The sequence below is a fragment of the Populus nigra genome, chromosome 1 (assembly GCF_951802175.1).
Source record: "Populus nigra chromosome 1, ddPopNigr1.1, whole genome shotgun sequence".
NCBI classification, from domain to species: domain Eukaryota; kingdom Viridiplantae; phylum Streptophyta; class Magnoliopsida; order Malpighiales; family Salicaceae; genus Populus; species Populus nigra.
Window position 1 is genome coordinate 19,735,446 of NC_084852.1, and position 117,154 is coordinate 19,852,599.

The 117,154-nt window shown below is 34.2% G+C and overlaps 12 protein-coding genes, 2 long non-coding RNA genes, 3 other non-coding genes and 1 pseudogene across 21 annotated transcripts; 8 read left to right on the plus strand and 10 right to left on the minus strand.

The window, feature by feature from the left end:
- Positions 1-291: 291 nt before the first annotated feature.
- LOC133693515 (probable E3 ubiquitin-protein ligase RHY1A) lies at positions 292-2,350 on the minus strand. Its single transcript, XM_062114741.1, has 3 exons — positions 1,775-2,350; positions 1,243-1,421; positions 292-788 (listed from the first exon to the last, which is right to left on the minus strand). The coding sequence occupies exons 1-3, from the start codon at positions 2,000-2,002 to the stop codon at positions 344-346; spliced, it is 852 nt and encodes a 283-aa protein (XP_061970725.1). The 5' UTR covers positions 2,003-2,350; the 3' UTR covers positions 292-343.
- Positions 2,351-13,336: 10,986 nt separating this feature from the next.
- Positions 13,337-17,710, plus strand: LOC133668528 (probable prolyl 4-hydroxylase 9). The gene is made up of 8 exons (XM_062088439.1): positions 13,337-13,686; positions 13,787-13,900; positions 14,409-14,566; positions 14,682-14,784; positions 16,128-16,223; positions 16,646-16,711; positions 16,801-16,920; positions 17,467-17,710. Exons 1-8 carry the CDS (start codon positions 13,576-13,578, stop codon positions 17,551-17,553), a joined length of 855 nt encoding a protein of 284 aa, XP_061944423.1. The 5' UTR covers positions 13,337-13,575; the 3' UTR covers positions 17,554-17,710.
- A 387-nt stretch (positions 17,711-18,097) lies between these two features.
- LOC133668508 (uncharacterized protein At2g23090-like) lies at positions 18,098-23,831 on the plus strand. 3 transcript variants are annotated; one of them, XM_062088420.1, is made up of 8 exons: positions 18,098-18,526; positions 18,979-19,137; positions 19,218-19,390; positions 19,475-21,227; positions 21,324-21,407; positions 22,117-22,275; positions 22,359-22,399; positions 23,411-23,762. In XM_062088420.1, exons 1-5 carry the CDS (start codon positions 18,380-18,382, stop codon positions 21,378-21,380), a joined length of 2,289 nt encoding a protein of 762 aa, XP_061944404.1. In that variant the 5' UTR covers positions 18,098-18,379; the 3' UTR covers positions 21,381-21,407; positions 22,117-22,275; positions 22,359-22,399; positions 23,411-23,762. The 3 variants fall into 3 exon arrangements, with proteins under 3 accessions (XP_061944404.1, XP_061944397.1, XP_061944410.1); XM_062088413.1 differs by having other exon boundaries at positions 18,099-18,526; positions 21,324-22,275; XM_062088426.1 differs by lacking the exons at positions 18,098-18,526; positions 18,979-19,137; positions 19,218-19,390; positions 19,475-21,227 and having other exon boundaries at positions 21,335-21,407; positions 23,518-23,831.
- Positions 23,832-28,531: 4,700 nt separating this feature from the next.
- LOC133680990 (leucine-rich repeat protein 2-like) lies at positions 28,532-31,385 on the plus strand. Its single transcript, XM_062104068.1, has 7 exons — positions 28,532-28,927; positions 29,209-29,341; positions 29,472-29,543; positions 29,885-30,028; positions 30,128-30,199; positions 30,301-30,372; positions 30,991-31,385. The coding sequence occupies exons 1-7, from the start codon at positions 28,849-28,851 to the stop codon at positions 31,055-31,057; spliced, it is 639 nt and encodes a 212-aa protein (XP_061960052.1). The 5' UTR covers positions 28,532-28,848; the 3' UTR covers positions 31,058-31,385.
- Positions 31,386-31,535: 150 nt separating this feature from the next.
- On the minus strand, positions 31,536-34,484 carry LOC133680991 (uncharacterized). Its single transcript, XR_009836409.1, has 2 exons — positions 32,084-34,484; positions 31,536-31,857 (listed from the first exon to the last, which is right to left on the minus strand). It is a non-coding gene; the product is annotated as an uncharacterized LOC133680991 (long non-coding RNA).
- Positions 32,785-32,944, minus strand: LOC133681236 (U1 spliceosomal RNA). Its single transcript, XR_009836474.1, has one exon. It is a non-coding gene; the product is annotated as a U1 spliceosomal RNA (small nuclear RNA).
- Positions 34,159-34,277, minus strand: LOC133681259 (U5 spliceosomal RNA). Its single transcript, XR_009836493.1, has one exon. It is a non-coding gene; the product is annotated as a U5 spliceosomal RNA (small nuclear RNA).
- Positions 34,485-39,214: 4,730 nt separating the features above from the next.
- Positions 39,215-39,372, minus strand: LOC133681248 (U1 spliceosomal RNA). Its single transcript, XR_009836482.1, has one exon. It is a non-coding gene; the product is annotated as a U1 spliceosomal RNA (small nuclear RNA).
- A 406-nt stretch (positions 39,373-39,778) lies between these two features.
- Positions 39,779-42,725, plus strand: LOC133690194 (uncharacterized). The gene is made up of 4 exons (XM_062110453.1): positions 39,779-40,257; positions 41,229-41,457; positions 42,054-42,178; positions 42,283-42,725. The coding sequence occupies exons 1-4, from the start codon at positions 39,913-39,915 to the stop codon at positions 42,367-42,369; spliced, it is 786 nt and encodes a 261-aa protein (XP_061966437.1). The 5' UTR covers positions 39,779-39,912; the 3' UTR covers positions 42,370-42,725.
- A 256-nt stretch (positions 42,726-42,981) lies between these two features.
- On the minus strand, positions 42,982-45,167 carry LOC133690108 (uncharacterized). The gene is made up of 2 exons (XM_062110335.1): positions 44,916-45,167; positions 42,982-44,589 (listed from the first exon to the last, which is right to left on the minus strand). The coding sequence occupies exon 2, from the start codon at positions 44,451-44,453 to the stop codon at positions 43,380-43,382; it is 1,074 nt and encodes a 357-aa protein (XP_061966319.1). The 5' UTR covers positions 44,454-44,589; positions 44,916-45,167; the 3' UTR covers positions 42,982-43,379.
- Positions 45,168-46,490: 1,323 nt separating this feature from the next.
- LOC133692370 (uncharacterized) lies at positions 46,491-48,320 on the minus strand. 2 transcript variants are annotated; one of them, XM_062113261.1, is made up of 2 exons: positions 48,161-48,320; positions 46,491-47,878 (listed from the first exon to the last, which is right to left on the minus strand). In XM_062113261.1, the coding sequence occupies exon 2, from the start codon at positions 47,744-47,746 to the stop codon at positions 46,670-46,672; it is 1,077 nt and encodes a 358-aa protein (XP_061969245.1). In that variant the 5' UTR covers positions 47,747-47,878; positions 48,161-48,320; the 3' UTR covers positions 46,491-46,669. The 2 variants fall into 2 exon arrangements, with proteins under 2 accessions (XP_061969245.1, XP_061969254.1); XM_062113270.1 differs by having other exon boundaries at positions 46,491-47,894.
- Positions 48,321-50,504: 2,184 nt separating this feature from the next.
- Positions 50,505-52,795, minus strand: LOC133681070 (probable polyamine transporter At3g19553). The gene is made up of 2 exons (XM_062104158.1): positions 51,760-52,795; positions 50,505-51,226 (listed from the first exon to the last, which is right to left on the minus strand). Exons 1-2 carry the CDS (start codon positions 52,728-52,730, stop codon positions 50,683-50,685), a joined length of 1,515 nt encoding a protein of 504 aa, XP_061960142.1. The 5' UTR covers positions 52,731-52,795; the 3' UTR covers positions 50,505-50,682.
- A 3,343-nt stretch (positions 52,796-56,138) lies between these two features.
- Positions 56,139-58,854, plus strand: LOC133674047 (FAD-linked sulfhydryl oxidase ERV1-like; annotated as a pseudogene).
- Positions 58,855-59,629: 775 nt separating this feature from the next.
- LOC133697657 (small ribosomal subunit protein uS14z/uS14y/uS14x) lies at positions 59,630-60,705 on the plus strand. Its single transcript, XM_062120370.1, has 3 exons — positions 59,630-59,790; positions 60,330-60,429; positions 60,508-60,705. Exons 1-3 carry the CDS (start codon positions 59,729-59,731, stop codon positions 60,514-60,516), a joined length of 171 nt encoding a protein of 56 aa, XP_061976354.1. The 5' UTR covers positions 59,630-59,728; the 3' UTR covers positions 60,517-60,705.
- Positions 60,706-67,151: 6,446 nt separating this feature from the next.
- LOC133690340 (uncharacterized) lies at positions 67,152-67,940 on the plus strand. Its single transcript, XR_009841421.1, has 2 exons — positions 67,152-67,321; positions 67,514-67,940. It is a non-coding gene; the product is annotated as an uncharacterized LOC133690340 (long non-coding RNA).
- A 4,604-nt stretch (positions 67,941-72,544) lies between these two features.
- LOC133671062 (QWRF motif-containing protein 2) lies at positions 72,545-80,005 on the plus strand. Its single transcript, XM_062091690.1, has 7 exons — positions 72,545-72,892; positions 72,981-74,527; positions 77,078-77,197; positions 78,256-78,372; positions 78,475-78,564; positions 79,380-79,487; positions 79,575-80,005. Exons 2-7 carry the CDS (start codon positions 73,094-73,096, stop codon positions 79,653-79,655), a joined length of 1,950 nt encoding a protein of 649 aa, XP_061947674.1. The 5' UTR covers positions 72,545-72,892; positions 72,981-73,093; the 3' UTR covers positions 79,656-80,005.
- A 3,113-nt stretch (positions 80,006-83,118) lies between these two features.
- LOC133681094 (LOB domain-containing protein 38-like) lies at positions 83,119-84,382 on the minus strand. The gene is made up of 2 exons (XM_062104191.1): positions 84,103-84,382; positions 83,119-83,942 (listed from the first exon to the last, which is right to left on the minus strand). The coding sequence occupies exons 1-2, from the start codon at positions 84,284-84,286 to the stop codon at positions 83,506-83,508; spliced, it is 621 nt and encodes a 206-aa protein (XP_061960175.1). The 5' UTR covers positions 84,287-84,382; the 3' UTR covers positions 83,119-83,505.
- A 4,587-nt stretch (positions 84,383-88,969) lies between these two features.
- Positions 88,970-94,183, minus strand: LOC133682651 (BTB/POZ domain-containing protein NPY2-like). Of its 2 annotated transcripts, none has more exons than XM_062106130.1 (5): positions 93,993-94,183; positions 92,269-93,067; positions 91,475-91,544; positions 89,840-91,015; positions 88,970-89,647 (listed from the first exon to the last, which is right to left on the minus strand). In XM_062106130.1, the coding sequence occupies exons 2-5, from the start codon at positions 92,328-92,330 to the stop codon at positions 89,111-89,113; spliced, it is 1,845 nt and encodes a 614-aa protein (XP_061962114.1). In that variant the 5' UTR covers positions 92,331-93,067; positions 93,993-94,183; the 3' UTR covers positions 88,970-89,110. The 2 variants fall into 2 exon arrangements, with proteins under 2 accessions (XP_061962114.1, XP_061962195.1); XM_062106211.1 differs by lacking the exon at positions 93,993-94,183 and adding an exon at positions 93,627-93,928.
- Between the last annotated feature and the right edge of the window lie 22,971 nt (positions 94,184-117,154).

Sequence of the window (117,154 nt, forward strand, 5' to 3'; positions counted from 1 at the left end):
TGAAAAAAAATACATGCCGAGCTAAATCACTTACGAAAAACTGCAACTGCAGAATAAAAAATGCAGGGGGTGCTAGTAAAATCTTGGCCAATTAAATTCATGGGCATTATAAGCTCCATAGAAGGATGCTAGAGAGTTGAAAGAAGCGAACATCTTTATCGTTCAGACTACAATACGTTAAACCAAAACATCAATTATGTTCAATTCTTTTCCATTCAACTCCGATGCATTCTATTAACCAGGAATTATTCAGATCACTAAACAAAATTAATGCAGTTGAACTCGAATTCATGACAATGAAATAGACTGCTTCTTAATGACTTCATGTTTTTTTTTTTTTTTGTCAATCATTACAGACAACTATATCTCTTCTACAATATGGGCAGTCCCCACAAGTTCGGACCCAAGGATCCAAGCAAGCAGAGTGGAATCTGTGGTCACAGGGCAAACGAATAAGCTCGTCTCCTTCACTGAAACTCTCGAGACATATACTACAATCCCGCGACACCGGAGATGAACCCCCTTCAATACCCTTCCCTAAACAGCTAAATACCTCTGATTGCAAACACTGAAGGGCATCTTGAGTTAGACCAGGCGGTTTCTTCTTGCATGATTCCTGCACGGTGTGAGGTCTTTCGGTTTGAAAGGTTGAGTCATTGAAAGGAGAAACTCCAGCAAACAACCCCGTAGAAATGTCAGTTCCCCAGGCTCCTGCATCAACAACCCTCAATTCGTCACCAAGCGTATACTCCCTGTTATAGATGCCAAAGGAAGCTGGGCCACTTCGCCTGGATGAAACCAAAATAAACAGGTCAGAAACCACAAAAAACAGGTCAGTTCCTAAAGTTAAATCCATGATCTAACACGCTTGCATTAGCAAAGTTCAAATTATTAGGTAAGAATCGAGATATGATTTATATAATTTCTCCCAAATATAACCCAGATCCACGTTGTATGTGTCGTGTGACATAATTAGACAGGTGTCTCCGAGTTACAGCAAGACATCAAGTAGTGGTAGTAGTGGGTGGCATAAGAAATGGGACCAAAAGCAGCAGCCGCAATAATCGTGGTGGCAACAGCACATACATGATGGGATGGGATGGGATGGCATCAACATGTAACAAATGCCAGAGGTTACCATCATTAGCATCGATGGCTGCTAATTTGTGGTGGGTTCAAATACCACTATGTATGCAATGCTCAGTGCATTATACAGTGAATGCAGCAGGTAAATTGGATCACCTGTTTACCGAAAGTGACACTCCTCTTAACCTTTCAAGAAGCCTTGCCCTTGCTAGCAGCACAGCTCCAGGAAGCCTCCCATTTCCAGTCACTCTTGGCCGGCTTAAAGTTTCAGCGGTGAGATTGTTGCTTGGTACAAACTGGTCGGTACCTTGATCCAGTCGAGCTGAGGCACGTTCCTATGCAAGCCAGACACAATACAACAATAAGCTAAAGAGAATGTATCCTGGCATTGCCACACTGATTACAGCAATGAAAATGTCCTACGAACATAACTACTTAACCACCAGACCATGCACTTAAAGTTACAGTGATTTACAGATTTGAGACTTCAGAAAATACAAATAAAAGAAAAATCACTTAATACCCACTTAAATCACATCCCAAATTTAACAAAATTTGCAGTTTTTATGTTGGTGTATTTACTAGTGCTTGAGAAATATTAGAATTATAAGTTACCAGTCAAGTAATTAAATAACTTAAGCTACCGTTTCTTGAACTCTAAAATTCCAAAAAATATTCAGTTGCTTACAGATGGGGATGACAGCCGGTGGCAGGGGGTCCGCACGTGGGGGGGTCTGCGGAGAGGATCGCAGCCGTCCAAATCATGACGATGGTTATGATTATGATTATGGTGATGGCGGCGATTGTAATTTTGGTAAAAACTACGGTCAGAGAGAGAAGGCTCGAGCCCTAGATCGGAATTGGCTCGGCTCACACGGGACCTTCTTTGATAAAATAACTCCGATGCGCTCGTCATGCACCACGAAGCTCACGATCCGGTTTCTTAATTTATTTTGGCCACTAAAACGGCAGCATAAAAAAGAAAAAGAAAAATCGGAGATAAAAGGTAAGGTGAAGTGTCAGTGAGGTTTCTAAGAAGAAACGGGAGTTCAAAATAGGAGAGGGATTAAGAAGAGATGGGAAGGGTTCGTAGAAATGCAGAATTAATATTTGGTAGTGATTGAAAGGGATGGAAGAAGGGACCGTTGCTTGGTGCCGAGCAGGAGATAAAACGACGATGGAGTTTTATCACAAAAAAATTAAGAAAATGGTTTTGGAATAGAATTTTGGGACTGGATTAGAAACAATCCCTTGAGTATGGTAGAGATCTCAGTTCAGGTCCCAAACTGTAATTGTTTTGCAATTTAGCATCGAGCCATGGATGCTTCACAAACGCCAACTTGTCCTCGCGTTTGGTTTTATACAATTCTAATTTCTAGATCCCGTGTTAATTGTTTTTGTTTTTAAAAAAAGTTTTTTGTTTTTGAAATAATATTTTTTTTAGTTTTTAAATTTTATTTTTAATATCAATACATTAAAATGATTTGAAAATATAAAAAAAAATTAATTTAAAAATAAATAAAAAATTCAGATTTTTTTTAAAATACTTTTAAAACACAAAAACAAATAAAATTTTAAAATAATAATAATTCAAGCACATAGGATACCGCAAGCACAAAAAGACTTACTTGTGTGACATTGCGTCAATAATTGTTTTTTAAAGTATTTTTTATTTAAAAATATATTAAAATAATATATTTTTTAATTTATTTGATAATTAGTACTTCAAAACAATCCAAAAACATATAAAAAAAATTAAAACAAAAAGAAATAATTTGTTCTATACTTCACTAAGTAATTTGTTTACGTGGAGTGAATTTAGATCTCTATTTCTAAAAAAAAATCAGCTGTGAAAACATATCACGTGCCTGGCATTCACATATCAGCGAAATTATATAGTGTTGTTGGGTGTAAAAATCCAAATATTACAAAGTTTAAGGACTGGCTAAAAGCATGCATCATAGTCTGGGGTCAGATTCGTAGTTAGTGCCTGATTTATAACAGAACAAAAACGGAAAATGAAAAGAAAATGCAGTGATAAAGATGGAAAGGAAAATGTCCGTCAAGAAATTTTCCCGTGATGAACGGTGAGTCAAACGTCTGACTCTCTGACTATTGTGGTTTCTTCGTGGAATACTGGCAAACCTTAATTTGCCTCCACCCCCCATAATTGTACCAGGTTTATCTTTTAACCCCTCAAACTAATTTCTTTTTCATCAACCACCCTCTTATGTTTCAGCTCTCATTTGAAATCCCAAACCGAAGGCCTTGAATTTTAACCGACAGTCCCTGCGAAGACGTGTGAAACTGAAAACCGTTTTTGACAACGATTGGGTGTAAAGTGGAAACATAGAGGGTGATTGATAAACTAGGTAAAGGTATGAGATACAGTAAGGTTAAGATCCTTTATTTTTTTTGTTTTAAAAATAATTTTTTAAAAAGATAATCTTTTTTAATTTTAAATTATTTTTTTATTTTTTTAAATCATTTTAATATTAAAAATAAATTTTAAAAAGTAAAAAAATATTTTAATATATTTTCAAGTAAAATATATTTTATAAAACAACACTACAATAGAAGATATTTTCGCAAACTAAGAAAGTCTTAACATTTACCGATCATCTTACACTCTTAATACTTAACCTCTCACTTTTAACTTCATTTGGATGCAGTTGTTTTTATATTATTATTTTCGGACTCATTTTTAACTCTTTAAATTCAAAAAATATAAAAAAAAATCTAATTTTTTCAAAAAATGCATTTTTTCATTAAAAGAATCGTTTTTTTCCCTTCAAATTTTAGCACTGATCTTATGAACTTTTTGAGAACATATATACTTCCATAATTGTTGAGTTTTCCAATAGATTTGCAAATCTTACGATGCATGTGAACCTGCCAATCTCCCAACGATAATTCACCAGAGGGTTAAACCAAGAAAAGATTGAGAGAAACTAATAAAATTTTGAAGGATTTCGATTTGAGACACGTACGGTATGGGGTTTGGAAACGAGGAATTTGAGACCGGGCTGCCTTGCCTCGATCGAAGAATAAGTTCCTTGCTAGGCCCTGCCATAACCATCCTCCTTCACTTTCATTTTCACAGGCAGTTGATACCCACTAAATTAATTCGTTTTCGCACACCAACCAATAAGTTTATGCTGGTAGGTTACCTCGTTTGAAAGACAGCAGAATTCACTTCCTTCAATTAAACATAACTAATTCTAATTCATTTAGCATGATCGATGGTATTAATCAAGGATATCTCTTCCTTGTGATCAGTTATAGCCTTGGGAGTAATCATGAAGTAAGCTGCATGTATATATCTCTTAATTAATATGAATATTGCAGAGCTGTAACAGCAAAGAAGCCATTCGGGAAAAAGAAAAGGGCTGCGTAATTTCTTGGATTTGTGTTATTCCATTCATATATAGCGTTCAAGACTAGGAGGATATATCTTAGTGTATAACTTTCAGGGCCACAGCGGCACTCGTTATATCTTCTTGACTAAACTGGATACAGATTGGTGGCCAAGTAATGGTCATGGGGTGTATCCGGGCCTGGTTTCTCAACACCATCAACATTCCTCAGCCAATAAGTCTGACTGAATGAAGCTGCATTCTCTGGTACATCATCCATCACCCACTCATGGCCTTTTGGAAAATAAATTCCTGTGCGAGGATGAGGTACCCAATCCCCCATCTTGCTGCATTTGGCTGAGTTCCCTGACTTTTCTGGCTGCTGTACTGCTGGAGGACTGCTAAAATGGCACTGTAGTGGCCTAGACGTTTCCCTGCACGAGCTGTCATACCTCAAAGTCAATATCAGGGAAGAAGAAGGAAACACAAAACAAGTGCACCCACGAACGTAAGTAGATGCCGAAACAAATGAAATTAAATGCAAATCACTTGAAGTGCAAGAGAGTTAATGCTCGTTAGCAAAACAATATATACTGATGATCATGCATTCAACGAAACTCTAGATAACTCCAGGTCTCCAATATTCTGTCAAAAGTAAATAATAAGAAGTCAATAGCATTACCTAAGCACTAGCATCTTTGCATTTGAAAGCACAGCTCTAGCCATATGACTGATGACACAAGTACAAGAGCTTTATAACCAGGTGGATGAACGTAGAGCTGCTAGGGCAAATCAAAGCTTTGGAGGTCTAAGGTCCTTTATATAATAGTAATGTTATGAAAAATCGAAAACGACGGAATCCAGGCATGGAAACACAAGTACCTATAATCTAAGTGGTGTCCTGTCAATATCCATGAAGGAATAAGTTCTTTTGTACATCTGGTGGTGAAGAGTCGCAAATAAAAATACTACATTCAGAAAGCAAGAGTGCACGGTAACCAGAAACTCTTTTTTTACATTTGAGAAAAACGATATGGGTGCATCATAAAAATCTGTGGTCCTAAAATCACCGTCGTTAATGAATTGATTAAAGAAAGGGGTATCGAATGGGCCGGTGGGTGGGTGGGATTGTGATATAATTGATAATTCCAAAATCTTAATTTAGCAACTTGGAATATATGGATTTTTGTGAAGAGTGGTGATTAGTGAGTTGTGGTTTGTTCCGGGTTTTATAATTTGAAGTATAAGTGGCATATAGTCTTGGGCCAGAAATAGAATGCATCAAAGAGCTGTCGAATAAATAGGAAATGATTGTATGGTAGTGATTAATTTTACGATGATCGATGGTTGTTTTTTTTTAAAAAAATTAATATATTAAAAAAATTAAATTGATTTTTCATATTAATATATCAAAATCATCCAAAAACATAAATTTACTAACAATATGAACAATATATGCAATATCTACACGAGTAATAGTAAGTTATATCAAGCTACCAATAATATTATAGTATAAAGTAAATACTGATAAAGATAAACTATCAGAAGAATAATACTTTGTGTTTACCTCAATGAAAGTATCTACAATCTTATTATCAGTAGGTTTAACCGGCTCAAGAATATTTACAACATATTTCGATTGAGAAAGAAGATAACCTCTGAGTGAATAAGTTACCTCAATACCCAAAAAATATTATAGAGAAACCAAATCCTTCATTTCAAATTATCTAACTAACTCTGTCTACAAAACTAAAATATCATCAATGTCATTATCAGTAATAATCATATCATCAACATATAAAGATAAAATTTATTAGAGGTGTATCTCCCACCCAAATCACACTTAAAACATTTGATAACAATAGAATTGAGTTTTGACAAGAGTTCAAAATATTGTATATATCTCAAAAAATTCAGAATGATGTTTTATTAAATAAACCTAAAAATAGTGAGTATGATTATCAATAAAAAAAATGTAATATCGAGACCCTTCTTTTATGAAAATAAGAGAAGGTCCCCATACATCAAAATGAATCAAATCAAATGAAGAAGAAGAAATAAAAATACTTTGATTAAAAGGTAAAGCGGAAAATCTTATCAGTTTACATCTAGTATAATAAAAAAAAATCACAAGTTTGTAAATTTTCTAAAGCTATTGTGGATATCAAAAATCTCAAACGAGAAGAAGAAACATGACATAGACGAGAATGCCATAAATTAAAACTAGAAGAAGGACTCAAATGAAAAGAAGACAAGTCATCACTAGTAGAAGCAGTAGCAATAACTTATATTTTTAATTCATCTAAAATATATAGTCTCTTCTTCTTGCGGCCTATCCCAATCAGCTTTTGAGATTCCAAATCTTGTACACAAAAAAAAAGATGAAACGATAACTAAATAATCACCAGAATCACATAACTGACCAACAGAAGCAAGATTCAATGTGACTTTCAAAATAAAATAAACATTAGAGGGAGACAAGTGAGGTGTGACAACAAAACCAAAACCTGCTAAGGGTATAAGAGTGACATCAACAGTTATGATAAGAATAAAAGGCGAAGGGGATACATAAACAAAAGATAAAAAATCTAGAAACATATGATGTGAAGCATCAGAATCTAAGATACATTTAGAATGTGATATGCCTGAAGAACTATGAGACAACTAACCTACGAAAGAATAAATGGGCATAGCTTGTAGATATAAAGAGAGAAACTTCTGAAATTGCTCAGCTAGAGTTCTGAAATTGGTGAAAGGACTTGATGAAACTATTACTGCAGTATTGTGGTGTGGTGATTTGTAGCCCTGAGGTGATCCGTGAGTATTAGATTGCAACTTGTTATCAGGCTTCTAAGCTTGATTTTGTTGTCTCAATATGGGACACTGAGCCTTCCAATGACCTTTTTGGTTACAAAAACTACATTAATCAAATACAACCTTTGTGCAAGATTTATTCTGATTATTAAAGAATGACTTAGAATGTATTGTTAGCACAAGATGATTAGAAATAGAAAGAACTCTCATTTCAGAATAAGATTGAAGATGTATTTTTTTAGCCAATAACTCACTGACAATTGAGTCAACTTAAGACAACGAAGAACGATGCAAAATTAAACCTTTAAGTCCTTCAAAATCACTATAAAGTGTCATTAAAAACAATATCAATCATTTCTGCTCTTTAAGAGCAAATTAGGCACTACATGCCTTTAATTCTATTGATTTTGTAAGAGTCAATTGATCCTAAAGATTTGTCATAACAGAATACAACTCCTGAATACTCATATTTTTCTAGTGAAGAGCTTATATGTCATTCTCTAATTGATACTGCTTTGCAAAATTTGATTGCGTGAATAACCTTTGTAGATGATCTCAAATCTCATTTGTTGTCTCATACTTCGCTAACTGTGTATCTATGAAATGCTCAAAAAAATTGTTAATCTAAGTAATAATTTTTGCATTGTTGCTTCCCAGACATCTATCAAAGCAGCGTAACTCTCATCAGTATTCCTAGGTTTCACAAGAGTTCCACTAATATATCTCCACATCTTTTAACCCTTAATAAAATTCCTCGTCACATAACTCCAATACGAACAATTATTTCCATTCAACCTCACACTAACAGACTGAAGCAAATCATTTTTTTAGTAGCCATAATCAATAAACAAAGAAAACCAAAATGTAAAAGAAAGGAAAACAAAATACTAGATTTCAGAAATTGAACAAATATCTTCTTGAAATTGGATCCGTGAAAGTTTGTGTTTGAGATTAATCCTCGTTTCATGAAATCTGGCTCTGATACCATATTAAACATTCTAAGAAAATAGAGTGAAATACAAAAATAAGAGAGGAGAATGTTAGAGTTTCATTAATACTGCATAATGTAATCATAATAATCTAAATGAATAGCTTTAAACTAAATACAAATAGATTATATACAGTCTAAACTAAAAAGAAAGTAAAAATAATATTCTACTCTGAATAAATAATACAAAATAATTCTATATTTTTTAACACCCTAAACTTTTAAACACAAATATAATCTATAAAAAATATTTTAACCAACAAGTCAATTCAAATTCAAAATTAAAGTTTTAGATCTAAACCTACAAATCTTTATATCTCTCAATATCAATGGTGAATTTATGAGTCCATTATTACGAGAGTTTTTATTTGATGATAGTTTTGAGCTGATTTGTGACGGATTTTTTTTTGAGTAAAATTCTATCTCTTTATTTTATTTCCTTGTTTTATTACTTTTATGATTTTTTTCTCAGTATATATATATATATATATATATATATATATATATATATATATATATATATATATATATATGTATTAATGCAAGAAAGCAAATGTCGCATCTCATTTTCTAAAGGTTTATATCTTATAAACGAAGAAGTTTTCGCATGCCCATCCCAAATTGCGCATGCCTACCTACATAATAAATTTTATTATTTCTAATGATGAATGATTTTATTATATTAAAATCCAGAGCAAAGAGTGTGGTATAACTATACCTAGATTTACCATCATTTATTTAAAAGAAGGCGGGTCTACACTCTAGAGGTGAATATTGGTTTGTTTGGGTGTGGGGGTGGGGTATCCTCGATGGAACTCCGATATATATATATATATATAATGATTTATTTGGTTTTTTTTTCTAGGATTTCTCTGATGAACTTTGTTTGATAAATGTAAAATATTTTTTCTATTACCATTATAATTTATTTAATAAAAATTCATCATGAAAAAAACCATGTGGCTGTTCAACAAAAATCCACCTTACAAAGACGAACATAGAAAATTAAAAATTTTCTAACATTACATTATATTTAACATAGAAAATTAAAAATTTTCTATTACCATTATAATTTGGGATTCTCAAAATTTTTGATTTTTTTTGTTTAAAATGAATTTTTTTTTTATGTTTTTAGATTGTTTTGATGTTTTAATGTCAAAAATAATTTTTAAAAAATAAAAAAACTTATTTTCATGCATTTCTAAACGAAAAACACTTTGAACCGTCACTCATAGTTTTCAGACCCGGCCCCGTCCAAGTTCTGGGTTTTGACCGGGTCAATTCTTTTTTTTAATCAAAATGATGTCGTTTTAGTAAAAAAAAAAATCAACGGGTTGCAACCAGGTTTTGCTGGGTCACTGGGTCGCACCGGATTTTTCCTTACCCTATTTTTTCTTCAACCCGACCCTATTTTAGTCTTGGATCAACCCGCTGGGCCGGACCGAGTTTCAAAACTATGTTATCATTACCACTACAATCTCAAACAAACTCCTAATATATGTAACATTACATTTATACGGTCTAACATGAAAGATGGAAAATTATAATAAAAAATGCATATATAAACAAAGTTAACTTTTGGCAATTGAATAATAATCGAATCTACACATGACAGATTTGTACAAAACGTAGGAGAAGAGGTTAGGAACTCCGTATGATTTCTGAGCTCACATGTACAAACATCATGCAATGTCTACAAACTTGCGAGGCAGAATCCTTTGTTTTTCCTTTTTTTTCTTTTTTTTTTTAGCTTCCAAACCGCGTTTGAGAGACAATGATAAAAAAAAATCAAATAATTTTTTATTTAAAAATACATGAAAATAATATTTTTTTTATTTTAAAAAATTAATTTCTCAAAAACACACAAAAAATTATTTTAAAAAAAATCAAAAATTTTAAAATCACAATCTTGAACATAAAAAAGTAAAGTCTGGTACTAACTTCAAGGAAAAAAAATGAAAATAGTGATAATATAAGAGACAGAACATAATAAGAGTCAGCTTTATAATATAGTAGCGGTTACTTTTCAAAATATTTATCCATTGAAAATATATTGAAATAATTTTCTTACAAAAAAAATTATTTTTAACATCAACACATCAAAATAATATGAAAATACAAAAAAATAATCTGAAACAAAGGAAAAAAAATAAAAAAATCATTTTTTTCAAAAACATTTTTTAAATGCAAAAACAAATAGACTCTAAGAGATGAAGGCATAATTATGTTTGGTAGTGATATATAAGATAACATGAGTGTCTCTATATCTTGTTTGGTTCATGGTAGACAAGATAAAATAAAATATATAAAAAACTATTTTACTTTTAATATGTATTATTATCAAACTTACATGTTTTAAAAAAATAATTAGATAATTGTTTTTTAACTCTAGTTTATATTGAGCGTTAAAATTAATAATAATATAATAATCCTATTTATAAACCCGAACTAGCCCAACAAGTCGACCTATAACCCAACCGACTTAGTGCCTGAACTGGTTCGAGTTTTAAAATAAAAACTATATGAAGGGTTGACTCGATCAAAAATCCATTGTTTTTTTTTAATTATTTATTTGGGTCAAAACAATGTCATTTAGACCCTTTAAGGGTTTTTTTTCTATCAACTTGGTTAACCTTTTTGGCTCGTGACTTAAACCTTACTTTGGGATGGTTTTCAAAGCTATAATAATAATTACTTTTATTTTCATGTTTTTTGGTTAGATAATTTTGGAATTAAATTTTTTTATAAGGATATTTTATGAATTAAAAATAATAAATATTATCTATGTAGATATGTCATCTCTATATTTTCTATTTATGAAATACAAAATTTATTCTAAAATTATTATGGAGATAAATTTATTTTATATTTTTATATCTTTCTATATTCATTTCTCTTCGACTAAACATGTTTGTGTTAAATTGTCTCGTCTTTTATATCATAATACAATATCCAGACTAAGAAAATGAGTTGAAATCATTGTAAATTAATGGAGGATAAAACACCCTATAAAATTATATAAAATAGTAAAGTGTGTGAGTTTTTTTTTGTGTACACATCATTGTTCATCCTCTCACATTTTACTATGGATCTATTGTTTGGATTTTATTTTCACTATGGTCCTCAATTTTTTTCTCAATTGAATCCTTTTTAGGCCAAATTGAAGGGAAATTAAATCAAATTCACTGACTAAGAACAAAAATAAAAGACAGGTGACCGAAGAAGAAAAGACGCTTTAAATAGGTGATGGTTTCAAAACTCACACAAAAATTTAATTGAGTCCCACACTTTAAAAATTATACATATTTAGTCCCTCGATATTTTTTCAATTCAATTTGCTTTAAAATTTTATTTATTTTTTATTTTTTAGTCCCTGGTCTGAGAGAGGAGAAAAAGAGGTCTCTAGATTTTGACAGTAAAGAGAAAAACCAATTCTGACCACTAAAACGGTTGATCTTTGTGTCAACTAATTTCATTTGATGGGGGGTTCATAAGGTGCTTTTTTAACATTGAAAGTGAATAAAAAAATAGATATGAGCTCTGAAAGATATTTGGTTTCGAGTTTTTGGATGACTTTTTTGAGGCCATGTATAGATTTATCAAAGTTCATAAAGGACCCTGAGAGGTGTAGCTCAACTGATCAAGCCCTAGATTTGCTCCCTGGTGGTCACCGGTTCAAGTCCCATAAACCTCAAAGCCACTGGAGACTTACATAGTCGTTAACTTCAGGGCTCGTGAGATTAGTCGAGGTGCGTGCAAACTGACCCGGACACCCATATTAATAATAATATAAAAAAAAGTTCATAAGGTGTTTTAAACTGTTTTGGGTCATAAATGGGTTTCTCATTAAAAACCTTCAGCTCTGATATTCCAGCCACTAAATCTAGGCAAAATTAGATGATGTATCATCTGGTTTACGTTTTTTTTTAAATAATGTCGTCCGCCCCTAATGCAATAAAAAAAATAAGAGTCCAAACACGTGGACCCTAATAAAATAGGTCAGGCGGGTTGGCTTGGCTTGCAGGCTCAACAATTCCTGACCCTTTCTATCTATTTTTTTCTATTTTTTTTAATTTAATTCTTTTTCATATTTTTTTTCAAAATTATTTTTTATTTATATTTAAATCAATACCATTTCTCTCTTTTATTTTATTTATATATTTTCTTTTAAATGACAATTATTTTTTAGTTATTTCGTATGTATGTAATATTTGAAGAGATTTTTCTGATTCATTTATAATTTTTTTTTATCTTTTATATAGATAAACTTTATTTTTTAAAATAAAAAATATTTATTTTCATATAATATTTCTAATATGTGCAAACTTGTATAATATATTTTTTTCTCTTTTATTTTATTCAATCAATTTAATAGGTTTCCTTTTCTATTATTTTAATATTCAATCAAATTTTATTTCTAGTTATTGTTTATGATTTTTTTTCATTTATTAACACATAGTTCTTGATTTATATGATTATATATATGCATATTTTTTTTTATTTTCACTTTAAATTTTCTTAACTACAAAAATCTTCTAAAAAACATTATATATATATATATATTATAAAAAAATATTTGACATTGGTGAAATAATTAGTTCTATCAATTGATGATGAAGAGTTTCCCATTGACATGTCTTTTTTATATAAATATGAACAACCTTCAAATCATTATGTAAAAAACAAAAATTAAAATAAACAAGGACAATAAGTAGCTAACACGTGACCGCGTAAACTTAGGTTATAGATCCATAGACAAAACAAAAAAGTGATAGGAGAGAAGAAAAGATTACAAAGAGAAGAAAAGATGAGAAAAAATCATTTTTTTAAAAAATAAAGTATGAGTTCTTTTAAAAAAATATTTTTAAATTAAAAATATATCAATATTTTTTTTAATTTTTAATATAATTAGAACATCAAAACTATAAAAAAAACAAATAAAGTATATATATATAAAAAAAACACATTCAAAGACAAGAAGTTACTTTCATGACCACTATGGTAACGTGGTCGTGGGCCATAACTCCACAAGTTGGATTATTAACCGGCAAATCAAATTCATGGAACTTTATCTGTACCTTTTCCCCCCCGAAAACGTTAGACTTGCCCCGCTGTGTTACTTAATTTTTTTATGTCCTCCAGTAACCGCACTTATGTCTGCCCCGTGATGTCACAGCGAAGAATAAAAAACCCTCCTCTCCTCTCCCGCCATTAACGCGCTTTGCTCTTCAGATCAACGGAAGAAAAAACACACACACAATCAACCCGAAACTCTCAGTTCTGCTTTTCAAGATCCACGATCCACACCCAAAAATAAAAAAGGAATCATAAATGAAAATCAAAACGAAAAGATCAAAAAGAAAGCTAGGGTTACCAGCTGCAATACTTCTTTGCTCTTTGTTCTTTCTTGGGGGTCTATACAGCTCCACTTTTATCTCCCACGTTTGTATCTCTCTCTCTCCCTCTATGCATGCATTGGTCGTGTGTTTTAATCAATTACTCTGATTAGAGGGTGATTACGTGTTTAATTATGGTTTTGCAGGATGTCCCGGTCATTAAACCAAGGTTAAGAATGCTTGAAGTAGCGGAAGTGGATCATGACGCGATGCCGCATGGGGATACTGGCGAAGCTTTTATTGAATCCATCCCTTTTCAGGTAATCAAGGTCTGATAATTTGAGGTTATAGAAAACATGTTCTGGGTTAGTGATAGATCGGAGATTTGTTGGGGAGCTGCTTTAAAATTAAGCTAGGTTAATATAATTTGATGCGAGAAAGATTTGCTTTAATATTGATTGGATCATAGTTTGTTTATTCTATTTCGAAATTGTTTGCTTGAGAAACTTAAAAGGAATTTAATTTATTATTATAAAGTGAAATGATGGCAAACTGAGATGAAAATGGGAAATTTGAAACGTGGAAAGATATCTGGTCCCTTGTGGATGTTGTTGAGAGCGGGCATTTAGAACAAAAGTCCATGCATAAAAAGGCGAAGCGGAGTTTCAATTTTGTAATAAGCCGATGTTTTTCGCTGCCTCGATCTTGTAATAGACCGAATTTCTTTTTCGTGGCAGATGGAATTAATCGGTTGCAATTGTTTTGTGCTATTATAGGAAGGTTTTGAATTATGTGATTCTGAGTTGGTTCGTGGATCATGTTTTTCAGGTTTTAAGTTGGAAACCAAGAGCACTTTATTTCCCGAACTTTGCGACTCCTGAACAATGTGAAAGCATCATTAAAATGGCAAAATCTAAATTGAAACCATCTACTTTAGCTTTGCGAAAGGGAGAAACTACTGAGAGTACTAAAGGAACTAGAACAAGGCAAGCCATTTCACTTTCATTACTTTTTTCTGTGCAATATACTTTTTTTTCTCTCACAACACTTTAGATCAATGGGCTTTTCTCATCTGTTTGACTTTAAAACTCACGGCAACAGTTCAGGCACATTTATTGGTGGCTCAGAAGATAAAACTGGAACCTTGGACTTCATTGAGCGGAAAATTGCAAAGGCTACAATGATCCCACAATCACACGGAGAGGTATTTTCTTGCTGTTAAAATGTCCTTTGTTTTTGTATGGCTTGTATCCGGGACTGGAATTCAGAGGTTTGCGATAATAACTGTTGTGACAGGTAGTAATGCTACTTTTGTATCTGGGTGTTTACTTCTTTCTCTTTCTTTCAGTAAATCTAAAGCTAATAACTTGCATTCAAATGTGATTCAATTAACAGTTGCAAATGCTTTATAACATTATATAAGCTAAGGTTCCAGACTGTAACAACTGATGGATCTCTGACTTGCTTTTTACTCTTGATTTTTTTTTTGTTAAACTAAGTGAAGCACCTCTGTCCAGAGAGTTTCTAAATATTTGCTTTTTTCATGGATCTCTGGCCTTTATGTAAATTATAGTGGTTTATGGGCTACACTTGCAAGTTTTTGGAATCATGCTTGTGAGGTTCTAATGACTAATAAATCGAGAATGTTGGTAAATGTTCAAGAAAGAAAAGGAACTGCTGCAATTTAGATGGTCATCACTAGCAGCTAATGATTAAAATAATTGGCAATAAGGTTAAGGATACTTATGAGAAAAGCTGAAAGATCTACAAGAAGAACCCTGTAATGATATCACCACTTACCTCTCAGAGACTTTTTTTCTGGTCACTTTACTCCGAATGCTAAAATTTAAAAATACCTGTAAAAAATGAAAAACTGACTGAAAAGACATGCTTTTAGTAACATCATCTACCAATTCAGCCTTTTACCTCTGAGAGACTGCCTGTTTTAGCTAGTCTCTTTTCTACCTTTCATTCTGATGACTTCATTGACCAACCCAATTAGGCCCTTTTTCCATGACACCCTGCTCATTATTACATTTTCAGAAATGGTATAAGGCTATAAGCAATTTATAAGCAAGTTATGGACCCTGATTCTAGAACCTGCAACTTGACATGATTATTATAGACTTTTATTCTAGTCTTCCTACAGTGTTTTAGTTTGAAAACGGAAAACTGGAGAAAAATGAGTGGCCATATTTTTGGTAGATACATATATTCAATAAATATTTACTTTGATGGTCTAAAAGGAAGTCCAATGCTTTTGTAATGCTACCAAATGCATGTGAAATCTGATACTGCTACTGTCACTTTTTCCCCTCCTATATGAGCTACTTGGAGTGCTGTCTGGCATCTCTGATCTGTGGGATGTATGATGGTAGAAAATATCACACATTTTCTTACAAGCATGATTTGACCTTTGCAGTTAATGATTCTTAGCTAATCAAATATTTGATATTCTGTCACCTTGCATTTAAAATTTAAAAATACTTAACCTTTCTTTACAGGTTCATTTCTATGTTAGTCTGAGTGGATATCACCGTGTTGCAGGCATTCAATATCTTGCGTTATGAAATCAGGCAGAAGTATGATTCACATTATGATGCATTTAACCCAGATGAATATGGTCCACAGCCAAGCCAAAGGGTACATAACAAACACCTTTATCACATCTTGAATGCTTAGTTTTACCACTCCCTGCTACTTACTAAATGTAGAATGCTGTGCCGAATCGGGAGTTCAGTAAATTAGATTGCTCCCTTGCATGCCATTGTTTTTTTCCTTGCCTTTCGTCTAGCATGGTATCATACCCAAAAATCATATTTAAAGCTCTTTTATCTTGTTGTCGATTATTTACAAGGATTTTATTGCAGCATGTTACTTCTTTGACCTTTTATAGCATTGCTTTACATGCTCCCAATGAAAATCCATGAATCAATTGAAGTAGTCGCGGGATTCTCAAAGATTGTTCTTTTTTTTTTCATTAAAAAAACACAAGATCTTTCTGTACCTTATGAAAGTTGTATTTTCCAAAATTATAATTTTGTGATCGATTCACCATCGTGCAGGTTGCTTCTTTCTTGTTGTATCTGTCTAGTGTGGAAGAAGGTGGAGAAACCATGTTCCCCTTTGAGGTATTTACCCAAATTCTGTATCTTTTTGTTGCTTTTATGATTTGAATCATTTTGCGAACTGATAATAATCCTATTGGTTTGATCTATAGAATGGCTCTGCAGTAAGTTCTGGCTTTGAGTACAAGCAATGTGTTGGTTTGAAAGTGAAGCCTCGGCAAGGTGATGGACTTCTATTTTACTCGTTGTTTCCAAATGGAACCATTGATCGGGTAATTGTTACTTTTTTTCCAGATCATAATCACCCCATGATCATGTTTATATAACTGTACATGTATTTTCTTGTTTTAATACGCAAGTTAAGAGCTTTCCAATAAATTGATCCTGTGACAGTTAATTAAATGGTAATGATGAGCGTAGCATCAAAACCCAAACCAATTTTCAAGCCGTCCTTTTCCTTAGGATAGAGCATATAGCAGAAGACCTCCTCAGTTGAACTGTTTTTCTTTCATCCTTCGGTTCATTGAAAGTTGTTTTCATAGCTTGCAGTACGGTGTCTGGATTGGGTGTACAGTGTAGAGCCAACATACTTTCTTTGCCGCCTTTGCTGGATAATTTGCACCTCGTGTTTTTCTCCTCTTTAGTTCATTTGACTGCGAAGGAGTTGTTTGTATGTCGGGGGAGGGAACGGATGAGGCCGTATTGTTAGCCATCGGTTTTTGACATTCCTATTTTTCATGTATAATGACTGTTTTAGCTGTCGTTACTCTAGTTTATGCATGTGTTTTCTGACCCATATGCGTCACAAACTTTTGCAGACATCTCTCCACGGAAGCTGTCCAGTTATCAAAGGGGAGAAATGGGTGGCAACGAAGTGGATTAGAGATCAAATGGAACTGGACTAGGCATAAGTAGATAATATTCTGCGATTCGCTCATCATCTTTGTCGGAACTCACAATAAATTTCATCACTCAATGCGAACTTTTTCATGTAAAAGCATTTTATTAACTCTGGTTCGCTGATGTATAGTTTATAAGTGAAACGTGCAGAGAATTTGATCAGTGCCTTCTTCTACTACTTTTGGAATACTTCTACATCTCTCTGCTTATCATGTCAAAAAAAAAGAAAAAGAAAAAATGCTACAAGCAGAATAGGCATATTTTCCTATTTTACATGCTGTAATTGATAGAGCCCGAATCCAATTCCTAAGCACTCAAATATAGAACGATGCTAACTTTATTCAAAGGTTTTTCTACAAATGACTTTCTGGAAAATCTTACAATTGGGCTTCACAAATCCTATAATTATCATGTTACACTGGAAAAAAAAATCAGCTAAACTAGCATTAATTGTTAAAATCTCTGAGCAAGGATCAGAACGCGAGATAAATACTAGGCTATGACCCGCGTGTCTTGCTAGCAGTAGTCCACAACTAGCGCCACCACACCCCAAATACACCGGATAACAACCCAATACCGGATTTAGCAAAAACTAGCCGTTAGAGACCACCAACCCTCCAGCCGTAACGGCTATGTTCATTTAAAAAAAAAAAACAAAACAAACCGTTACACCGTCGTTATTTTCTCTTCATAAAATCAGATCCCCTAAAAAACATACAATTTTCTTCGTTCCCTTCTCTCTCTCCCTCCAAGTCCCAAATATCTCCTTACTGAATCCACTGAATTCTTTTTAATACCATCGAGTTTGCAATTTTCAACAGATCTAATTGTATGATTTGGCAATCAATGGATGTTGGGTGCTTGGACTTGGGATGCATATCTGTGTTAGACAAGAACAGCGGCCACACTGTTCTTGATTCTGTTGACAAAGAATGTGATTCGAGTGAGAAGGTTTCTTCGGGTTCTAAGCCCGGAAAGGTAAATCCTTTTTCGTTTTGTTGATTTTTCAACGATTAGGATTCTTTGGTTTCTTGTTAATTTGTATCATTAAATTTTGCCTCATTTTATTGAACTTCAGAGTTACTATTAAGGTTTTTTCTTACTAGTGTTTACTTTAGGGTTTGTTTTGATTTGACTGGAGTCAAAACCTTAAAATCTCCTAACAAAAGAATTTGGTTTCTTTTGTTGTCGTTTCGATTTACTTTTCTTGATGTTTGAAACAAATATTATTGTTGAAATTCATCAGAATTCTAGAAATCCTAATATTAAGTACTTGGTGATTAAGTCTTAAGTTCTAATGGTTCACCTTTTCATCAATACATTTGTTGTCATTTAGGCCAGTAGCATTTTTGTTAGGTTTTACTAGCTGATATTTGAAATTTGTGGAGGTTAATTGTGATGTTTTCATTTCCTGCTCGTGAATATTGCAGAATAAATCACCAAAAGGGACTGGCCAGTCAGCATTGAATGCTCTAAACAAATTTACATCCCAAATTAAGAAGCCTTCTCACCGTAAGAATTCTCCCATCAACTGGTTCCCACGCAAAAAGGGGGACTCCTACTTGCAGAGGAAAATCAAAATGCTGCAGGTTGGTTGTGTATTATATTCTACTATGTAAAAGAAGTTAAAACACGCATCATTTTTATCTGATTTTTATATTTGGATCAGGAATTAGATGGAATGAGTATGACTCTTGATGAGGCGCTTGGTGATTCAAATCCACATTATTCAAGAGTACTGAGAGAGAAAATTGCAGCAAGAGAGGCCGCAAACAAAGCGGTGGAGGCTCGAAAAGCTGCACTGGTGGAAGCATCTTGGTGTCGGATACTAAAAGCAGCCAGGTAAACTTTCTTGATGCATGGAGGATATGAAATATCTTAACATTCTCCATTCTTTCGCTTAGTTTATTCGTATTCAATTTGTAGGATCCAAAGCAAGGAAGCAGAAGAGCTGCTGCTTAAGGCAGAGAAAACTGCAGCCGAAGCTTTCGAAGTTGCAAAAGCTATGGAAGTAATCATGTTCGATATACCAAATAGCCCTCAAGTGTCCTGTCAAGTTCAAACATCTACTGTTAGTGGAGGGGGATCTACTCCTTATACGGCCACAACATCTTTTGCAAGTGTATTTGAGGTAGATAAACAAGTAGCTGCAGCAGTCAAAACTGCATTTACCAGGCTTGCAAACTGTCCTCCTTTTGACAATGAAGAATTTAAAGATCTACTTGATAGCAATTCTGAATTTTCAGAATATGAATTAGAGTCTGGATCAGAATTTGAACCAATATCTCAAGACATGGATTTTACATTGCCGATTCCTGGGACAAGACTCAAGAAATATACGAGGAGACAGTCTTTGGACACGTTGAATATGACCAAGATTGTGGATATGATGTTTGAGAGGCTTAGATGTTTGAATGAAGATGAGCTTTCTTCTCTGGCAACAATTGTTGCTACATGTGGTTTAAATGCTGCCTTAGTAGAAGTGGAAAACAGCAAGGTGCATGATCCAGGCTCTGCTGCTGATTATACCTCGAGTCAAGCTGTTAACCGTCACCGAAGAATGTCTTCCGTTGGTTCAGGAACAATAAGAAGGAACGAGGTTCAGTTGGAACTCCCAAGTCTAGACAAGTTCTTGGTCAAGCACGTGTCAAAACTTGAAAGAGAAGTGCAAGAAGCTAAGGATAGGAGGAAGAACGAACTCAAGGAAGGGAATCAAGGGAATACAGATACAACTGGTGGGAATCAAGGGAATACAGATACAACTGGTGATGGAAAGGTCAATTTAGATGGTAAAAAGACTTCATCCGAGAGTATTTCTGATCTGGGAACTATTCTTGTGAAGCATTCCTCAAAGTTAGAGAAAGAGATTGAAGAGGCAAAGAAAAATACGAGGAAAAGTTTCAAAATTATTTCAAAGAAACTGGCAAGTGACTTAACCATATCCGAGGGCATTTCTGACCTGGGAAGTATGTTGATTAAGCATCCATCGAAGCTTGAAAAGGAAGTTCAGGAGATGAGAAAAAACTCAGGAAAAACGTTTGACATCGATGGCAAGGAACTTGGACGAGCACCAAACTCTCCAAGAAAATATGTTCCAGACGTACCAAGCCTGGATAAAATTCTGGTTAAACATGTGTCAAGACTAGAAAAAGAGGTTCAAGAAGCAAAAAACAGAAAGAAAAATGAATCCGTTGAAGAAAGAAGATTAGAGAAAGAAAATGTGAACTTGAATAAAGAAGAGAATGGACTGGAAACGGAGAAAACGCAAGCATTGTCATTGGGAAGCAGCTGTGGAAATTACAGGCACCAAAACAAATTCGGAGGAAATGCTACTGCAGATTGTGAGGGCTTGGACAGAGTTCTGGTCAAGCATAGCTCTAGACTAGAGAAAGAGAAAATGGCATTGAGTCTAAACCAAGAAGAGATGCATGTGGAAAGAAGTGGCAGAAAAGCTCATATGCAGACGAATGAAGGTGGTCTGGACCAAATTTTGGTTAAACATAAATCAAAGCTCGAGAGAGAGAAGATGGCTTCTGCTCAGCAATCCGGAGAAGAAGTGCCAGCTAGGCTCTCCGTATCTCGTAGAGAAGCAAGGGAGAGAGAGTTGCAAGAAGCATGGGGAGGGTTGAGTTTAGGAAACTCCATCCGCCCACATCTCTCCAGACTTGAAAGGGACAAGGCAAGTTGTCACAATTTTTTTAGCTTTTACCATTTCTGGGGATTTGCTTTTCGCAGTCTTGTTGTAATTTTTCATGTTGGTTCTTCCTTAATTCAGGCGGCTTGGATTAAAGCTGAAGAGGAGGCAAGAAGGCGAGCCATGGAGGAGGTGTAAACTCTTTCAGCCATATCGCCAATGCTAGTAGGAAGATTCTCTCTTGAATCCTATTTTATGACCCCATTGTTCTGTATATATATATATCTTCATTATATAACATGAACTGATTTTCCATCTTTTGTTTAGAAAACCCTTTGAATCGGCTGCCCTCCATTTCATTTCAACCAGCAAAAGTTGAGATACAGGCACGTAAATAACGAAAAAACTGCAGACCACTTAAGTGAGGACTGTTGGACATGAACCTATCTGGGTTGGTTTTCGTGATTCAGCTAAGTGCAGCAAGTTAAAATAGTTCTTGGTCACATTTCAAGAGAAATAATTAACAACGCAAAAGGTTTATAGTTAATTTCAGAGTTGAAAAAGAAACATAAGTAACTTGTCTCAATGAAAGATTTCTGAATCTTTATTCAATATGACAAAAACACATGGGTACTACAAAACCATACAAATTAAAATGTAAGTTTATAGTTAATTTTGGTACTAGGAAAATAACTATATACTACTCCAGTTACAAACATCGGAACCAAAAAAATAAAAACAAAAAGGAAAAGGAAAGTAAAGTAAAGGCAGCCAATGGCAAACAAAATCCTTGTCCTAACTGTTCCTTTTCTCCTAAAGGACCCCGCAATATTAATTATTCGCATCAACCAGTAACTTCTCTTCCTTGTTGGGGTACTTCATTACTAACTTTTCTTTGCCTTTCTTTGTTGGCTATTCTTCTTCTTCTTTCAAGGCACCTCCTGCTCCCCTCCTCCCTCTACCTTGTAATTCCTAACACACAATCAGAAACCCAAAAAAATATTAAACCAAATCATCACCATGGGAGGAGGCAACGGTCAGAAATCAAAGATGGCTCGTGAGAGGAACATAGAGAAGCAAAAAGCTGCAAAGAGTAACTTCATATTTCTTTTTACCTTATATAATTTCCCCAAAGTTAGTTCTTCAGTGATTATAATTTGATTTTTGTGTGTATAGGAAGCCAACTTGAGTCTAACAAAAAAGCTATGACTATCCAGGTAGTCTCTCTGCAGGCTTTTGTTTTTAAATTTTGTTATCACATATATGCTATATCATTTCCTGTCTGTTTTTCTTTTTCCTTCTTTTATGGTATCATTTCTTGTTGGTATATTTTTTCTGAATTATACAATCTTATAGCCATTTGACCGCAAATCAGCATCATTTTTTTCTTCGATTTTAATTTGTTTGGTTAATGATTGTTCTGTTAGTAATAGCAGTTCGTGAGGTTTGCAATAAGTAATCGGATGGTCTTTGTGAGAATTAGGAATTTGTTTCTTGCATGCTTCGGCCTGAAATTTGGCATTAGCTGGAATTTTCTTGTTTAAGCTTCTACCTTTGTGTTAAGCTTACTCAAAGCTTCTCCAGTAGTACTTCTGGTTGTAGATTTGCTTTTCAAAATAGATGCCTTTCTTGATCAGACTTTTCCTTCCAATTGGTACAAGTCGATCCGATACACTCTTGGATTTTAAGTCAGTTCCGATAAACTCGTCTGATCGTGTCTTGCATAAATTAGGATGGATTGATATACATAGAACAATGAAAAAAAGGGGGAATTAGGTCACGTTTTCAGGATTTGATTTTAAGCAGATAAGCTACATGATCCTGAGGATCATCCGTGAATGCATTTTTGCAAATATATCTTGGAACTTTCGTCGAGTTTGGGCCTGGAATTTATTTATTTTTATTTCTGCGCAGAAGTTAGAGTTGAACTGATTTATTATAGAGATCTGTGACCCTCCGTGGAATACAAACAGCAATATGAACAATGAGAACTTTATTTCATAGTTCGTGAACATTAGACCATTCTGCATTTAAGGTTTCACAGTTCCGAGTTCTTTAAGTTCTTGTTTCTGATTTATGCTTGGAGTTTTACCATGTTTCTTGGCCATTTTGTTTTTAGAGTATAGTCATCTAGTGGTTGACGTAAATTTGTATTTCGTTGGCTCAATCATATTTGGTTGTTTATGAATTTGCTCTCATTCGTTATAAATTTGACATATTTTATTTAGTCTTTTACAAGGTTGTGACTTGATCTCTTGTTGTTACTGTCTCTCCTGACACCGTCGCCTGTTCCTTCCATATTGTTGATCTGGCGGATAATGGATGCTGAATGCAGTGCAAGGTGTGCATGCAGACATTCATATGTACCACAACAGAGGTGAAGTGCCGGGAACACGCTGAAGCAAAGCACGCCAAGTCCGATGTGTATGCCTGCTTCCCGCATCTTAAAAATGACGCTGCAAGTGTAAAACAGTAACTTGCAAACTGCAATCCATGATAGAATTTAAGTACGTTGCTACTCTTCGAACAATTTCATGATTCGCGCCATATGGGTTTTAGATGCGTGAAAATTCTGGTTAATTGTCTCGATGCGCCTCCCATGTACACGTTGATGGTTCTACGCTTCATATTTTGACCTTTTGAATTCTATTCTTTGTGGGGGAGTGGAGATTGTTTCATTGGGGGTGGTGGCCCTTTTGAATGCATTCTTTCAGGGGCGGGAATGAATTACTGCTGCTGCATCTTTTTTTTTTGGCATGAAAGGGCAAACGGACGGCAAGTTGCTTACGAGCCGTATCAATTTTCATATAATGCAAGGTAAAACTGTCAGCAAACGATGGAAAAATGTCAACGACACTCCTATACTTACCATCTCCAACACATTATAAAAAAAAAATTAAATAAGCTAAGTATTTAACGGTGGTCCTAGATATAAGAAAATTTTGGATTGAAAGAATGTAAATATAATTTTGTTCTTGCCAAAAAAAAACTGATTAAGCCTGCGATTTGGGATAGAAATATTTTTTTTATGGGATGTATTTGTCATTGTAAAATTAATTGGGGACAAAATAATCTGGACATGTTTTTTGTTACAGAATAATAATTATATTGCCCTCAAAATAAAAAAATAATAATCTTTAGGTGATGGGTTTTTTAAAAAAAAAAAATGAATAGAAGAGTTATGATCATGCCCCTGGAAGATAAAAATATATACATGTATAAAGAGGTTTCTACATCTTTTTATATATATATACAGTAATAAAACCGATGAAATTAACCTTGCAATTAGAAAAAACAAAAGTTATTTTACTTTTTTAAAACAATAAAATGGCACTTGCTTACATAGAATGTCTGCTTGGGCTGCGGTGAATGTTATTTTACTTTTTTTGTTTGGTTATCCCGAGTGCGGGTTAATCAAGTTAACCCGAGTTAGCTAGTATTTTTTTATTCAATGTTTTTTTATTTAACTTTGGTCTTTTTTTCTAGATCTTTCTTTTGAAATCTATTTTTTTTATCCCGATCTTTATGTCGTGAGTGGTGAGTTAGTCGAGTTAACTCGGGTTGACTTGGTTTTTTTCCTCAATTTCTTTATGTTTTTATTTTTTTTTTCAATTTTATCACTTTATGTTAAAATTATTTGCCCTTGAACTTTGTCAAATTTTCGAATTTCTTTCTATTTTGTTATCTCGAGAATGGGTTAGTCAAGCTAACACAGGTCAACTTGCATTTTTGTTCACACAGTTTTTTATTTAACTTTTAGTCTTTTTTGTTAGGCCCTTTTTTTGGAGGTCTAATATATTAGTCGAGTTAACTTGAGTTGACTCGGGTTTTTTTCTCTTGATTTTTTATGACCGATTTTTTTCAATTTCATTATTTTGTATTAAATTATTTTCCCTTGAGATTTGTTATTTTTTCAGTTTTCTTATTGTTTGGTTATTTCGAGAGCGGGTTAGTAAAGTTAACCTGAATTGACTAAATGTTTTTTTTATTGAACTTGGGTTTTTTTACTAGGTCATTCTTTTTAAATTCTTTTTTTTTTACTTATCTCATATCACGGGTTGTTGGTTTGTCAAGTTACCACAAGCTAACTTGAGTTTTCTTCTTTGACATTGTATTTTTTTTAAAAAAATTTATTTGTTTCCATCTTTGACATTATATTATTAAGAACATGTTTGGGAATGCGGTGCAAACGGCGTTCCCAAAAAATTTTAATTTTTTTTGTTAAAATTTAATATGGTTTATATATTTTGAATCGTTTTGATTTGATGATGTTAAAAATAATTTTTTCAAAATAAAAAAACATCATTGGTATGCATTTCGGTACAAAAAAGTTATTTGAAAAGTAACCGCTACCACACTATTAAGCACCCTCTAAATCTTAATTTTTTTATTTTTTATTTTTTTTAAAAAAAATTTCAATTTAATATCACAAGATACATTTTAGTTAATTTAACTTGGATTATCGTATTATCTTCGCTTGAATATTCTTTTTTCAGCGTTGGAAAAAGTTTAGCCATGGCAAAAATGGAGTGCCATGACGTTGTGCTAATGATCCCATGATCCCATCCCATGATGAAAGTTCACAGTATCAGGCTTAAGGGCCCATTAGCCCATTAGGTTTTTCATTTATATCACCACATGTAATTGAATTCAATTTATTTATAAGTAAATTTGAATTCAATTATAACTCATTACAATTTTTATATTTTAAATAAAATATTAAATAATATATTTAGATTTAATTATATTATTTGAATACATGTAAAAAAGAATTAAATTAGAAATAGTGACTATGTTGCCCTTAATTCAAAAATCTTTTTTTTTTGTTAAAAAAACACCACAATTCTTAATTCTAACTAAGATTATTTTGCCCACGCTACGCTGCAAGTCAAGTCAAATTTTTTCTAATATAAAATAAGATATTCATGCGATGATAACCTGAGTCAACCTAGATTAACTTGATAAATACATGAGATGTGAGATCACGATACCCTATAAAATAGAAAGTGAAAAAAATCACAAAACTCAAGGCCTGATAACCTAATTTTAAAGGATAAAACTGAAAAGACATCAATTTTTTTTAAAAAAAAAACATTGAAGAAAAGACATGAGTCATCATGGGTTAACTTGACTAACTTGTGACTAGAAATAACCTTATAGAAAAGAAAAATACAAAAATAAAAAAGCTCAAGACCCAATAGCTTAATATCAAAGAATGATTTGAAAAAAATTAAAAAAAATATGATAACCCCTGAAATAAATAAAAAAGACAAAAAAGAGTAATTAAAAGAATTAGGGCAAAAAATTGGATAAAAAAATAATTAAAATAAAATATCAAGGGAAAAAATTTTAAAAAGAAAAATTAAGAAAAAGGATAAAAAAAAGAGCAATCAAAAGAATGAGGACCAAAATTGGATAAAAAAAACTAAATGAAATAAAATGTCAAGGGATAAGATTGAAAAATAAAACAAATTAAAAAAAGAATAAAAAAAGAGCAATTAAAAGAACGGGAACTAAAATTGAATAAAATAATAAATGAAATAAAATATCAAAAATAAAATGTCAATGGACAAAATTAAAAAGAAAGAACAAATCAAGAAAATGATATAAAAACAATAATCAAAAGAATGAGAACCATATTTGATATAAAAATTAAATAAAACCAAATGGAAAGGGATGAAATTGAAGAAAAAAACAAAAAAACTAGAAACAAATAAAAACTAATCAAAATAAGGAGGACCACAATCGAAAGAAAAAATAAATTGGAAGACAACTTTAAATTTTGGTTGACCTAGCGCAGATTTCAAAGAGAGGAGAGAGAAAAGAGATGGAGAAGAAAAAAATTCCACCAGTATCGAATCACTACGAGTTGGACTACACGTGCCGTCCCATTAGCTGCGCCACTACTGAATGCTTTAGAAGACACAATGGTTGAATCTTTTTGAAGTCTGAAAGACATTGCATGCATCGCTTGAAAGGTGCTGATGGTGTCCACTCACTAACACTTGCTACACTTGTGCTAACCATAATTTTTTATATATATGTTAAAAGACTGGTTTGCTCTTAATTCGATTAGACTATAATGAAGAAACCATAAATAAAATATCAAAATACTCCTTGACTTTTTTTTTTTTATTTTTTTGACTTGAGGGACATTGAAGTAATTTTAATATTTTTTTTTAAATAAAGATGCAGAAGCCCCTATTATCCTTCAATTTCTTGTTTACCTTTTAAGGATATTTATGCTATTTAACCACGTAAAAAAAAGTTGATAGACTATCATACCCCAAAATAATTTTATAATACCAAATAAATTTTTCAAAAAAAAAAAAATAATTTACCCCACAAAGAGACCATTTGATTTTTGCAATGAAGTGCAAGGATGTCATTGCACTGTAGCATCCACAGTATGATAAAAGATAGATGGAGTTTATTTTTTTTTAATAATTCAAAGTATACCACTATCCAAAATAAGTTTTTGACAATGGATTCGAGCCTCAGCGTGCATGCCTGTCATCCCCGCGGTGTTTTACCTGTCTACTAGGCTTGCAGGGTGTTCAGTGGGTCTGAAAATTAGTTGTGGTGCGCGTAAGCTGGCCCGGACACTCTGGGTTAAAAAAAAAAGATTTTGACAATGGATAACCTAAAAGTATGGAGAAATATTTGAAATAAAAATGCAAGTGATGGTTATTAGTATACAAAGACCCAGAAATCAATTTTGCCAATTACTAGATTTAAATTAAAAAAACATATTATTCTAAATAGATCAAATCAAGGATCACATGGTTGCAAGGATTTAAAAAATTGCTTCCCTGAAGGCAGATGCAAGGATGATCACCTCACCTGTAACCCTTTCTTGCCCTGATGGCCCATTCCCTGTCAAATCCTCAAGTTTTTGCACAAATGGCTGCACATTTTGTGAGCCATTTGTTTTGCTTGACTTTGACTGGATTCCGGGTCAAAAAATAAAAAAATAATCCATTCAAATGCTACCTCTCTCTTTGTGAAAAACAATAATAGAGTTTGTGTTGTTAAGAATATTTTTGAAATGTTATTTTTAATATTAATTTCAATAAATATTACAATAGTAAATAAAAAAATTTTATTTGATTTTATATATTTTAATAAATTAAATTCCATTTGAAAATCAGATTTATATTCTAAAAATTATTTCAAATACAGGAAGTAATTTAACCCTATAAATGGAATGCATTGAAAGTTTGCAACCACGATTGGGTCTGGATGACGTGGCATAGCATGTTAGCGGGCCCCAGCAGAGCAACTTATTCTCTCCTCCCAAAATAATATTTTAAAACAGTATCTACTGTCCTTCCAAACAGATCCTTAACAGTACACACCCGAAAATGAACGCGCAAAAGACTCACAGCACACCCATTTCGTGAGTGTGAGAGTCAAAAGCCCAACACTTCACTGCCATTGGCTGCCTCTGTCTTCTCCTTCCCACTCCCTTCAACTCGCACTGTTATCTTCTCTTCTTGTTGTGTAGTGTGGTGTGGTACAGCAACATCTGTGGTCTTTCTTCGAAACAAATGGCGTGTGAAAGCGAAACCCACTCTTAAGAACTAATTTCCATTTGACTTGACTCTCTTTGTTTTTCTTGTTTCTTTATGCTCCTTCCTTCGCTGTCTAGCTTCCATCTAAAAAAATGGCTCGCCTTTACCCTCTAGCTCTCTTTCTCTCCTTTCTTCTCACTATCTCCCCCTCCCTTTCCACCAACTCTGAAGGTACTACTGCTCATCAACTTCACTCCTTTGAGTTTCAAAGTTTCAACCTTTAGCACTGCACTGACATGATGATACTATTACCTTTCTTTTTGTATCTTGGCATAAAAAGAGAGTGGTGTGATGGTTTTAAGGATTTAGGTTTGGGTTATTTCTTGTGTAGATTTTTTAGCATTTGATTCTGCTTTTGTTGGTAAGAAAACGTGGATGGGTTTGGGTTTACTGATTTCTGAATTCTGATTTTGTTGTTTTGTGACTTTTGTTTGTTTGTATTGGGGTTCCAGGAAATGCTTTGCATGCCCTGAGGAGTAGGCTTTCTGATCCAACCAATGTGTTGCAGAGTTGGGACCCAACTCTTGTCAATCCCTGCACCTGGTTCCATGTCACTTGTGATTCCAGCAATCATGTTACTCGCTTGTATTTTCTTAGCCCTTCTCTCTCTCTCCCTCCCTCTCTCTCTTGCTTGTTTCATTCTACATTTTTAGATAGGTTGCAATTCTATTTATGATTATGTTGTTTTATTTCCAACTTTTTTTTTTAATTTCAGGGATTTGGGTAATTCTAATATTTCTGGAACTTTGGGACCAGAGCTTGGAGAACTCAGGCATCTAAAGTACCTGTATGTCATTTTTCTTCCCCTTTTGCTGCACCTTATTATCTATTATGTTGTTTAAACATCAGCCAAAAACAGGAGAAGTTTAGACCCTGAAGTACATCCCGTTTCTGCTCTGATTTTTCTGTTTTTCTTCAAAGGAAAGAAGCATTTGGTATTTTTTGTTGAGTGAGACCTAGTAGAGTTCAGGCTTTTGTTTCCTCGGAAACATTCTGTGAAGAAGCTTACATGCAATTCTAGGACTATATATCATCCTATCAATTGCTCTGTGAATAAGCCGCTGTAGTATTTGTTTTGCATATGATTATATTAAATAACTGGGTTGTGATGGTCTTGAATGCCTGCAGGGAGCTTTATAGGAATGATATAGGAGGGAAAATTCCCAAGGAGTTGGGTAATTTGAAAAACCTTGTTAGCATGGACATGTATGGCAACAGGTTTGAAGGAGAAATACCCAAGTCTTTTGCCAAGTTGAAGTCTCTCAGATTCCTGTAAGCATTTTCACTTTAATCGCCCTAAGCAATTTGAACACACACAACTCAGAAATTACTTCAACTTTGAACTTTAATTTGGTTGAATTGACTGTACAGTCGACTAAACAACAACAAGCTATCAGGATCTATTCCAAGGGAGCTCACAACTCTTAAAGACCTCAAAGTTTTGTAAGTAGAGAACAAGGAAGATGTTTGAAATTACAAAATAATAGCTATTTAGATTGCTTATGAGTATTCTAATTTTTTTAATGTTTTGCTTTTGTTTGCAGTGATGTTTCTAACAACGATCTCTGTGGAACAATTCCAGTCGACGGTCCCTTTGCCTCTTTTCCAATGGAAAGGTATCTAGATCCTGTCAACACAACATGTCTTGCTTGTAGTTTTCTTGAATTACTAGGGCATGGAAGTTACTTCCTCGTCATTTACTGTATTTCTTATGGCCAATTGAATATCTGAAATATAATTGTTAGTCTCCCTAAAAATCTCATATAACGAGGGCCAGTTTATCTGCGTGAGTCAGTGCAGAACATGTGACTGGCATGTTGCATTTATGAACTAGCCAAACGTAATTTCTCTGCCCCAATAGTGACAACCGGGAACTCCTCAATCATGTAGAATTACAATTTTGTGAAAGTACCGGTTTTTTTCCCCACTTATGTCCACTTTAGCTGTCAACACTGCTTGCATCAGCCACATGGAGATGCAAGTACACCAGCAAATGGATTGATACAAGTCATGAGCAATGCAAGTACTTTGATGCATGCAAGGTATCAATAAATTCAATGAACTGTTGCAAACACAAAAAATATGGAATGTCTAAAGCTGCTATGTGTAAATTTATCGTACATTACGGTATAAAAAACAAATAATTTGTTTCATAATACATGCACGAAGCGTGATATGGCTCTGTCTTGGTTTATTTTCTGTGAACTTGGTTGATTTTTGCTGGCTTGTTTCAGTTTCGAAAACAACAAGCTTAATGGACCTGAGCTGAAGGGACTAGTGCCTTATGACTTTGGATGCTGAAGAAAGCTTGAACTTGACCTTCCTCGAAGACTGTAATGCCGAAACTTATCTAAGATAATTTAGCTGGGGATATGCCTTCTTACGATATGTAGTTGACACGTTGTTCATGCGTAGAACTATTATCCTACCTTCCTCGGTGCTAAGCCTTATCTTTGATATTGGAGCGCAGAGAAACATCCCTCATTTGGCAATGGAGGACAGTGTCCGCATTATTAATATGTAAAAGTTAGCAGCCAAATTAGTTTTCTGCACGACATTTGCTATAAATTTTCTGTGTTTTCACTCTGAACCTGCACAATTTTTTGTAGCCTTTTGATGGATTTGGACATATTGTGATCTTTCTTAGGTTGTGGTTGGTTAGTATTTCATGATAAATGGGATATATACAAGAGGAATATAAACATAAAAGTATTTGGATATAAACATAAGCGCATGGGGACGGAAACATTAGCTTTTATCCTTTAAAGAAGGGTATCTATTTGAACTGTAAAGTAAAATTTATTGATAAACGGGAATGGCCATTAAAAAATAAAAGATCCTGAACTTGAACTAGAACTAGAACTAGCTGCGTGATTTGTACATAGTTAGCAATTGACTAGATCAGAATTCCTTTCCCTCTTTATTGAGAGATTAGCATCCTCTTCATTCCCTTGCGCATCTGCAGCGTCATACATTTTCTCATTCAATCGATATGTCGAAATTGATTTTGAAACTGGGTCTTCTATCTCCAGAGCACCAACTACATCCTTGATAGAAAGGGAGGGCATCATGTTCTCCTGAGGCATCTCAAATGGGTTTTTCTGGCAATATATTTCCAGTCATTGTAAGAAAAGAAAGGAAGTCTTGATCATTTCCTTATCAATGAACTGTTTTGGATAGCATATTATAATCTAGGAATACAAGGCCCTTTCATTGCGTAACTTAAAAGAATTTAGTCATGCTATCACTCAAAACAAAATTGGAAAAAATCGTGAGGAAACTTTCCTAAAGTCTAAGAAAGAAAGATATTTCATAAAAAGACCTTACTTTCACATAAACCTTCTTCCCTTTCTCTTGCAATCCTTGACCAGCTTCTGCTATCTTTCTTAATGTTCGAGAAGAGATGACTCACATCTTTGTCTTGCTGAACATTAGCTCGTAAGCTTAACTCTCTGTGATATTGCAGCTGAGCGTGTTGCCATTTCGATATCAGGTCATCATTCCCCAGAAACAATCGGGCAGCATCATTCGCCGCTGTGAATATCATTCTTTTTGCTTCATTTGCCTACAAGGAGAAAATTTGACGAACCATTTCTCTGAAATCAAGTCCTACGGTTCCAATAAAATGTCAGACTTTTGGTTGTGTTTGGAAATTTGACATCACTCTTAACAGAAACACTAAACAGAATCAATGGGAGACCACTGATTTTGAATGAAATCTTTTGCCCTCTCTGAACGCATCATGGACAAAACATTCAAAAACTTTTGAGTTATTCGTAGGATAAAGGTAATGAAAGACTTGTTTTTTGAAGGAAAAGGAAAGGAATCTTGAGAAGAAAATGAGCCATGGAAGTTCAAAGTTACCATGCATCATGTGTAACAAATTTCTGTTCACAATACAGGGGATTAAGACCGTAACCAACAAATAATGAAAGAGACAAAAAAAAACAACAAAGAATAATTTCCCTAGGAAATGTTGCCATAGAATTGCAAGTACAACTTAAAAGAAGTCTTGAGCTAGAATTGGACAGGGGCCGCGGCTTGCGCAGCCCCCTCTACCACAAATTTTGACGTAGGCTCTCCCGCTTGGGGAGACCTTAAGCCAGCACCCATCCTCAGTGCAATGGATGTTACTGACCTAGGCCATGGACCTTCTTGATCGCCAATCGACCCCGTCCAGGTAAGTATGAACCATGTTGCTTCGAGCTTCTTATTTATAGACACATTCCTTGCTTAAACTTTGTATTTTTTCTGTGTGGGATTGTAAAGTTGAACGTAAAACGCTTCATTGCATTCCCAATGCACCTGCACACATTTTCTCTAGTCCAATGAGTTATATTTAATACCAAGTAGAGATATGTTGATGCCTAAAGAACTGATTGATTGTATGGTAGAGAATCAAAATCCAGAATTAGCGAAGGTTGTAAAGCATTTCCATCCCAAGTATCTGTTCCCAAAAATGAACTTCAAGGTTGATTTGGTGAGAGAATTTGGGCAGATTCCTCCGAAGCTTTGTATCGAGACCTTATTCAACTTGATCAATGCATCATCCCCAATCTTGTGACAATTATGATAATCTGACTTGGAACAAAAGGAAAAAAAAAAGAACAATAACCTATCAGAAATAACCAAGGAGAAAATGTAGCTCATTGTTATTGATACAGTGAATAGAAAAGTTATTACACACACACAGAAATCTGAGGTTGCTCATTGATGATTCTTGTAAAAAGACATGCTATTCTTGATCATAAGACTGAAAAATGACTGGCAATAGAATCTAATTTATACTAAGAAGAAATACATACCTATGCGTATTTGACAGTACCAAGCAATGTCTGACAGCAGTTTACAATGCCATAAAACTTGTTCAGACACAAAATAATGGCAAACCACATGCTGTTTATTACGTCAGATACTGATGCAGTTGCAGAGCTAAGGATTGAGGACTGAATAAATACTTGTAGATCACTGCTCTCCTTTTTTGTTAAGTGAAATTTCAAGGCTTTTACTCTGTTAGTAAAAGATGGAATCTAAAAGCAGGAACTTATTATCATGACTTCGTTTCGAGACTGTTTATACTGATTTGGTAATACTTTAAAGAAACCCTCGGTAACATGTTGACTGTACAAGAGCTCGCATGTCTGGAAGCATAGCCAGATCACATACTATGAGTCTCGACTACGTTTTATCCCCTTCAGCACTTTAGAAGCAGTGGTCCGGTAACTCTGCAAAGGCTTTGACGGTAGTGTTGACAGAACGCGTAGATAATGACCCATGTACTTCATACACACTTCACAATTTGAGTACTCAACAAGAATACAGGCATACCGCCACATAGACTATATTTCTTTGATAAATTTGTTGTCTCAAGAGAAGCGAAACTTAAAACTGTTCAGTTAGGGTCCTTCACAAAATGAAAAGAACCCTCCAAAAATAAGCGTATGCCGCTGATTGCGGCGCGCACACGGTATTCTTTAGTAAAAGGCGAAAGAATAGTTCGCTTTGTGCTCACCGCGCGGCTGCGTGCTTTAACCACGTTGTCTGCTCGATGTTTTATAGGCACTTGCTCACAGGTTATTTCTTGTTTCTCCGATGTGGGATGTCTCATAGTTTTGTCCCTGCATGCCCACAACCAATGAGACAATCAGATCATTTGATGAAAACAAAAGCTAGACAAAAAGAATGATTTCATGAAAATCAAACTGCTGGCAGAATTGAAGAATGTCTGATCATTGTTTATAACTGGGTATGAACTTTAGCAAAAGATTTTTCCCTCTTAGGGGTGTTGAGAATCCTTTGTTTGCTAACAATCAAGACTCTGTAACTCTATATATTTGCCCTGTTCTTTATTGAATGAACTTGACTATATATATATATGTATATAGCCTTACAGTAGTAACAAAACAGAATGAATAATACCACGTGCATGTTCTGTTAGCATTACAGTTGCTAACAGAAACGGTTTCCTAACAGTTTCCTAACAGAAACAGTTAAGGAACGATTATTGATCTCCTACAATTATGCACTCTACTTGCATTCCACCTGTCAATCCTTCCCTTAAACTAACTGTGATACATAGTTAGTTTAGCTTAGTAGCTCTACACATTCCCATCTGACTCCTGAACCTTTGGAAAGATTCCAACTTCAATGGTTTTGTCATTACATCTGCAGTTTGTTCTTCTGATCCACAATGCAACAGTTCAATAATTCCATCGTTAGTAAGTTCTCTCAAGAAATGGAAACGGACATCAATATGCTTGCTTCTCCCATGCATGACAGGGTTCTTTGACAGTTTAATAGTGGAGCTATTGTCACACATAACTATGGTGCTTTTCTTCTGAACATGTCCTAGTTGTTCCAAAACTCTCCTCATCCACACCGCTTGACTTGCACACCCTGCAGCTGCCACAAACTCTGCCTATGTGGTTGACAATGTAACGATTGGCTGTTTCTTTGATAACCAAGACACTGCCCCTGAGCTTAACAAGAAGACGTAACCTGAAGTGCTTTTCCGATCATTTAAGTCACCAGCATAGTCACTATCGGTGTAAGCAATCAAGTCATTTGAGCTCCTCTTCTTGTACATAATTCCATAATCAAAAGTACCCTTTAGGTACCTCAATATCCTCTTGGCAGATTGAAGGTGCAGTTCTGTAGGTCTAGCCATATATCTGCTAATCAAACTTACACTGTAAACTAAGTCTGGACGAGTTGAAGTGAGATACATGAGACTCCCTACGATTTGTTTGTAAAATGATTCATCAACTGCAACTCCATCTGCATCTTTGCTTAGCTTGGAACCTGGAACAATCGGGCTGTTGACTTCACAACTTTCTATCATTCCGAATCGCTTCAAAATCTCCAGTGAGTATTTCCTTTGGCAGATGAAGATACCATCACTTTGTTGTGATACTTCAATGCCAAGAAAGAACTTCATTTTTCCCAAATCAGTCATCTCAAACATTTGCATCATTGAACACTTGAAGCTACTCATCATTTCTTCATCATCTCCAGTGTATATTAGATCATCGACATAAACACTTGCAATAAGCATTTTACCTTCTTTGCTTCGTTTGGTGAAGAGTGTCTGCTCATTTGGACATTTTCCAAAACCTTCATTGATAAAATAATTCTCCATGCGGCTGAACCAAGCTCGTGGAGCTTGTTTTAGGCCATATAGTGCCTTATGCAGCTTGTAGACTTTGTCCTCACTTCCCTTGACCTCATAGCCCTTTGGTTGTTCAACATACACATCTTCATTAAGTTCACCATGGAGGAAGGCTGACTTCACATCCATCTGGAAAACATTCCAGTTTCTTTGAGCTGCTAGAGCCACTATCATCCTCACGGTTTCAATCCTTGCCACTGGAGCATACACTTCTGTGTAATCTATTCCATGCTTTTGTGTGTACCCCTTAGCCACTAAACGTGCTTTGTGCTTCTCAAACTCTCCATGCTCATTATATTTGGTTTTATAAATCCATTTCACTCCAATTTTCTTGACTTCAACAGGTAACGTAACTAATGTCCATGTCTTGTTCTTCTCCATGGACTTGATTTCATTGTCCATAGCCAATCTCCAGTTTGCATCTGTCACTGCTTCTTCATAATGCAATGGATCACTTGACATTATCAGTGCCAAATCTTCATCTTCAGAAGAACCACGACTCTCCCCAGTAACATAATCCTTCATCCATGCAGGAGGTTTTCTCGTTCTCGTACCTCCTTCATTATCCTCACTGTCTCTTTGTTCAGCGCATGCATTTTCCTCATTAGTGCATACATCTCCCTCATTATCCTCACTGTCTCTTTGTTCAGCGCATGCATTTTCCTCATTATCCTCACTACAGTTATTGTCATTTACACCATCTACTCCTTCTTCATTGCTATCTCCCCATTCTAAATCCACCAACATCTGCTTTTCAAAACTCTCATCCCAATCCCATTGTTTCTCCTCTTCAAATATCACATCTCTACTTACTACTACTCTTTTTGTAATCGGGTTGAATAGCCTATAGCCTTTGGATTCCTCACTAACACCCAGAAATATACACTTAACACTTCTATTGTCAAGTTTAGTTCTTTGTACCTCTGGCACATGAACATGTGCTATGCACCCGAAGACACGAAAATGATCAACAGAAGGCTTAATTCCATTCCACGCCTCTGCTGGTGTGATATTTTTTACCATCAAGGTTGGACATCTATTCAGCACATAGTTGCTCTAGTTCACTGCCTCTGCCCAAAGTGTTCTTGGAACTTTCTTCTCATATAGCATTGCACGAACCATGTTCATTACTGTTCTATTCTTTCGTTCAGCTACACCGTTTTGTTGAGGGGTGTAAGCAGTCGTCAGTTGTCGCTTAATGCCATTTTGCTCACAGAATTTGTTGAATTCAAGTGAGGTGAACTCGCCTTCTCTATCTGTTCGGAGACACTTGATAGGTAGACCCGTCTCATTCTCCACCATCTTCTTAAAACACTTGAAATGACTTAGTGCTTCTGATTTTTCAAGCAGGAAATATATCCATGACTTTCTACTGTAGTCATCTATAAAACACAGTGTGTATTTTTTGTTGCCACAAGACATGGGGTTAATTGGTCTGCAGATGTCTGCATGAATGAGACCCAATACTTGACTTGCTCTCCAAGAGCTCTTCTTTGGTATAGCATCACGGTGATGCTTTCCCATGATGCAGTCTGTGCACAATTCATCTGAGACAGTAAATGTGGGAAGACCACGTACCATTTTCTTGCTCTGCAGGGTCCTTAAGCCTTTATAGCTTAGATGTCCATATCTGTGATGCCATAGTTGTGATAGATTCTGCTGTTTTTGTGAGCTTGTGTGAAAGCACTCATTGTGTTGTTGTTGGGATGTCTCTTGTGATTGAGTTAACAGAATGAACATTCTGTTAGCACTCATATTTGTCTTAATGATCAAGCCTTTTTGAGGATGGTAGATCCTGCATACCCCTCCCTGTATTAGAATTGCCAAACCCTTCTCTTGAAACTGCCCTACGCTCAAGAGATTATTCTTGAGTTCTGGGACATAGTATACTTCAGTCACAGTAAGAATGATTTCATTCAGATGCAGCTTCACACTTCCTTTCCCCATTACATTCATTCTGGTGTTGTTTCCTAACCTTACCAGTTGCCGAAAACTATCGTCAAGCCAACTGAACATGGTTCTATCTCCACACATGTGGTTTGAGCATCCTGAATCAATGAACCATGCATCTCTTCCTTTAGCTTTGTTTTCTTCTACATAGGACATTAGCAACATCTCCTCTTCCTCGTCAATATCCTTGACATAGTTAGCTTCTTTGTTCCAAGAAGGGCACTCATACTGGAAATGACCCAGTCTATGACACCGATAGCATTCAACTGTAGCTTTGTTGAAGTTGTTGCTACCACTGCCCCTTCCTCTTCCTCTACCCTTATAAGCAGTTCTACCTCGTCCTCTGCCTTTCCCTTCTTCCAAAGAAACCTTTAAAACTTGTTCTTCACCATGATTTTTCCGAAACTTCTGCTCATGCACAATTAATGAGCTTTGAAGTTCATCCACAGAAAGATTGTCAATGTCTTTTGACTCCTCTATGCAGCAGACAATGTAGTTAAATTTTTCTGTGAGGGTGCGAAGAATTTTCTCTACAATCTTCACATCCTCCATCTTTTCTCCATAGACTCTCATCTTGTTAGCCACTGTCATGACTCTAGAAAAGTATTCTGTCACTCCTTCATTGAATTTCATATCCAAGGTTTCAAATTCTCGTCGTAGTCCTTGAAGATGAGACTTCTTGACTCTTGTATTTCCTTCAAATCTTTTCTTCATGGCATCCCAAATATCTTTGGCAGTATCCTTCTTTAGAATTGTGTCAAGAACTGTGCGATCTAAGGCTTGGAAGAGATAATTCTTCACTTTAAGATCCTTCAGTCTTAACTCATCCGTCTTCTTCTTTTGTGCATCTGTTTGCACAAATCCACTTGCTGGCTCATCATAGCCAATCTCCACCAGTCCCCAGAACTCTTTTGAACGCAGGAAATTTTCCATAAGCATGCTCCAATGATCATAATGACCATCAAATCGAGGAATGGAAGGCTGCACAAAATTTCCTTCGCTAGACATCTCTCTTGCACTCTGTGTTTGGGATGGTTCAAAGTTGCGGCTCTGATACCAATTGTTGAGAATCCTTTGTTTGCTAACAATCAAGACTCTGTAACTTTATATATTTGCCCTGTTCTTTATTGAATGAACTTGACTATATATATGTATATAGCCTTACAGTAGTAACAAAACAGAATGAATAATACCACGTGCATGTTCTGTTAGCATTACAGTTGCTAACAGAAACGGTTTCCTAACAGTTTCCTAACAGTTTCCTAACAGAAACAGTTAAGGAACGATTATTGATCTCCTACAATTATGCACTCTACTTGCATTCCACCTGTCAAGGGGCACAGGGGCCGGACTTGCACAGCCTCTCTGCAACAGATTATGACGTAGGCTCTTCCTCTTGGGGAGACCTTAAGCCAGCACCCCTCCTAAGTGCAATAGATGTCACTTACCTAGGCCATGAACCTTCTTGATCGTCCATTAACCCCATCCAGGTAAGTAACCAATCGCTTCAATAATCATTTTTAAGCTAACGTTGAGTTACATCCAAGCAGATTAATGTAGTTATAATACCATACTTCTCGAAAACCTTCCATTCTAACCTTGGATGTGGTTCTGTTTTTTTTTTTCTTAGGAAAAAAAAAAAAAAACTAGCTAACACGTGATTCGTGGATGGTGCGAGAATACCAACGCGTGTTGGAGTCGTCCAAAATAGTCTTGGTTCAATTAAAACGACGTGTCGTTCGTATAGAGGAGCTAATCGTGTTTGAAAAAGATTTCCAGGAAACGAGTAAAAATAAAAGATACGTGGCTTCAATTGAATGGTGGGAAGGACACGTGTCAGCAAGTCGATGGGAATTGTGCTGCGATGTTGGAAGGTGGAGTATTCAAGTTTTGGCGAACTTGTGGTTTTTAGGGACTTTTTCAAAGAGTTCAACCACTGCTAGAAGCTCTTTAAACAGAGAGGGTGTTTGAAACTTGAAAGTGTAAAAGTTGTTTTTGTGAGCCCAAACCCCCAACTCACTTTGTAGACACCACCAAAATGAGCGGCTCATTCATGAGAAACTCCACCATCCCCCGCCTGTTACGCGCCCACACCATCACCAACATCACAGACCCAGCAGCTCATTCGGTTTTCAGACAACAACAACAGTCAAGAAAAGCGTACTTTGGTTTCTCAAATGGTTTTAAGAGATCAAAAGAGTACAATAATGAGCTCTCTCCTTCTTCTCTTTTGACTTCTTCTTTCTCTTCAAAGGCTGAAAACGCTGCGTTTTTCAAAATTGGGTTTATTGGTTGGTACCTGGGGATGGTTAAGTCACGGCCTATTTTGACCAAAAGTGCCACTTCTTCTCTTATTTACATTGCTGCTGACTTGTCGTCTCAGGTAAATGTAGAGCCACCGAGTTGTTAAACATGTCTTGTAGGTTACTGGGTCTTTGTTGTTTTAAGTGGTTTGCTTTAAAAATGGGGTCTTTTTAAGTATTTTTTTTACTGTTTAATTTTCAATTTTGATAGATTTAGTTTGTGTTCATAGAGTAGTTTATACATGGTTCAAGAAATGATTTTTTATTTCTAACAATAAGGGCCTTCCTCTTTTTGTTTTGGGTGAACTTTTAGATATGAACTAAGTTATATTTTATTAAGCTATAACTGTGATGTCAATTACGCAGAGCTGTTTGATTTGATGGCAAGTTCTGTTGTTTTGCCCTGTGAGATGATGGATTTAGTATTTCTAGGGAGCTGTTTATGATGTGGTAGAGAGCCTTCTTCTTTTTCTATGTGATGAAGAATCTTTTGTTGATTGGACTAATGTGGTTGGAAATTATGGATGGGCCTTTTCTGCTATGATAAATTGTTAAATTCTAGACGTTGCTTCATTTGTTGTAGTTGTAGCTTGGATTAAACTATGATTGCCCCAATTATCTGCAAGTTAGAATGACCTATCATGTTTTTGTTTATGTTGTTTTATCTGCTTTATACCTCTGTTCTATCTCACTACTGTGGACAAGAGGCACTCCTTGCAAGCATTTCATTAGCAGTCCTCTCTCTTTAGTAGGGACAGGACAATAAAACTATAAACCAGCAACTCTGTTCAGCTTGCATTGTACTCTGTTTAGAATGTCTTGACAAAGCATGCTTTCAAATCATCTTAGGATTGGGATGAGGTGCACACAGCATCGCTACTCTTCTCTTCCTATTTGCATTTTTGTTTGACCTATTTCTTCTCCTTGCCTACTTTAATGCAAGTCTCTGCCAGAATTAGATGCAAATAGCTGCGATTAATATTTGCATGTTTGCCCAGGAAACTATTATCCCTGACACTCTTCCACAAAAATTTCTTCGATTTTTGCTCAGACAATTTCACTGCCAAGTTCGGAACCTTATGATCTGGTGAGGACATTGCGCATGGCTGGATATGGGTTGCTGATTGTAGGACCATCACTGCATTTTTGGTTCAAATTTGTCTCAAAACTCCTTCCAAAACGAGATCTAATCACGACATTTAAGAAAATTCTCATGGGTCAGACCATCTACGGACCTATCATGACTGTTGTTTTCTTCTCATTGAATGCACGCCTACAGGGTAAGCACAGGGTAATTCTTGCAACTTGAGATACCACTTTTTGGCTGTGAGCATAGAAGTCTGCAAACCAACAAATAAACTAGATTGAGAATGAAATTTTTTGTTCATTTATTTCTTCCCTGGCTGTTGATGGCCAGTTCATTCAATGTGAAAAATCCATTTAATAAGCATGGAATAATTAAAATGAGCAGGTGTTTTTAGTAACTCTGAAACAAGAGGTGTTTTTAAGTAATTCAGAAGATTTGAACTATGATAACTGTGAGTTGTTGACATTATATCTAATATACATTATGAAGTGCAACCTCTGGCACATTCTTGAGTTCAATTTGACTTTATAGGTACTAAAATGTTCTGAATTCATAGTTCTCGGAATTAACAACATTCTGTCAATGTGCATGCCTTCTCTACTACACTTGCATATTTGTTCACATGTATTCATCAGGCAGATCCTGTACTGTCAAATTGGTCAATCAATAAAAATGTATTCCATTTTGATCTTCATGATGATCAAGTGTGTTCCAAAGAAGACACAATCACCTGTATGAGCTACTTAAACTTTATAGTAAAGTGTTTGTTGCCTTGATTGCCTGGTTCAGGTGAGAATAGTGCCGAGATTATTGCCCGGTTAAAGCGAGATTTATTGCCTACAATGATAAACGGTGTTATGTACTGGCCTGTATGTGATTTTGTCACATTCAAATTCATTCCTGTCCATTTACAGGTACAAGTAGGCTCATTGCTGTAGTCAAAACTATTGTCCAACCTTTTGATATGATCTGGTTTTTGCACTTCTGACTTTTGCCCCTGGTGTTCTCATTTTGACAGCCCTTGGTGAGCAACTCGTTTTCATATCTATGGACTATCTACATGACATACATGGCAAGTTTAGAGAAAGCACGCTCCTCCGGATGATGGGCTCAATGCTTACCAATTCATTCCTTCACCAAAATCATGTCTCCTAACTACACAGCCCTGCACTGGTGGTTGCGTACATAATCAGTTCAACGAAACTCAATGATGCCTTCAATGACATGCTGTTATGGTATCTAAAATAGTACGATGGCTGAACTTGCGAGTTAGATCTCTGATATAATTGAGAATAGCAACCTGATCTTGTCTTATCATGATTGTTTTGAGATAATTTACCAGATTTGTAATGTAGAACTTAGTGTTTTGTAAAGCAATGGCTTAATGCCATTGGAAACATCTCTTTAAAACATTGCCCTCCGGGATTACGTTTAATTTATATCAAACTCCATTTTTAAAAAGCTGACAAAGGGAAAAATGTTAATATTTTTGGAAAAATTGATACTGCAGAAGAATAAGCATAGATGATTGCACTTTCTACTCTATAAACATCAGTTTTCACCTCCTATAGCAGAAAGTTTCAGACCTCACTGGGAATAATAGGATTCAATATTCAGCAATTCACATCAGATTCGATACCGAGTCACCAGTCTTCCAAATCGCAATTGTGAGGATGAGGTGATTAAATGCAAATGAAATTTTGTTAACAGGTAAACATCATTCCAAATCAAAGAAACTTTTGTTCATTGATAACCCAACACACTACAGGGAGGCAAAATCCAAAAGAGATTGGTAGAAGAATCGTGTAAATTTCCTAAAATAGCTAAGCTCTAATCTGTATCTAGAATTACACTGTACTGTATAAACAAGTTTCCCTTCAACGATTATGACTGCTGGCATTTAAAGGCAACCTGGTCAAGCTGACCAAAGATTTCCACAGCTTCTGCTAGTTATTATTCCCCTTGGGACTGTCTATAAAGCTCCACGCCAAGAGGAGAGCAAAATTGGAGTAAATGATCGATTCAAAAAACTGAATTATCTATGTAAGTGGCTATCAACTGAAAACCCATTTCATCGACCACTTAATTCTAATAAAACAGTGAAGATGGTATTTATCACTCTTCAAAACCACGCAAGGAAATTTTTTCAAGTTGCACGGGCCAATCCTCCCCGAGTATCTGGGGATTTGACTCCATTGCAAAACGAAAATCCAACATGGATGCATTAACTGATTTTCCCTGTCTTTGTGCATATCTCCCAGGTAATGTTCCATTCAGACCAGGAATGAACTCACCACTTGGACTTTTCAACTGCTCATTATCACACCTTGAGCCAGCTAGAGCCATACAAGGCTCAATCAATCTCTTCAAATACACATCCAACCCATTATTTAGTAGGTTAACACAGTCCAAGGACACACCGATGCCCTCCATCTCCAACTTCTGCTCCAAATGACTTCTTAATGATCTTGTGTCTGGTAGCTCTCCACTATTTAGACAGGTCTCTGGAATGTAATTACTCCCTCTAGAAATATTTGAAAGCGCTTTACGGGATCCACCTAGATTCATCAATATACCATAAGGAGCAGTAACTGGGCTTCTACTCTGAACACCAGGGCTTACTGCCATCTGCTCAACCTCTTCTCCATCTTCCACAGAAGCAAATTCAATTGGAGGTCTGCTACCTGTTGAAAGCAATTCTGTAGCGCTTTGCTGCTCTTGGGCCCTGGAATTCAATTCCTCATATGCCATGCTTTGGGGCTTCCCAAGTGGGCCCAGAGGACTTGGGCGGTCCCTACACTTGCGATCTCGACTAACAGGCGATCTCCCCTTGCGTGGGGAAGAAGGAAAGGCATCCCTGTAAAGCGACTGAAGACAATTTCTCTTATACCCATTTGCAGTTTTAACAGTAAGGTTACTTCCTGCTCTTTCAACACCTTTGTGCGGTGGAACTTTCCCAAGGCAAGTATTCTTGAGAATAGATCTAATAAAGTGGTTGTGAAGAGAGATATTTTCCCTACCAATAATCCTAAGACAAAACTTATCAAATTCACATTTGGTAATCTTCAAACTAAACAATCTTGTAAGCTGATCAAAGTATTTATCTGCTCTTTGATGCCCAAACTTTTTAAGAATCAAAGATTTGAGCTCCAAAGTATCAATTCGACTATTCATTTCATTTGACCCCATTGTTTCAACTCTCTCTAAAAATTATCTATCTTCACCAAATCCAAAATCTTGAACTTTAAAGCAAAACCCACATCATTAATATGCTTCTTCAAATATCTAAAACCTAAAACCCTAATTCCCTGAGCACCGTTCCCATCTGCATAGTAACCAGAAATACATCAAAATTCAACAAAGTTCACACATTTTTTCTAGTTCTAATCAAACATTAAAAAACCCTAGGTGCAAATTCAGCTAAAATAACAGCTTGTAATATTTAATATAAAAATATTCACAACTAAAACAGGGAATATAATTATTTTAATTTAAGAACTACATGAACAGAATTTCCAGAAATGGAAAGACAATTAGGGGAATTTAAGAATCGAATTGAAAAAAATAGTAGAAACCCATTTAAGATTTCAATGAAAATCGAAAACCCAAATGGCTAATTTTGAATTAAAACAAAGTAGAAGAGATACGTACCCAATTGGAATTAGGGTTTCCAATGTTAGTCTGTGCTTGTGCAAGCAATGGTTTTCCCGTTGACGCAACACCTCTTTTTTAGCTGGTTATGTGCTTTTGGGTGTCTAGAAACAGACCGCAGCCAGTAAGGACGGCTCAGGGGCTTCTTTTAGGACACAAGTCACACAACACATGTCACGTGCACTTTCAGAAAGACCTGTTAGTTTTTTTTTAAAAAAAAAACTAATTTTGTTTTCCTACATGTTCTGCATGAAAGGAATGTCCACAACACAGATCATGCGGGTGAAAACTGAAAAGCTTTCTACTACCTAAAAAAAAAGACAAGAAATAAAAGAAAAAAAATATATATATTATTTTTGTTTTCTGGCAGGTACTTTGGACTAACTTATATGCACCACAATTGTATTTCTTGTGGTTTGATCATGATCGGATTTCTGTAATCTGATCAAATGTTTATTCGCGCTGGGGTACTTTCTATAATTTGGTCTGAGAGCCTGGATAGTTTTGTTTAATTTCTTTGATTTATTCAAAACAATAGAACATGAATAATTTATTTCACAGATATTAGAAATATTCAGATTTTAAACTCTTCTAAGAGTTTTCGGGTCGTAGCTACCCTTGTGTTTCTTCAACAAAATAATCCAGCTAGTGGCTTTATTTAACCCTGAAAAAGGATGTACATTGGGTTGATTTGTAAAGAAAACTCCGTTTCTGATTATTTTTCAACGAATCTTGATCTTGGTAGTGAAAATTGAGACAGGTGGCGTAGCTTGTAGCTGAGGAGATGACGGAAAGCTACAACTTGTAAGGCATCCCTGGGCCTGCAATTTCGGGGGAGAAGGAAATACTTGTTTCTTGAGCAGCATATAAGAAAATTATAATGTAAAGCGACAAAACTATTGCCAAGCAACCAGACGAGTGATTCTTGAAATCGCTTGGAGTTGCCTTTGCTTTGCTAATTGAAACATACCCCCTTCGGGTCTAGGAGACAGAATTATGGAGAGGTCTTTCCCTCTTGTTTTCCTTTGGCATAAAAGTCTCCACGGGCAACCATTTCAGGATTTCCAAGAACTCGATAAGAAAGACTAACCGGCCGAGACAATGAAAAGAACATCATTTACCAGAACAGCAGTTTACAAGGCAGAGAGAAAATCTATACATTTTTTAATTAGCGACCCTGTTGAAGCAAAATTTAAAAATGATTTCCAGAACTGAAGTATACATGAACTTCTCACTATGGTTTCAAAAACTCCTTACACCAAAACTTCAGTCTTCTTTATCTGTTTCTGTGCATGACGAAATGGAAAGAATGCTGACTAAAGCCTCATTGGCTATTTCTTCATTGTGGATCTGGCACAACCCAGTTGTCCCTGCACACAAGTATTGAAAGGCACTGCTGGTTTTTTTTGTATCAAATTTGGCCCATTCTATACCTTTTGCATGATCTCAAGTTAGTATAGGAAGAATCCCAGAAAAAAAAAATGCACCTCTAACTAAGAATTTTTGCACGTAAGCCAGAGGCGCATAAATAAAACAAGCAACAGCACGAGATCGAGGCTAGTAGCACCAAGAAAATAACATTCTAAGGCCGGTGACGCACTGGCTTCTTTATTCACAACTTTATTAAAGCTGAAAACATAAGAAGCATTCCATCGGCATATATGACAAAGAAAACTAATTATCAGTGTACAGTGACTAGGAACTGATTTCCAGTTTCATCAACCACTTAACTACTAAAACGACGACAGTATTTATCACTCTTCAAACCCAAGCAAGGAAATTTTCTCAAGTTGTGTGGGCCAATCCTCTCCGAGTATTTGGGGATTTGACTCCATTGCCACACGAAAATCCAACATGGATGCATAAACTGATTCTGTCTCTCTATGGATGTATTTCCCAGGTAACGCCCCATTCAAACCAGGAACGAACTGACCACTTGCTCTTTTCAAGTACTCATTTCCATGCCTTGAACCCGCTAAAGCCATACAAGGCTCAATCAACCTCTTCACATACGCATCTAAACCATTATTCAACAGGTTAACACAGTCCAAAGACATGCTAATGCCCTCCATCTCCAACTTCCGCTCCAACCGATGTCTTAATGATCTAGAATCAGGTAGTCCGCCACTTCTCAGACAAGTCCCTTTAAGGTAATCACTGCCTAAAGATGCATTTGAAAGAGCTTTCCGAGATCCACTGAAATTCATGGAAATACCAAGAGGAGCAGTGACCGGGCTTCTACTCTGAACACAGGGGCTTCCTGTCATCTGCTCAACCTCTTCTCCCTCTTCTACAGAAACAACTTCCACTGGGGGTCTACTACCAAGTGAAAGCAACTCTGTAGCACTCTGTTGTTCTTGTGCCCCTGCATTCAATTCCTCACATGCTACGCTTTGAGGCTTTTCAAGTGGGTCCAGAGGATTTGGGCGGTCCCCAAACTTGCGATCTCGACTGACAGGTGACCTTCCCTTGCGAGGGGAAGAAGGCAAGGCATCTCCATAAAGCAATTGAAGACTGTTTTTCTGGTATCCATTTGCAGTAGCAACAGTGAGGTTACTCCCCCCTCTTCTAAAACCTTTGGATGGTAGAACTTTTGCACAGCAAGCATTCTTGAGAATAGATCGAATAAATCGGTTGTGAATAGGGATATTTTCTCTTCCAATAATCCCGACACAAAATTTATCAAATTCACACTTGGCAACCTTCGAACTAAGTAATCTTGTAAGTTGATAGAAGTATTTATCTGCTCTTTGCTGCCCGATCTTTTTAACAATCAAGGATTTGAGCTCTAAAGTATCAATTCGCATAGATGTTTGATTGGATAGTGTCATTTTCACTCCCCAAAACAATTTAAGTTCAGCCAATCCAAATCCTCATAAAAATCTTAACTTTCAAGCAAAACCCACAACATCACAAGATTCACAAAGCTTCCTCATAAATCCAAAACCAAAAACCCTGTAGGGCTATACCAAAAACAGTCTATTGACATCAGCACAGTAAACAAAAACTCATCAAAATTCAATGAAAGCTCACACATTTTTCTAGTTCTAATGAGAAACGAACAAACCCCAAGTATAAATTTAGCTAAAGAACACCACTTAACATTTAAAACAAAGTTACACAAACTCAAAAGATTAAAAAAAAGAAATTCAGAATTCTTAATAGAAACCCATTTGAGATTATAATGAAATTCAATAACCAAATGGTTAATTGAAAATTGAAACAAGATGGAGTGAAGTACGTACCAAACTGTGAATTGGGTTTATTTCTTTTTGTGTTACTCTGCAACTATTTCTTTTAATCTTTTTTTCTTTTTCTCTCTCTATTTTTGGTTTCTTTCTTTCACTCTTTCCTTCTTCTCTTCGTTTTTGCCCCCCCCCGCGAGGAGAGAAGCAGACCATAGAGTCATAGACCAAAAGCGCTTGGCGGGTCGTTTTTCAAGACACAAGTCAACGCACGTGCACTTTGACAGAAGGGTTGTTAGTTTGCACACTATTAACATCATGTGGGGTCGGAAGATTGTTTTTTTAAATTATTTTTTATTTAAAAATATATTAAAATAATTATTTTTATATTTTTAATATTAACACATCAAAATCATTAAAAAATTAATATAATATTTTTTTAAGTAAAATATATTTATAAAATACATCCAAAACTAAAAATTAATTAAACACTCGGAAATGTTTGCAAGTCCAATGACTTTTAATTTTAGATCTGTTTAGTTTTTTTTTTTAATTTTTCTTTAATGATATTAAATAATATAAATAATGTTTAATTTTGATTAACTTATAAAATAATTTTAAAATATTTTTTATTCTCAAATAGAAAAAAACAATTCATATCTTTTTTATTGACTAGCACTAATATTTTCTTTTTGGATTTTGCTTTGATATTTAAAAAGAAATTTAGTATCTGTTTAATACAAATATGAATGAATGTTTAAATTAATAATAATAATAATAATAAATCTAGTCTTTGGGCTATAAAAGATCGCTTAAGTATTTTATTATATGTATTTTTAGTAATGCAAAACGTGATATTTAAAAAAATAATTGAAAATGTATTAAGATTATATATATATACATTAAAATTATAAAAAATATTTAAAAAATAAATTTAATACTATTTAAAAAAAAAGACAATTTAAAAAATAAGGCGTAAGTTGAACTCTAAAAATGGGGGTGTAATAATTTTTTGAATACAGCATGTCAGTCTATTAGTAGATTGTCAGGGCTAAAGTTGTTACCCCTGGTGTCATTTATTGTTAATTATTAGCCTCCACTTTCTAATTTTCAGGCATCTATTTGAGTTGAAGAAACAATTTAATCACAAGACTCTTGTTCTAACAAGGCTTGCATAAAAGCCAGAAGTACATGGAAGAGTTTTTAGGAATTATAATTAGGGTCATGTTTGTTTCCTGGAATTTATTTTCCGGGAAATCACTTTCCAAATTTTCCTGTGTTTGTTTGCCATTAGGAAAGTTGGTCAACGAAAAACACTTTCTGGTCAACGGAAACACTTTTCGGTCAACGGAAAACACCTTCCAGTCATAGAAAAATTTGGTTTGATTTATAGGAAAGTGTTTTTCCTTTTGGCTGTGTTTGTTTTCCGGAAAGTGGTTTCCGGGAAACCACTTTCCAAACTTTCTTGTGTTTGTTTGCTATTGGAAAAGTTGGTCAACGGAAAACACTTTCCAGTCAAAGGAAAATTTGGCTTGGTTTTCAGGAAAGTGTTTTCCTGAAAAATTTGGGCGGAAAACACTTTCCGGAAGTTGTGAAAAATTTAGAAATGTCATTATTTGCTAATTATATCAAATTTGATCCTCAAACTTTTGATTGCTATATATAATTTGTTTTGAATATTTATTTTTCAATTTCATCTCTTAAAATTTAATTTTTATATTAATTTTGGTCCTTATTTTTATAATTGCTATTTGCTTTTTTCTTATCATTTTTTTATTGAAATTTTTTATCTATCAAATTTGGTTCTCATTCTTTTGATTTTTACTTATTTTATTTGAAATAATTTATGAAATGTTAATTATTATTATTTTAATTTCTTCACCTTTCATTTTTTTTTAATTTTTTAGATTTGATCTCTATTATTTTGATTATTATTTATTTTATTTGAGATAATTTATGAAATTATATTTTTTTTCAATTTCATTCTCATTCAACTTTTTAATTTGTAAGATTTGTTCCTCATTATTTTAATAAACTTGAAAAAATAAAACATTAATAAGTTATTTTCCAGCTCATTTTTCATAACATAACCAAACACTGGAAAGTGTTTTCCAACTTATTTTCCATTACACTACCAAACATCGGAAAATACTTTCCCGGAATTCACTTTCCCCGGAATTCACTTTCCAAAAGGAAACTACTTTCCTGCAAACAAACGGGGCCTAGATCCCATCAAGAACACAAGATTTTGTTCTCCAAGGCACTGAAAATCCTTTCCAGACTGCCAGTCTATTGATTTCAAGCCACCAAGGTTAAAACTTGGTTTGCTGATTGAAACACGCCCTTTTCTGCCCTGAAGTTACTTGGTGGCAAGAATCAGAATTGCAGAGTTTCCTGGAGCTCATTGAGAAAAATTCAACTACCAAGACATCGAAATACTATTGCAATTCAAGGAAGCCGTCCGGCACTTCAGAATAACATTTTACAAGCCATGAAGATAATTGACGTATTTTATAAACTAGTGATAACGTTGAAGCTAATTTCTTAGTATGATCTACAGCATAAAAATATACATGGACTTCTCATTCGTCTTTCACAACTCCTTCCACCAAAACTTCACCGCGTTCTTGGCCCAGTTTTGTTGATGACAAATCTGAAAGAAGGCTGACTGAAGCCTCATCTGCTACTTCCTGATGCGGCTGTAGCAGAACCGAGTTCACTTCTAGTGATGTGCTGGAAGGCAATCCTGGTTCATCTGTAACAAATTTGGCCCATTTCCTATCTTTGGCATGAACTAAAGTCGGGTATAAGAGGAACCCCAACAGAATAACGACACTGCAAACTAAGAATGTCTGGCCAGAAGCCAGGCACATAACAAGAACAAGTAACATTGCAGGAGGCAGGCAAAGCAATGTTGCACCAAGTGTTTGCAAGGGAACTTTATAAGGCCTGTGAAGTTCTGGCTTCTTTATCCTCAATTTTATGAAAGCTGCAAACTCAAGGAGCATTCCTATAGCATATAAGAAGTTCAGAAATTCCAGGATCTCCTGAAAACTCATCCAAGAGAGGAAGATTACTCCAGTAGCAGAGCACAAAATGCTGATGGTAGGCGTTCCGTATTTGGACCTGCAGAAACACATAAAAGTTCTCAAATGATGTAATAATAGTGCAAAATATTATGGTCTAGTTGATCATCTTTGGACCTGGGAAGCATAGGTAGTTCAATCAATTTGATGAGGAATCCACATCCTTAAGGTGCACTAATAGGGCTTATTTGGCAAATATAAGAAAACTTCAACTTCAAAAATACTGAAAAAGTAAAATTGATGTGCAGCATTTATGCGTAGTCTTACCCTGTTAACATTGTGTCAAGTACATACAATAAATATAGCTCAATTGGTTAGGTTATATATTTGTTCTCTAAAAATTACTAGTTCGAGTCTCACAAACCTCAAAGCTACTGAAAACTTATATGATCATTAATTTTAGGGCCCATAAAATTAGTCAAGGTATGTACAAGCTAACCCAAACATCCATGTTAATAAAAAAAACCATTATCTCAAGTAATTGAATTAGGTCATGGGGAATATTTTGCTTGAATTGCTTCATAATAGGAATCCAAATCAGTAAGAAAAAAAAATTAAGACAAATTGACTAACCTTGAAGCAAATATAGATGGAAGCATTCCCATCTCGCTCATACCAAGAAGTTGAAAAGCATCACCACTCATTTCTGCTTCAAACAATCCCAAGTTAGACATAGCAGCAGCTGCTTGGATCCACCATTTGAGCCAAACCCCTCCAATCAACATCCCAACTTCTGCGAAGTACCCATCACTCCATTCACTAGAGGGCGACTTCAATGCCCCCGTGCCCGCAAGAAGTGGAATTAAGTATGAAGACACCACCAAAATCAGAGCACCAAAAAGTGCCTTTGGAAATGTCTTGCTGGGGTTTTCAACCTCACCTGCAAGAGTACTAGCCTTATCCCAATAATTCAGGTTCCAGAACATGCAATTGAAGTATCCTCTCCATTCTACTTTCTTAAAATCTACAGCTAGCCATTGCTTAGGACTGATTCGAGGGATCGAAAGAAAACTCATTACAACAAATGGACAAAGTGAAAAAACAGCAAGGGAAACTGCTGAAAATCCAACAATATGCAGACCTCTATAATTCAAATATGTCAAAGAAACTGTAATGCCTAAAAGAGCTGGAATTCGAGCTATTAATTGATTAAAAATAGGAAACGAACGCTTCAAGTAATCAAGAAACAATACAGGGTAAAGGGCATTGTCCACAACCCCACTAAACCATTTCCAAAATCCTTCTTGGAAACCCCAGAAGGGACCAAAAGCTGAAGATATCCAAATAACATATCCCCCATTCTCAGGGAAACTCGTGGCCAGCTCTGCAGTGATTAGAGCTTCTGGTATGCTCCAAATTAAAGGGAATATCAAGAAACCAAGCAGAGACAATAAAGGGCCACCTCCAGCCCTCACTGAACCCTCTACACCAAATGGACCCCCAGATACATCATAGAATATCAAAGCAATAAGAGGCAATAGAGTTAGTTTTGGACTTGTTTTAGCTTTGTTCTCTGCATCAATTGCCATTCCCTCTACACCCATCCACACAGACAAGATCTAGAGGAGGTTGAAACTTTGACCCTGGACTTAGTTGAACTGGGTTTAGCCTGAAATCAGATATTTATGGATCCATGAAGCTAGTTTAGTTTCTTCACACCGATCAATAAAAGTAAAAAGAATTTGTCCGAGGAAAGTACCTGTGCCTGAATTTCTAGAGAAACCAAGTAGTAGTACTTTCTCCATTAGATCTTTAGATACAATGAACAAAAGGTAGACCCGGTCGGCTTGTCATGTTATGAGGAGGTCAAATCTTTGCTCTGGGCTTCCTATCAGTCTATCATCTCTCTCTTAGAAACTCAAGGAAAGTTGTATCCCCGTCTCCTGCTTGAAGGGAGTAGGGAGTAATTTAACTGATAATTTCCATGGGTGCCTGATTTGACCACGCAACAGACTTTTGGCATACGGGAGCTTAAATTACCAGTATCTCAAGTATGCTTATTGGCCCCGTATCCCATATTATAAGGGCTAAAGATGTCAATAAACCGAAACATTGTCCAAAATGCATTGTTACTTGCCATTAACGGTAACTACAAGTCAAACATATTTTTTTTCTTTTTCTTTTTTTTGAGTTTGAATTTTGGAATGGGTATCCATTAAAATCATTTTTTTATATAAAATATATATAAGGTATATCATTAAAATCGTTTGAAAAAATAGTTATTTCAATTAAATAAAAAAATTATTTAAAATGCCTCTTATTGTCAAATTAAAAAAAATCTTAAACAAATTTGAAATTTTAATTAGATTCTTTAGCTCGCTAAAACTAAGGTTTGCTCCACTGCAATTCCCCACCGGTAGAAATCATTAGATGTAATATTGTTTTACTCACATGAAAATTGGTCCGGAAATGATAATCATTCATGAACTCTATTTTTAAGTGTGTTGGAAAAATACTACTTAAGAATTGTCTAAGAATTTCCCATGCAGTTAATAAACATTGAACGGAGTTGATATAATCTTAAGAACGTATCAGTTAATATCATTTTAGTTGTTGGAAATATAATTTTAATACAAAACTTTATTTTTTTCATTTTAAGTCCTTAGTTTGTTAAGGAGAGAAAGAGAGAGTTGAGTCTATAATCTAGATCTTTTTTTTTGTTTAATATATATTTTTGTCCCTTGATTTAAAAAAAATATAATTTCACCATTTATTATCAATGATTTATTTTTTTATTTAACTTAAGACTAAAAAATATAATTTCATCCTTTATTATTAATGATCTACTCTTGCCATCTAGTCCAACGCGCTTGTCGTGGTTTTTTTTTTAAAAAAAATACTCCAAACAAAAAAATGATCATGTATTTTATTGTTGTATAATTAAATAAAAAATAATTTATGAGATATTTTTTTAATCCAACAATATACATGACTTGCATCACGAGTTTGGTTTGTTGACTCAAGTTTAATTGGGTTTTTTTTTAATTGAGTGCTGTTTTTTTTTCTACCAATTTCTTCTTTCAACAATGAATTTGTTAGAGTAACTTTTCAATTTATCTTTTTTCAATATTGTTCCGTGAGTTTCACATGTCAATTCGTGTTGACCCAAGTACATCTAATGTATTTTTATTTTAATATTTAATAAAAATATCGTTTAATATATAGCTAACCTTAATTCATGGTTAAAACTTATTTTTTAAAAAAATTCAGCAATGTTTAGATAATTATTTCTTGTGTGTTAAAAAACATTTTGCTCTAACTCGACATGACATAGGGTAATGTGTTAGTTTTGGGTCTGTTTGCGATTGTTGTTTAAGTTGGTTTTTAAATTATTATTTTTTGAAATGTATCAAAATAATATATTTTTTATTTTTTAAAATTTATTTTGATATCAATATGTAAAAACCATTTAGAAAAACTAAAAAAAATATTAATATATATAAAAATCAAATTTAATAAAAATTCAGTTCAACCTAAGCTATAAACAACGATATTTAACTACCCTGATGGCATCCTCATGGCCCAAAACCTAGAGGCTTGTTTAAGGCATTGTAAATGCACACCATATCTTAATTTAAAAAATAAACGAGAAAGAATAGAGCACGAGTAATTCACATTTGGGGTGGTGGCTATTTGAAAATACTATATATAATTGTATAGACAACACTAACCACCAAGTTTTATTTATTTAATTTTCTTTTGAAAATGATATATATATATATATATATCACAAAAAACATAACGGTGATGATCTCAAATTTTGATCCATTTTCATGCATCTTTGATGGATTCGGGTAGAATACCGGAACCCAAATACTAGGATGGGTTTCGATTGACATCCAAGCCTAAATGCTAGGCATTCATCCAACATCCTTTCTGGTGGGCTCGGGTGCTAGCCCAAGCCCAACTATCAAAGGTGTGTTTTGTTAAATCTTGTCATTCTCTTTAAGCTCAAAAACATGTCCTATGTGCTTGTTTTTCTTCTCCCATCAATACTTGTTAATGTTTGTGTGAGAGATAAATATCATCTTATATTAATACTCATTAATGCTTATTTAAGAAATATTTTATTTTATTAATGTTTGTATAAAAGATCTTTATCCCTTATAAATGTTATCATTATAAAATTATTCTTTAGCCTTTTTGTCCAAAGAAAAAATAAAATTCAAAAATTATAAATACCTCTTAAACCCTTGAATTAAAAGGTAAAATGTTCAAGCTTTTCTACATAAAAAAACATATACTTAACACAAGAACAATCTAGTTATAAGAATTTAATGATCTTTAGTTTATTTATTATGTACTTTTCTCTATAAATTTATTTATTTTATTACTAAAAAATCCTCAAACACCTTAAAAAAAATTATTGGTACTTTAAAGGTATTCATTGAGATAGTTTCTTTCATACAAGAGAAGGGAATTATTTAAAAAACCACTTGATAAAATCATAATTCAACCACTGAAAAACAGCATATCTATTTTAACACCATCAGAAAAGTAACTTGAAAAGGAAGGAGAAGAAGAAGCAGGAGTGGCATATAGCAATGAAAGACCTTAAAAACAAAGTTCTCAAAACCGGATCAGCGCTTCAACCAATGAATTAATTGATTGAATCTTGGACCAATCTTGGTTTAAGGACATGGATTGTTTGTGCAATTGATCTTGTAAAAACTGGTTTGAAATTAATTGAATCGACCAAAATTTGGCTTGAGTTGTCCTGAATCGACCAAGAACTACGTTTCAAGGTCGTCAGGTCACGTATTATTTGATAAAAAATCTGGGAAAAAAAACTTTTTCCAGGTATAAAATCGGATCTGATTGAATGGGCACGTCGGTTGAACTGATGAACACTTCTTGGAAGTACCAAATAAAACGATACCTTGTACACATAAACCAAACGAGCCTTAATCCATCCTTGGACATTCTACCGCCTTCTTGTGTCTGCAAAAAAAATGGCTGACAATCCATTGCTGAATCTCTTCCAAACCTTTCAGAAAGTCTCAAATTGCATCCAAGCACATCTGTCTAATTTCACAGGACAACCTCAAAACCCATCACCATCCACAAGCAAGAAGCCTCTTTTAGCTCTCACATCACCACCACCTTCATCATCCAAAACATACCCAGCTAACATTGACACTCCTACAGTCCAACCTGTAGACATTCTTAACAAGCTAACCCCATTTACTGTCTCTTCACAGATCATCACTAACCTTCATCGAATTTGAATTTGAGTTCCCAATTATATATGTCTGGCTGGTTTATATGGAAAGGATATCAAACTCAGCAAACTGTTTTACAAAAGTCCTGAATGGGCTATTGTGTTTTTGACGATCAGTTTTCCAGTATAGGTTTCCTCTGCCTGAATTAGACAATTAAAGGTGAACGTCAAGACTTGTAAAATGTGGACATGGTGTCCAGATTAGTATAGAATTGCTTAATCTCATGCAGTTTTTAGTTGGCATTGCTTTTGCTTCAGCCATTTATATAACTACCATGTTTGATTAAACTTCTGTTATCCATTTGTTTAGGGAAAGTCTGCTGCTCCTGTAACCAAAGAAGAGCTTGGAAAAACTACTTGGGCTTTCCCGCACACGCTTGCTGCTCAGGTACACTCAAAATGCAGCTTCACCCCCTAAATGCCCTGTGCATCAATTATCTATTACAATTAAACAACCCTTTAATCATACGGTGTCGAGGAGTTGTTTTTAAATTTTTTTTTTTTCATTTTTCAGTATCCTAACATCCAACAGGACAGCAAAAGAAGGATGTAAAAGAACTGGTAAATCTTTTATCCTCGCTGCATGCGGTTCTACTATTTGTTAAAGTAACTATTTCAATTTGATGGCTAGCACTCAGCAAAGGAGTTTATTATTATTATTATTATTATTATTATTTGTTAGAGTAACTATTTCAATTTGTTTGAACTGGTGAATTTATCATTCTTGAGCCTAAGCATATTAAATTTGTCACTCAATTGTTTATTAAGAACTAATTTAACTCAAAAGTTTAAGCTGTTAGGTGAGGTTTCAAGATATGATTTATGTTATTTTTTAACACACTCTCCAAGTGAAAGCTTTTTGAGCTTGAAACTTGCATAGGTCCACACCATTTTATGTTTAATTTTTATCAAATAAATAGAGATGATGAGATTTGAATTTGTGACTACTTGGTCATCAAGGCTCTAATACCATGTCAAAGAACCAATTCAACTCAAAAGTTTAAACTGTTAGGTGAGATCCCAAAATATAATTTATACTATTCTCTAACAGAGACTTCGGTGAGTTTTGTCGAAATAGCAAACCAACCATTTGCAATCCCTGGCACAGTAAAGACTTAGAGAACCTCGTTTAAAATATTAGAAAAACTAAATTTGATTATGAGTACCTATGATTTGTCTTGACCAAAGAGCAGGAGCTTTCTATAATCCTGACCAAAAGTGTATACCTGTGGCGTGGGAAGCTTGTTCTATTTTAGTAGTTGAAGTATGCTCTGTTCTACTGTTCCAGTAGTTGCCATTGATGTGACCCAACTGTATTTAGACTTGGCAGATGATCTTGAGGAAAATCTCCTTTGTCTTCAGTTGCATTTCTGGACATGAACAGCCATTTTGGGGGAAGCTGATACGCAAATGGTAAATTCTTGTGTGCTTGTAAAGTTCATGATGCTGTGCCATTTGGTTCATCAATATATAACTAGATGAGTTAATTTTCACTTCTCTCTCTATCCTTGTTTATCCTGTCTAAAATAGAACATCAGATTCAATTCAGTGTGCTTGTAAGATTTTTAAGAGCAAGTAACAGGATTGCTTTGGCATTCAGATGGCAGTTCTATCACGGATGTACCCTTGCCAGGAATGTGCAGATCACTTTAAAGAAGTTCTAAGGTATGCTGATACTGTTTTTTGTTTTTGTTTTTTTTTTTAACTTGTACCCGTCTCCAGATATGGTGTTCTAGGCTACAAGTGTTTTCTACACCCTATACTCCCTCTTTCTGAAATGGTTCTTTTACATTGCCCGAGTATCCTTTCCATCTAGTTTCTATCTGATACTCTGTTATTATGGACAATTTATTATATCTGATTTCACCATGATGCTATAAACTACAAAGGGGTAACTTCTAATCTTATGATTATCAAGTCTCTTCAAACATTGTTAGTTATGGCTGCATTTATGTGTTTGACAGAGTAAATCCTGTACAAGCCGGACCCATACTGAGTTCTCACAATGGCTGTGCCGTTTGCATAATGTAGTTATTAGAAGGTGAGTTAAGATGCCAATTTCACCATTGGACTTGTAGACTAACTGCTTAATAATCCTGGCAAAACTATGTATTCTTGCTAACATGTAATTTGAACAGCCTTGGTAAACTTGCCCTCCCTTACGAACGAGTTGATGCCAGGTGGGGCAAGCTAGAGTGTGAGTGAGGAGCATGTGATCTTCAAGGTACCACAAATTTTGACGAAGATTTATGTACCTCTGTGCCGCTGCACTGTAGTTCAAAAACCATGCTATGAGTTGTACACATTATTTGTCAATGACAGTTTATTGAGGCAATATCCATTTGATTGTATTGTATTGGTTCAACTTATGATTCATCATTTTGATCGCCTCTGCTGTTAGCATTTAGATACAAGACAAAATTTAATTCAGTAGGCTTTTCCAGGCCCCCCTGCTCAGTTCCTTTTCATATTCCATTGAACTTTTTGCAATTAATCCATCTAGCAAGATGGGATGTGCAACTGGAGAGATCTTGTTCAGGCTGACCTTGCAACGCTCTAAAGCTTGAAAGTTTGTCATACCGGCAAGAAAACTGCTTGAAATCTTTCTTGCAATTTTGATTCAACAAGGTTTCGTCTTTTGCATTTTGATTCAACAGAAACATCAAACCCAGTTGAATTCCTGTCAAGTACGCAGCCCTGATAGACAAGAGGGGAAAGAAGAAATATAAAGAACTTCATGGGTAAGGTTTAGGAAAGAGCTCGGGATGTCTGAAACGACACCGCCCAGTGACTGCTACAAGTTGGTACGTGCTTATAGCTGCAAGTTCCAAACTGGTCTTTGGCTGTCGAGTAGCTAAGGTTTACCCATACATAAGAAATGATTAGATTTTTAAGGCAGTGCTCCATTAAATTCAAAGAAGATTAATAATATGACCCATTTTCATTCCTGTTAGTGAAAAAAATCAGACAACGAGAGTAGCTAATTATCTATTTATAAAGAGTCTAATTTACTACCATAATACATTGATATCAAAAAATTGGGAGCGGATCAATACAGAAAGGGCCTAAAACCTATGAGGGCTCCGAGCCTCTGAGCTACAGGCCCAAAATAGTAGTCACTCTGGGTCAAATACCAAAAAAGGCCCAAACCCGACAACTTCATGGCTCGTATGACACACACTAGAAAACTAGGGTTTTGTAGCACTACTATAAATATTCTCTTTCCTTCACAAATACAAAAATCCTCTGCAAACTCCAGTCTTCAAGCTCTCCCTAGCGGTTTCAAGATTTCGTTCACCATAACGATCGGTGGTAGAAAGGATGGGTCACTCTAATGTCTGGAACTCTCACCCCAAGAACTACGGCCCTGGTTCTCGCACTTGGTAACCTATACTTTCCTTCTCTCTGCTTGAATGGAAGTATAACTTTATATTAAATCGATGTATTTACTTGCTTATTTTACGACAGAAAGGGTTCTATCAGTTTTTCTTGTTACGCTTCTTTGATATGCGTTGGGTCTGAGAGTTTTCCTTAGGAGTGTGGTTTCTAGGAACTTGTTCTGTTATTTTCATGTTCGTGTTATCCTAAGAGCTTTTCTAGTTCATGTGCGTAACTGGGGATCTAAGCGGATCTATGTTTGTGTTTGGATATTCCCAGGAAATACGATGATTTATTGTTTATGAGAGCTATTAGCTAGTGCTTAAGATGATGATTTTAGCTATGTGTTGGTTAGAGTTTAATTTTGAAGTTCAATGATCCCTAACCTTTCTTTTCTACGCTACTATCTTCTCCTATTATCAGTTAGATGAAGCTAAAATTGACTTCTCTTTTTATTTTGAGTTTCTAGATTGTAATGGTTTGGATAGAAACATGAAATATTGAATTATGTGTTCTGATGTTTGTTTTATTGTTGATTTGTCAGCCGTGTGTGTGGAAATCCCCACGGTATTATCAGGAAGTACGGGCTTATGTGCTGCAGACAGTGCTTCCGTAGCAATGCCAAGGAAATTGGATTCATCAAGGTAAAGTCAATTATGTATTAATTGAATAGCATTTAATTTCTGTAATTCATTCTTATTCTATGCATGGTTCTTTTACAGTACCGCTGAAGAAAGATGCTGTCTTCCACAGAAGCAGATTGGTCTGGAACAAGTATGATCTTGTTAGAATTTTTATGTTTGAAGTGAACTCTTAAGACAATGTTTTGCTTAGTTGATGTATTACTGAAATTGAATTGATGTTGCGAATGGATTGTTTTCGAATTACTTGATAACATTTTGGAATTGTCTCCTGGGTTATACTTGTCTCTCTTAAAACTTGTCTTGCATCATATTCCAAACCAACGACTTTTTTTCAACGGTGTCATGCACCTGTTCAGATCACGTACTTGTTAAATGATCTGGTGATAGCTGCCATCAATTGGTAGCTGAAGATTTTTGCAAAATGCCAATACTTCAATCATGGTACCGCCAGTGGTCCTCGCAAGCCAGCGTATGGTTTGTCTAGAAAGAGAGTGCATTGTAAATGTGGATGAACATATTAACGGCCACCAATTTTTTCTTTAATATTCTCCTTGGTAATGCTGGAGAGGATTTATCAGGCTCTGTTTTGAATCCAAGATATCTAGTGTAATTAAGATTTGTGGCTTTGTCCTGAACAAACAAGCTCTTGAGCGAACCTTGTTAGATGACTCAGTTTTTCCGCTCGGATCCCCTTGAATGCTTGATCTGTAAAAGCTGTTAAATAGAGAGGTTCATATGCATTGCATCAATGCACGGCTCAATTTCACATACAATGCATGGTTCGATTCTAGTCTGGCGAATGTGGGTACCGATCAGGCGGAGAGTTTTACTCAATGCGCTTGAATGACTGGCAGAGAAAAATGGAGCACAGGTCAGAGAAATTGTTTTCCGAGATGACTTTGTCAATAATCTTGTATGGAGATTGTTTTCCATCCATATTGTTTAGAATAGTATCTGGCGAATGTGGTTACCGATCGGCTACTGGAAGATCGTTTGCCGATGATAATCGTGAAATGGAAATGTGATATTTTAATTGCTTCTTAAACCAGCTTTGGAGTTTTTGAATCAAAATTCCATTTTACAAAAAAAAAAACCTGCAAAAAATCAAAATAACCAAACTCAATAAATGATTAAATTTCATAATCACGAGTAGTTTAGGAATGGAAAAAAAAAACATATATATGCAAAGTGAATATTAAATTCTTTAATAATACAATACTCAAGTAATTGAAATTCCAGAATATATAAATATAACTCATTCAGACTCATCAATAGCACGACTGGATCCCGCTCTTGAACTTGTCTAAGTAGCCTTATCCTTTGTCACGACATTATCAAGAGTTAACCTCTCTTTAATGGTATCAAGTGACAAACATTTAGCAACCGGGATGCATTGGTGTGACATTGGCTTTTTTCATTGGTTTCATGAAGAAAAGATGTTGCCTCTCGACTCTCCTGTAGCATGAAGCCAACCTGATATTAATAAAATATTAGTGTTAAATTAAAAGATCAATACATAAAAATCAAAATTGAACATATATTAATTATTAAAAGATTTGATTATTTACGAGATTTTAAATCTATTGAGGATATTGCTCGTACTACATGTATCTAGGTGGAGGAACATGCTTAGGATCGAGAGTACTGACCCAACGTGTCATACTCATATACTAAATCAAATACTCCCCATCTATAATCACAAGATGTGTGTGTGTGTGTGTCTATATATATATATATATATATATATATATATATATATATATATATATATATAATAAGCTTCATAAAGGCTTAACTAATTGTAATTATTTTTTTTACCCCGACGAGTTATAGTGTGCAGTGCATCACTCATATCAATATTGACTAGAATATATTTTCTAGACTTTGTAGTTGAACTGCCACATTACTTGATTTGGGCAATGTGGCTTGACCATCTCAACAATTATTTCAGAATTTGATTATTTTATTGCTAATAACAACCCAAATAATTTTTCAAAAGACTCATCATATGAACCAAAAAGATGCTTAATCACCTAGTGTTTTGAAACCCATGTTTTGTCATATGAAATTTTATATTTTTAATGCAATTTTATTTCATCTTGTATGTTTGCAACTGTTATTAAAAGCTTATTCATTATAAGAGTTGATATAACATTATTAATAAAATTTGCATCAAGCTGATAAACACATGTTTGTGGCCCTTTTAACTTTTGTATCTCAAATGAATCTAACCTTTTATGATACCCCACGCAAATATCACCTACATCTAGGTGTTTGCACATATTGTAATTGAACAAATATAGAGTTCGATTGTTGGAGTCGGTATTCCGTGTAATGTGTAATGTATCATTGTTTAATAACATTAACCAATTCATTTTTATTACTGAATATTTGTCCAATCTCTAAATCAGACCCTCTTGGTTTAGTACGTCTATGATTAATAGAAACATCAAAACTAGACCAAAAAACATCTATAAATTTAGGAATAGAAGGTATGATTTCATCATCATCATCATTTACCATCACATTCGAGTTTTTAACATATCATCATCTTCATTATCACTAAGTTCAAAATAGTCAAATCTATATTGATCAACAAATGGAATGTCAAACATAATATCATCTATCCTTTACAACAAATCATCTGACAATAAACTGCTTTTACCTCTACTGATTGAACTTAAAGGACCAACAAAAGTTAGTCATACATAGATTTTGATCTATTACTCGTATATAATACCATCATATTCAAACCACTTTGGATGAAAGAAACAATCATTATCTTAAAATTTTCATCACACATAATCGGTACGGGATAATACTGATGTTCACTAATCTAACACCTCCAAGTTATTTCAACATCAATATTATTATAATTTTACCCAAATCCATGACAAATTGTTTCTTTCATTTTTGTATATGACATGCCTAAAATACCATTTAACAACAAATTACTCCCATCATTGTATGTGATACCACTGGTCACATCATGAACAATAGTGTCATCATAATGACATAACAAAAATATATCATAAGATGTTTTGTAAAAACAATAATCAGATTTTGGTCAATTGGATGCAATTTTAACTAAATTGCATTACCCCAACACTAATTGGCAAAATCCATATCAAATTCACTCAAATTCCCAAAACTTAATGTTAAAGCAAATTCACCAAAAAATAAACATAATTAATGATACGAAATCTAATTGATATTTATATGCTTAATTGCATTAAATTAAACCTAATCTCATAGCAAGTTAATATAATTCAAAGAAAATATCAAATTCATCAACTTATCAACAATTCAATGTAACATGTAATTCATCATAATTCTACTGCATTTATGCTCTCTTATATGAAATTATCAAATGTAATTAATTACAATATTAGCTGATTCCAAAAATACACATAAATTTTCAAATTCGACAACTTAACATCAATTAAACGCAACACATAACTAATTGAAGTAATTAATTCATAATTAATTTAATTTTTTTTCCATGTTCAACTATGTCAAATCAACCCTAATTGATGATATTGTTAACTAATTTAATATTAATTCAACTAACCCTAAATTTAACCTAAATAATTATTTCATTTCAATTAAAACAAACATAAATTCATAGCAATGTAATATATTTACCTTGCTTGTAAAACTAGAAAAAGGGTTGGAGAGGTGATGACAGCAGAGAGAACGATCGATTTTGAACCTAGAACACGTCCGAGGATACTTAAAGACTAGGATGTGTTTGATTTTTTTTATTGTTTTAAGGGCAAAATAAAAGTATTTGGTGGGTTTTTTAGGGAGACTATAAAGGTGTTGTTTGGCTTTTAGAGAGAGAAGACATCTAGTTTGTGTATTCTTAGAAACAATGAAAGCTTAAATTTTAATTGATGTTGCGCTTCTTTAAATTTATTGAGCTATTTTTTTTTAAAAAAAACCCCAACATTTAGAGTTATCAAATAGCAAAACCCACTGTTAAATTTGTACTTGGCATTTAGGGAATTTCAATTTATTCGTTTGTGAGACAGGGCGAGGATATCGGCTGTGTTTTGATTCTGGGCTTTGATCCTTCTTGCTGGGACGACCTTTATAGCTATGTTTGTTTCTCGAAATTCACTTTTCATGAAACCACTTTCCAAATTTTCCTGTATTTGTTTGCCATTAGAAAAGTTGGTCAATGAAAAACACTTTACAGTCAAAGGAAAATTTGGTTTGGTTTCCAGGAAAGTGTTTTCCTGGAAACTTTGAGCGGAAAACACTTTCCAGAAGTTGTGAAATATTTAAAAATATCATATTATTTGCTAATTATATCAAATTTTATCTTCAAACTTTTGATTGCTATATATATTTTATTTTGAATATTTATTTTTCAATTTCATCTCTTAAAATTTAATTTTTATACTAACTTTGGTCCTCATTTTTATAATTGTTATTTGCTTTTCCCTTATCATTTTTTTATTGAAATTTTTTATCTATCAAATTTGATCATCATTCTTTTGCTTGTTACTTATTTTATTTGAAATAATTTATGAAATGTTAATTATTATTATTTTAATTTCTTCATCTTTCATTTTTTTTATTTTTTAGATTTGATCTCTATTATTTTGATTATTATTTATTTTATTTTAGATAATTTATGAAATGATATTTTTTTTCAATTTCATTCTCATTCAACTTTTTAATTTGTAAGATTTGTTCTTCATTATTTTAATAAACTTGAGAAAAAAAAATATTAATAAGTTATTTTTCAGCTTATTTTTCATGACATAACCAAACACTGGAAAGTGTTTTCTAACTTATTTTTCAATACACTACTAAACATCAGAAAATAATTCACTTTCCTGAAATTCACTTTTAAAAAAAAATTACTTTGCAGCAAACAAATGAGGTCTATATCTTCCGGTTCCTCTTCTCATGGTAAGTTCTATTACCCCAAGGTTTATATATATATATATATATAGTTCCATTTTAATACGTTGTTCATTGAATTTTATTCTATCTTTACATATAGATTCTAAGTAAATTTTCAAGAGGAACGACTATGAGTTCTTTGCTCCTTGCCATATTTTCCCTGTGTTTCTCTGCCACAGTTTAGCTGTATTTTTGTTCTGGTCTTGTGCTGGTAAAAGTACAGTGTCGGAATGCTTTCATATTCATCGAGGTATCACTATTTTTGTTCTGGTCATTGTCTTTTACAAGCTAAAAATATGTTTTTTTTTTAAAAAAAAAAACTATTGATCTTCTGATTGATTTAATAGTACCATTATAGTTTAGACGACTGTATATGGACTCGCTTTCGTTGCCAAACCCCAAAGTAATGATGCATAAACTTTCCCTTGAGAACTCCATTACCATTTAAGCAATGAGCCCCTTGGACCACTGGGCCATGCATCTTTCTGTTTCCAACAATTTCCTTTTCACGGTCCATCATCTATGCATGTGCCTGTCGAGCATAAAGTAGAGTAAGCAATCACCAAGTGTTTTCTTTTGATAGCAAGGTCTGTAATTAAAGGATCATGATCTAAGTTTCACCATCATTACCAAGTAATGGATCCGGAATTATCATTTATAGAGCTAAGAACTGGAGGAAGACCGGAGGCAATTCTTTTTGGCACTTAAACCTTGTAGATTTTGCCGCAAATTCCAACTGTGTGTTCGAAGATTATGCTCTAATAGTGTAAAATCTTTTTGTTTACTATCTTTTCCCTTATCTCACTTCCTTGATCTACATTGAATGAGCTCTTGACGTAAGAATTCCATATCATTACTTTTTTCCCACCTTTATGTATTGTATGATTTGACAATGCTTTACAGCGTGTGGTGTCCTCTCCATTTTAGCTAGCTGCTTAACAGGCACATATGTAGTGGTCCTGACCCTGATGATGCTAACATTCCTTTTTGTGCTATCATGTATTTTATGCTTGCACTTTGAATGGACTTCCCTTAATCATGGAACGTGCTCTGCACCAACAGACATAGAAGCACCGAACTGCGAAAGACTGTTTCTTATCATCCGTGTAGAGCTAAAGAGAAACTGCAAACGTTTACTCAAGTCAAATATTCTTGAGCACTTTGCCCGAACTGGGTGTCAGTAGGGACTGATATCTTTTTATATAGGATCCCTGACACCAGAGCAATAATGATTCTTAATTTTATCTCACACTCGCCAAACAGGACCACTGATAATCACGTCGCAGATAGGAGTGGATAAAGTCCATTTTCTCTGATGTTTTCTTGAGGATGATGGAGGACTGGCCTTTTATTGTAATCACCCTATCCATTCTTAACAAATTCGGGCATATTACTTGATCTGGTTTCTGTGATGACATGCATAAACACACCACGGAAATCATGTAAAGTTAAATTTGTGCTTGCCAATCTCATGTTAAATTTTCCCAATTCTTTGTTTGTTCTTAATCAGAGCGTATCCATTTTCTTTTACTGTTACTGCAATTATTTACTAGCTACAAGTCTAGCAGATCGCCTGATAATAACAAAAAGGCGCCGAAGGAAAATATATAGAAGCCTGGATTCCAGTTGAACTTTACGTGGATCTAAACAATGAACATGACAGTTCACGATTCTGCTGAACATAGTTGTATAGGTGGTTCACCTTTGCACAGAGTTAATAAAGTGAGTGGCCCTACCTTTTCCATATTAATGGAGATGTCATACGAGATAGATTATTTCGAGCTCATCAGAGTGTTTTGCACTGATCATCTGAACATTGATTATGACTCGTGACATAAAAAATGTTCAAATTGTTAATTCAAGTCCGATGTTGTCTCTTTTCTGATCATTTCTGTTATATCACGTTAAACCCAGATGTGAATTTCCCCAAAACTGAAGATGGTTGACAGCTAGAATACCAATGAAAGAACTAAAGGTATACTTAATTCTTTAACATCTGACTCAATCCTAAATCCGCCCCGTACATGAATTTATGAAGTTGCCAAGAAGGCATTTGTTTGCGCTGTAGGATGAGAAATTCAGATTCTTGAAATATAAGACTGCTAATGTCAAATTAATGGATTTTCTTCCTATTATTTATGTGATTTCTCTGTATCCATGAGGGAAGCTAGAGACAGGGAATCTCTAGGGAGGAGATTCAGACAGACAACAAAGATTCGAGGGGCTACAGCCAGATTGATCCAGCTTTGAAATCTACTGTCACTACAGTATCCAGCCCAATTGAACATGGCACTCCTATCGTACCTTACATCCAGGACCGACACCACCGTATCCCCCAAAGCATGACAGGTTCAATTCACCTCCACCTGCTTAAACATTCTATCTCCAGCCAAAAGCAAGTCCTTAGTAGTTTTGAAAGACTGGGCTATTTCAAAGTTCAGGTTGTTGTCTGAAGCCTTAAATCAGGTTCAGCATGTTTCGCAAGCTGCCCTTAGTTTGTTTGCCTGTATGATGGTCTAAAAGGCAAACATGCATACTTCGTTGTAGCAAACTTACTTTTCTAATGCTTGTTTTTGGCTTGAAGATTCTGAAAATGGCATTTGTTTTGCATAGCTAAGACTCATTCTGCGACTCCTGAAACTGAAACCTTGAATTAGGCATCAGTTTGCTTTCTTTTAGTGCCCAGGGCCCAGGCATCGTTCAAGCTGACAAGGTTTAGCCTAACAAAATTTAACTACTGATGCATGCTGTTAAGTAACCTTAAATGGTCACATACACTGCAATCACCTAAATGAGAAATAAAAGCACATACAAGCTAAAAGTGACTGCAATAATCTCCTTCACCAACTTCCTTAACCACTATTTCTTCTGTTCCAAGGTATTCTGTGTGCCCTTTTCACATTTCTTTCGAGCACCAATCAATCATCTCTATCATTGAAGCACGCATCTGGGATTTTCATGAATGCTTCATCTCTCCAATTGGGATTATACCACATTTCCTCCTCCTTCCCACCATTATCATTTATTTTTACTAGTGGATACAACTGAGCCCTGAACCTTATCCTCATTACCTGGAATGCAAATCCCTGAGAGAATATAATCGTGTCATCCATGAAACTTCTTATAACATAATTAAAATCTTAATCTTATAGGCGTTCAAGTAGTGCATCTCTTACATTTTAGAGACGCATGCTGATTAAGCTGTTTGTTTAATATATTTTCATTCCAGAAAACCTGTAGGTCAGCCATGGTAGATCTAGATTGCAATGGTCGAAAAGGGAGGTTGTGTAAATTCTCCAAGACGTTGTTTTTTTACCCAGTGCTTCTTTTTAGTTGCCTCTGAATCTTCGGTTCTAAGGAAATTATGAAGCACAGTTCAATGCATGCACCACAAATCGCTTTCCCAATTGTTTTCTTTATAATTTTCTTTAATAACAAGTAGTCGCAATCTTTTTATATGTGGGGTTGGGTTGAGGTGGAAAGGTAAACCAATGCTGGATAGTTATGGGTCTCGACTAAATCGCACTCCCAATTATATTCTCACTTTCAAAGTGGGTTAATTGGTACCAAATTAAACAAACATCACTTAAGTGCTCTGTTTTGCTTTTAAATTAATTGTAGCATGGAGTTTATTTTAAGTCACATTCCTTCCACAAGTCTTATTATCTTCTTTTCTCCATATAGCCAGAGCTCTTAATGCGCCATTTTCATCTTAAGATATGTTGAATTGCCTTACATCTGGGTTCATCACTGATTCTTAGTTGTTTGTTCATTTTTAATAGATAAATCTAGACTTGATCTCTAATTTAGACTCTGTTTGGAATAACATTTCTAATGTTGTTTTGTAAAAATTAAAAAATTTGTTTTGCTTAAAATTTATGTTGTCGGATCGTTTTATGTGCTGATGTCAAAAATAATTTTTAAAAAATATAAAAAAGAATTATTTTAATATATTTTTTAATAAAAAATACTTTTTAAAACAATCGCTACTACACTCTCGAGGACCACCTGTTTTATTCTTAAAACTAAGTTAAGTTCTTGATATTTATATGGGATTCTCATGTCAATTTACCAGTAATAATAAATTTATATTTGAACATATATATTTAGATTTTAGATTATTACGCAAATCATGTGTCTAATCCCTTGAGTTAACTTGAGAATCTTATCTATATCAAAAGTTTAAGATATGTTTAGAGATAAAATTGATCCACTTAAAGATTTAATAACATAAAGGGAAAGAGAAATATAACTACATTTTTGCTCGTAGCCGCTGGCCTCCTCCTCCTCCTCCTCCTCCTCTAGCGGCCGCCCTTCAATTCTTGTGCTTGTTCACGGTGAAGGGTGGCGATAGTTTAATCGGAGTCCTTGTAGCTTGTAAGAGCCGGTGATGACAGAACAACCACTCGACCAAACCTTCGGTTGGGTTTTTTTTTTGGAAGATGTCTTTATTCAGTAACCTTTGATGGGCTCTATTTGGAATATTATGGAATAAACCTGTTTCTTTCTATCAAAATACCATGATCGATATCTAAATCTTATCCTTTCTAAATCATTACCTATCACCAAATTTAATTATTTTTTAAATAATTTTCATCATGGTATATTTCTTTTCTTGTGCTCTCAAGTATTATCTACCAATAAAGTATTTATTTTAAGAAATATATTATGGGGATTAAAAGTACTCTAGAAGCATCAATTTATACGACCCTACATCTCTCCATTCCCTTTTTACAGTTGACTATAATTGCTTTCACTGTTTTCTGGCCACAAGAAGTCAACTAGACATGGGTTCATAGGGACCGACCACCAAATTGAAAACAACTTCAATGGAAAAGGAAACTTTGCTGAATTTTCCAGGGAAGCTGACCTTCATTTGTTTACATGTAATTTATTGTTTCATGGTTCGGAAACAATATATAATTGTTGGATCCAGGCAATCAAGCTGCCTCTTGTCCGAAACTTTTTCTGTTAGTAATTAACTAGTTATTGTTTGAAATGTGTTTTTTTTTTAAATCTAATTATAAATAAAAAAGTTTATACATGTATTTAATTAAATATATCAAGAACTATTTGTTATAATAAATACAAAAAATAAAGTGTTAAACGTATTTATTCAACTCGTCTTGCTGCAGGTCGAATAATTATTTTTTCAACGTAAAAGAATTAACATGTAGATATTATTAGAATGTTTTTTTGATATCATAACAGTGAATTAAAAAGTTGATAATTACATATAATAAAATATAATAAATATTATATGCGTTAATAAAAACATATAAAAATTTAAGCTATTTTTTAACATAACTAAAGAATGAAATAATGTTGCAATTGTTACATTAAAATATCATTTTCATAGTCTCTTTATAATAAGTTTTAAAACAAATATAAAAAAACAAAAAATAGTATAAATAGATCAAATGTAGAATGATAAATATTCAAAGTATAAAACATAATATTTCTTTCCAAAAAAAGTAGAAAAAACTAAAAATATATAAGAAAAAAATAAAAATAAAAATAAATAAATAAATAAATAAATAAATAAATATATATATTAAATATAAAATGAAAAAAATATCAAGAATAAAAAAAACTTATTTTCATTTTTTAAAAAAAGCAAAAATTATAATCTTATAACAACTACAACACTACTATAAAACAATTTATGATTACATCATTTATATTTGAAGACATCTTTTCCTAGGTTAGTACATGTACAATAATGGAATACTAAGTACAACCTGGATCTAAGAAAGCAAGGCTAGTGGTCTGTAATCTGAGCAGGATTAGGGGAGAAATTAATTCTAAGAAATACAGGATTAAAAAAGCGTTAAAAGCAAGGGTTTTTAGAGAGGTTGAGAAAGATGGAATGAGATGTTGCATCTTACTGCGTCATTAATTAGCATAAAAATACAAATTATTAACTAACAAATGGTCTGTGTAGCTTAGCTTGCAAAAATCACATGGCGTTTTTGTCGCCTTTTTTAAACTTTTCTTCAATATAGTAGCATTTTCATACTGACGACACCAGCATACTCCCTCCTTGTCTGCTCGAGAGCTCTTTTCATCAAGGCTGTCTCTCTCAGTCTAGCTCAGCCACCCCTCTCTTTCTCTACCTCTGTGTGCTCTTTAATCTTGTTAATTCTGCACTTCCAGCAGCCTCGTACGTATATTTATTGATTGACCTAGGAGGATTGTCACCACAAACAATTGTTTTTTGCTCTTGTTTTTTTACCTTCTACTGGTTTTTCCTCCTCCTTTTTTATGAGATTATTGTTCAAGTATATCCATAAAAGGCTACAAAATCATTGGTTTTTGTTCTCTATATTGAAAGCCTGTTGACTTATACCCTGCCTTCTTCGCTAATCCACCAGCAAAGAAGTGACTTCCTAACGAGTGGCTTGGAAAATGCCAAAAACATGGACGTGGGAGGATGCTCCGCCAATTTTTCAATTATTCGTATGAACACAAGGTTACAAAACAAAACAATTCCTTGCTTGTGGATCGGTTGGATAGATGTGGTTGCTCCAGAATCCTACTTGACTTTGTTCTGAAGCAGGTAGATTCGTAACTCTACTGTCTAATTCTCATCAAGACTACTGTTCAGTCATGCTCATTTGACGGTACACGAGGGTCTTCTTCAAGCTCTCTGTTTTTTTATTTGACCATTGTTTTCATTCAAGTGACCCCTTTGGGCCAAGAACCTGGTTCACAGGCATCATTGGAAAGATTCATAAATCAAGTAATGTGATGATATAAATCTATAATAAATGACCCCAGCAGCCCAGCTTTGATTCGCTTACCTTTTCAGGGAACTATAATTGTGAGTAAATATGGAAAACCACCCGTAATCATTTTACAAAAATAAATTAATTGAAAGCAATTAACAGTTCAATTACTGTCGGTGTCCAGTTTCTTTTTTTGTTTTCTCGGCAATCATATATATTTTCTCGCACAAACTAGAATGATATAAATCTGCATACTTGAAAACATCATTTACCGAATTACCTTTGAAAAAAAAAAAAAACTAAATCCCTCTTGAATTATATAGCTTGGCAGGGAGCATGATCATGAATGTACTTAACAAATGACAAGCATGATGTTATTATACGGATGCTTGATTCAGTCAAGTGTGTTATCACCGTCACAATCCTAAATACCTAATCAGTAAGAAAAATGAAGCAAAGGATAACGAGTTTCCTCTGGCCTGTAGGTGTAGCGCGAGACAGAGACACCATTAAAAAACAAATACCAACCTTCTCAGTCAAATACCAGAACTCTATACAAAATGAAGGGGTGTAGTAGAGTAGAGTAGAAAAACCAAAGGAAAACCATGCTCTAACCGTAATTGAAAGTTTTATCAGAACTAAAAAATGGCGCAAACACAATTAAATTATCATTACTTCTCTCCAAAGATTCACCAAAACCTACACCCAAAACACACACACTCACATAAGCCCACCTGTGATTCTCCTCTCGCAAATCTCACCTCTCTCACCTACTCTCTCTGATCCCCCTCAAACCAAACCCAGAACAGAAGTACAAGGTAAAAATGCAGACAAATCCATCTGTAACCCATTTTGGGTTTCCTATTTCTTGCTCAAAATCCTAACTTTCTCCAACTTTTTTTGCAGGATTTAACCATGAAAACCACGATGTTGTGTCTTTAATGTGAGAGAAGCGTAAAACCTAAGCTTTTTCAAGAGGCAATGTGAGAAACTCGTAAACCAGATTCATCACACACAGAATGGTGGCTGCCTTTCCTCAAGCAGCAGCAGCAACAGCAGCTACTAGTTCAACTGACAAAACCCCTAATCTAACAAGACCCCCACTTTTACCTTCAGGGAAAGACCAACAACAAAACAATGGTAGTACACACATTGCAACTAGAAAACCCAGAGGCAAACAAGTCCCTTCTAGGTACCTCTCTCCCTCTCCTTCCACTTCTACGACAACGACCACCACCACCACTTCAAGTTCTTCATCTTCAAGCTCTTCATTTCCAAAGAGACTTACTTCTCCGTTACTTTCAAGGTCTACCAATTCTGGAACTTCACATACACCATCAACAACAACTGCAAGTCCTTTTCTTTCTGGGTCTAAAAGATCCCAATCTGTTGATAGAAGAAGGCCTGTTACTTCTTCAAGGGAAACAACACCAAACCCACAAGGCAATGCTGAAATGTCAGCTGCGACGAAGATGTTGATTACTTCAACAAGGAGTTTATCAGTTTCTTTTCAAGGTGAGGCCTTTTCACTTCCAATTAGTAAAGCTAAGTCTGTGACACCACCACAAAATAACGTGGCCAGAAAAGCCACTCCTGAGAGGAGGAGAGCTACTCCTGTGGGGGATCAGGGTGAGAATTCTAGGCCTGTGGATCACCATAGGTGGCCCGGGAGGAGTAGAGAAGGGAATTTGAAGGAGCGGAATCAACTGTTGTCTAGGAGTTTGGATTGTAGTGTTGTTGTTGGTTGTGGTGGAGATAAGCGGGTTGTTGGATCTGGGTTAATGGGGGTTAAGTCATTGCAGCAGTCTATGATGGTTGGTGAGGGTAGGAGGTTGAGTTTGGATTTAGGCAATATTGCTAAGCAAAACCCAGATACTATTTCAGTTAATGAGTCATCTTATACTGGTGATCTCACTGCTTCTGATAGTGATAGTGTCTCCTCTGGTAGCACTTCTGGAGTGACAGAAATTGGTAAATGGAAAACCGGTGGCATTGCTGTTTCGGCAAGGTTTTGGCAGGAAACTAATAGCAGGATGAGGAGGTTGCAGGATCCAGGTTCACCCTTATCTACTAGTCCCGGTTCTAGAATGGGTGTTTCACCAAAGGCTATTCAATCAAAAAGGTTTAGTAGTGATGGTCCTTTGGCTTCTCCAAGAATGATGGCGGCATCACCTATTAGGGGAGCTACAAGGCCTGCATCTCCTGGTAAGCTTTGGACATCTTCATTTTCATCTCCGTCTAGAGGGATGTCTAGTCCTTCAAGGGTGAGACCAATGAGCAGCAGTACACCTTCCATTCTTAGTTTCTCTGTTGATTTAAGGAGAGGGAAGATGGGGGAGGATAGAATTGTCGATGCACACATGTTGAGGCTTCTGTATAACCGTTATTTGCAATGGCGATTTGTAAATGCAAGGGCAGATGCTACCCTCATGGTGCAAAGACTGAGTGCAGAGGTATGATAAACTGAAATATCATCTAGATTATGTTGTTTTCAATTTATTCATTTCAGTTCTCTTTGTTTAGCTTAGTTTATATCCTGTGGATGCACCTTTTCATTGGTAATAGTCAATGTTCGCTTTTCATTGCTAATATTTGATGTATTCATTTTGGTGTGTGAACGTGAAAATAATGTCCATTTCAAATCTGAAAGTGAATGCTCGATGAAAATGCTATTATTTTCTTTCACTGCTAGCTTCTGTATGTTATTTGCTTTGTAATGATGTAAATTGTTTAGACTTTTCGCATAAAAAAGTACTCTATGGAGTGGAAAAATTAAGGACAGTGTTCAATAAATTGGCTTCCAGAGTCCAAACAATGGGGCTGAACCATAAATCTAAGCAAGTAAATTTCTGTGTGTATTTTTGAGAATTTGGTGGAGATAATAGGTTAAGAATAAGGACCTTGACTTAAGGTGGTTCACAATCAAAAGGATAACATTAACGAGTTTGCAAACTTGATTAAGTACTTGCTAGAGATGGAATTTACTTTCTGGATGGCTTTGGCATGCTTTTTATTAAAAAGTGTGCTGCATAACTATGGGCAAGGAAAGACTTCGTGATTAAATTGAGGATTTATGCTATCTTAAATTCCCAAGAGGGACATGATTATCTTCGTGCCTAAGACAGTATTCTACACATCATAGTACTTTCTCTAAGATAAAAGGAATGGCCAAAACTCCATTCCCTTTTATTCCTAGGCGATCTGCATCATTTACAGAAATCATATGTGGAGTTCTGGAGCTTAGGCATGCCATGAGTACCTTAAAGAAACATTTTCCATTGTATATGTAATCAATAACAATTCCTATATATGGGCCCATGCATTACTTTGGATTGCATTTGGATTCCTCATTCAAGTCCATGCTAGAATCAAAAGCAACAGTGGAGCAGACAAATTGGGAACTAGCAGGGCAGAAGTTGTATTTGTCTAAAGAGATTGTTGACTGTACAAGTCTTCCCTTTCAATAAAATCCAGTTTTCACAATTAGATTAAGAGTGCATAAGGGATTGGTAAAGGTTCAAAGGGATGTTTCTGTTGAAAGAGTACTAAAGGGGGAAAGTGGAGGGAGTACACAAAACAATTTTAAATATCGTTTTAGTGAAAGTGACTATACATGTTTTAAATAGGATAAGAAGTTGCTACTTTGAATAAAGGACCTTTAGTTCAGCGATTTTGGTCTTATGAACGTGGGAAAGGGCAGTTTGAGGAGGTATACGAGACAAGTTCTGATTTCATTTCAGTAAATGTCAGTATAGATATTTTAAATAGGATAAGGAAGTTGCTTCTTTGAGCAAAGCGCTTTTAGTTCTGTAATTTTGGTGTTATGAACATGGGAAAGGGAAGTTAGCGGAGATGGATTGTAAACTCAAACAAGGGAAGTGGATGGATATTGGAGGTTATGAGAGATGCTTTGATTTGGCATTGAATGCAGTGGAAAAACTTTTAAATCCCTTCTACTATAATTGCTTTTCATTAAGCTAATGGTTGTCAATGACCTGCTTTTGAGAATTATTTCTTGATGCTGTTATAGGAATGCTTGAAGGCTTCAGTATCTGATTATCTTCTTGTCTCCTTGCCTTTGAGGTTTTGAAGGTGGTACAGGATTGAGAGTTGGTGCGAACACTTCCATTCTGGATAGTTTCAGAGTTTGTGGTGTTGGGGATGCAAGAGTTTTTGATGTTTGTACAAGATCAAAAAAAGGCTGACTTATCATTTAACTTCTTTTAGTAATTCGAGGTTGTTCCACCTTACATGGTGTCCTCTCCTCCGAAAGCATATGGAAGGAAAAATGCATCCTAAAGTTATAGTCTAACCTTGTTTCTGTTTGTGTACTAGCCATACTTGCCTGGCATGTTTTGCTCGAGCTAGTAAAGTCTAAAGTTTAGGGTAAGTTTAGCTCGTGTTTCTGAAAACTGTTTTTTGTTCTTGAGACAAACCCTTTTTCTGACTGAAAAACTTGTTTGGCTAGCTGTTGAAAACAATTTTCTGAAAATCTGTTTCTCCAAAAAAAGCTCCATAATTAACAGGAAAAAGGTTGTTTTATGTGTTTCCAAAAGCTCTACTAAAGAGAGGTCATGAAGAAATAAAATTACAATTAAGAAAAATTTCATCAGTTTTTTCTGTCTTGTTTCTGAAATACATTTTAGAGAACAGGAAAATGGAACAGGAACCAAATAGGATCACCAGCATTCAGCATAAATGGACTTCTATGCACCTCATAATTTTATAACTGTATTCCCGCCCTCCACTTCATACTTTGCATCTAGGTTTGTGTTTCATTGACTGTTTTTTGTTTGCATTAACCTTGTGAGACATTGCTTTGATTCAGGAGCTTGTTCTTGCAGTACTGCCTACAGAAACTTCTGTTTCTACTGGCTTCTAAGCCCTATACCCTAGCCTGAAACAATTTATTTAAATGAGTTACTTTGTTGCCAAAATTTCAGGAGAAGTGTAGCAGACATATTACTTTGATTTCACACTCCTAATGCTATTCTTTCTACCAGAAAAATTTGTGGAATGCATGGGTAACAATCTCAGAACTACGGCATTCTGTCACTCTCAGAAGAATCAAGTTAATATTGCTGAGGCAAAAGCTGAAGCTAACTTCTATCCTCAAGGGACAAGTAAGATTAAGAGATTCACTTAACTTTTGTTACAGTATTGAACCTCTTCATGTTTCTTATAAACAGTCTGTATTCACCACTGGATTATCTCTTGCCGTCATTAATTTATGCTAAGCTTAAATCTTGATGTTTTGATCTGGCAATGCATAATGGGAACTTCAATTTATATAGTGATGTAAACTGGAAGTAACTAGGAAATGTTTAGAAATCAACAACTTCATTCTACAGAGATTCGGAATTCTATGACCAAGTATGAGACACTTGTCTCATCTTACTGGGGGTTTTCAGGGAATAGTGAAAACTTTTTATTTCTAATTTTTGGCACCTGGTATAAAAACCCATCATTTTGCCTTTCTGTCTCATGTTACCTAATTTTTCAGCCATTTCATCTTTTTTCCTGCATATAGTATATCTTTACTCGAAAACTCACAGCTTGAGAATTAGTAGATAAGTTAAACCTGAGAGATCAATTTAGCCCTTAAAGGTTGCATATCATTTGGTATTTATACCTGTCGGGTTTGGACCGATCAATTTCTCTCTCATGTAACTTGTTAGTGGCATACAGATTTTGGAGTATCTATACTGTTTGCCTGCTCTTAACAGTCAACTGTGCCCCAAATGCCTTCCAGAGTCATTTTTCTAATGTTTACTTTTATTTGGAACCTGACCTAAAAACAATTAAGACCATAAAATTGTTTCTAAAATCATTTTGAGAGATTAAAAAATTTCCTGTGAACTGGTGAAGCATTTATAGGACTTGGTGTTTGCGTATACTATAGATGCTTGTAGAACTTTATCTAGATTTCCTTTAGTTTATTGATCATTTTTTCAGGAGTAACTTTTTAATGTAAGTTGGTCATGTGCCTTGTATATCAAGGGTCTCCAATGCCATGATGAATGATTATTTACTAACACCCAGGGATTAGTCATGAGGGTTGTGTTGAAGTAGATGAGTGTTATTTTACTCTATTTTGGTACATCCGGAAACACATTTAGTATTTATTCATTCTGGTTTTCTCATCTTCATCACTTAAGTTCATTTTACTTGGTGAATGCAGATTGCTCATTTAGAAGAATGGTCTCTTCTTGATAGAGATCATTCAAGTTCCCTTGAAGGAGCAACTGAAGCTCTGAAGGCCAGTACCCTTCGCCTTCCAGTTGTTGGCAAAGCAGTGGTACATGCCTTCAGTTTTAATCATCTAAGATGAAAGGCAGCATTTTACAAGCTCAACACTAGCAATACCGAGGTTAACAAACTTTACTTCTCTATATTACAGGCCGATGTACAAAATCTGAAGGAAGTTGTCGGTTCAGCTGTTGACGTGATGCAAGCAATGGCGTCCTCAATATGCTCACTATCATCGAAGGTAACTCATTATTGTAATCATAGTTATATGTAATATCTTGAACTCAAGAAAGGGGTTGTTTAACTGACAAGCATGCCAAATATTCTTCTAAAACATAGCAGAGTGCTCCGACGACAAACTTTAAGTTATTTAGCTTGTCTTCTAATTTCTTAATATATGAGCAATAAAGCATTAAAAGATGTTTTTAGTGCTATGTTGATGAAGAGTCAGGATTTGCTGACTAGCTCGGTCTCCCAGTTTTGACTCTGGTTTGAGGGAGTTTGCTGGATTATGCGCAGTCTGGCTCATGGTTTGCCTGATTTGACAAGGTAGACCTTGGACAGGTCCTGTTTTTAAGTGCAGTGGACTCCTATTGTTTGGCAAGTACACTAAGTCCTGTTTTGACTTAATGTACTGGCACTAAGACAGGTCCTGTTTTCTCTCTTTTTTTTATCCTTCAAGACCTAAAATCGCATTCTCCCTGAAATAAAATCAGTCTTGTCCTTTCAAATCAGTGTAACAGAAATTGATTGTTTGGCAATTGGCATCGAGACATTAGCTAAGTCATTCCATCTTCATCTCCTATGACATTGGCTCTCATTCCTGAAACCCAATAGCACCGGTACTGTGTCATCGTGGTCATGTGGTATCTAGAACAATGCCAACTTAATGGCTGGAAATAACTTGATTTATTCTGACCTTGATAAATCAAGGGAAAGGGGCATGAAAAAGATGTACTAATGCAAATAGATTTGCTCAACATCATTTGGTTGCCGCTTTCATGGACTTTTTAGAGATGCATGTACTTCACATCTAAAAAAATTTGTCGTGCACAGGTGGAGGACATGAATTCGTTGGTGGCTGATCTTTTGAATGTGACTGCTAAGGAAAGACGCATGCTTGAACAATGTAAAGGTTTCTTATCCGCCTTAGCAATCGTGCAGGTAACGGTTGTTTCTTCTGGCTACTGTAGGATTAGGGGATTATTTTCCTCTCCATCTGCTTACGAAAGATTATACATATACGAACAGGTTAAGGACTGTAGCATGAGAACACATACATTACAACTAAATCGTTTGCCAACTACCAGCAGCCTGACAACACATGTGTAGAACTGATCTCACTTGACCACTCACTCTAAAATGCTAACATGACACCCGACACTTCCTTTTCCATTGGGTGGAGGTGAAGTAATACACATGGACTGAGTAGTTAGTTTTGGCTTCACGTTTGGCATTTTTTGAACCACTTGTGGTCTTGTATCTCTTTTATTCCATGTATCTTTATATCCCATGACAGGAAGTGGTTTGTCGCCTCCTACTAATTAGCTGTATACAATGCAAAAAGAAAGTAATTGTGTATATATATGTAACATTTACGGTGGTTCATCTGATTACTCAAAATTATGTAGTTCTTGGCCTACTTGATCTTGTAATCTGAACATGGTGTTGTGAACTTGTCATTCTTTGTCTTTTGGTTGGAAGTCTGGTCACAAGGCTTCTCAATTAGTAGTAGTTCACTGAACAAGTGAGCACGTCGCAAAACAGCGTCTGAGTTGAGTGAAACCAATCATGGTGACGGCTATTTGCCAAATGTTCATGCTGTGTACTTTATTCCGTGCGCTATGACACGGCCTAGCTTTCAATGTAAAAAAAGTAATAAGGTGATGCAAGTATTTCTAAAATGTTTAAAAATAATTTCAATGCTCAGGTTGTTAACTTGGTCGGGAAAAAAAAAGAATTTTATACAAACTTGTCTAATTTAAATAATACAAATAAAAAAATAAAGCAATAATAAATAATTGACAAAAAAAAAAAACTTGACTTGAGCCTATTTGTTTTAGCATGTAAATTTTATAAACTCGTTATGATATTGGAGTATTTTTGTTGAAAATAGATTAAATAAAATTATAAAGTTTAATTTTCAAATAATTATGATATTGGAAAAAAGAAAGGAGGAGAAAAAGTTTATTGAAATCCAACCACCTTGTCATCGTATTCACGCGTGCCACCAATAAAAAAAAATTATCAAAATGCTTCTAATACCATTCTGGAAGGTTGCTTTTGGACATAGAACGATGTCACATGCTTTGTCCACTGTAATGCACGCGCCACTAATTTTTTTTTAATAATATTTATATTAATTAAAAGACTAAATTGATCCAATATCAACTCATAAAAAAAAACAATTTGAAAAGATAAAAAAACTCTAGATACAAGTTTAATAATTTTTGTTTTAAAAGAAATATAATCCTTATATAGTGTTTTTAAAAAGTAAAAAGATAGAATTATCCCATTCAAACTTTTAATGTTTTTTGCTTTCTTGAGTAATATAATCATTATATTATGCATTTAAAAAATAAAAGATCTAACTGTCCACAATCTTATTATAATGATTAATGTACCCTAAAAAAACTATTTTATCCTCAATAGTAAATTTATTGATTTTTTGTTGAAAGGATAAAATAATAACTATATTGTATATATCTAGATGCACAATGGATCTTAGTTTTTATTAAATATCACAATTATGCATATGCTTGGCGGTGCCTAGCAAGGAAATGGTTGGTGGGCCTCACTCTAAATATCAACGAATGAATATGGGCAAAGCTGGAATAGAAAAACTAGTTCTCCTATAAAAGTTACTTTACACCAATACTCAAAATATTGTTTATTATAATAGAATAATAATAAAATTACCTTTGAATTATAAAACCTTTAAACTAGGCAACGGAGGTAAGGTTCTTTTCACTATAGTATAATTGTTTTTTACAAATTACATGGGGTTTAGATAAGTTATTTTATTTTTTAATAATAAAATTACTAGTTTAACCCTAAAATAAAATAACATAATACTTATTATCCAGGAGTATTTTTGTCTTTCTAGAATAATGCAATTGCTTTAATGTTCTTAAAAACAAAACCAACAAAACTCTCTTTCAAGGGTTTTTCTTGCATTTTACATTGGTTTTATTATAAATTTTAAAGCTATTTAAGAGCATTGTTGTAATTTATATTTATTAAATATTATTAAAAAAACATGTTGACTTATGCACTTGTTAACATGTTGATAGCTCATTGTCGTTGTGTGAGGTTATATGGCCACCAAACATTGCTTTCCACAATAACATTTGAAAGGTCTTGGTACCCCTGACATAATAGGGCGGCAAGTGCCCCAAACTCTCCTTGTTTTTGGTGCCGATGATAACTTATTGTTTTCTCTCTCTCCATTTTGAATTTCATGTTACTCCCTTCAAAAAAGCAGATCAGACATGCAATTTATTTTTCCTTCACATTTGATCCATGTCTTTTTTATTGCTATTTTTTAAATTTTGAATTATCTATAAAATTATAAATATTTCTCAATTTCATTTCCTATCATTTTTTTAATATATAAATAATCTATTAAATCACAAATGCTTCTCAATTGCGCCCCTTTTGATTTTTTAAATTTGATCTTCATTCTTTTGATTAATATTTATTTTTGTTTGGGATCATTCTTATTTTTTTTTTAATTTTATCCTCCATAGGTTTATTTTATCAAACTTTATCCTTGTTCTTTATGTTGCTATCTTTTTTGCTTTTGCAAGTTTTTTATTGATATTTTTATCACAATTTTATCATTCAAAATTAAATTGATTGAATGAGTTACGAGTTTTAGAGAATAGATCAGGTTTAAGAGATATGTTCGGATTTGCTTGGTTTTGCCCCCTCCCTTTTTTTAAGCTAATGTATTCTTATTTTTTTTGTTTTTTACGGTTTGATTTCTATGAGTTAGCTCTGATTTCATGACGAGACCCACCGGTTTCAAATGTTAATGCAAGTTCACTTTTGTTTTGTTTTTGTTTTTTTGTCCTTTTTCAAATTGTTTTATTTCAATTTCACCTTTATATTTTTTTTCTGCTTTTCTTTTTAAAAGATTATCTCAATTTTATATCCATGATCGCGAAGTTTGCAAGTTCACTTAGTTTAATAATGTTTTTTTTTTTTTTACAATTTCACTCTTCCACGTAGGATTCGCGAACCAATATGGATGAGCTCATGTCTGATTCTTTTTAACTTTTTTTGTGTTGTTATTTTTATTGTTATTACTTTTTTTTCATAAAATAATTAAAATAAATAAATTTAAAGCTAAAAAATAAAATAAAAAATTCAAAAAAACAACTCAACCACAATAATAAACGGGGCTACAGTCCATGACCCCACCACCAACATGAGCTGCCGGTGCATGGAGTCGTGAAAGTTCCAAACCTATTTTCTCATTTCATTTCATGTGTAATAATAACAAGAAAAGAATACATTGGCGAATCTTTAAAGAAAGCAAAACCTTTCATTGATTCTTATGATGTTTCTTGTCTCTCCGATAAGACAAGAAAAAGCTCATTTTAATTGTTCATTCACATGTCCTGTTTTGATTGTCATTTCTATTTTTAGTCAATACACTCACCATGTGTATGTGGGAATTTACTAAAACTTGTAACCTTCTGCTGCTCCTTAAACTATCGTGTTTTCTTTCTCTTTTGAGCTTCACCCCCAGCTTTAAGTGCTAAAAGTTTATGTTATACAAACATTCTCAAATCATATATGCCTCGTCTGATCAAATCTTAATCAATCACTGCATGTCAAGGTTGTAAGAAAACTCATAATTATATGCTATCAACAACTCATGCTAACCCCTCTCTAGAAAAAATCAAGTGGGAAATGATACTTTTGCTATTCGGAAAATCTCCAGGAACCCTCGAGTTCGTGTAACCTGGAAGCCCTGGAGAAGAAATTAGAGTTAAAAAGGAAAAGTATGAATTGGGCAATCGCTCATGTGGAAAGATTGATCACATCATACAGGAATGCCTCAACTGTAGTGCATGAGTAACTGTTCATATGTTTCTCTGGCAGAATCATCGTTTTGCAGGTAATTAAATAGTAATTATAATAGTAATTATGGTTCAGCTGCTCCTATAGCTTGTTAAACAAACAGTCTCAAAAGCTTTCGTTCACCTCCCTCGTGGAATCTGCAATTATCCCCTAAACTACTCTCCAATGTCGTGGTTTCAGACTCTTCTGATGGCGACTCTGATCCCTGGTACATCAAGCGAAGATCAAGATCAGTCGTCTGTCCGTATTTGGCTCCATCATCATTCCTCTTTCTCTTCAATTTTTGTGATCCTGAACCGACATGATCTATCGGCGGCCTAAAACCACCACTTTCTGAAACACTATCGAATTCTGGTCCCGAGACTCCGCCCTCCAATTCTGGCAGTGGTTCTACTGTGCCGCGTCGAAGCACTGCCATCACCGCCTTCTGGCATACATGCCAGTTTCCTGTCCAGAGAAGCCCTACTGCTCCACTTACTGGGTTCACCGCTCTCCCCACGGCCTCAAACAAAAGCGATTGAAACAATGCTGAAAAGACCAGACCACACCAAAACAGAACTTTTAGCTTCAATGGTTCTTCAATAAATATTATCAATGGCTCTCAATTAGTCAAGATTGCTTTTGATGCAAAAGAATTGAACTTCAGATCTGATAGTGTTCTAGTGTAATGTATAATTTCGAGACTTACACGGACGTTGGCTTTGGGGCACGGAGGACATGAAGGACATGAGGCCGGCACGGCCAAAGAACTTGGCAACAAAGACGGTGGCATTAGCTTGAGCTTGGGGATTATTTATCCAACCTATGCCTTGTCTAAGAACACAATCCTCGCTGCATCCCTTTCGAAGAACTCGACAGCCATTGCAGCTCATTGTTCAAGATTTTTCTAGGGCATGAAAGTAAGATTCTAGGCGAAGAAAAACAGGTTTCTGACTTTGGTAACGAGTAATACTGGTCAGAGAGAATAGTTGGTGTTTGAGCAGGAGAGAAAAGTAAGGGACAGGTATGCATATATAGAGGAGAGGTTTAATTATGGTTAGGTTTAATTAACCGTGGTTTAGTAAATTAAGACTCTATTTTTGGTGTCGGGTTGAGTTCCAAGGAAGAGGGTGAGAGAGCAGCTGCGTGTTTCCGCGAATAATCGGGTTTCCTGGGCCATTTGACTCATCTATTGGATTCTTTCTCTTTTCTTCTGTTTCCCTCTTCTTTCCTTCCTTTTGGAAGCACTAAATAATCACAAGCACTAAATATGAAAAAAACCATGAAGAATAACTCTTGATATATTAAATATATAAAAAAATCTATAATATAGAAGGATCCAAAAGAAAAAAAATAATTATTAAAAGAAAAAAAAAAGCATGAACCCCTAGTTTAACCCGCTAAACCCACAAGTCATGTCATGATATTGAAATAACCATATAAAAAGAAAAGATAAAATAATTATTAAAAGAAAATGATAAAATTAAAAAAAAACAATAATATAGAAGGATAAAAAAAATAATTATTAAAAGGAGAGAAAAAAAGGCGCAAACCACCTAGTTTAACCCGCTAAACCCACGAGCCATGTCATAATATTAGGATAACTATATAAAAAGAAAAGGAAAAACAAAAAGAAAACCATGAAACCTATTTTTTCTTAAAAATCAATGTCGAGTAATGAGACCGAAAAATAAAATTAAGTCTAAAAAAATATGAGAACTCATGCTAGTTTATAAAACTCGTGACCTAGAACATTTGATTGGAAGCACCAAATCCAGAAGAACCATAAATCCTAAAATTTAAAAATATCAAATGTTAAAAGATAAAATTAAAAAAGAAATCAATTACAAAAAAGATTTTAAAATAAAAAATAGTAATTAAAAGAATGAGGAAAAAACTTTAAAGAAAAAAATGAGAGGATAAATAATTTTAGATTAAAGGGCTAAATTGAAAAGAAAAATTAATCTTACTAAATAATTAAAAGAAAAAATCATCAAAAGAATGAGGACCAAATCTTAAAAAATCAACAAATTAAAATTTTTTATTAAAGGATAAAATTGAAAAAAAACTGAAAGTTTACAAAAGAGACAAGGAAAAAAAACGAATTAGGACCAAATTTAAAAAATCAAAACATGAAAAATCTAGATTGAAGGATGTAATTGGAAAAAAACTTACAAAATTTCAAGGATAAAAATTAACAAATCAAAGAAATGAGGATCGGTACCCAAATATACATAACCAAGAGGACTGCCTTGAGATTTTAAATGCCAGGCATGAATCTCGAGGGAGGAGAGAAAATAAAAAAGCAGCTTCGATGATAATCCATCTATCAAAACTCAACATGTGCCGCCTGGAATGGAAGAGGATCTTATGAGGAATCCAATACAAAAGAAGCAATTTTTTGATCATTTAAAGGTACACGCGCCACCGAAACATAACAGTTTCTCCCATGCGCCTAGCAAGATATATACATACATATATATATATATATACATACATATATATATATATATAATTAATTAATTTAGAAGGCCAATTTACCTTTCTATTAATATGCTTATAACTAAAAAACTCATTTGAAAATACAAAATAGACCCTAAATCAAGCTTAAATCAATTCTGAAATAAAAGGTAATCCCGTGATTTTACTATGCTAACAGTAATAAAAATATAAAAAAGCTCCCAAAATAAACCTTAATTAATTTTGACATAAATGATAAGCTAACGATTAAAATGTGCAAATAACATAAAATCTCAAAAAAGCTTTGGCAACTAAATAACTTTTGGCTTCATATATTGCGTGTTGCTAAGAAAGCACTCTCCAATGCTCTCATATTGGCAATCCATGTAAAAGGCACCACCCCTGGCCATAAGAAGGGTTGGTGCCTTTAAGGCAACATCTCTGGCCATAAGATTGAAAGATTGTTAATCTTAAATGGTATAGCTTAACTGATTAGATTTTAAATTTATTTTTTAGAGGTCATCAATTCGAGTTTTACAAATCTCAGAGACACTGGAGGTTTATATGGTTGTTAACTTTAAGGCCTATGGGATTAATCAAGGTGCGCGTAAACTGGCTCGGATACCCACATTAATAATAAAAAAAAATTGAGATACTATTATTTCTGAAGGGTTATAATTCAACTGATCAGACTCTAGATTTGCTCCTTAGAAATTATCAGTTCAAGTGTCACAAATCTCAAGACTAATAGAAGCTTATCTGGTCGTTAATTTTAGAACTTCAAAGGATTAATCAAAGTGTATGAAAGCTGGCCCAACACTCATAGATATAAAAAAGAAAAAGAATAAGAATGAGGACTGTTTTTGGCGTTTTCAATTCTATGAACCATGCTTATGCACTTCTCTCGGGTGTCTTTTCCTTGTCTTAGAAAGTCAAACGAGGCGAGTCCAAATTTCGACCTCGAGCAAACCGAAATCGTCCAGATGGGAAAAAAAAAATGAGGATAAATCACCCACCCCCGCTCTTTATGTATGTATGTATGTATGTATGTATGTATTTGAGATATTACTTGAAAGCCCTCAACAAATTAATGATGTTATCCATGAAACACAAAAGATAAAAGTAACGAAGCAAAATTGAACGGAGATATGACTTTGAAATCAAATCTTTAATCTCGAGGGGGTAATTACAAAAAAAAGAAAATAGTTTAGAGGGCGTTATGTGTAATAAAAGTTATTTTTTAAAATATTTTTTAATATAAAAATATATTAAAATAATATATTTTTAAAATTAAAATTTTTTTTTATCATTAACGAATCAAAATATTATAAAAAATAATTTTAAATAAAAAAATTAATATTTCACAAACATTTATTTAAATCCAGGCTAAGTTAAGGAGAAACTCGCTGAACTCGTAAATCTTGTAATAGTGAACATGTTTGGGAACGCGGTGCAAACCATGTTCTCAAAGAACTTTTTGATAAAATTTAATATGGTTTGTATGTTTTGGATCGTTTTGATGTGTTGATGTCAAAATTAATTTTTAAAAAATAAAAAAATATCATTGACATGCATTTCGGTACAAAAAATTATTTAAAAAATAATTACTACTACACTATCAAACACCCTGTAGTTTACAGTCCCTCCCCTTCCCCGTGAAAAGAGAAAGAAACAATTTGACAAAAAAAAAGAAAAAAGAAAGATGGGCCATTTTTTGTCACTTGGTTTTTTTATACTTTGGTAACTTCCTATGTAATAAACGATAGGAATTGCGACAATTTTAATCTGTTTTTAGGCATTAGACTGACCATTTACCTTGAGATAAACGGCAAGCAAAACTACAAGCTTCCAATTTTTACAAGTAATTGGAATTAACAATCTTATTGGCAACTTTCATAGTAACGTTGGATTGCATAAATTATTAAAACCATACTCTTTCTGGGTAACTTGTAGCCGCATTACATCTAGATCTTAGCTATTGAAGGTAGTGCAAAGATACTAGGTTTTTTCATAGTTTTAGAACCTTGTCTGACTTGACGGGTCAACTCGGTTAACCTAGGATTGAAACCTAAACGAGTTTTAAATAAAAGAAGAAAAGTCAAAGATCTAGTTAACCCAGTAAAACCCAGTTAAAAACTCGGTTGTAACTCGTTGAGTATTTATTTTTTTTAACCAAAACAACATTGTTTTGATTTATAAAAATAAATAAATTGAGGTTGATCCAAGTGACCCAGACCTTTCACCGGGTTTAAAAATTCTGGGTTTTTTGCATAATTTTGCAAAATGTAATAATTCCTCGGAAATACGAGAAATTGTATTTGACCATTCTCGAATCTTGGTGCTTCAGTGAGTTATGTCTTCGCAGATAAGATTTTGACAAATTTAATGAAGCTTTAGGAGTTAAAGGATCATAACTTATTATTAGATTCCTCGTAAACATGTTATAAGAAAGAATAAGGCAGTGCTTTGTGGTTTTCCTTAATGTCTCTCTATGAATTATATATATACCCACTCCACTCGACGTGTAGAAAAGTGGCATTCAAAGAGTCGATTATGTGGAGAACAGACGGCGCAAACTACGATCATTCTTAAGCTTGTTTTGTTCGATTTATGCCATTAAGGTTGAAACATTCCTAGTCTATCATCGAAGCGGCCTCACCTCTTTTTCACTGCACTTTTCTTGTCCGTTTCTCCAGTAAAATATACACAGGGCGGTGCCGGCTGCCAAGTGACAGTGACCGGTGAGAAAGACGATAAAGGATTTAGTGGTCCAAACATTCATTTAAATCGTGGCCCGAACTTGCAAGTCAGGTGTAGCCCAAAGAAATAAAACCATGGATCCATAAGAAAGCCAAATCAATTAAAATAGGGCCCAACTCAACTCGCATTTTACTCTCTCTTTTTTTTTTAATTTATTTTTTACATGAACGTATCAAAACTATTTAGATTCTCAATTATTCCCATTTGCTAAGGAATTCCAATAATCTATGTCAGCAGGAAACTTTTATTCTATTCATGATGTTCTTGCTAGTATTTGTAATATACTCGTTTATTGCAGCAGTAATATTCACAGATTTATTCTTCCCTGCAAATCTGTTTAAAAAGAAAAACTGTCGTTGCAAAGTATACACTTCATTTTGCTCTTTTTAGAAGATAAAACACCGCTCTTTTCAAGCTGTTGGAGTCATTAACATAGGTAAAAGGCCAATAAAGAAACATGTCAAGAAAACTACTCTGCATAATAACTAAATTCTCTACTAAGAGACTGAATGCCTCCTATTTCTGGAAGGTGTGGATTTAGCTTCTTCCATGTTAGCAGAACCAGTACTCTCTGATGAATCCGAGCCACTCTTCTCACCCTTTTCTCCTTTGCTTGACCAGAGCTTAGTAAAGATCTTCTTCGACTTAAGCATCCCTTTCAATTTGTTACTGGCAGCCTTATCTACACCATTTCTACCATTAGCCAATCTCAAGGAAGCAACCTCCTCCTTTAGAGCCTTGAGCTCCTCAGCAGTGGCCACAGCATCCCAATCTTCTTCAGTGTTGGTAGTGGTTGACCTTGAGCTCCTTTGAGACCCATTGTTAAGATCCCTGATGCTTTTAGGAAGGTCGGGAGTGCTACTGCCTGATGACGCAGCCACCCTGACCTGCTCGAAGAAGAGTACCTGCACGACTACACGCAATGGTAGTCTGTCATTCTGCATCGCATGCATGCATGCATCAACTGATAGCTTCTTGCAGTCCATCAATTTGCATATCCTCTTCCTCTCACTCTTGCTGATCCCTGGGTGTTCCTGCATCAAATAACAGCAGCACTCTACACATCAGTAACCACTAAGAAATAGAATGCACCCATGTTTTATGATTGGCTACACTCACTGAACATGTTTTCTTTCAATCATGAATGTGGATTTGCGGGGTAAAACATGCTGTTTATTATATTTTGAAAACTTTTGATGCCAATTTAAAGAAAATCTCGAGATTACCTTGAGATACATGTCAACTGCCCTGTAAAGTGCATCATGAGCAGGTCTAGAGATACCAGATACCATCTCAGCAAGTTCAATAAACTTCAACAGGGGCAGATTTGGATCCTTTGCTATCTCAGCTAGATATCCATCTATCAGTTTTGCCACCATGAGCTTGGAAGCATCAGATAAAATCCCAGGTTTTCTCATCTCCTGAACCTCATGGCCTTCTTCTGACTCAATCTCAGCAATCTGATCTCGCATCAGAAACTCTTCGACCATTTTCTTTACTGAATCAACATCATACATCATAGTCTCTCCTTCCCCTGCACGAATCAAAAGATCATTTACAGAAGCCTCCTCTAGTTGATGACCTATTTTCTTTATCAGCTGTCCTTTTGTTGTATCACCAAAGTCAGCATATATGGCTGCTTTTAATAGCTTCAGCAAGAAACTACAGGAGACGCTGCCTCGCTCAGCAGGCAACAGCCACACAATGGTATCAACTATTGATCGATATTTTGCTGCTTGTCCACTCTGGATCATACCCTTGCTGAAACCTGGCAACCTTCTGTAAGCATAAGCTTTCAAAGCTTCTCCAATCACCTCATCAGAAAGTATGGCTTTGGTCCTAATCGTAATAACAACACGCTTATATAATCCAATTTCAAGCTCACACAAATCCTCAACCCACCAGTCCTTTGGCACTGACCGGTTTCTCAGACCATTCAAGTTTGATTCAGTCCCATTTTCCTCAGGGAGATTTTTTCGGTTGTATGAATAGGACCACTCAACTTTTGAAACATCAACACAGGCCTTGGCAGCTATGGCATCAATGCAATGGCTGATCACCTTCAGTTCCTCGGATAATGGCAAAAGTGACCTTGTGGTCTGAAGAACAATGATTGAATCCTTCCAGCTGCGGAAAATGCTAGAACTAAGGAAGACTTCAATTTTGTAAATGAGGTTCCCTTTTTCGATAGTCTCGTGCATTCCCAGGTACTCAGCCGCACATCGGGCAGCAACAACATTATAAGCATTGATTGTTACAGTCATGCCATAACAAAATTTTGCACATATCTCGAAGGCAGAAGGCCCACCCGGAATATCAGAAATGTCAACTTCATCACTGTTTTCTCCATTGGCAGTTGTGACCAACTTCTGCAACTGAGCGCTTTTGGACAGAAGAGGAAACTGCGTAGCAGGATTTTAAATTCATTAGCATCAAAATAATTGTTGCAACATAGCATATTAACACAGATTCCTATTAGCTTGCCAACACAGTTCCATTTCACAAAACTCTACCCAGCATAATTGAAGCCTTAGTCCAATGATGCCTTTGACAAAAGGTTAGATGATTTATTCAACAATAATATTGAATGCATCGAATCACTTAAGTATTGCTGCCATCCTACTATGCTTGTTTCCGACATTGCCAAACCAAGTTGAGCTAGGTCAGATCATTGTCCTCGCATGGCAGAACCAAAAATCACAATACAGGCTCACTTATATTGGATTGATAAGCAAATAAGCTACCTAATAGTGTCATGTACTGCATCATGCACTAAAGATACAAAGATCGAGACGAAGTTACAGAAATAATACCCTGGTCATCAATTTGAAATGTTTACTGGATTGAAAGATTATGAGTACCTTATGCAAATGAAACTTTATATCCCCAACGTTAACAGTGATATCAGTTGCCAACTCGGTAGCCACATACCTGCACATGAATATAAAGTCTCGGTAATGTCAGCAACAGTTCAAAAGATTTTTAAATGTGGCAATACGCATACTGCCAAGTATAACCACATGCTATTCCAAATATCTAAACCATTCTTTTACTTTCTTTGAATGTATTAAGCTTCACAGGCTGACCAAACTTTATGAGGCCCATGTGCATAAATATGACCCCATGGGTGGGAAAAAAACACTATAATCATGAGCATCCAACAATAACTTCGGACCAGAACAAATTTCAATTCCTCAAACAATCAGAAACTGAACACTCTCTCCTTTTGAACCACTTGGCATTTCAAAGCAGCTCCAATTTCACAGAAGATAGAAATAATCAGTGCACACTGGGCTCATGCCTGAAAGTGAGATCATGGAGTACTGGAACTAAACACACTGGCAAAACATTTTAAAGTTTATTTCATTTTGTTAAAGCATCTGTGGTATTAGCAACTACCAACAGAGGCTGAATAAATCCTCATTTGCTTCATTTTCCAGCAATACAAATGTTGTATGGCCTTCCAGTAGAGAACCCAAATTTCATGTTTCTTTAAAGAAGGTAGTCATACAACCAAGTAGCAAATCTATGACAAAGCAGCAGCTGTGCAAATTCATCAATTAGAGGATTAACTTAAAAGAAACCAAAATGTATCAAAATAAGATTTTCAGCAAGGAATAAAACAAAATGCAAATTAAGCTACAAAGCATCTCACCTAATACTATTCCCATCTGTTTGAAACGAATCTGACTTTGATCCAAGTTTCATGAACTTCATCTTGCCAAACAAGAAGATCCAAATAATGTAGCACTTCAAAAGAAATATTCTTCCCCGCACTCAATTGATCACTCCTAAATCAAACACCTTTGCGCTATACGCTCGCCACCACACATTCCCAATGAAACATCTACATAACCCAACTCGAGGAATTTTTTCCTGAATTGGAAAGGATATTCCTGGTGTGGGGACCAGGTTCCTCAATTGTAACAGACTTCTTGGCCTACGTGAGAGTCAATAAGGATCTGAAAGGGTAGTGAACAATATGTACCAAGTAAGGTATGTGCAAATCTTGAAAGCAACCGAGGCAGGAAGGGTAGAGAGAGAGAGAGAGAGAGAGTTAAAAAGGGATATAAAGAAGATGGGATCGAGTAGTTTCTCAACTAAAAGGATCTCTTATATAAATTGAAAGCCAAAGAAATGGCTGTTGCCTTAATCGGCGGCAAAGCCCACAGAGTACGGAGGCAATGAATCAGCCCAGGAGACATAGCCAACAGGCACTCTACACTAAACAATTCACTAAATAGAAACAACCCACAAGCATAAATCTGATTCCACCTCACTCACACTCTATTTCTTTTATCTTTCCATCTCTGATTTCTCTGATACGTTGTTTCCTCCCTTCTTTATTTAAAGATTCATATATCAACAAGAAGAATTCAGCTTAATTAAATGTCAAGTTCCAAACTTGACCAGTATAAAGAATATGTATATTTTTACCGTTGAACTTTGAAAACCTGCAACAGAAACAGCATCTCGGTATCAGTTGAATAAACCACCAAAAACGCAGACAGCAAGCATCTATCTTCATTTTATTTTTTATAAAAAGGCAAAGTATGGGAATAAATGAGAGAGACACGTAGTAAAAATGCTTTAGAAATGAACAATCAAACTTCAACTACCAACAACAAAACTGAAACTGAAATCAAAAGAATCTACCAGAATATGTAACAAAACCTTGCTGAACAACAAACATCTAGTTTAATAATAACCAAAGATCATAAAACCTAAAGCTAAAACCCCATATGTTGACGTATGAATAGAACCAACTTGGAAACCAAAAGACAAAACTCCAAAAGCCACTCTCCGTGTAAACCCCGATGAAATCCAAGACCAACCCCATGTATCCATGCCTACAAAGCCATAAACATTGCTACCATATTCCAAGGACCAATGTAGATATACCCTCCAAAAAGAACCCCATTTCAACAACAATAAAAGGAAAAAAAATCGTCACAAAGACCAGACCTTGAAGGCAAAACGTGAAGATACAACAAAATAGATAGAGGCACTCACCCAATAATTGCTATGCTAGTACCATTGAAAAGATGCGAATTTTGAGTCCTAACTAGCTAAAAACATTAACCAAGACAAAACTCTAAGGGAATCACCAAGGAAAATCTCCAAGAAGATGAGTCGTCACTTGGTTACAGAAACCGAAAACCCCACAAGTTTTCTTACACAAAAACATAAGCTAGAAACCGATGTCTTATCACATAAGCGTGTATTGCCGCCAATCCTACAATTTACAGTTATTACATCAAACGAAAAATAAAAATGGTCTTTGAGTGTCTTTTCTTGTTTTGGTTTAATTATTGTGAAGGAAAGTAAAGATAAGTTCATTCAGTTTTTGGAGAAGGGAGCATTAAAGATGTCACTCACCGCCACCTTTGCTCAGTCATGCACGCCAAAACTGACACACAGCTCGCTTTCTTGTTGCCACTACACTGCCTTTTAAGAAATGACCCGTCTTTATTAGCTCTTAGGATTTTCGTTCCTCAATTTACACAGTTACTTGTTTGATTGTAGCCTAGCACCCTGAGCCCATGGCACGTCTCTGGCTCTCTCATTTCTCTCTCTCAATAAAGAATGGATGCAAATGATGTCCGTCTGACTAAGGTTAATTAAATGATTACTGTGCACCCAAAAAAGCAAGGAATAAAAAAGAAAGTGTCGATTATGTTTAATTCTGCTAAATTTATGGCGCATTGCTGCAAGTTGGGGTTTTGATGGGAATGACCCCATACTTTCAAACTCTGTTACAGCAGATAGAGTACAGTAAATTGTAATCAACTTTTTTGGTGAAATGCTGTTCCGAAAAATATTTCATGTGCTTATTTTCTTATCAGAGGTGCCATAAAGCATCACACGCATTGTTTAGTTCATTCTTGAAAAAGAAAAAAAACTTGGTTAAGGACATCTTATATCTCGAGTCTTGATTTTCAAGAGTCTAAAAGACTAGAACTTGTAAAAGGTCAAGATTTTCTTTTAAGAAAACTCTGTTTTGGAATGGTGACCAACTGATTAAAGAATGGGTTATGGGGTAGTTAATGAAAGCACTCACAAGAAGATTCTCATGCATCGGCTATATTTTAATTATCAAGCTGAGCCCTGCTTGGCCGAGAGAGTAGCTACTGGCTAATCAGATTGGCCTAAACGTGACTTGACTACTTGCCAGCTTTGTCCAAGAATCCCATTCAGCCCTAGAATCACCAAGGAACATCAATTTACATTATAAAATTAACAAAGAACATCTCATATTCCATTTGGGCATATCCCTATAAAAGTGACTCTTCAATCACACCACGTTTTAAGGTCCCCATTATTTATCTTTTCTGTAAAGGGTTTCTGAACTCATACACATGGTGCTGACTCTACCACTTTAAACACTGCTAGATTCTCTAACCCTTACAAAAAGAATTTGATTCCTTAAGAAACACTTGATTCCTATTGCTTCGAGCCTGTCAACTAGGATTTTAAAAGTCATTGTGTGGTGTGGGTTTTAAGACGTAATTAGTCGACAACTTATCGTCACGCGAATTGTTTTAAATCATGATAAATGCTTAATCTTAACCATCAGGATCTCAAAGGAATATAATCTCTAGTTTTGATCCCATATGCTTGTTGTGGAAAATAGATCCCCTGTGTCAACTTTGACCCAACCACATGTTTTTTCCTCCTTGTTTCATACGCTTTGATCACATTTGGTTATTGCTAATTGCAAACACTCCATTCCTTACATCATTGTCTCATGGCTAATCTTGAGGAGAATCATCTTCGTATCTTCTACTGTCCCTAACTTTGCTAGAGAAAGGGAGAATAGTTTGGAGACAGTGTATGAACAATATCAGACTAGGAGGATCCAATATCTCCCTTAACTGCAAGATTTCGTGATCATTGGTTGATTGCAGAGTACTAGCTAGCTAGCAACTGGTTGCTTTCTGCCTTTTTGGCCCAACCTGAAAGCAAGCACATTTACAACTCATGGATGTACTAACAAGAGAGAAAGAAAGGATTTTCTGTGCTTGATTGTCCAACACAGTGCACATGGTGGCAATGCAATACTGTTTAGCCAGATCACTTTAAACAGCATCACATTAATAAAAAAACTATTCCCTAATCATGATAACCGTCGGGGCGTCGATGCTTACGCACATAATCGAGGTCTAGATCAGATTAATCCAATTATGATCAATTTGCACGTGTCGGACTAAGATGCTTCTCGACAGCACTGCGATGAACTTTCTATAGATGATGTAAAATGAATCAAAATATGGTCAGGACCACCACTACTGGTATCCTCCCCTTGTTTTGCGTTTGGTTTACCAGTAAGAATCAGATTGGATCCAGATTTGCATATTAAAAACTTGAAAAGGTACAAAAGCAGACACAAGATCAGCACATTGCATACACCATTTTCACTTTATTATAAGCACAACATGCGGACTAGAGGCATGGTAATGGTAATGGTAATTCTTGGCCTTGTATGTAACAAATGTAGTGAAGCCATGCCAGTGAATATAAAAGTTCATTGAAAACGCATAGAGGGCCACTCGTAGTGTGAGCAATTATGTTGATTATGATGATACCATGCTGGCTTCATGATGATTTGCATGAAAACCAAGCAACTACATATCAAATATCCATGTTCACAAGATTTATTGAAAGCTTTTTAGTTCGTTATCATGCATTGCAAATAATCATGACTAGTTATGGCTTGAATTCAGGGCCATTTAGCGGTGAACAAGGGTTATTTAGGTAGCTTGTGTTACTCTTTTCTTCTTTTCTTCATTATCAGAAGCATCACGGTGCTTGAACTCGCAATATATATATATAGCAGTTCTCTCTTCTCTAACATGAGCGGGATTTGAACTTTGGCAATGTGTTAATTTGATCTCATTTATTATAGTGTTTTCCAGGATTGTTGTGATATAATTTCTCCAATATATGTGAAATTCTATGATAAACTAAAGATGCCTCCTCGAGTGTTTTTGAAAAAAAAACCCCAAAGTCTCTGTCTTTGTCTCCACGAGACTCTCTCTCTCTCTCGATAAATTTCACATTTTTAGACTTTTATCAATAGCTGCTATAGAGTTTATTTGGAATTGCTCAAGCGGCATGGTGGGAGTGATTCTAAACCATGATTGGATTTCATGTGTGGTCTAATAGGATGTGATTGAACACCAAAACATGTTGTACATGAATTTAGTGGTAGCTTTGGATTTTTGCCAAGTCACCCCAAAAAAAACCCACTTCAAATTTAATTATATATTTGGTAAGGTGGTGTAAAATATTTTTAAAAATTAATTTTTAATTGAAAATATATAAAGATAATATATTTTTTTATTTTTTTTAACATTAAAACCATCAAAACAATACTTAAAAATAATTAATTTAATAAATTTTCATGTAAAAAATAATTTAAAAAACACTTTGAAAAATTAGTTACATCACAAAAATAGACACCCATTACAAACGTTGAAAACGCCCTGTTTAGGATCACTATTTTCTGGTGGAAATTATTTCGCTATATATGACCTTTTTAGGTTGTCTGTTGGTAGCCGGAGAAGCAATGATTCAGTTTATCCCATGGAGAATGCAGCTATCAATTGAATGCAAGAATGAGAGAAGTAGGAAAGGAAAGATAATTTGGAATTGCTTTGGTGTTTTAAAAACAATAATTTTTTTTAAAATTATATTTTTAAACCGTTTTAATGTTAAAATTATTTTTTTAAAAATAAAAAATTATTATTTTAATATATTTTAAAATAAAAAATACTTTAAACGATGTTATAATGAAAAGAGACAAAATAAGAAAGAAAGAAAACAGAGATTTCAGTTTTTCTTTTCTTTTCTCGGAAAGTGAGAGAGAGAAATGAGGAGAAATTAAAAAAATAATAATAATCATATTGCGATATATAAATGAGGAGAAATGGAAAGGAATCTTCCGGTTGCAGCTTTAGATCCGCGGATGAAGTAGTCACATATTGCGTGGCAGTTTAATGGCGATGACTCGATTAATCACGTGACCTTAGTCAACGATCAAAAATTTCAGTGATGGGATTACAATGTGTTTTGCTCCCTCCATTCCAAATATTAAATTAAAAAATTAAAAAAAAAAAAAAACTAAATCTCATAGGAAAGTTATTTTCATATTACCTTCCGTTGCAACAGTTTAACGATGAAATTGCACCTTGGCTTTTAAACTTTTTAACTAAGCTTTGAAGGCAAGGTATTTTTTTTTACGATGATGCGATTGTTTTTTATAAATTATATAGGGTTAGATTAGCTATTTTATTTTTATTCTTAGTAAATTTTATTAATTTAACCCTAAATAAAAAAGATGTTTTGGTCTTTTTATTTCTTTCAGAGTAGTTTAATTAATTTGATATCCTAAAAAACAAAATCAACATAATTCTCTTGTAAATGTTATTTTATCAATTTACATTGGTTTTATTATAAATTTGAAGGTTTCTTAAAGGTATTATTGTAATTAATATATATTAAATATTATATAAAAAAATATTATTGACGTTTGTGTAGCACGTGTTATTTACGTGGCGTGTGTAGGGCTATCCAACCATCAAACACCGTCTTCTTGAGCGGTGTTTGGAAGGTCTCGGCACCTCTATATAATGAGGAGGTGCATATCCCTAAAGCACATTGTGTTACGTGCACAAGATCCCTTTTTTTTCTTTATCCCCACCTCTATCAGCACCATTCCTTTCAAAAAATCAAACCAACCCATGCAATTTATTTCTCCATCATTTTTTATCTTTGCCATTTTGATTTCTATTGTTTAAAATTTTGGATAATCTATAAAATTATAAATATTTTTTAATTTCACCCCCTACTATTTTTTAATCTATAAAATTATAAAGTTTTTTCAATTTCACCCCCTATAGTTTTTTAATCTTTCAAATCTAGTCCTCGTTTTTTTTATTGCTATTTTTTTGTTTGGAAAAATTTTTAAAATTGATTTTTCTTACAATTTCATCTTCATTGAGTTTTTTTCTATCAGATGCTATCCCAATTCTTTTTGTTTCTATATTTTTTCTTTTTCAAGTTTTTTTTTATTAATATTTTTCACGATTTCAACATTCAAAATTAAATTAGTTGAGAATTAAACTTTTTAATTAAACTCGCGTCCAAAATTTCATGGGTTATGAAATTTAGAGATTAGATCAGGTTTAGGTGATTTGACTGGGTTTGCTTTGTTTTTTTATCTTTTTTTAAAGCTAATATTTTGTTCTTTTTTTATCTTTTTTTTTCAGTTTTGCTTTGTTATGTTTTACAATTCGCTTTTTACAGAGTTAGCTCTAAATTCATTACTAGAATCATCAGTTTCAAAAGTTAATGTAAGTTGACTTTAAAAAAATGATTTAATTTAATTTTATTGTTCAAACTTTTTTTCTATTTTTTTATGAGATTATCTTAATCTTATGTCAATAGTTGCCAAGTTTGCTAGTTCACCTATTTAAAAAGGTTTTTTTTTTGTTTTTTAAAATTGTTTTCTTTTATAGTTTTACTTTTTAATATTAGATTTTTTTTATAATCGGGATAGATTTAGATATTTTTTTTTTACTTTTTTTGTTGTTATTTTTTTATTTCATCTATTGTTTTGTTTTTTCATATTATTTAAATTACAAAGTGAACTAATGAATTGAGTCTCGAATTTTTTATCCTTGCAATTTTTTATACATAAAAAAAATAAATTATCCAGCCCTTGGCGACAAAGTTGGCGTCAAATCTAGTATTTTCTATGTATGTTTCTTTGGAGCTGATGGGTAAATGTGTGGCATCTTACCTGTAAAAATATCAATTAGCAAATAAAAGGGTCTGATTTATCCTCCAGTCCGAAAAACACACTTTTTTTTTTAGCTACTCCTTTTGATACATAACGTGCCCACTTAAGATAACCCAACGGTTAATGCTTTGCCATCTCTATCTCCAAAAAGTTTTTTCCTACAATTGCAGAGGCTTTAAAACCAATTTGATCTCTTTCCAACCTCTGCTGTAAATCTTACCAGCCCTTTCCATCGCTAGTATCAATTGGTCTTGATCGTGTTAATTTGAATTTATTCTATGCTTGCACCACCAACGGAGAGTTTTGGTTCAGAAACTAAGCAAAGGCCAAGAAAAAAAAGAATATTCGAAGGAGAGTGAGTTAAATTTAGCCTATAAATATAAATCCACTTTCAGCACCAGAAATGGACAGTCAGGAACGATAATGGGAACCTCTAAACTTCAGGCAAACCTAATATTCTGGCAGCCAACAAGGATTGCATTGAAAACGTTTCGTATTGGATGATGGCCATGCAATGAGAGCTTTGTGATAATGGAGCACACAGCTTCAGGGAATGATTATTAAGGAACTTACCACGCAAAAGCCTAAAACTTTGCGACAGACACCTCATGCCACTAAGGGTAGGGAAGTGATGATGAGCACTCCTACTCTAGGGCAATAGGATATAACTAGTCATATCGCGGGGCTTTGCTGCAGGCCAAATATATTTTTTTTTCTCTGTAAAAAATGATATTCATTCAACGCAAGATGAGGTTTAGAATTAATACACCTTCACTGTAGTACCCTTTACACGATAACGAAAAAGAAAGATGGATTAATCATTCTTGCATGAACGTGTGGCGTCAAAACTGGACTCGTAAATGGACCCTCCCTTGCTCAAGTAGTAAAATCCAAGACTGACAAAAAGAAAAAGAAAAAAGAAGCAGGGTTGGGTGAGGTTTAAAATGGTGGGCTACAGGAAAAGAGAGATCGAGAAAGGACGGGGGAGGGGGGATACCAGGTTGTTCCAACTTTCAAGTTTCAACGAGGGAGAACGAGAGAGAAAATTGCAACGGGAGGAGCGTCTGCTGTCAAAGAAAAAGGGGGAAATATGATTTAGAGTTTTTTCATAAAAAAATAGGATGAATTCATGATCTGGTTCAAACGGTTTCAGTTTTTTTAAATTGAAATCAGACCAAACTTAGTGGTTTTTTTGGGTTTTTTCTTTTAGTTTGGCTTTTTTCGATTAATGTTTTTTTTTTCTGGTTTAATTAGTTGATTGATTTTTTGAACACCTCTAATCTAAATAAATTCTTATGTTGGAGGGCAATTTAATATTTTAACTATGTATAGAAAAAGAAAAAGTCAAGAAGGCCCTTGCAAAAGGTATATTAAAATTTTACTTTTAAAATAATTCAATTATTACATTGTGCTAAAAAAATCAAATACCAGAAGATTCAGGATTTCAAAAAACACACTTTTTAATAGGTTTTCTTACATTTTGTGATCCATTCCACAAGTTGCATGGCCAACTACAATATCTTTAGCATCACAAAAGAGGCCTTTTTTATGCATTGTCTGCTTCTTCAATTCAGCCACTCTCGATTCTTTCATCATCAAGGGTAGATTAAGGTCTTGATTTCTCTTAGAATCGACCTCTCTCGATTCTTTTACCACTGAGGCTAGATTAGGGTCTTGTTTGCCTTTGAAATCGAGAATTTCAGGGGTTTCTTTAAAAAAAACTTAAAGAAGAAAATGTTGGAATTGAGTTAGTTAATAATGTCCTAGTCTTTAGGATTAAGAGATTAGGTTTGATTTATTCTTTGCTCACTAAACCATGGTTGTGGGAGTGCTAAACATGGGTTGCATATTTTTCTGTTTTTCTGTTATAAAGGCTTGATATATGCACCAGCCTTACTATTGAATAAAACATGTTCCATTCTCCTCATTCTAAGAGTTTCTTTAGTGCTTAAAGTTTTCTGGCTCTAACAAGTGGTATCAGAGCTTCATCATAGAGAGATGAAGGGAATATAAGAACCTGCAGCGTTCTTATGAAGAGAGGGAGAGTGCAGAGAAGGAAAAGGAAAGAAGGGGAGATCGAAAGCATGACAGTTGAAGGAAATTCTATCCAACTAGTTATTCTCATGTTTGATGGTCGCTATGACCATTGGGCCATGTTGATGGAAAATTTCCTACGATCCAAAGAGTATTGGAGTTTGATCAAGACTAAAATTCTTGTAGTTGCAACTAGAGCACAACAAACGAAGACACAACAAAAGATTGTGGAAAATATGAGGCTGAAAGATTTGAAAGTAAAAAATTACCTCTTCCAGACCATTAATTGTACCATTATAAAGAAGATTTTGAACAAAGATTTTGTAAAAGGAATATGGGATTCCATGCGTTAGAAGTATCAAGGGTCTATTAAAGTGAAATATGCTTAATTACAAGCATTGCGTAGAGAATTTGAGCTTCTTGGAATGAAAGCATGAAAGAGTGTTGATGATTATTTTGGCAAAACTCTTACTATTGCCAATAAGATGAAACATCATGGTAAACATATGGAGCAAACTGTCAGCATTGAGAAGATTTTGAGATCCATGACGGTAAGGTTTAATTATATCGTATACTCCATCGAGGAATCAAATAATCTTGCTGAAATGACCATTGATGAACTTCAAAACAACTTGCTTGTGCACGAGAAAAGAATAAAGGGACACACAGATGAAGAGTAAGTTTTCAAGGTCACTAGCGGAGAGAAGTTTGAAGCAAGGGAGGACGATCGATTTAGAGGCAGAAATAGAGGTCGTGAAGGCTTTAGAGGCAAAGTCAGAGGCTGGGGAAGACAACCTTTCAACAAAACCATCATCGAGTGCTTTCGACGTCATAAACTAGGGCATTTTTCTTATGAATGTCCTAGTTGGGAAAAGGAAACTAATTATACAGAACTGGATGAAGAAGATGAAATGTTGCACATGTCATACGTGGAACTTCACAAATCAACTGGAAAAGAGGTATGGTTTTTAGACTCAAGTTGTAGTAGTCATATAAGTGGGAATAAATTGTGGTTTACAAAATTAGATAAAGGGTTCAGACACTCGATCAAGCTAGGCAACAATTCGAGAATAGCAGTAATGGGAAAGGGATGTGTGAACTTGAATGTAGTTGGAGTGATGTAAAAGATTGGTGGTGCTTACTACATCTCGGAGTTGAAAAACAATTTGTTAAGCATGGGTCAACTACAGAAGAAAGGCCTAGCAATACTTATCCCAAATAATATGTGCAAACTATTTCACCCAACTAGAGGCCTCATTATGGAGATGGTCATGACCTCTAACAGAATGTTCATTATGCTTGCAGCAATGCTTCTAAAAGAATCAGTAGCTTTCTTTCAAACTAGTGAAGAGGGTGAAACACAACTATGACACAACATGTTTGCTCACCTTAGTTTCAAGGGCTTAAGGAATTTGTATTACAAGAAGATGGTTAAAAGGCTATTATCACTTAAAGCTCCCACGAAGGTGTGTACTGATTGCTTAGTCAGGAAACAACACAGGAACAACATCTCGAAGAAAGGCTACTGGAGAACCTCATACAAACTGCAATTTGTGCATTCGAACATTTGTGGACCTGTGAACCCAAAATACAACAGTGGAAAGATGTACCTAATCATTTTCATTGATGATTTAGTAGAAAGTGTTGGGTTTATTTCATTTTAAAAAATTCAGAAGCTCTTAATATATTCATAAGGTTCAAAAGTTTAATTGAGAAAGAGACTGGTTTTTTGGTGGGTTGTTTACGAACCGATAGAGGTGGTGAATTCACTTCTAAAAAGTTCAATAAGTATTGTAGCATGAATGGGATCAAGAGACAATTAACTGCAGCAGACACACCTCAGTAAAACAAAGTTGTTGAGAGGAAGAACCAGACGATCATGAATTTAGTTAGAAGCATATTGTCCGAAAAACATATTCCTAGAGAGTTCTGGTCGGAGGGGGTAAACTAGTGTATACATGTACTGAATATGATTCCTACTTTAGCAGTCAAATATCTCACACTTGAAGAATCATGGAGTGGTGTTAAACCTCTAGTAGAATACTTTTGATTGTTTAGTTGCATTGGCCATGTATATATTTTGAATGTGAAAAGAACAACACTGGATTCAAGGAGCTTAAAATGTGTATTGTTGGAAGTAAATAAAGAAACAAAAGGCTATAGAATGTATAATCCAGTCACAAAGAAAATGGTGATAAATTATGATGTGATCTTTGAAGAAAATGAAATTGGGACTGGACAGAAGGTGTCACCAATGTGTTGCTAAAGTGGAAAGATGATGAGAACGATGTGATTAAAGAAGAATTTGAAGAAAATAAAGATGAGGTTAAAGAGCAAGAGCATAATGAAACAGCTGGAGTAATTAGTCCTTCTTCATCAAGTTCGTCTCCAACATACTCAGCTGAAAATAATGAGTCTAATCAACTTGCTACCAGAAACCGAAGAACACTATACTAGATGCAGGATTATGTCACAGGTGCAAGTTTGTATGAAGAAGAAGAAGAAACTTAAAACATGCTACTCTATACCACTGTCGAAGATTCATACACGTATAAAGAAGCCTCAAGAAGTCAAAAATAAAGAGAAGCCATGGATAATGAGATTTTAGTAATAGAGATAAATGGTACGTGGGAACTAACTGTTCTACCAAAGAATGCTAGAAAGATTGGGGTAAAATGGATATACAAAACGAAGCTCAATGAGAAGGGAGAAGTGGACAAATACAAGGCTAGGCTTGTAGCAAAGGGGTATGCACAACAACATAGGATTGACTACACTAAAGTGTTCACACCAGTGGCAAGATGGGATACAATCCAGATGGTTCTAGTTATGGTAGCACAGAGAAAATGGAAAATGTATCAACTGGATGTAATAACCGTATTTCTCCATGGAGAATTAGATGAAGATGTGTATGTAGAACAACCTCTTAGTTACGAGAAGAAGGAAGAGGAATACAAAGTTTTCAAGTTAAAGAAAGCATTATACGTATTGAAGCAGACACCAAGAGCCTAGTTTAGTAGGATTGGATCAGATTTTTTTTAGGAAGGGTTTGTTTGATGTCCAAGTGAACATACTTTATTTGTCAAAACTCAAGGAGAAGGAAAGATTCTGGTGGTGAGCTTGTACTTGGATGACTTGTGTTCATTGGAAGTAATGAGGAGATGTTTGCAGAGTTTAAAGCTTTAATGAAACGAGAGTTTGATATAACTGATTTAGGTAAGATGAAGTTTTTTCTCAGAGTTGAGGTTGTACAAAATGACGAAGGAATTTATTTGAGTCAAAAGAAATATGCTCTGGAGATTTTAGAGAGGTTTGGCTTGGAGAATGCAAATCCAATTCGTAATCTAATGGTACCGGGTATTAAATTGATGAAGAATGAAGATGGAAAACAAGTGAATATGAATTAATACAAGTAAATGGTATATAGTTTTATGTACCTATCAGTGACTAGGTCGGACCTTATATTTGTGGTTAGTTTGGTCAGTAGGTATATGGAGAGACCAATAAGTCTACATATGCAGGCTATCAAGAGAGTTTTGAGGAATGTGAAGGGATCAGTGGACTTGGGAATTTGCTACAAAAGGGGAGCTGAAAGGGGAGCTGCAAGTGATGAAATGTTAATGGCCTTCTCTGATAGTGACTATGTCGGTGATCAAGATGATCGTAAGAGCAATTCTAGATATGGTTTTATGCTTAATGGGAAAGCAGTTGGTTGGAGTTTGAAGAAACAACTAGTGATCTCCTTTTCAACAATCGAGGCAGAGTTTATAGGCAGCATATTGTGCTTGCTAGGCGGTGTGGATGAGAAGAGTGTTAGAAAAGTTAGATTGCAAACAAGGTACACTTTCTATCATACACTGTGATAACATGTTTACGATTAATTTAACAAAGAATTCAATTATGCATATCAGAAGTAAGCATATAAATGTCAGGTTTCACTTCCTACATGAGCTTTGCAAAGAAGGTGTAATTGAGTTAAAGCACTACAATTCACAAGACCAAGTTGCTGACATTATGATAAAAGCATTGAAGATAGATGTATTTGAGAAGCTGAGAAGTTTGTTGAGCATATGTGTGGTATTAAGTGGTTAAATTACTTGTTGAAAGGGAGGAATTGTTGGAACTGAATTAGTTAATAATGTTCTAGTCTTTAGGATTAAGAGATTAGGTTTGGTTTATTCTTTGCTCTCTAAATCATAGTTGTAGGAGTGTTAAATGCGGGTTGCATATTTTTTTGTTTTTCTGTCGTAAAGGATTGATGTATTCACCAGCCTTATTATTGAATAAATCATGTTTCAGTCTCCTGATTCTAAGAGTTATTTCAGTGCTTAAAGTTTTCGGGCTCTAACAGAAGAGAGATATATTTCAATGAATTTTAAAGAATTATTTAAAATAATTTATTTTTTATATATTTTTGAATTATTTTAATAGATTGGTATCAAAAATAATTTTTTAAAAATAATAAAAAATATTATTTTAATATATTTTCGAGTGAATAGTGTTTAAAAAAATAACCGTTACCAAACACTATCTAAAACAAGGTTTGATATACTACAAATATAACATTATATTATATTTATTGTCCTCCATGTTTTCTTTTTTTTAAAAAAAAAAAAAACTTATTATACGCAGACACATAAGTTATTCCGTAAATCTTATTAAGAGATGTAAAAAGCATCACAATTGGATCCTACGTATATCTTTTCTTTGGTGTCGATGGTGGCTCGAACTTATTTTTTTAATTCTTATGTTGAATAATGTGGTGTAAGAGCTTTTATTTATCTAAAAAAATCAAGAAAATATTAATTTTAATATTTTTTAATAACTTTTCAGTTTAAATATACTTAAGAAAATACTTTGACTAGAGTTGGATAAAATACACAACAAAGCCCTCTAAAATTGCTGGGAATTATCCTATATGATATTTTATTTGCAATTAGAATGAGATAAATCGAGAAGCGTAGAAAGGTTTTTGAGATTTTCTTACCATAATTAAAAACATGTTTTTTTAAAGATTGCTTTATCGGCCTTCTCTCGATTTTCCTTTAACAATTGCTCTATCATTCAATTTAGAAAACGTTTTCTGTTTTCGACATATTTAATGTGGGATTAATTTTTAATTCTTGGAGTCAGAAGCGTATATATATAAAAAAAATGCTTAGTTTTTCTTTTTTAAATAATAATAGTAAATTAAAAACCTGTTTATTTTACGTTTCAAAAATGTTTTCATGGCCACACCACTCTCCACCGCAGCCCCATTGTCATTGGGCCACTCCGCCCACTCCCATTATACTAGGCGGAGTCCCACGAAAGAAACCCAATGTTTTAGCAATGGACCCGCAAAGATATACATAAAACTGCCACCAAATGGGCCATAACCCATAAGGATCCGATCGCATGGAATGCTTCCTATTTGTTCACACGTTACCTTGCAATCCTGATGCAAACGCACACATACATTATTCCTATGTTTCCATTCCTTTTCTGTTTCATTGCTTGAAACTCTTCCTATTCTGTTTCATTGGGTTTCCAGTTCCTCTCACTAACATGGAAGTAATCATCTTCTAGTCAAAGAAAACTTCAAGCAAATGGAATTAAGTTCAAGGTTCCTGATTTATCATATCCATGAGTCTGTAACTTTTGTGTATGACCAGTGACAAGTCCAATAAGATTCACAGCATGATGTAATGGCAAAGACAGTACGTAAGAAAAAACCTTTTGATAAGAAAAGGTTACCTTATTTTAAAGATTCAACAAGTCTGTTGCCGAATACACTGGAACTATAAGAACAAAAACCCATAAGTTGCTTGAGGATGTTGCTTTCTCTTCTCCCTCCTTGATAACAGAGTCTCTTATTTCTCTTGGAAGGATGTAAGTGCCCTCTGTTTTGTTGCGCTCACAAAGTCTATTTGGTGTATCTGAATGTGGCCTTTTACAGGAGAATCTCAATCCTTTTATGAAATGGAACAATCATCGACTTCATGAAAACCGAATCCTTGAAGATTTTCCTGATGAATCCGGACTGGAAACTAGCTTAAGTGTTGGCCACCAACCCTTTTTGGCTCGATATGCGGGGAGAGAATCAGGGCAGAAAATGTGATTTCTTACTTCAGTATCACGGACACAACGTTCAATATTACGGGCATGTGTTTTTCGTTTCCTGGGAGGATCAATTGGCAGCTGGGACTAGGGCGGAAAGAGGGCAAAAGATCAACTTCCATATGGGCAAAACCCAGAATTTCTGCAGAAAAAAGCATCGTTTTGTTTGAAGATTTACACCATGCTCCTCCCCAATGTAAAAAAAGCGCCCCATTTCACGTAACGTGAAACGATGTCGTTTTTGTTCCTCAACTAGAATTAGGTTTCCTAATGGAATCACACTAAACTTCATATCAGTCCCCATGTTTTAGTTCTCTTATTTTTTTTCAATTTGCACCTTTTCTCTTAATTTATTTCAATCTTGACCTGACCGAATTAAAATATGTCCTTTGATTTCTCCATTGCTCATATATCAGCCCTTGGTTCTTCGATTATTCATTTTTAAGCCTGACTCCCAATTTCAATTTTCTTTTTTCAGTTAAGCTTTTGATTGATTTACTAAATTGGCAATTTATTTCAAACTCATTCATGAACTTCTAATTTTTTTTACCTTCAACCAAATCAAACCAATTTAAACCTTTTTCTTCTATTCAAACCTTAGTTATGACCCATAATTTCTCAAACTCAAATTTTGCATGTGATACTTAATTATAGGTATGATTTCAACCCGTATTTTATTTTTCATTTTTTAGGTTTTTTATGATTATCTAACCACACAAAAATTAATAAAAAATACTAAAACATCAAAATGATAAAAAATTGACTAAATTTACCCCCTCACACTATATATATATATATATATATATATATATATATATATATATATATAATGTTTTTTTATTAGAACTATATAAAAATGGAGGGTCAAAATTTGAGTTCTGACATAAATCAAAATGACAGGGATTAGATATAAACAAAAAAAGTTGAATGCATTGGTCTAAAAAAAGATATGACCACCGGTGCCCATCTAGAAGTGTGTTTGAAACACTCATTGTCTTATTGCAAAAGAGGTGTTAGACTATTCAGACATCACCACAGAATGCAGGGTTTGGTGATCAAATGACCCCACACATGCTAGTAAAGTTTTTTTAATATGTTAAATATTTGTTAAAATACAAAAACACTTGAGTTAACTTGACATTAGCAAAAAAAAAAAGAAAAAAACATGAAGAAAAGACCAAAACATTCTAGAAAATAGTTTTGTTAATTTTGAACCCATGGGTAATTAAGTAATTTAACTTTAATAAAAAAATCAAAAAAAACATAAAAAAAGCCCTTTGGCTTAAGCTACCTTTTTTTTGTTAATTGAAAAAAAAATAAAGCAAAAAAATGACATAAAAAACAACTTGAATCAATTCGAGTTAATTTGCGAAAACTATAGTCTAAGTCATGAGACGAGAATAACTTCATAAAAAGCAAATTGAGACAAATCATGAAGTATGATTCTCAATCAACCCAATATTAAAATATAAAATTGAGAAAAAAACTCAATTAGAAAAAAAAGGATAAAAACTCTAGTCAATTGAGTTAAGTCAAACTCATGGTCTGAGTTATTAGATTGAAATAATCTTATAAAGAAAAAATTTCAATCTTCAATAAATCTAATACTGAATAATGAAATTGAAAAAAAAACATTGATTGAAAAAAAAATCCAAAGAAAGGTGAAAGAATTATTATAATGAATTTTTTTTTAAAAAAAAAAATCCTTTCTCTTCTAGTTTTTTGTTAACAAGATTCTCGAATTAACTTTATTCAAAATGGTGTTATGCTTTTAATATATAAATTTTTTATTTATCAATATATTTAAGTTTTAATTAATAAAATTTTAATATCTAAAAAATTAAACACATACATTGAGTATATCTTGTCACATATATAGATAAAAATTAAAATTAAAATTTTGATAGCAAGTCAGAAAAAAAAAAAATACCAAGGAAAGTTTTGAAACTAAATATTATAATCATAATTTATTCCTATAGATTTATTGTAAATTCTTCTTTTTCAAATCAATAAAAAGCTAATATCATAACTTATAGTTTAAGATGCATATAAAATATTTTTGAATAAGAAGTAAAAACAGAAAAATCAAGAAACTCATCTCCCATGATAGATCAACACATATCAAGATTCTTTAGCTAGTACAGGAGTTTAATGATGTATTATTTGTTTCGTTGTTATTTTTTAAATAAGTCTTCTTTTTTAATAAAATTATAAAATCAAATAATACATTAAAAACAGAGAGAATAATTAAAATTTTAAATTCAATATACATCAAGAAAATAAAATATATTATATTGTTTTTTTTTAAATAACTACCTTTTATTTTGGTTTCACGATATAAGTTCTTTATATTAAAAAAGAGAATAATTAAATATCTAAATTTGATATGCATTGAAAAAAAAATATTATATAATTTTAAAAAAACAATTAACTGCTTTTGAAGTTTGAGGACATAAATTTATAAAATTAATTTCAATCCTTAAAAAGAAATTTAAAAATTGATACCCGGTTGAAAAAAAATAAAATGCTATAAAAATATATAAAATTTAAGTTAAATATTTGTAGGGGTGCAATTTTTGTTAATGCTCTTGTTCAAATACACATAATATAACGACTTTGATAACACACACAAAAAATATTTAAAAAGACATAATTAAATTATTAAACAATTATTTATATATGAATAATTGAATGACTAAAATTGATTATGACTGCAATGTGGGGGCATACGATAAGTTAAACTATATAATAGTACCTTTGTTTTCAGCTGACATAATGTTTATTTCAACTTGGAAGTAAAGTTGCAAAATTGGAAAGCATTTAAAGACCGAATAATTCTATACTATCCATAGAAAAAATAAAAAGAATAATTTAGGACCCTTTGTTGTTTTATCTATTATGTGATTTATTTGGCATAACAAACTGTAATGCATACTTTAACAAAAAAAAAAATATTAATATATTTCCAAGTAAACAACACTTATAAAATTAAAGAAGAGAAGTCAGAAGAAAGCTAGCTAAATTTTGAAATGTGGTGACAATTGAAAAGATAACTAAACACTTTATAACATAAAGATGCATATATATAGTAAGACCGAGACTCTTCTAATATTTTGTAAAGATTCATGAAAAAAGTGACGACTCCTTATTTTAAATTGCAACTTGGACTCTTAATGATGAGACGGCTAAAACATGTGTGAATCACTAAATTAGAAACTGATAATATAATAAAATGAAAAATCTCAGATGAGCCTCAACCCAACCGAGTCCCACCAGTGTGTTATGACCTCTGTTTTCTTAAACTCGGCTCGGTTTTGGCCTTGGGTCGGCCGGGTCCCAAGTCGACCGACCCATCAGGGCAGCTCGAGTTTTAAGATTATAGTCCACAATCCCTAGACTTGGTCAGATCAAGCTCAACCCTTCATCTCTCTTTCTCTCTCTTCCCTTTCTCTCTCATCCTTTAGCTTGGTATAGTCTCGTTTATTATTCATGAATAGTGTTTATTATGTAAAACTCGTTCAGAACGAGTCCCAAGTCCCAAACTTGGTTAGACCAAGCTCATCTCTCTCTCTCCTCTCTTTGTTGGGTCTGACCGAGCTCCTTTATCTCACCTCATTTTACTATTTATGAACCATACCATTTGCATGGTACCATTCATGCATCGTACTATTCATCATTATTCATAAATAATATCATTTCTCATATATTTAACCAGATATTTTTCTAGATAATTTCTAGATATTTGTCATATATTTTCTAAGTTATATATTCTCAGGTTTTCAGATAAAGAAAATGGGGTCTAAACACTTATCTATACAATTCTTTATTATACAAATAACACGAGATAGAGAACACACATATCTTCTCTGCATATAAAATCACCATTTTTATCTTCTTTAATTTTTACTTGCTTGTCAGTTAAGAAAAACTCGAATACTAACTCAAGCATTGAAATGACTTGTTTTACAAGTACGACTCAGGCCTGGGTCTCATTAGCTAGGGAAAGTCAGAATTTTTAGTTAAGTTTTTCCATGACTTCATCAGTGGCTCCATTTGTAAAAGTCTCAACAAAAAATCAGTCCATTCCCTTTCTTTTTTTTAAAAAAAAACTTTCCATGATGGACTAGTCTCCAGAATAGGAAAGGGTGATTGATCTACCCACAAAGACTACAGCTCTTATTAGGCTTCAACAACTTTGCACCAAATTCATTTACCTAACGATGTTGTTGCGGTGATGCAACTGTATCTTTGTACTATTTCTCCTACATAACAACAAGCTTATATACATGCACTAAATACACACATATACAACTCCATTTCCATAGAGAAACAAGGTAAAATGACTTATATACGAGTAACACTCGCACTCTTACAATAAAAATGAGATACACATCTCATTCTTACATGAGACACTCCAAACAATCTAGTCACCATCAGTTTTCATCACCTCACTCCACCATAGAAAGACCTAGGCATCAGACAACCTCCATGACTTCACTAGTCCGTGAGCCACAACACAATGCTCACCAAAAGACTCCACTATGTCACATAGTGTTACAAACTCAACTCATCGAAGACCATGTCTCTATAAAATTCAGTCTAGATAACTATGAAGGATTTATAGACCTTCAGGGGAACATCTAAAATGTGAAAAACATTTTAGAGCTTATCACACAAAACATTGATGTTATGTATAAAGTTCTTCTAACAACTTTTTACGAATATGTTAAAATGTGGTATCATAACCTAAAACATGCCTCTACCATAAGTCTTCATAATCATTTTGTGAAGCTTATCTCTCACTTTATCATAAGCATTCCTTTCAAAAAAAAGTACCACATAACTCTTCATAGTCACATAATGAAAAAAATAAAAGTACTAGAGCCTGTCTTCAAAGGTTCAATGAAAATTTCTTAAGTGTGGAGAATATGCTTGAACTCATCGCCATTGAAACTCTGATGAATGGGGTCTATAAATATTCCTTATGAGAAAGGTTATACACACTATCTGACAAAAATCTTCTCATCATCAAACACGTGATGAAAAATTACAACAGGTTAGAAGAAGCTGGCGTGACTAGACAAAATCATCCACGCTTCCAAATATAGGTAGAGTCTCTACCACGCCATCAATCTCCAATAAAAAATCCAAAAGAAAAACTAGAGGGCACATCTATGATTGTTTCACATTTTCCAAGCTCATGACCATACCTTTGACCACCACACGAACAAAGGTGCTAACTGTTATTCAAAGAAAAGACTTCTTATAACATCCACCTCCAAAAAAATATGGTTTAGACATAAAGAACCCCATTAAGTTTTGTCTTTTTCACCATGGCAATGAGCATGACACTAAGGACTGTCATACACTAAAAAACAATGTAACAATTGATTATCAGTGGTCACCTCCACTAATTTATAAGAGAGAAAAAAAAACAGCCAGAGGTAGGGAGAAAGGTCCATGCACTTACAAAAAAATAGCCAGAGCTAGGGAGAGAGGTCCATGCACTTACATTGTTGCCTAAGATTAAATAAACCATGGATTATCTCTAAAGATTTGAATCTCCATTTTTTTTTCTTTTAATAGAATAAACTAAACTATACATGGCTTAGTTAGTACTATTATAATATTATGCATAACTTGGTTTTACTATTTATGAACAGTAGCATTACTTTATGCATAACTTGGTTTTACTATTCATGAATAGTATTTTTCAAGGCTTGGACTAACCGAGTTTCACATTCAATTTACTATTCCATGAATCGTAATAATGGCTACTGGCTTGTAAATGATAAGGAGTTTAAGCGATAATAGCTAGTCAATCTCTCAATCACAAGTCTATGTGGCCACTATCTCCAATTCTTCAATTCTTGTGACCAAATTTCTCTAGGTCTTTGTCACCAATGTCTCTAGGCCTTCGTGGCCATGTCTCTAGGTTCTCGTGAACAATTATCTTTACGTCCTTATGACCAAATCTTTCCACGTCTTCAAAGACAAAGCATAGCGATAGAAGTAAATTTTGCACTGTAAGTATTTTCTCCCCTTCTTTAGCTAGATAAAGTCTTCCAAACATATATGTTTATAAGACTTTGACGTACAAGTGATAATACAACAAAAAAAAAAGATAAGAAAAAACTTGGTTAGGTTGTGGCTTCATCAAGTTCTTTTCTCTCCCTTCTCCTTCTCTCTCACCCCTTAGCTTGTTATAGTTTAATTTACTATTCATGAATAGTATTTACCATGCAAAGATAATTCAGAACAAGTCTTGATTCCCCAGACTCAGTCAAACCGAGCTTTACCCCCTCATTTCCCTCTCATCCCTTAGCTTGATATAGTACTATCATTTACTATTCATTAATAGTGTTTGTCATGCAAAACTTGTTCAGAACAAGTCCTAAGTCCCAAACTCTATTAAACTGAGCTCCACTCTCTCATCTTTTTCTCTCTCTTTCTTTGGTCGATCTGACCAAGCTACCTTATCTTATCTCATTTTACTATTCATGAATAGCATTATTTGCATGGTACAATTCATGCATGGTACTATTCATCACTATTATCCATTATTTATAAATAATACATTTTCTCATATATCTCACCAAATATTTTTTTAGATATTTGTTAGATATTCTCCAAGCTGTATATTCTCATGTTTTAAGAGAGAAAGAGGGACTTGAACAGTTACCACTGCATTTCTCTATCATATAGATAACACTAGACAAAAAAACACACATCTCTTCTCTACACACAAAAAACATCTTTTTCATCTTCTTGAATTTTTATTTGCTTGTCACGTAAGAAAAACTCAAATACCAACTTATGCATCGAAGTGTCTCTCTTTCCATGAAGAACTTGTTTTACAAGTACGACTTAAGCCCATAACTCAACAACCAGGGTATATCAAATATCTTTCTGTGAAGTTTTTCCACGACTTCATCTAGAACCTATTAATGTTCATGACACAAACAAAAGTCAATAATAAATGAAATTCACTTTCACAAATTAATTATTATACATGAAATGTCACACTAATTGATGACTTTTTGATGTAACACTTGATTCTTTTTCTTTGTTTAGCTGATAAACTTAATGTATTTACAAGAATCATGTATATAATGTCAAATTACAAATTAGCTATGTATATGCTAGAAAAAAAATGCAGAATATAGAATTCAAATAGAAACAAGATACAAGGAATAAATGAATTAAAATACAAAAGTAGAAGGTGAAAGGCAAAATACTCATAAACTAGGTGTTGTTGGGCCTAGAATGATAAGATCACCTGTCTGACTCAAAACAAAAAATTTGAAGCCGCCTAGGTCTGGAAGCCAGGTTGGCGCACCTAGTTATCTTTTTTAAATAACACGAACGATGCATTGTTTTCTTGGACAAATGACATGGCATTCACAAATTCATTTTCAACCATTTTCGGTGATGGAAAAATCAGGATTAAAGTTCAAGATCCAAAAAATTAACTTTCAATTTATTTTCATCTAAAAACACCTCAAGAACACCCATGTAATTTTCTTAAAAATAAATTTATCAAACCGAATTAAAACAAACTTTATGAATCTTGATCTGTTTTTTCTTACCAAAGTTAAAAGGAAAAAACTACCTTTATTGAAATCCTTTCTCTAAGACGAACAATTTGACATCAAAATCAACTTTTTTTGTAACTAAAAAGTGGTTGATTAAATATTTCTCCCCTCTCTTTTTTCCAAGAACTTTACCTCTCCTACCCCAACATCCAGGAATAAAAACACAAACAAAAAAAACTTTAAGACCTAAACATGAAGTCTCAAAACAACATGGACCAAATAATACAAACAAATTAAGACTTTAGAGACCAAACTGAAGTTTTTTGCATCTTTTAAAAAACAAAGACTAGAATGATTGTTTTTTGTTTTTTAAAAAAATCAAACCCTCATTTTTTTAATTTGTTTTCCAACAACAAAATCTATTTTGTAAAATTAATGTTTAATTCATAATGAAATATTTGCAAAGACCTCAAATATATATAGCTTCATCTCCTTCTGTATATCATGGGACCTATATATGACTTGCTCCATCCGGGGACATCTCCCAAAAACAGCAACAAGAAAGAAGAATTCATGGCTGCTGGAGGTAGAGGGCTATGATCTAAGCGTACTAATTAACTAGTAATCAAACGCTTTCTCTAATTCGAGGCTAGAGGCACGCGATTTGCAGTTTGCGAGAGTGGACCAATTAGCAAACATTTTTCAAGTGATTTGTTCATATTTGCCTCCCACACGCAAAGAACTCCTCCAGCTTTTGCTTGTTTTTTCTTCTCATGTTTTTCAATGACTTGGAGGCTTTGAAGCTCTCCTACTAACCTAATATTATACCCTTGTCGATGTATATATTTATCTGATAGTGTACGTGTCACCTAAAAATCTCACTCTTCCTGCTTAACTTGTATCCAGAGCTTGAGTAGATGTCCAGACCATGGAATCTTGTTAATGTTTCCCTCCTAACCAAGAGTCAGGGTACTGTATTTTATAGCAAATTAATTTAATACAAAAATTTAAATGGTTAAGTGAGATCTCAAGATATAATCTATATTATTTTTAACATATATTTTTAAATTTTAACTTTAAAACTTGCATAAACTCACATTAACTTGTGTTTAAATTTTACTAAATAAATAGAAATAGTAAAATTCAAACTCGTGACCGTTTGATTATCGAGTCTTTGATATCTTGTCAAAGATTCAATCCAATCTAAACACCTAAATTATTAATTAAAATTTTAAAATATAATTTATATTATTTTCTAATAATATATTCTTACCTATCTACTGAAGTGAAGGATTAAAGGATTGTCGATCCTATCTAGATAGAGAAGTGTAGAGGCAATACTGATAGCACGGCACGCATCGAATGTTAACGTCTTCAAGCATCTATATCCCCACTGCCCAGGCTCTCCATATATGCTGCTATGCGTCGTCAGTTGTACCGCCTGATTGTTTGCTATTTTGTCCACGTTATCGCGCTGGAACCAGACCAATTTAAAACTTATTTCGAAAATATTTTATTTTGATATAGACTCTAAAATACACTAACCGCTAAAAAAAAAAAAAAAGAATTATTCATTACAGATTGTCTCCTTAACAGCCTAGATTTCCAGTAGCTGACAATAGATAGATAGTATTATTAATACTCATGAATTGATGAATTGGTTTCCTTGTATAATCAATGAAAAATGTTATATTAAACTGTACAATTTTTCAAATGGTTTTTTAATTTATATTATTATTCCTAAATTTTTAACAAACTATAGTATTTTTAAAGAAAAAAAACTCTTACTGCTAAAAAGTGTAACTCAATTAGTCAAATTTTAAACTTGCTTCTCGAATGTTATTAGTTTGAGTGTTATAAAATTTAACATCACTAGCTGAAAAGTTATTAAATTATTAATTTTAAAATTTTAAAAAATTAATTAAAATATATGTAAATTAATTGATAACCAAAGCTAAAAAAAAAAAGAAATATTCCATTAGGCATCCTGCAATACCGAGGATTTCACATCAATTCAATAGTAAAATGTAAATGAAATCAACACACAGATGTGAAAGCTCCGCCGACCG

Coding starts and splice junctions, on each gene's coding strand:
- LOC133671062 (XM_062091690.1), top strand. CDS start 73,094: ATGGTGGCTGCCTTTCCTCAAGCAGCAGCAGCAACAGCAGCTACTAGT. Junction 77,198..78,255: donor CTTCTATCCTCAAGGGACAA/GTAAGATTAAGA, acceptor TGGTGAATGCAG/ATTGCTCATTTAGAAGAATG. Junction 78,565..79,379: donor TATGCTCACTATCATCGAAG/GTAACTCATTAT, acceptor TGTCGTGCACAG/GTGGAGGACATGAATTCGTT.
- LOC133682651 (XM_062106130.1), bottom strand. CDS start 92,330: ATGAAGTTCATGAAACTTGGATCAAAGTCAGATTCGTTTCAAACAGAT. Junction 91,016..91,474: donor TAAAGTTTCATTTGCATAAG/GTACTCATAATC, acceptor CCTGCTACGCAG/TTTCCTCTTCTGTCCAAAAG. Junction 89,648..89,839: donor CAGTTGACATGTATCTCAAG/GTAATCTCGAGA, acceptor TATTTGATGCAG/GAACACCCAGGGATCAGCAA.
- LOC133681094 (XM_062104191.1), bottom strand. CDS start 84,286: ATGAGCTGCAATGGCTGTCGAGTTCTTCGAAAGGGATGCAGCGAGGAT. Junction 83,943..84,102: donor GCCCCAAAGCCAACGTCCGT/GTAAGTCTCGAA, acceptor TGGTCTTTTCAG/CATTGTTTCAATCGCTTTTG.
- LOC133681070 (XM_062104158.1), bottom strand. CDS start 52,730: ATGGGTGTAGAGGGAATGGCAATTGATGCAGAGAACAAAGCTAAAACA. Junction 51,227..51,759: donor CCATCTATATTTGCTTCAAG/GTTAGTCAATTT, acceptor GTGTTTCTGCAG/GTCCAAATACGGAACGCCTA.
- LOC133697657 (XM_062120370.1), top strand. CDS start 59,729: ATGGGTCACTCTAATGTCTGGAACTCTCACCCCAAGAACTACGGCCCT. Junction 59,791..60,329: donor GGCCCTGGTTCTCGCACTTG/GTAACCTATACT, acceptor TTGATTTGTCAG/CCGTGTGTGTGGAAATCCCC.
- LOC133668528 (XM_062088439.1), top strand. CDS start 13,576: ATGAAAATCAAAACGAAAAGATCAAAAAGAAAGCTAGGGTTACCAGCT. Junction 13,901..14,408: donor TTGAATCCATCCCTTTTCAG/GTAATCAAGGTC, acceptor CATGTTTTTCAG/GTTTTAAGTTGGAAACCAAG. Junction 14,785..16,127: donor TCCCACAATCACACGGAGAG/GTATTTTCTTGC, acceptor ACCGTGTTGCAG/GCATTCAATATCTTGCGTTA.
- LOC133680990 (XM_062104068.1), top strand. CDS start 28,849: ATGGCTCGCCTTTACCCTCTAGCTCTCTTTCTCTCCTTTCTTCTCACT. Junction 29,342..29,471: donor AGCAATCATGTTACTCGCTT/GTATTTTCTTAG, acceptor TTTTAATTTCAG/GGATTTGGGTAATTCTAATA. Junction 29,544..29,884: donor CTCAGGCATCTAAAGTACCT/GTATGTCATTTT, acceptor GAATGCCTGCAG/GGAGCTTTATAGGAATGATA.
- LOC133668508 (XM_062088420.1), top strand. CDS start 18,380: ATGATTTGGCAATCAATGGATGTTGGGTGCTTGGACTTGGGATGCATA. Junction 18,527..18,978: donor CGGGTTCTAAGCCCGGAAAG/GTAAATCCTTTT, acceptor TGAATATTGCAG/AATAAATCACCAAAAGGGAC. Junction 19,138..19,217: donor GGAAAATCAAAATGCTGCAG/GTTGGTTGTGTA, acceptor TATTTGGATCAG/GAATTAGATGGAATGAGTAT.
- LOC133690194 (XM_062110453.1), top strand. CDS start 39,913: ATGAGCGGCTCATTCATGAGAAACTCCACCATCCCCCGCCTGTTACGC. Junction 40,258..41,228: donor CTGCTGACTTGTCGTCTCAG/GTAAATGTAGAG, acceptor ATTTTTGCTCAG/ACAATTTCACTGCCAAGTTC. Junction 41,458..42,053: donor ATTGAATGCACGCCTACAGG/GTAAGCACAGGG, acceptor TGCCTGGTTCAG/GTGAGAATAGTGCCGAGATT.
- LOC133692370 (XM_062113261.1), bottom strand. CDS start 47,746: ATGACACTATCCAATCAAACATCTATGCGAATTGATACTTTAGAGCTC.
- LOC133690108 (XM_062110335.1), bottom strand. CDS start 44,453: ATGGGGTCAAATGAAATGAATAGTCGAATTGATACTTTGGAGCTCAAA.
- LOC133693515 (XM_062114741.1), bottom strand. CDS start 2,002: ATGACGAGCGCATCGGAGTTATTTTATCAAAGAAGGTCCCGTGTGAGC. Junction 1,422..1,774: donor ACCGGCTGTCATCCCCATCT/GTAAGCAACTGA, acceptor TGGCTTGCATAG/GAACGTGCCTCAGCTCGACT. Junction 789..1,242: donor GTGTCACTTTCGGTAAACAG/GTGATCCAATTT, acceptor GGTTTCATCCAG/GCGAAGTGGCCCAGCTTCCT.